This window comes from Castanea sativa, chromosome 2 (assembly GCF_040712315.1).
Source record: "Castanea sativa cultivar Marrone di Chiusa Pesio chromosome 2, ASM4071231v1".
NCBI classification, from domain to species: Eukaryota; Viridiplantae; Streptophyta; class Magnoliopsida; order Fagales; family Fagaceae; genus Castanea; species Castanea sativa.
This window is the reverse complement of record NC_134014.1, coordinates 8,353,064-8,497,242: the sequence shown is the minus strand read 5'-3', so window position 1 is coordinate 8,497,242 and position 144,179 is coordinate 8,353,064. Positions and strand designations below refer to the sequence as shown.

The following is a 144,179-nucleotide window of genomic DNA, read 5'->3' as shown; positions in this document are numbered from 1 at the left end:
AGCCTTAGTCTATAATCAAGTTTGTTGCTAAACTGTAATTATATTGAGCCTAAAAAAATTTATGGTGGTCACAAACATGGCTTCAATATGGAGCTGAATGGAAGCACCAAGTGTACAATTAGGTTATGAGTAGTGATTATTAGTTATTACATACACTTGGTTATGAGTAGTTCACATCAATTACTTTTATATGTGGTGTGTAAATGTATGTAATAGCTTTCATCCTCCTTAGGTCATATAGATATATAAAAAAATTTCATTCTCATACATCTACTTTTTTTCACTTTTATAGGTTAAAATGTGGACTTTTTTAAAAATTTAAACATTTATGCATTATCAATTGTAGAAATATATGTGAAATAGTAGATGTGAACTAGTACAAAAGAATATGTTTCCAAGATATATAATATGTTGTGAGAAAGAGAAGCATAAATTCTTTTTCGCTTCCCATGAGTCTCTAACTCTAGCTGGTTGTGTCAAGGCATCTTGCTAGGCTAATCATCGATTAGTTGATATGGATTGTATATTTGTATGCCCTCTAATTATTAAAAAGGCACTTCTAATGTTTCATAATTTTTTTTTTTGTTGAAATATACTATTGATTCATGAAGTTTATCTACTTTTTTTTTTTTAATCTTTGAAGCTTAATAATTAAGCAATTTAATTTTGTCATTTTGATTTCTAAAGTTTCACCTGAACATTATTAATTTCTAAACTAATAAAAATGAGTACTATTAGTCTTTTGTCAATTTCAGTTGTATATGGAATTCTCAACAGCAACTGCATAACTTAGCAACGTATCAATTAGTGTTAGGACATATGTGAAACTTGTTAGAACACATGTCATTGTATATTGGTTAATCCTTTGACAAAACGCACTTTACTTGTAATTTGGTAGATCTAGAATGGCTAATCATTTGACAAAACGCACAAATCCTTTGACAAAACGCACAAATCTAAGTACGTGACTAACGCATCAACTTAAGGAAGATGTTGGCTGCAAAGTTCTTCAGTTTATCCAAACAATGAAGATCAAAAAGCTCTTTGTTACAAAACCCTTGGCACAAAGACGCAGTAACTTCTTCAAAGAATATGATGAACTAGGGAAAATTGTCTCCGGTCACAATATGTACGATATTAGATTTCATTCTCTCTCCCGATATTAGAAGCTCATCTTTCCTTCAGCTATCACGCGAATTCTTTGCCATTTTTCTATCCCTCTTCCCGATTCCTCCTTCTATCCTATCATGGGAGCCATGAACACAGTGCAGCGTTTGTGCTACCACGCTTATTGCATGTAATTGAATCTAATTAATTTCACTTAGCTAAATTAATTGATTAAGTTACCAAAGAAGTCAATACATTGTTGGCCTATCAGTTAGGCTAGTTAGAGGCAATGTGAAGGCAGAAATTTCATGCTTCGCAATCCAAATGTGGGAGTCCCGTCCTTGATATTACCTCTACAAAGAAGACGTTAACCAAAGTGTGATAATGTATTCCTATTTAGACATGACCAAGCATGATTAAATTAATTGTAACTGAATGCTAAATTGAACTAACTTGAACAAAAAGTAACAATGCATAAAACTAAATTGAACAAGGAATCAAAGCAATTAATAGAATTAAAATTACTGGCATTAAAGGGAGACTACAAAAGATAAACAAGCAAAGTTTTGGCATGAAGTTGAATTGTTTTCCCTCTGCTCAAATGCAATCTCTGTTTATAAGATTTTCTAGTGTTTTGGTTGATTAACAAATAGTAAATATTACAAATCTTTTTGTGCATATAAAAATCTCAACTAACATACATTATCAGCCAAATAGAAACATCCACCATGGAAGAAAACATAGTGAAACTACCAAGGTTTTGTTGCAACAAATCCAATTGTCCTTGTATGCTGTTGTGGATGTGTTCAATGTTTCTGCTTTTATTATTTAGTAAAATTTATGTTGTTAAAAATCAAATAAACTCCCAAGTTTTATAATTTGAAACACTAACTTAAAAAAATTGAAAGCCTAACCATTTTACTTTTTTTTTTCTTTGTTTATTTGTTTGATTAATCTGTTCCCATTTTAATTTTACTCAAGAATTGAAAGTTGTCCAAGTGGGGTTTTCAGTCTTCAAATTCAAAACTCCAACACCCTTTGTGTTTTGTTTCCCTTTGTGTTTTGTGTTAAAAGTTGGGATTTTTTTTTCTTTTTGTGTTAGAGTTGATGAATGTCACTTATGCTGTTGTGGTGGTGGTGGTTGTTGTTTTGCTATCTTTGTTTAATAAAGTTTAAGCACCAATGTTTCTGCTTTTATTACTTATTCTGCTTTTATTATTTATTGAAATTTCAAGCATCATTTTGAGCACCAATCTGGGTTCTGTTTAGTTTTATATAGGATACTGTTTTATGTTAGAGTTTTATGTTTTATGTAGGATACTGTTATTTGGATTCAAGCATCAAAGATTTTACTTTTTGGTTTGTATGATTATTATTATTAATTGTTGTTGTAGTTGTTCTAGTTTGCTAATATTTATATTTGATTTTTTTAAGTCATGGAACCCTCCATTAATGCACCCTCTATTTCTACACAAGCTGATGGTTCTACCGCTACACAAGTTGATGGTTCTACTGCCACCCAAGCTGATGGTGCTACTGCCACCCAAGAGGTTGCTACTGCAACCTAAGCTGAAGCTATTGATGGTGAGTTGCCCCCAGTTCCACCTAGCAAAGTAAGTAAGACTGGTACTGGTAATGGTAGGAAAAAGTCTTTAGCTTGGAATCATTTTGAAAAAGTAAAGGTAGATAAGGGTGTCACTAAGGCTATATGTAATTATTGTAAAAAATTATATCATACCGATAGTAAGAGCTGTGGTACTAGTAATTTGTTAGCTAATGACAAACTATCCCAAGAACCCTAATAGAGAAGATATAGGTAAAGGGTAGAAAACCTTAGCTTTTGAACCCAAAAATGATGGAGATGAAGGGTTCCAACTTGTGTCAACAACCTTTACTGTTGAGGCTTCTAGAAAGGCACTAGCTAAAATGATTATAATTAATGAGTTGCCTTTTAGGTGTGTTGAGGGGTATGGGTTTAAGAGATATGTAACTACCTTACAACCTAAGCTCCATCTAAGGGATATTCCATCTCACAAACTGTAGCTAGAGATGTGATTGGAATTTATAATAATGAGAGAGAGAAACTAAGGAAATCCTTGAAGGGTTGTAGGGTGTGTCTTACTACGAACACATGGACTTCTATTCAAAATTTGAATTCTATATGTCTCACATGTCACTTTATTGATGATTCTTAGAAGTTTCATAAGAGAATTTTATATTTTTGTCAAGTTGAAGATCATAAGGGGGAGACTATAGGTAGAAAAATTGAGATATCTTTGCGTGAGTGGGGTATTGATGGCATATTCACTTTGACAGTGGATAATGCTTACTCCAATTTAACTATAATTAATTTTTTGAAAAGGGTAACCAAAGATTGGAATGGGACAGTTTTAGAAAATGAGTTCATGCACATGATGTGTTGTGTCCATATCCTAAATCTCATTGTTAGGGAGGGTTTGAAAGAAACCGATGCATCTGTTACTAGAGTGCGTGAAGCTGTGAGGTATGTGAAGTCCTCACCCAATAGAAATCAAACTTTTAGGAGTTTTACGGAGAGGTTAGGTATGGAGTCCAAGAGTCTTCTTTGTCTAGATGTACCTACTAGGTGGAACTCAACTTACCTCATGTTAGAAACTACTGAAAAATTTGAGAAAGTATTCCTTAGAATGGACTTTGAAGATGATGGTTATTCATCATACTTTAGGACCAAGGAAGATAGTGGTGGTTTGGGATCTCCTTGTATAAGTGATTTCCAAAATTGTAGGGCATTTGTGACTTTCTTGAGGCTTTTTTTACAATGCAACAAAGAAGTTCTCCGGTTCTTTGTATGTTACCTCAAATGCCTTCTTTGATGAGATCTTTGTTATCCAGGAGAGTATTTATCATTTAGTTAAATCCCAAAACACCCTCTTGAAAAACATAGCCATAAACATGCAAACTAAATTTGAGAAGTATTGGGGGGAAGGTGATAAATTTAATCCCTTTCTTATGTGGTTGTGGTTCTTGATCCACGAAAAAAATTGAGGTTTTTGAAGTTTTATTTTTCTGAAATTTATGGGATTGCAGTGAGGAAAGTGATGGTTAATAAGGTGAAATATCTTTTGATGAAGTTGTATAATTTTTACTGTTCTGTTAATTCACCAAATGTGCAAGAACCAAGATGGAGTGAGAGGACACAAATGGTAGGTGATGCTAGTGATCCATATGTGATGGTTCACTCCCAATATGAGTTTTTCTTGGAAGCTGAGCAATCTGTAGGTTGTAGTAATGAGGTTGAAAAGTATTTGGCTGAAAATTGTGATAGTTGAAAGGATGTGAATTTTGAGGTATTGAGGTGGTGGAAGGACAATTCTAGTAAGTACCTACTATTGTCCAAAGTGGCTGAAGATGTGCTGGCTGTACCAATTTCAATTGTTGCATCTGAGTCAGCATTTAGCACTGGAGGCCGCATTGTTCATCCATTTCGAAGTTCTCTCTCTTCTCTCATGGTTTAAAACCTTGTATGTGCACAAAATTGGCTTCAAGCCACAGTTCCGATTTCTCATCGCCAATCAAGGGATGAGGTTGAGGCATTGGAGGAGGAATTTCATGATTTAGGTAATATGTTTAAATTATGAAACTTATTGTCTATTAATTATTATTGAATGTCTCATGTATTCAAACAAAATTTAATCTATTGTATTTATTTCCTTTTCTTTTCTAGTCTTAAATCAACAATCATCATCAAGTGCATCAACAAGTTCCAGCTCCAAATTGGGTTCTAGCTCAGGCAAACAGCCCTTAATTAGTGTTGAAGATTGATAATTGACTTTGGTATGTTACTGCCTTTGGCCTCTTATTGTTATAGACTTGCTGCCCTTTTTATTTGGTCTTGTATTTGGTAGTAATGTATTATTTGTTAAATATTGTTTTGTCTTTTGTAGGAGGAATCATTTATTTTGTAAAGGAAGCAGCCTTTTGGGAACATTTTGGAAGCTCTTTTGTAAATTGCTTTTTAACAATACTACTCTTAATGCTCATAGAAAAGAAATCCTAGTCAATAGGTTTTCTTTTCTATTAGTTATAGACTTATTAGCTTGAGTATTTGACATTTCATGCTTGGGAAAAGCTATTTTTTTGGAAATACCTATGATATTTGATAATTGTAATTAATTATATTGCTAAGAACATTGTATAGCCAACAAGCTTACTGCCTTATGATATACTGCCTTAAAAACTTGCAGTAACCTAATTTCCTTCTCAGCCTATATGGCTTACCTATTATATATCCATTTATATATATATACACACACACACAGATGGAAGTATTGTAGAATAAATCTGTAGCTTATGCTTGTTGTGGTTGGCTTATTTGTTGTTGGAAATATTACTTGTTGTGTGGTTGGCAGGTGAAGGTTTAACATAGGTGTCAAGACTGGCTTTTATGCTTGTGGGATTTTCTCGAATATATATGACTTGTGTTAAGCTACTGGCTTACTGCCAGGTGGTAAAAATAGGCATGGTTTGTGTATTGTGTTTTGCTATTTTGTCCAAGTTATTTTGTTGTGTTAATTTTTGGGTAGTCAATGTGTGGTTGTTTAACAAGTCACAAGTGGTGAAAATAGAATTTGGTGAAAGTAGGATTTTGTGTGTTGTTAGTTGTGTTGTGCTTTTTGTCCAGGTTTTACAATATATATTGATGTGTTTATTTTTTGTGGTCAATGTGTGGATGCTTAACAAATGTGGCAAAAATAGGTTTATTTTGTGTGTTGTGGTGGGGTATTTTGTCCAGGATATTTAATGCTTAACATGTGGTCAAAATAGGCTTATTTTGTGTCCTGTGGTGAGGTATTTTGTCCAATATGTTTATGTTCTGAAGGCCTAATAGATTTATAAGTGGAGTAGTTGCTTAATTTAAGTTTATCTTGAAGGCCCATTTAAAAATAAATAAATAAAAGGGAGGCCCGATCTATTTTATATGGAAAATTCAAAAAATATGACACCCAAGTAATTTTTTAAAACTGCCAAACTCCTTAATTTGGGCTAAAAAGGCTGAAAATTGAACTAAAATAATATTCATAGAAGTCCAAAAATTGGGCCCAACTAATGACCCAAACCCGCCTAACCGACAACATTTGACCCACCCATCCAGTGGCCCAAAACACCGGATCCGACCTGGCTATTCGGTCGAATAGAAGTCTAAGATCCAACCACCCAACCCAAACAGGTCGAGTTCGGTTCAGGCCCAAACCCAAACCAGCCCGACCCGTGGACAGGCCTAGTCACATAGAAAAAAACTTTTCTAGGGAAGCTTGGTATCAATCTGTAGTTTCCAATACCAGGGAGGCGAATCTATTTATCTATTCATTGACTGGACCTTGTTCGTGCTTGCAAAGCTTTTCTCTCTTCTTTTTATCTCTTCTTTTCTTAGTTACTTAGTATTTAGCGTCTAACCACTCTAAATTATCACACACTCAAGCTGACCCAATACATAATATTGCATACTAAGCCAAATTAAACAAATTCAATACCACCAAAATAAATAAGAACATGAAGTGCTAAAATTTTGTTTTCTATTTCTTTGTAGCATAGTTAACAAAGGACATAATTTTATGTTCTATATAGACACTTATAGTAGATGATATTCAAACTTGACTAGAGGGTATTCTAGATACAACCAGCTAGTTCATGAGAATATCATAGCCCAAATTATTATTAGTCTTTGACAATACCAACAGTTTTTCAAATTCAATTTCTATTAAAAATCAGTGCAATTTAATTTCCATCAGACCATATATTCATGTTGGAACATATATTTAGTTTATAAAAACTGTGCAAATTCACTTTAAAAAGAGGTCCAAGAAGGCCGACATCAAGAACTTCTAATATGTGACTACCAATTTTTGTTGGATTCACCACGCTATAGAACTTTACATGGCATAATAACAACGCAAAATTATAAATCCAGCTCACATGGTTTTATGGCAGTAACGTTGGATATGAGTAAGGCTTAAGATCAAGTAGATTGGAATTTTCTAGAAAATCTTATGAGAAAGATGGATTTCAATGACAGATGGGTTAATCTTATTATGGGTTGTGTAAGAACAGTTACCTATTCTATTTTAGTGAATGGAGAGTCATGTGGTATGATTCATCCCACTAGAGGGATTAGACGGGGTGACCCACTTTCCCCAGTCCTTTTCTTGGTTTGTACTGAAGGATTAAATGGGATGATAAAAAATGCAAAGAGAAATGGTGATATCCATGGTTTCTCTCTATGCAGGAGAGGCCCCAAACTAACACATCTGCTCTTTGCGGATGATGGTCTTCTTTATCACAGGGAAACCATAGAGGAGTGTGGGAAGGTGTTGGAAATTTTGGAAGAGTATGAAAGAGCCTCGGGACAAAAAGTGAACAGAAGTAAAACAGCACTATTCTTTAGCAAGTTCACAGCTGCCGAAACAAAGCATAGCATCAAATTGGCTTTGGGTGTTCCAAAAATCATGCAATATGAAAGATATCTAGGTCTCCCCTCCTTTGTGGGAAAAGGAAAAAAAGCTAGCTTCAATTACATCAAGGAAAGGGTGTGGTGAAAACTACAAGGATGGGAAGGTAAATCACTATCTCAAGCAGGTAGAGAGGTGTTGTCGAAATCAATTATCCAAGCTATCCCCATGTATTCCATGGGATGTTTCAAAATCCCCCTTGGTTTGTGCAATGAAATTGAAGCCCTAATAAAGAAATTTTGGTGGGGACAAAGGGGTGATTGAAGGAAAATTTATTGGATAAAATGGGAGATGATGAAATCAAAAACAATTGGTGGAATGGGCTATAGAGATCTTGCTTTGTTCAATGATTCTCTATTAGCAAAGCAAGCCTGGCGACTTTTGAATGAAAAAAACATCTCTCTTTTACAAGGTTTTCAAAGCCAGATTTTTCCCAAACACATCTATCATGGAGGCGGTTGATTCAAGATTGGGTTCCTATGCTTGGAAGAGTATCCTCAAAGGGAGGGATGTGCTTCAACAAGGCATTAGATGGAGGGTTGGCAGTGGGGAGAAAATCAATATATGGCAACACCATTGGTTACCAAAGAAACACCCACCACAACTCCCTATTTGTCCCTTTGAAGCTTTTGCAAACTCAATAGTGGTTACCTTAATTGATCCCAACACGAGACAATGGATCACAGACTTGGTGGATGGTTTGTTTGTGCCTGAGGATGCTGCCATGATAAAAAAAAAAAAAAAAAAAAAAAAAAAAAAAAAAAATGCCTCTAAGCCTAGCTATAGCAGAGGATGTTTTATTCTAGCCTTATTCGAGTAATGGAGAATACAGCTGCAAAGCGAGATATAGGTTCCTCAAGGAAGAAACTGAATTATCGAAGTTGTCGGCAACTTCATAGGTTCCACAATTACGGGACAAACAGATCTGGAGAAGCATTTGGTCTATGCGTGTGCAACAAATGGTGAAAACTTTCATTTGGAGAGCTTGTCGTAATGCCATGCCAACAAAGCAAGCCTTAGTTCGAAGCTAGGAAGCACGGATGCGGCGTTTGGGCCGCCGCACCTGCGTCCGACTCGGCGCGACGCGGGGACGCGCAGGCGACACCGCTGCCTGCGCGTCCGTGCTGCGTCCTCCTTTAAAAAAATATTTTTTTCGGCGCGATACGCGCCAATTCAAGCCGACATGCGCGAAACCGGGCCGACTCGCGCCGAATCGGATCGTTTCGGCCGAATATCGGTGTATTTCGGCCGGGAAAAGGAAATCAGCCGGTGAGGGAAAAAAATTAAACCGAAAATACCAGTGGACTAGACTGGATATTGGTACGCCGCTGTCGCCAGTGGACTGAAATCGTATCTTTGCTTCTTCGTCTTCTTTGCTTTGTCTTCTTGCACAGTCGTTCTTCGCCGGATTGTTTCGTCTTCTGTTCTGTTTCTTCTTCTTCTTTTTCAACTGAAGAGTTCTGTTTCTTTTCTTTTTGATAAGAACAACTTCAAAGCCCTTTTTTTGTTTTTTGCGCCTATCTCACCAAACACGTGAGAGCCACCTCTTTCTTTCTTTTTTTTTTTAATGGGAATCTACACTTTTTTTCTTTTCTTTTTTTAATAGGGCTACACTTATTTTAATACCTGTTACATATATTCTTTATTTTATTTTTAACTGACCAAATATGTGAGCCACTAACCAAAATTTTTTTAAAAAACTTATTTATGAGAAGTCTCATCTATTTTAATACTTTTGTCAATAATTCAAGTGTCAAAAACTTTGGTATACTTATTACTATCTATTTATTTTTCTATTATTATTATTATTATATGAATTTTCTATTATTATTATATAAAAAAACATGCTTAGCAATATATAAAATATATAAATAAAAAAGTTTCAAAAATATATATATAAATAAAAATATTTTTAATAATTTTTTAATCGCCGCACCCCGCCGCACCTGCACCCTATTTTTTCAAAAATTGCCAAGTCCCACACCCGCACCCGTACCCGCACTCGAATCTGAAAACGCACCCGTGCTTCATAAGTTCGAAGAACCATCATTTCCGACCCAATGTATGAATGGTGCAAATCTGCTGCAGAAGACCCGATACATGCTTTGTGGCCTTGTTCAGAGCTCGATTCTGTGTGCTCTGATCAATCCCTGTGGAGCTTTCGAGGTATGGTCAGGTTTGTGGACTTCATAGAGCTGTTGTCGTGGATAATCTCAGAAGGTACACCCCTGGAGCTATTTACAGTCACGACATGGACGATTTTGAACCAGCGCAACCATGTACCTTCCTGCCGCTGCTCTTCATCAAGTTGCCGCACTCGCCAGCGCTAGTTTGACAGACTTTCAGGCAAGACAATTAGCTCCCTAGACGGTTAGACAGGTTGAACGACGAACATCAGTTCTGTGGCTGCCTCCACCAGCGGACATAGCCAAAATAAACTTCGACCGTGCAGTTTTCACTATGGAAAACAGTTCCGGAATTGGAGTGGTGATCAGAAACGGAAGTGGTTTGGTGTTAGTATCATGCACAAAGAAATTAACGCAAGCTTACAGTGGAGAACACATTGAGGCATTGGCTGCTACAACTGCATTATCCTTTGCAAGTGAGATCGGTATCAAGCGAGCTGTCCTGGAAGGAGATTCTTTGGCTGTGATAAATGCTTTGAAGGAAGGGGTGTGTTTTTTAACACCGACGGGTTTACTGGTAGAGGATGTGAAGGTATTATCTCAACATTTTGATCAATTGCTATACTCTCATACAAAGAGAAGAGGTAATTTTGTAGCTCATAGTTTGGCTAAATATACTATAGGCATTCCAGATTTTTTAGTGTGGATGGAGAATACTCTACCATAATTACATTCTGTTTTATAAGCCGATTTAGAAGGCTTATGTTAATAAAGTTTCAAGTTTTTCCCCTCAAAAAAAAAACCACCAAAATAAATAAGAAAATACATGAAGTACTAAACTTAACATCAATCCACCCACCGTGAGTTGCAATACAAATTTTGTTCACCAACAGTCGTGATTTGCAATACAAATTAAGGTAATTCACGACAAACTTAGATTAAAATAATTCAACAACAATACAAATTCTGGTAATTCATTCCACGGTTGGGTTATAATAATGCAACAACTAACCCAAAAAACACTTTTTATAATATAGGGTTTCTAATTCTAAGCAAATCAAAATTCCTATTCAAATTTGGAGTTTCAATAAAAAAAATTAATTGACAATAGTGATTATACTGTGTGGGATAGAATAATGTGCTTTTGTTTTTTGGGAGAAAGAGATTATGGAAAGACTAGGAGAGTTGAAGAAGAGGAGAAAAGGAGGGGAGCTGCGTTGAATGAAAAGAAGGAGATGGAAAATTGACTCGGGTTTGCGTTTGGAAGTTTTGTGGTTGAGTTTGCGATTTTAGAATTTTGTCGTGTTTTGTCTTTTTGGAGAGAAAGAGAGTTTTTTTAAATATTTTTAATATAACAAAATAAATGTATTTTTCTTTATATTAATCTTTCTAAGTACAATGAATAATTATTACAATGTTGGTTCCACACACACACATACACATATATATATCACTGAAAAGTGTTTTGGAAATCTAAATGATTAAAACTAATTTTAGTAAATTCACAAATATTTAATTTTTTATGGCGTTTGTGTCAATTGTTGTCAAATAAGCTAAACATGAGAAGAAAAAAAAGTTATATTCTAAATCTATTATTATTATTATTTCAAATAAATATATTTTTTCCTTTATAGAGTTTGTAAAAATAATCATATAAATTCCTTTAATGTAAATAAGTAATGTACAACAATAGATAGATCAATAAGTTGAGTCTAGGTACAAATTTACTTGATGTTAGCCCCCGTGTGATTATTTTCTTCATCATTAGAGGTTGACTTGTTTCATCTTTAATATTTCGATATATCTTAATTGCATTTGATTATAAAGTTTACTATCATTTTTCCTGCCATAAATTTTCCTCGGTGCTTTTGATTTAATTTTACTATGCGGTTGTTTCATATTCAATTTTAACTTAACTTCCTTTAATAATGACACTAATCTATAATATTTTCCAGCTTTGGAATTGCCAAGACTAATAGTTTAAATTCGTTAGGATTGAAGATTGATACTATCAATGTTCAAATTAACACTCTCTTTACAAAGACTAGTAATTTGCCCATGCGATGCACGATGCATGGATTATAATATTTTATATATAAAATGGTTTTAGAGAATGATGTACATATATTACAATATAATTGTTATAGAACTTTTGTTGGAGCATGTTAATATTATATAATTAAAATTGATTAGTATGACAACATAAATATAACAATATAAGAGTTAATATGGAAGATAATAAGTTAGTGAAATGTTTAATCCCACGTTGAAAATGAGAGAAACTATTTTATTTTTTTTTAGTTGTTATATATATAATTAATGAGCTAATATGTTTTGGAGTAGATATTGGACTAAATACATACTCAAGGGGAAGGTGAAGGAAGGAGGTCTCCCCAAAACCTTATTTGGTTAGTAATATTAGGGTTAAAAATTAATGAGCTCTTTGCTTTTAGATTTAGTAAGAAAAAAGTAAGGCTAGTTGTTATACTCTTATGTACTTTAGATTTAGATTGATTTTATAGGATTAATATCTTGCTTCTACTATTATATAGCAATTTTTTACGTGGCAAAATACGATTGATTTTAGGATTAATATCTTAGCTTCTACTATTCTCTTTCTATTATTAGGGTTAAAAATTAATGAGCTCTTTAGCCTTGCTTATACCCTCATGTACTTTATATTTAGTAAAAAAAAAAAAAGTAAGACTAGTTGTTAATTATACTCTCATGTACTTCAGATATAGATTGATTTTATAGGATTAATATCTTAGCTTCTACTATTATATAGCAATTTTTTTACACGGCAGCACATGATTGATTTTAGGATTAATATCTTAGCTTCTACTGATCTTTTTCTACATATTTTTACATGGCAGAATTTGATTGATTTTAGGATTAATATCCAATTAAGCTTCTACTATTATATATAGTAATGGATGTTGATTACAAGTCTCTTTCTACGTATTAAAATCTCAAGCAGAGTACATTATCAGCCAAACAGAAACAAAATGAATAATAAAACCACGAAGGTTTTGCTGTAACAAATCCAACTCCAAGTATGGTCTTCATTATAGCAATTGTATCTTAGTAATGTTTCAGTAGATTATTGTGCTTGAGTATATCACTTTTTTTTTTTTTTTTTGAGTATATCACTAAGTTAACGCTAATTACTTTGGCGACTTATAGAACTCGCTAAGTTCAATGTTAAAAACTAATTAATCAGTAATCTAAATTGACAATATATTGGAGCATTATAATTATAGGTATATAACGGACTTTTTCTAGTTTCTCTAAATTTTGAGAGGCCAAATATTTACGGCTTCCAATTTTGATAGTCTAATGATATTTCAATTTAGTGATTTATTATGGAATTAATTTACAGTAATAGGCAAATTGTGATTAATTTTCTTTAGTGGAAATTTTTTTCCCATAGGTTTACTATCCATTTTCTACAACAGAACTTTGCATATATCTCTATCCTAAAAGGTTAAAAGTTTTTGTTACTTGTTCAGGGGGTTTGCTTTAAATGACAAGAGTTTGACATGAAAATTTAATGACAATATGGAGAATACAAAGGAACCTGTACAAAACCCGCTGAGCATATAATTTTTTTTTTTTTTTTTTTTAGCAAAAGGTTAGAATTGTATTAAAATAAACTCTATTGTTTACAAGTATGGCCAAACCAAAAGAATGGCATTTGGGGGGTGCAACTACACCTTAGTCAGACCCCTGATGGATTGAATTACAAAATCTGTCCAATAATAAGCAGACACAAAAAACTAGCTCTAACATCGTATTCGCTGTGCTGCCACGAGGGTTTGGTACTCGTTCAACAATCCTACTGCACTTTCCATGATCCACCGTGGCTGTGACTGAACATGCTTGAAGTAGTAGCTGTTTCGTGCATTCCAGATACTCCACGCCGTGATTGCCCACCTGTCCAGTTCTGGTGGCTCCAACGTTTCCTACATGTGTTTGAATAGCAGGAAAAAATCCACCACGTCGTTGCTGCATTTCTGCACACGCCCTCTGACCAGTGCCCATACATTTCTTGCAAACAGGCACTTTCAGAGTATATGAGCAGCTGTTTCAGGTTCCTGACGGCAGAACTCGCACGTTGCCTCAACTTGTACCTTTCTACGGCTCAAATTGTCCCTCGTTGGTAGACAGTTTGAGCAGGCCCTCCACAGAAATGTTCGCACCTTAGGAGGTACATTGAGCTTCCAAATTTTGCCCCATGTAACACCGTGTGCCCGAACCGACAAGTGTTCAGCCAAGGCAGCGGATTTCAGTCTCAGAGCTACTCTGTATGCAGTCTTCACAGAGAAAGTTTTTGCTTTATTTTTAGTCCATACCAACGTGTCCTGGGAGTCAACATGGTTGAGGGGAAGAGATAAGATTTTCTTACAAGTTCTTGGGGTGAATGTTGCTACCAGTTTACCCCTATCCCACTGCCATGAACTATGGTCTATCAACTCACACACCTTCATCTCCACATTGGGCTCATGTAAGAACGCTGGTGCATTTGGGAGCCATTTATGAGTGGTGACCCCGATTCTGCTACCATCTCCAATCTGCCACGTGGACCCTTCCCTTACCACGTCTCTTGCAGCTAGCAGTGACCTCCACATAACTGACGGATTAGAGCCCAATTCTGCCATCAAGAAGCTACAATAAGGAAAATACCTTGCCTTGTACACCCTATAGAAAAGTGATTGTTCATTATGAATAAGCCTTCATGCTTGCTTAGCCAACATTGCCAAATTGAAAGCTGACATATCCCAGAATCTCATGCCTCCCTTCTTCTTATCTTTACAAAAAAATTTCTAGTTAATCCAATGGATCTTCTTTTCATCATTCGTTTGGCCCCACCAGTAATTTGATAGGAGGGAGTTGATTTTGTCTCAAGTGGCATTAGGCAGTTTGAATAGACACATGGAGTAGGTGGATATAGCTTGGGCAACCATCTTAATCAGAATCTCCCTACCTACCTTAGATATAAGCTTTTCCTTCCACCCCATCACCCTTTTAGTGATTTTTTCTTGAAACTCCTTAAAGGTATTAACCTTTGATTTTCCACACACCATAGGTAGTCCCAAATATTTTTCACAATTCGCCATAGCCCTTGCCCCCATCATTTATTGTATAGCCCTTCTCATTTCTAGTTTGGAGTTAGTGCTGAAGAATAAAGATGTTTTTTGTCTGTTGATAGATTGACTAGATGCAGCTTCATAAGTCCCCAATAGATCCAATAACCTTTGACACTCCTCCACGGTGGCTTGGCAAAATAAGAGGCTATCATCAGCAAACAAAAGGTGAGAAATATACGCCTCATGTTGGCTAGATAATATACCTCTCAAAGTGTGGCTCTCTTCGGCTTTTCTTAGCATGGCAGACAAGCCTTCAGCACAAAGCAAGAACAAGTATAGGGAAAGTGGGTCCCCCTGCTTTAGTCCTCTTGTTGGTTTAATGAATCCATGTGGCTCTCCATTGATTAGGACCAAATATGAGGCTGTTGTAATTGTCTCCATGGCCAATTGGACCCATTTAGGATCAAAACCCAACTTTAGCATTATTTGACGTAGAAAGCCCCACTCCACTCGGTCATAAGCCTTGCTAATGTCAAGCTTGACTGCCATTTGTCCCATCCTTCCTTTTCTTAGATTCCTCATCCTGTGTAACAACTCATATGCTACAATAGTATTATCAGTTATAAGCTTATTAGGTACAAAAGCACTCTGTGCATTAAATATCACCATAGGGAGGACATGTTTCAAGCGGTTAGCTACAACCTTGGAAACAATTCGGGATATTGCATTGCCCAAACTTATTGGCCTATAATCGGACATGTTTTTCAATTCATTGTTCTTTGGAATCAATACAATATGTGTAAAATTCATTTTATGCAACATATGACTAGAATTTAAAACTGAAAGAACTGCTATTGTCACATCTTGACCAACTATATGCCAATACTTTTGAAAAAAGAAAAGGGGCATACCATCTGGTCTAGGAGATTTTGAGGGGTGCATCTGAAACAACGCTTGCTTTACTTCCTCAGAGTTGTACCTTTGGAGTAAGGTTGTGTTCATATCTGGGGTGACTACTTGATCCACTACTTGCAATACCCCACTAAAATCTGTCGGGTTGGAGGAGGTGAATAAATCCTTGAAGTAGTTGATGGCTGTCTCGGCAATCTAATCATCGGAATGGCACCATACCCCAGTTTGAGATGTGATTCCAGAAATATAGTTTTACTTACGTTGTTGGCTGGCTCTTTGGTGGAAGAACTTCGTGTTTTTGTCGCCCGCCAGTAACCAAATGGATCTTGACCTCTACCGCCAATAAACTTCATCCTGGTAGAGGAGTACATTGATCTCATTTTTCAAGGCTTTGATTGTTGGCTGGTTTGCTAGATTATTTTGTAAAGCTAATTCCTCCAAGGCCGACTACCTCTCTTGGATTTTTGTTTTAAAGTTCCCCACTATGTTGCGACTCCACTCAATTAGCGCTTGCCTACATCTTCTAATCTTCTCAAACAACCTAAACGTAGGGTTGCCAGCCGCACTCTCGGCTTCCCAGTAACCCAGACCACCGCTTCACATCCTTCATGATATGCCCACTTTTCCTCAAACCTTCTTGGTATTTTTTTTCTTCCTGCATGTTTGGTTAGGCACGGATATATTGATAATAATCAGATTGTGATCAGAATAGGAAGATTGGATGTCTATGACCTTTGCATGGGGAAAAAGGGATCTCCATTCTGAATTTCCACATGCTCTATCCAACCATTCTTGAACAAAAGCATCCACAAGGCATCCATTATTCCATGTGAAAATATTTCCTTGAAAACCCAAGTCCACCAAGCCACAATGAAGGAGCGTTGCCCGAAATTCCATCATTGGTTGTTATTGTTTTGGTAGCCATCCCTGCTTCACTGAAGACTATAAAATCTCATTGAAATAGCCACAACATAACCATGGCACCGCAAATCTTGTGTGCAGGTGTTTTAAGAGCTGCCAAGATTCCCTCTTCCTTTATTCCTTTGGCCATTTGTAAAAACCTGTTAACCTCCATGGTGGGTCTGATCCATTCAATATGAATGCATCGATGTGATTTGGTGAGTAGGTTTGTATGTGTAAGTCCACATCCTTCTTCCATAGTAATGCCAAGCCACCACTTCTTTGTTCACTTGGTACAGCTAACATGCAGTGGTAGGGTAAATCAGCATGAATCCGCCGCATCTCCTTGACTGATTGTTTTGTTTCCATTAAAAACAAAACCTTGGGAGCTTTTTCCCTCAGAAGATGAGAGAGGACATTGACTGCACGTTGGTTCCCAAGCCTCTCGCAATTCCAGCTTAAAAGATTCATTGGTGTCAGCGGGGCTGATCTACATTTTCCGCCGTTGACAATAGCTTGATGTGGGTGGCATCTTATGTTTTGGTCCGCTTGTCACACGAACCAGAGTCCTTGAAATTTGCTGCTTCATCCTCAGAAAACCTTCTTTTGGATCTGATGGTGAGTGCACAGCTAGGGTTTGTTGTTGAAGGCCCTAGTTGTCTCTCAATTTTTTTCCACATGGTGCTGATCTTACTGCTGTCCTGATTCTGTGTTATTTTTTCCCAAGTCACATGCTGCCTCATGTGATTTTTTAGACGATGCAAGTGGGTGCTACCAAAAACGTATTCAACTAGAACACTAATTAGGTCAGTGGGCGGGTTTGAGTCCGTTACTTCAGCCAAGCAATTCACCCCCTCCTTAAATGTTGTTTCGGTTTAGGAAGTATTCAATCCCGAGATTTTTGTTGTCGATAAATCTCCCCTTAATGATTCGGTTTCCATTAATGCACAGGAATCTATTTGGCAGCTGTCTTCAACGGTAACGTGATTGGCATTGAATGCATTTATGATTGGCAGTTTCGATTAAGATGCGTGAGTCGTCTCCTTCGCTCCACTGGCTATCCCTGGCACACCGTCCGCCCTTGCCGGCCTCCTTTGATTAGGCCCGCCCTTGGTGTTGCTTTCCTCCTTTTGACGGTAGCCTGCTTTCAGCCAATCACCATAGGGTAGGTCAGCCAACCCTTGATCCGTGGTTTTGGAGCAAGCTTTTGCTTCATGTCCGAAACATCCACACCGGAAACACAGACCAACCAAGCGTTCATATATGAAGCCAACTCGTATTTTATCTCCCTCAGGGCTAGATTCAATCCCCCCCCCCCCCCTACGGATAGGCTTTTCCAATGGAAGCTCAATTCTGATACGAATAAACCGAGCTTGTTTCGACGTGAATGTGGTGGTATCAATCTCCACTACTTCACCCAGCCCTATGCCAATGTCTCTGCCAGTCTCCTCCGTAAGTAAGTCAAATGGTAAGTCGCAAATCTGAATCCACATTGGAATCGTTTGGAAGTTCACCAAAACTGCCATCATACCTTGCTCCCATCTTCGAAGTACCAGAGGATGATCTTTGAAACTGCTCGGGCCATTGTTAATGACCCATTTCAACTTACTCTCCAAAGTGAATTTGAATTGAAACAGACCCTCCCCAACATCAATAATCCTGATATCAGACCCCAGTTTCCATACCGCCTTGAGCAGTGATTTCGCCACCCTTTGGTTATATGGTTGGGTTGTAAGGAATCGTCCCAAGAGACTTAACGAGCATTCTTCTAGTATTTCCTTTCTCTGGGTTGCCCTGACTTGACACACTTCCCCCTCCTCTTCGTTCAAGTTGATTCTTTGTAGCCTTTCAATGAAATCACCATCCATGCTGTAACCTGAACTATGTTGGTTCTGAACAAACTTTCACACTTTACTTAAGAGATCAAAGGGAACACACACTAAGTGATGAAGAAAAGCTCACCCTTGGTGAGCAGGAAAGCTCACCCTCGGTGAGAAGAAGGATATGAGACGAAAATCTTAGCATATCTGAGCATATAAATTTTAAATTGGCTATATTGTTATTTAATGGAAAGCTATTTAATATAAAAAAATAAAAAAAATTGTGAAGATCATGCTATACGGCTGTTTTTAGTATCTTACCTGGACAATGTTGTGCTTACTATATTGAGAGACAATGTGAATATTAAAGTTTGTGTACTCCCTACGTTTGCTTAATATGGAAACAATAAATATTATAGCATAATAGCAAACCCTTGACTACGTAATTCAGATAATATGAATGTTAATATTTGAAAGTTGGTGAGTTGTAAATATTCTCATTTTGCTAAAGCCTATATAAATCGACCTAAGCAACCCGTTTCCTGCATGTTTAAAAAGTAGAGGAGAAAAAAAAATGGTGTACAACGTTTCATTCTTAGATCACGTACTAAAGATGGTAGATGGTCGTCTATACTGGCAAATATTTGTGCACAAGGATTTTTGCACCAAAGGCTAGCAGTGGAGCGTTGTTGTTCTTGGTACATCACCAAGTTGATGGTGAGAAATAAGTAATCTTACCTGCTCACGAAAATTTTGGGAAGGTGAAGAAACAGCCCCCAAACGTTGGCCATAAATGCTGCACAAATTCATAGCCCAAATGCCAAAAGTAGCACAAAAACAATCATCGCTATCAGATAAACGCCTTTAGGAACAAGGAAAAACACAAGAAAAGATTAAGCCTGTTGCTATGTGTGTATGTATGTTCATAAGGCAAATGCCAAAATTAGCAAGAACCATGGTAGCTATTAGAAAAATGACCAGATAACAAGAAAGTTTGAGGGGGGCTGTTAACGTGTATAGTGCTATGGGTTTTAGGCCCAACTAGATTACTTGTATAGCACACATTCTTGTACTACACCTTTACTTATACTGCACTCCTATGCCTCCTATATAAAGGCACACATGTATATTTCTCAGTTGAGAAATACAATACAATCATTCAGTATTTCTAACATGGTATCAGAGCCACTGCTCTGACCTTTCCCTTAGCAGTCTTGTCTTTATTGGTGTTACTCCGTTCTCAACATCGCTTCCGTTGTCACAGCAGCTGACGCAGCCTTTTCGCCGTTGAACCACCGACTTCTTCCAGACATCCTTTTTTGGTTCCGGAACTATAGCAACCACCGTTAAGGAGTTCCACCCTGCAAAGACCACTGCCTTTTTCAGCACCACTGCGCATCTTGCTCCGATCAATTTTCTGCAGGTACCACTGAGTTCGTCTTGCGCCAATCTACAAACTCGTGGAAACCTCGAAGCCATCGGAGACCACACACGCCCCCACGCGCCACCAGAAGGTTCTGCTTCGCAGATCATGCGTCCCACGTGCCTCCACGCGCCACTGCACAGCTAGGTTATTGATCCACGCGCTCCCACGCGCCACGACTGACAGTCACGCGCCTTCATGCGCTCGCACGCGCCTCAATCCTCCGACTGACGTCATCCTGCCACGTCAGCTGTCGTTGGTCATCGCTGATGTCACTTGCTTGCATCAGCCGCTGACGTCATCGTTTGACTTCCACAGTTTGACCGTTGACTTTCAGCCGGTTGACCGTTGACTTTTTCAGAGTTGACTTTTTTGCAGTCGAGGTGCTCCTTACCCATTTTTTCGCGTAGATTTCATTTTTGCTGTCCATTTTTGCATATTTTGCTTCTAAATGAAGAATAAGGACATGTCTTCTTCCTTTTGCAACAATCGTTGCTGACAATCCAGCAAACGTTTTTGCAATTTTTGCAAACGTTTTGGCCATAATATTGAGACTTGCTATCAGCGCAATAAATCAGCTGTTCTAATTTCTACTGCTACTGTTGCTAACACTAAGAGTGTCCAACCAATGGCTCCCGTCTCTGCATAGTCTAAGTCTTCAGGTCGCACTTTCACCATGTCCATAGATGACCTTAAAAACATCATTGCCAATGTCATTCGTATGATTGGTAATGCATCTTATTCCTCTTCTCTCTCAGCTTTATTTGGTATGTCTCCTTCCTCTTGGCTTATGGACTTTGCTTGTTGCAATCACATGACACCTCACTCGTCCTTATTTTCTGAACTTAAACCTGGACCACACCCTCTTAATATTCACACAGCAAATGGTTCCACAATGTCTGGTCATAATATAGGTTCCGTTTCGACCTCCAACCTCTCAGTTCCTGGGGTCTTTAATGTTCCTGGCCTTTCTTACAATTTGTTTTCAGTGGAACAATTAGCTGAGTTGGGTTATCACATTATATTTGATTATTCTAGGTGTATTGTACAGAATCCAAGGACGGGACAGGAGCTTGGGACTGGTCCTAGAGTTGGGCGTATGTTTCCCGTTAACAACCTTCGTCTTCCACTTGTTGCTCATATTTCTGTTGCCACAGCTGCTACAGTTTCTTCTATTCCTTCCCTTGCACTTTGGCATGCTCGACTTGGTCATGCATCTTCTTCTCGGGTACAACAATTGGCTTCTAGAGGTTTGTTAGGTTCAGTGTCTACAGAAAATTTTGATTGTGTTTCATGTCAATTAGGAAAACAACCAGCTTTGCCTTTCAATAATAGTGAATCAATATCCACTGATATCTTTAACCTTATTCATTCTGATATTTGGAGACCTTCCTCTGTCTCTAGTATTGGTGGATCTCGGTATTTTGTTGTCTTTGTTGATGATTACTCTCGCTATAGCTAGATTTTTAATATGAAACATCGTTCTGAATTATTACAAGTATATTCTAATTTTGCAAAAATGGTTGAAACCCAATTTTCCAAACGTATCAAAATTTTTCGATCTGACAATGCTCTTGAGTACACTCAATATGCTTTCCAAGCTGTTTTGCATTCCTATGGCACTGTTCATCAACTAACTTGTCCAAAATGGTAGAGCCGAACAAAAATTTCGTCATATTCTTGACACTGTTCGTGCTCTCCTTCTCTCTGCCAAAGTTCCTGCTCCTTTTTGGGGCGAAGCTGCTCTTCATGTTGTTCATGCTATTAATCGCATTCCCAGTCTTGTCATCCAAAATCAAACTCCATATGAGCGCCTTTTTGGGTCACCTCCAGACTATCACCACCTTCGCTCCTTCAGTTCTCCTTGTTTCGTTCTTCTTTAGCGACATGAGCATAACAAACTTAAGCCTAGGTCAAGGCTTTGTTATTTTCTTGGCTATGGCGAAACTTAAAAGGGGTATCAGTGTTATGATCCTGTTTCTCATTGTCTTCGTATCTCCCGCAATGTTGTCTTTTGGGAACATCACCTTTGTAGAGCTCTCTCACTTCCATGCTTCTCTATCTTCCTCCTCTGTCTTAGATCTATTTTTAGATGAGGCACATATTCCTTCTGTAGCTGCTCCTGACCCTCCTATAGCTGCTCTTGATCCTCCTATAGCTGCTCCTGATTCTCCTGTAGACTTCTTTGTCCAACCACCAAATATCCTTGATCCCTTTCCTAGTTCCCCCTTTAATGAACAGGTGAAAGATGAATCAGTCGAAGACGAGCTACCCAACCCTGAGCTTGGATCCCCTGCTCCTGCTCCGCCTGAAGATCTTGCACAAAACATTCCACCCCGTCACTCAACTCGGGTAAGATCCATTCCTGCACATTTACTTGACTATCATTGTTACATTGCCCTTGCTACACTGCACAAATCTCACACCTATCGTGAGGCTTCCACTGACCCTTTATGGTAGATTGCAATGAAAGAGAAACTTGATGCATTATCTAAAAACCATACTTGGGACTTGGTCACTCTCCCCTTTAGGAAATCTGTGGTTGGTTGTAAGTGGATCAACAAGATTAAGACTCGCTCTAATGGGTCCATTGAGTGCTACAAAGTTCGTCTTGTTACAAAAGGTTTTACACAGGAGTATGGGATTGATTATGAAGAGACCTTTGCTCCGGTTGCTCGTATCTCATCTGTTCGTGCCCTCTTAGCTGTTGCTGCTGCCAATAAATGGAAACTTTTCCAGATGGATATCAAAAATGCATTCCTTAATGGGAATTTAAGTGAAGAAGTTTATATGCAACCTCCTCCTGGTCTCCCTGTTGAACCAAACAAGGTTTGTCACCTTCGGCGTGCACTTTATGGCCTTAAACAAGCTCCACGAGCTTGGTTTGCCAAATTTAGCTCTACCATCTCTCGCTTGGGTTACATGGCCAGTCATTATGATTCTGCCTTATTCTTTGTCGCACTGACAAATGCACTATTTTACTTCTCCTGTATGTGGATGATATGATCATAACTGGTGATGACCTTAATGGCATTCAAGAACTCAAGGATTTTCTCATTCAGCAGTTTGAGATGAAAGATCTTGGACATCTCAGCTACTTCTTGGGTCTTGAAATCACTCCTTCTATAGATGGACTTTACATTACTCAAGTTAAGTATGCCTCTGAACTCTTGTCTTGAGCTGGACTTACTAATAGCAAGACTGTTGACACTCCAGTTGAGCTTAATGCGCATCTGACTCCCTCAGGAGGGAAACCATTGTCTAATCCCTCTCTTTACAAATGCTTAGTTAGCAGCCTAGTTTGTCTCACTGTTACTCGTCCAGACATTTCCTATGTTGTTCACCAGGTGAGCCTGTATCTGTCTGCTCAACGATCAACTCACTATGCTGCTGTTCTGCACATTCTTCGGTACCTAAAGGGCACTCTCTTCCATGGTCTTTTCTACTCTACTCAATCTCCTCTTGTTCTCCGTGCATTTTCTGATGCTGATTGGGCAGGAGATCCCACTAATCGCAGGTCCACCACTGGTTATTGCTTTCTTGTTGGTTCTTCTTTGATTTCTTGGCGAAGTAAGAAACAAACTCATATGGCCCGCTTCAGTACTGAAGCAGAATATCGTGCCCTTGCTAATACCACAACTGAGCTTCTTTGGCTATGATGGCTTCTCAAAGACTTAGGTGTGTCTACATCCTTTACTACTCCTCCTTATTGTGACAACAAGAGTGCCATTCATATTGCTCACAACGATGTCTTCCATGAACAGGCTAAACACATCGAGATCGATTGTCATTTTATCCGTTATCATCTTGTCCATGGTGCTCTCAAGCTAATCCCAGTCTCCTCTACAGATCAACTTGCAGATATCTTCACAAAGTCACATCCTAAGGGATGCCTTCGTACTTTGGTTGACAACCTCAAGTTAGTCTCACATCCACCTTGAGTTTAAGGGGGGCTGTTAACATGTATAGTGTTATGAGCTTTAAGCCCAACTAGATTACTTGTATAACACACATTATTGTACTACACCTTTACTTGTACTGCACTCCTATGCTTCCTATATAAAGGCACACATGTATATTTCTCAGTTGAGAAATACAATACAATAATTCAATATTTCTAACAAAGAAAATTCAAGACCATTGCCTAATATGTAAGTCTATGTACATGCCATAGCCCAAATGCCAAAATAATATTCATAATTTGTAGTTTAGATAAGGTACCTGGCATGCCATTGAAGTTTTCTTTCAGCAATAACATCAAGAGGCACAGATCCTGGCCATCAAAAAGATCTCTGCCACGACATTTGTACGTTTTTAGACCCCTTAAACACAAGTTGTTTAACCTAGTTATTTAGCCAAATGATTAAATTAGGTAAATTATTCAAATCTAGATTAACACAAACAAATCATATCATGTAAAGCAAAGCGGAAAAGTAAATAACACACGATATGATAACCCAGGAAAACCAAACTGGTAAAAAACCTGGGGAGAATTTAACTTAGCTATCCTTAAGGTAAAACAGATCCACTATGAAAAAATTGAAATTTTACAATAGCGACTTAAACTACTAACATCCTATTGCTACCTCGAGTAGAAAACTTACTACCATGACCACGTGACAATTCTGAGTCCACGAACTACTTCTTTCTCAAATCCACAGCATCCACAAGTATACCACTTGTATTTCTTTAAGCTCTTTATGCAGCAACTGAAATGATCACCAAGTTTTCGACATCAATCTAGATCTTGATAACCCTAAGTGTGTATGAAGTCAAACACCTCTAGATCTCACAAAAGATTCACACACACAGCATAAACAACAACACTTAGAGAGCTTTTGGGTTAAAAAAAAAAACCCTAGATCTACAAAAGAGGCACACTCTTCTCTCTCTAAAAAGCCTTTTAAAAACGTGCTTAGGGTTTCCTTTATATACTAGAAGAAGTAGACTTGAAACCCTAATCCTTAATGAGCTGGAACTGCTATTTGGGCCTTAATTAAAATTCTGCAGATACAACTCTCGATCGATCGAGCTGTTCTTTGATTGATCGAACTAGGCAAATTCTGAATTCTTTTTTCTGCAGCTTGCTTGTTCTTGAATCTTGACTTGAATCACTTTGAGCATTGTCTAATAATACCAATAGACTCTAAGATCTATATCTAAACAAGTTTGTGTTCATGATTTGCCAATTGTTCTAAACTTTTAGAACCTAACAACAATGACCTTGGTTGCTAGCTAAGGCTATTTAATTCGTTCCTTATTCTACGAATACTCCTATATAAAGTTGGGCAAAGGTAATATTTGAGTTCAAAACCCCAATTCTAACAAAATCATATATACAAACAACAAACTCAATTCAATACAAAACAAAAGAAACAAAACACTTTATTTCTCTCCTTTACCTCACACTTTCTCAGCAGCCAAACATAGAAACAAATATAATAAAAACTCAACTTCGAGGCTATGCTCTTTTTAAACCAATTTCAATCTGAATTTTAAACTAAATAAAATAAAAAAGAACACCGCCATCACTTAACTCTTACTGAGCCTATTTCACAAACTAAAAAGACTAGTTTTTCATTTTCTTTCATTCCATTTTTTTTCCTATTCCAAATGTAAATTTCTTTTCTTTTTCTTACACTTTCCTCAACAACCAAACAGAGAAACAAATATTTATTTTGAAAATCACTTTCAATTATCTATTTGGCTAACATCAACTTTAATCCAAATTTCAAGTAAAAAAATACCACAACTATACTGAGACTAATTCACAAATTAACAACTTTTTTCTTTTATTCGAAAGTCAAATTCCTCTTCTTTTTCCTTACACTTTCTTGGAAATCAAATAGAAATATATACACAAATCTCAAAATTACTCACCTTCGATGTCTATTACCTATTTGGCTGAAACCAACTTGAACGTTGTCATTTCTAGTATTATCAGCATTATTATTGTTCAAAGTAGGTAATCTCTCTTTATAGAAGGTCATCATCTCAAGAGAAGGCGTGGGAGAAGATGGAGTGCCAAAGAGAGATAAGGGGGCAGGGGTTTTGTCCTTTCCCTCTTCCAACTTACGCTTCTTTGATCCAAGAGTGAGCAGAGATAAAGGCTCGTTCTTTAGACTATTCACATGAGCATACTTATCCTTACTGTACCTGGTGGCCATTTCTACAAAGTGGAAGGTTAGAAGACTCAACCCTTATAAAGAAGAGAGAAATAAAGAGGTAAGCTAAGTCAAACCTACTTTTCTCTTCACGAGCGATCTTTTTTAAGACAAATGCCAAAGGTTCAGGTCCAAGACAACAATCATACAAATGACGAGGATCCACGAGATCGTCAAAGTCGTCAATGGTGAGGGCAAACTCGAGAGCAGCTTCAATACGCCTTTGGTAACGCTCCTCTAACGCAGGATAATTAGAAACTGCAAGACATGTCAACAAGGAATGGTTAGACAATGACAAGTTAAAATAACTGATTTAATGAAAAGGTGTAGAGACACACCAAGTAAGGGAATTTCTCATTTCTTTAGCAACCACGGGATCTCACCCCACAGGTCGTCGGTCATGGTTTCCCATCCAGATCTAAAGACAAAGAGGTATCATGATTTCCAGTCACAAATGGAAGTAGGAAAGTTACGGAAAATCCTAGATTCCCTATTCCAAGGCAAAAGTTCAAAATACCCATAATGGGTAGAGGGTTTTAAGCGGTATAAGTGAAGAAATTTGTTTAAGGTAATCATGTCCCCATCATGGACAGATACCCATATTAACATACATCCAATAATAGTCCTCCAAGCGTTAGGGACAAGTTGACCAGGTGCAATATTGAGAACAGAGAGGAGTTGCGTGATAAAAGAATGAACAGGAAAACGAAGGCTACATGAAAAGGTAGCTTCATAAAAACTCACCTCACCATGGGCAAAGGAACAAGTTTTTTCATTGGGACGAGGTAGTCTTGTGATAACCCCTACAAAGAACTGGAACCTTTTTCGTATAGATTTCAAGTGCCTTTGTTCCAGGGAGCAGGACTCAAAAAGAGCATGAAACAGAATTGAAGACGAAGAAGAATAGGGTTTTGAAGAAGAATGGGATTTTGAAGACGATGAAGGCTTCGACATCACGACCTCAAAATCCTTGTCAGAAGACTCGCTGCTCAACGATAGACCAGTTTCCAGTTCGCTAGACCTAACATCAGTATCCCTATACTCTATGGCGGTCATCTCGAGGTGATGGACGATCAAAGAACGGCAAATCAAGGGAAAAAGACTTATCAAAACAAGTCTGAAAGTTCCACAATCTCAAGGTAAAAACAAGCGAACATGAGGACAGTGCCCACCTAAAAACTCAAGAAAGACTCCTAGTCTAGCAAAAAAGAACGATATAGAAGGTGTCTCTCACCTAATGAAAGTAAAATCAACCGTTTAATGGGATCTAGAAGTAAAGAGAGTCTTACTGTACAAAGAGTGTAGAAGCTTTCTTTTGTTTTTAGCCTCCAAGTTCAATGCACAATGAAGAAGAAGGAGAATAGGAGGAGTTTCTTTGCTAAGAAAGTAAATGAAATCAATGCACGGGAAACACAATGAAGAGAAACACGTGCAACCAACACGGAAGAGACACATGGCGCTCATTTGACAAAAAAGTCGCCTCATAATAAATATGATGGGACGAGAATCTCGGGGCACTAATAAAATGACGCGCCCGAGAAAAACTTTTCATATTCTCTTGCTCGTCTAAGCAAATGACGACAAAGGAATAAAGGGGGCAACTGACGAGTAGCATATGAATGGTCGTCCGTAACTTGCAAACTGTTTATAACAATGACGAGTAAAAGTACAGACGAGCATAAGCACATTCATTCCAGATGGCATTCAATGATCGAATGATAAATAGGCACGGGACCGTTATCCCCATCCAATAATGTGCACTTAAAGGTCGGTTACAAGCAGCAAATATGGGGATTAAATGACCATTATTGAGCATTAAATCCGCCAGCTACAGAGTAACGTTAGACTGAGTATTAACTCAGTTTAAGGCTATATAAAACTAGGAAATACATGTAAAAGGACACGACTGAAACACAAAAAATAGAATTGAGATTCTCAAATAAGTTGAAACTAACTTCAGCATTGAAGGGTCCTTAGTAGGCCCCAAACCGGTGCCATTATCTTTGTGATGCTTTTTTCTATACAAGATCTCAAGTCGTCCATCAAACTGATGAGGTGAAATCAAGCTTCATCAATTTGGACTTCGAGTTGAGCCATTTGATGTAATTTTTGGAGCCATTAGACGAATCTCTTCCATCCAAAATAGTATATGGAAATAGTGGTCCAACTGAAACCAAGTTAAGTTTTTCGAGCACTTTTAAAGCCTCGAGCTCTAATGCATCAAAGGTATCCACTAGAACTCTAGGATTGCTCTCCTTTTCAAGCACTTCAAATTGGGCTTGGAATTTAGGGTGTACAAGAGCATATGGGTTTGAAGCAAGCAAGAAGGAGCGAAAGTCATTAGTAGCAAGTAATAATGGCAGACCTGATAACTGTATTGAATAGGAAGGCCAGTCATTGCTATCGTTCCCAATAACATCAGCAAAACCATTGTAATAGTAGTAGTTTATGTCCAAAACCATTGCAGGCTAAATCCAAAGAAAGGCAAAAGGAAGATGAAGCTCACAGGCCACATCAGCAACCCAAGGTAGAAGCATTGTGTGGACTATGCATTGTTTATTGGTGGTGGAGACAATGAGGTAAGTGAGAGCTTTGGAGCCATTGCGCTTGATTTGATCCCATTGTTTATCAGAGTCGTCCATAGGTACAACTCCATCGTCATAGCCGTCAAAAAAGGTGGAGAACAACAAGCCGTCAGGAGGAGGGCTTTTGATCATCCGTCGACGGTGGACACCAACGATGGTGAAGAAGGTGACATGCACTCCTAAGTGAATGAGGCATTCAGCGAATTGGATGGCAGGGTTTATATGGCCCTACATGGGATATACAACAATGATAAAGTGGCTTAGCTGCTACTTTGCCATAATTATTTGATACTTTGATATGGGTTGTGAATATTCTAAAGTAAAAATAGAATAGATGTTTTGCACTGGGATCAGGGAGATATATATATAGAAGGACTAGTGCATGTGAGGATGGTCAAGGCTTAAAAAATGGAGCAAAAAATTTTAGGAGCACAACTTAAATCAAAACTTTTGCCAAAATTGTCTACATGACAAATTGTGAGTAGTAGATTTATTTGAAAGTGATAAACAGTCAGTCACAATTTTCTATATAAGATAATTGTAGCAAAATTTGTGACATTTAGTATAATACTAGAATTACTCAAAATAAAAGGGATTGCATAAGATTATTAAAGACATTTGCGGTAATGATTTGGAGAAGGTGGGACTTTGTGATTTGTAATTTGTTCTTCTTCTTGTTTTCATTAAATTAAGTTTAGAGAGGACAAGGACTATTGGCTTAAGAGCTTAGGTTGGTCTGACCAAAACAATCCAATTCTTTATGCATTTAATATGAATATATGATCTGTCCAACTTGGCACATGTAACATTGGGGGCATGGCGGCCCCCAAAACTTTGAAATCCCTTTATAATAATATATTAAAATGGGTTAGGTTTTTAAAATTGTAATGATTTGCCTCCACAAAAATTTCATAAATCCCAATCTATGTGAGTTTGCCTATTCTTTCTTTTAAAATCAAACAATGACCCATTTAATTAGTTTGCCTTACTGTTAGTTTATCAAGTAGACCCCACCCAATTAAAGTATAAACTTTTATCAAAGCCTGACAAATGCATAGACGCCATGTGTCCTTTCTTTTTTATAAGCTTACAAAAGTGTAGTGCATTGTTTTCCTTGCATCCAAAAAGTACATTGTATTGTTACACAACAAAAAAAAAGTGCACTGTTTCCTTTGTATATCTTGTGCATTGGCAACACAAACTTATGAGTTTTTTTCTTCACAAATTTGATCTTTTTGTCATCATCTCATAGACGCCATGTGTCCTTTGTTTTTCATAAGCTTACAAAAGTGTAGTGCATTGTGTTCCTTGCATCCAAAAGTACATTGTATTGTTACCCAAAAAAAAGAGTGCATTGTTTCCTTTGTATATTTTGTGCATTGGCAATACAAACTTATGAGTTTTTTTCTTCACAAATTTGATCTTTTCGTCATCATCTCGTATTTTCCCTAGCTAATTTTATATTTTAATTTTAGTTTTAGATGCATTTGAGTTTAGAAATAATATTATTATATTTTCAATTTGATCATTTTGTATACCATATATTTATAAATTTAACATAGGAATATATAATTCGGCCCCCAAGCAAAATATCCTAGCTATGCCCTGCCAACTTGTTTCTTGTGGATGCATCTAAAGCACTAGTTTCTGCGTGGCCCCAATATCAAAACAAAATGGGTTCCTTCACCTGTCGTGTTTTACTTGGCATTGTGAATAAGCTAAGTTAAATCTATTCGTGCAACAAATAAATCTTTCCATGAGTCTCTGACTCAACTCTAAGTTGGTGGTGTCTAGGCATTCCATTATGCATGGTCATCGATTAGTTGCTATTAATTATTTTTTCTACAATTATTGTTGGGTGCATAAAGCACATGGTCCAGCCCACAAAACAAAAGCCCACATATGAGCTTGTATTATTATTCCATGGCTAGCTAGCATTCCTAGTTCAAGTGGATTTAGTATTTGTGTGCTACTAGGATGGGTTTGTGGCTGGGGTTTTTTAAATAAGGTTTATATGTGGTTTCGAAGGTGCCGCATAAGAAAAAGAAAGAGATTGCCGCATATTGAAGAATAGAGAAAAATGATTGCCGCCTTTGAGAAAGATAATTTGTGTATGTGAGAGCAAAGAAAAATAAGAGAGATTTTTTTCTTTAGCCGCGAGGCATACACAAGAATTATTGTAATTGATTTAACAATAGTGAAATTATTCAGAGTTTGTCCCGTGGTTTTTCCCTTCAAAGAGAAAGGGTTTTCCACGTAAATACTTGTGTTCTTGTGTATAATTGCTATTTTGAATTGCTAATACTTGTGATAATATTATTTGGGACCTAACAAGTGGTATCAAAGTAGTGTGTTTAGCAATGCTGCTGAGATTTTTTGCTGGAGGATGGATGAGGGCTTATGAAGGGTAGTTCTGAGCTAAGGGTTGAAGAGTTTAGTTCCTAATTGGGAAACTAAAAACTTAGAAGCTCAAAATTTCATTAAAAGCTTAAGAAGATAATTAGAGGGAAAGAGAATAGAGAAGTTTATGAGGGAGTTGTTTTTCTCTATTGGTGTCTTTTGGTGTGTTGATGAGGGGTTCTATTTATAGCTGAGTTTAAGGGGGTATTTTAGCAAATAATCTCAGCCAAAATATGTCCTAATCAACAATGAATCTTCTGAAAATCCATCTTAGGATTTGGCCAAAAATGGTATGTTTAGCTTTAAGGTATTCTTGTTGTTTTGGGTAATAGCTGCTGGAAGAAAGAGTAGCAGAAAATGAAAGTATTTTAGCAAGAAAAAGATAGTTTCTTTAGTTGGTTTTGATTTTTAGCCAAATAAGGAAAATTAGTAATGTTAAGGCTGCTGGGTCAGCTGTCACAGCTGTTCTGAAAAAGTTGTCCCAGTTGTCAAGAAAAGCTATCACAGCTGTCATAAGACAGCTGTTGCTTAGGGCAGAAGCAAATGAGGTCAGATGTCAGGTTGCTGGGATTTCAGCATTAAATGGCAGATGATATCAGTTTCAGCCAGGTGTCAAGTGCTAAACGCACTGCTAGTGTTCTGCTGGAAATGTTTCCTTTTTGGGTGTTTGTATTTTTGTTCCAAGATTCTATTACAACACATTTTTAGTAAGTAATAGAATGATTGGTTGAAAGTTAATGAAGCTTTATAGATCTATTTAAGGTCTCATTTGTGTTGTGACTTAATCTTGGTGAGCAAGAAGAGCATTTAACGCTCTGCTCAAGCAGCTGGCAGAGGAATATTTGGTCTGATTGTGGCAGACAACATCTGAGTATTAGAGATATCCTGAATATTCTATATATTTGGAGATTAAAGATAGCCAATTAGATTAGCCCATGTGTTTGAGTTGAATTTTAGCTAAAAGTAGTAATGTAGTTTATGTAGAATAATATAATGAAGTTTCTAAATTTGTATAGGAACAGTTGGAGGTTGAATGAATAGTTATTTTTTTCAATATTTAGATGGCTGGAGTTTTTGAGTGTTTGTCATATGATGAATATCAATTTTTTGAAAAGAGTAATGGGGAATTTTATCATTTAAGTGTCATGTGATAAGAGATGCTTACCATATGTTACCTGCTACACACAAACTTGTCAGAGTTCAAGGAGTTGGAGAAGGCACACTAAGCAACATGTTTCTTTCATCAACTTTAAATCGTTTTCACTAAACATACCTCTTGGCCCTCCAAACCACAACTCCCAAAGTTTCCCCAAAGAGATTCATGAACTTGGATCATAAGCCGAAGATGAGATGACATACCTTGGGTTTTGTTGTCATTTTGCGTAAATATAAGCTTTTGTTGAAGAAGCTGCTTACCATGAGTGTAAGAAAGGTAATATGGGCCATGAGTTTTGATTCATTGCTTAAGCCCGATTCATATGTTGATGTTGATGATGTCGTAGGGTTATGATCCCAATTGATGAAGAGGAAATGTGGATTATGAATCTGCCTCTTGAAGTAAGGATCTTGTGGGCCATGTGAGCCCAATCCATGAGATATAAGCTTATTTTGGGTTTAAATAGATTTACCCGAAAAATCAATAATATGTTTATGTGGCATGGATTGCCAATGAAGTAGTGTCATGTGGGACAAAAAAAGAATCCTCAACAATGATCAAGTTGCTCATGTGTTTCACATCATGTTTACTTGATCGCAATTTACTTGTTACATTATACTTGTCCTTTTATTACTTACCATACTGTAAAGTTTTAGACCCCTTAATACAATATGTTTAACCTAATATTAAGCCAAGTTGATTAACAAGTTTGTTAATTTAAAACTAAGTTAAACAAATATGTGTAAAACAAACATAATGTGGAAAGTAAAGAATATAAAGATCTGATGACCCAGAAAAACCAAACTTGTAAAAAACTTAGGGAGGATTTAACCTAGCTGTCCTCAAGGTAAAACAAATCCACTATGAAAGAATTGATAGTATAATAGAACTTAAACCACTAACATCCTATTGCTACCTCAAGTACAAAACTTGCTACCTCGAGTACAAAACTTACTACCACGACTACGTGACAACTCCAAGTCCACGAACTACTTCTTTCTGATCCACTGCAACCACAAGTTCTCCTACTTGTGAATCTTGATCTTCTTGAAAGTTCTTTATATAGCAATTGAAACAATCACCATGTTCTTGACATCAATCTTGATGTTGATAACCGTAAGTGTGTATAAAGGTAAACACCTCTAGTTCTCACAAAAGATTTAACACACAGCACATCAAAGACTTCTAAAACGTAGCTAGGGTTTTTCTTTTTATATGTGAAGTAAAATATAAAACATTACACGTCAAACGGGCTTGGGCTGAGTTGGAAATTCTGCAAAAAATTAATTCTGCACGATTCTTGATCGATCGAATCTAATTTTTAATCGATCGAGCCTTGCAGAATTTGTCCACTAATCTATGCAATCACTCAATTCCAACTTTACAATAAAACATACTTTGAGCAAGCCTAAACCTAGACTCTATATTTTGATCATGGTTTGCCACCACATTACATATTAAAATTCTAATACATTAGTCCCTAAGGTCTTAGAACCTAACAATCTCCCCCTTTGGCAGTCCGTGACAAAATACATCACAAAAATGAAATGCTCAAAGTTACAAACAACCCATTTAAATTTAAAATACCCTAAACACAATTCATCATAACTACTATTTATCAGTTGTCAGTGTAGACAGTAGCCACAACTGAATTAACCTGTATATTCTTGAAACACTCAACAAACAGATAAACGCATGTGTGAAAAATACAAGTAAACCAAAATAAATTCTTGATTTCACAAAACATAAAACAAAAGACATATACCATGAATAACCTCATAATATAAATCAATAAACAATGTACCATATGTGAAACAAGAAACAATAAAAGAAACAAAGCATAAAGCATAGTGTCTCCCCCTAACATATACAACTCATAAAAAGAAAATACATCATCACCAAAAAGAAATATATCATGAGCCAAAATAAAATGAAATACATCAAGGAGCTCCTAGATACAATCTAACAAAAACTCCCCCTATCTCCAAGCATAATATGTACTCTCCCTTTTTGTGACAAATTGTCAAAGGGCAATCAAGACTCATCATCAAAAGGAGGTAGTGGAGTAGACTGTCTAGCACCCGCCAAATTAGCACACAAAGCCTGAAGCTCCGTGAGCACATCCAACAAAATCTGTCCATGTGCCACCTGAACGATCATGACAGTATCCAACATACTTCGAAGAAATGAATCACTCGAAGAAGAAGGTGGAGGATCAATAGCAGCGGTAGGATCGACATACTCCTCGGTAGTAGGATCACCTGAAGAAGGAGGCCTAGATGCATCACTTGTGGAAGACTCAACTCTAAGGCATTTAGAGCTCGCTTTCGTCTGAGCCACTCTTTGCTTAAGGAAGGTGGCACCTATGGAAGCAATAATATGAACAGGCTCGGATGCAAGAAAGTCCTCTAAAACTAAGTCTAACAAAATCCTATGAATAAAAACTAAAAAGAAAAGACCATGAGATTTAGTACTACTCCTATGAACCTCAACTAAAGAGCTAATAAAAAGAGAAGGAAAACTAATAGGAGCATCAGTGATGAGAGCATACAAAAATGCACATCTCACGAGAGGAATAGTGTGTAAATGAGAGATAGGCCAAATGGAATAACAAGAAATCTGGAAAAATAGATAATTGAGTTCAGTAAGCTCATGGGAGGTGATCCGAGGATCAATACCCCATCTAATGGAAGTACCGGTGAATAAGAACATAATGTCATCAAGCGGAGGGCCCTCAGTGTAAGGGTACACAGGCTGCAGTACCAAAGGTACACCAAGAGCAGAGGCCACTACCTGGGGTGTAATGACATAATCTTCACCCCTTATCCAACTCTTCACAAACTGAATGTTGGAATCATCGGAGTGGACAGAGAGGTTCGAATAGAACTCTTTAATCAAAGCAGCAACAGGAGATGCTCTACATCTAAGAGTGGTAACCAGCCCCTACTCTCAAAGTTCCACCTAATTTCCCTATTAAGCACATCTAGAATCACCTTACGCTTAGCCCAAACCGACCTATAAATGTTAAGCTTCTCATAGGTTTCTTAGTTTTTCTCGGTTCTAAACCTATCACTCTCAAACATAGGGATAGAGGGGGCAGTGGTTTTTTTGTTGGCTCTAGTTTATCTAACCATGATGCTAAGAGATTAGAATAAAAAGAAAACAAAACAAAAAAAGAAAAAAACAAAGGGCAAACTGCATTAGAGATGGTTAGAGCACAAAAATCTCAATAAATAACAATCTATATGATGCATGTAATGAATGCACATATGATGCATGCTCTAATGCATTGAAATTTGTTCAATTTTACTTTAGAAACCACTTGAACATAGAGTTTTATTCCAAAAATCCCAAATTTTGAAAAACCCAATTGCAAAAATTAAACCAAATTGATCAATTAACCATCATACAAGTTAGGAAACATCATACAATGAATTAATTTATCAAAATCCCAAGTCAATTTCATCAAAATAACCTCAATTGAACAAAAACCCCAATTTCACAAAGTTCCAAGCCCTAGAATTTCCAATTGTTCTTAAACCAACAAATTTATCAAATTAATGCATGGGAATCAAGTTTATAACATCTAAGAACAAAAAGCCATGAAACAAAAATGATTATAAACAATTGAAATGAACAAAAATCCCTAAATTCTTATGTTCGAAATTTTCATGAAAAATGTGATTAAGTTGAAAAAGAAAAGGTAAAAGAGACTTACAAGTACTTGAAGAAAAAAACCCTTGAGAAATTTGTGGAGGAAAACGACAAAAATGGCTTAGATTGGATCGGTCAAAGAAAAGGTATGATAAAAGGTTTAAAAAGCTTTTGAACAAATGAAGAACACGTGAAAGGGCAAGCCTTTTAAAAAAACCCCTTTTCGAAATTCGATCAATCGATTTTGAGGTTCGATCAATCAAAAAATAGATTCGATTGATCAAGCACCAATCAAGCTAGGCATATTCAAACCTAAAATTTTAACGCATTTTTGATCAGTCGAAAAACAAATTCAATCGATCGAAAATCTGGATTTTTGAATATTTTGAAAAACAATGCATGATTTAAGCACAAATCACTCTAACCATTTTATTTCATTACTGAAATGCATGATTATGAGTTTAAAAGTTTTTCAAAAACACATGAGTGTAAGTGCACAAGTGCACCTGGACCCAAAGACAATCACGGGCTCAGGCCCAATGAGCCTTAAACAATGAAATTTGTAGAGTGTGGGCTTGAAATCTAGATTAGAAGTACTGAGAACTTAATAACAGGCTAAGATGTGCAAACACTTATAAATAACAAATGATAATTGCAAATAGACCTCCTCGGACGTAAGCCGAGGACTACTTCTGTATTATTTCTCTTTCTTTCTCAAAGGTTACCATTCTCTCCCCTAGTTACAGACACCCACCCCTTAAATACTTCATTTTCTGATGCTTTATCCACGTGTTTGCTCAAACCCCCTCCCCCCGAGATATTTCTTCCCTTAGTGTCTTTGAATAGTGACCAAAAGTTTTAGCCTTACTGTTCAAGGGTCACTTCCCCATTAATGCGGCCAGGGAGGTAGGTGCAGAGTCTTTAATGTGGAGGTGGCAGCCTTTGCTCTTGGTGTTTCTCAAACACCGATGTATCTAGAAGGTTCAGGGTTTCCCCCTTTTAACCAACAGTCTTTCCAGAATTCTGCCTTGGCCTTCGTACTGAATTTACGAGTTTTCTTGGGTCTGTCCGAGGAGAAACTCACCCTCGGTTGTGTCCTCGGACCCTCGGCATATGGGCCGATCCGCAGTACTAACAAGTTCTTAGCCCAAGAACAGATTGGCCCTCCTTGCTAAAGCCCAAGGGCCCAAATGCCCACTTGGGTCCTTTTACGCCCCACAATGAGTTTAACCCAGATCTTCAAAAACAAGTTTTCAACCAATTTGTCCCCAAAACTCAAACATTAAACACATTTTGCATTAAAATCAAGGAACATATAATCTTGGATGGCCAAAACACATTCACACACAATATCATATACTACGTTTAGCAAGGAATAGCTTGTGTAGTGTGTGCAACTAGCAGAAGCATGAGATACATGTGAGGTGATAAATAGATAATAATTAATCACATTTTCTATAGAATTCATCACATAAGTTTGAAAGAGACTATCACCTAAAAAGTTACATCATATAACTCCCACATCTCCTAGAAAACAAGCTTGCAATCATGGAAGTTTCTTGTTTTACCTCATAATGTACACACCAATTTTATTTCATTGTTAAATTGATATATAAGCCAAATAATGTACACAACAATTTGATTTCATTGTGAATTTATTATAACCCAATAATATACACACCAATTTGAGTATTAATTCGAGGCTACACCTTATGTTCTTTTTGTGCATGTGCTACACTTTCTTGAGTACAAAATTTTGTGATATGCACTAAGGTGTTCATAATGGGCTAGTATACAGTGGTGAGATGGTTATTTATACCTTTTTCATTAAGTTCTAGTCATAGAAATCAAAAGCATTTGACTTCAAAATCAAGATTATGTGATCAAAAACTATAAACAACTCCCACACAACATGCACTACATAGCTAAAACTAGCAAAGTGCAATAACATTAAGCTCATCCAAGCTAAACAAGGTACACAAGCATGTTATGTAAAAATACTATGGCCAACTTTGATTACAAAATCCAAGATATATGATGCAAAACACATTTTTCCTTTTCCCTTTTTTTTTAAATTTTTGGAAAAACAAAAGGCAACCTAGCATGAAATGCATATGTGTAATGCAATGCAATTCCTAAAAGCAAAAAGGAAAAACAAAACAGCAAAAGAAGAATGGTCACAATGAGTATTGAGATGAAGTACAAGGACCAGAAGGGCTAAGGGTGACTAGGGACATAGTTACACACCAATCACTTAACAAAGTGTCTTGAACTTACTTCTATCAAGAGGTTTGGTAAAGATGTCAGCATTATGATGTTTAGTAGGGATATATTCAAGAGTCACAATTTTTCTTTCAACCAAATCCCTAATAAAGTGATATCTAACCTCTATGTGTTTAGTCTTAAAATGTTGAACAAGATTCTTAGAGATGTCGATAGCACTTGAATTATCACAATAGACAACCATGGTGTCTTGTGCTATCCCATAATCACCTAAAAGCTTTTTCATCCAAAGAAGCTGTGAACAACAACTTCCAGCAGCAATATATTCTTCCTCGCAATTGACAGAGAGACAGAATTTTGCTTTTTACTCATCCAAGCAACAAGATTGGTCCCTACATAAAACACCCACCAGTAGTGTTTATTCTATCATCGGCATTATCGGCCCAATCTGCATCTGAGTATCCAACAAGAGACATATCCGACTCTTTGCTATAAAACAATCCATAATCACAAGTTCCACTAACATATTTTATGATTCTTTTAACAACATTCAAATGTGAAACCTTAGGATTTGATTGAAACCTAGAACATACACTAACACTGAAAGCAATATCTGGTCAACTAGCAGTTAAGTACAAGAGGCAACTAATCATGCTTCTATATAGGGTAACATCAACAGACTCACTTGAAGGATCATTTGTTAGCTAGCATGTGCAGCATTTTCAAGTCCAAATCTCTTGACAAGATTTCTGGCATACTTTGCTTGGTTGATGTAAATTCCAGAATCCGTTTGCTTCACCTGCAATCCCAAGAAATAAGTTAGTTCATCAACCATACTTATTTCAAACATCTTCTTCATTTCATCTGCAAAAGACATAGCAAGAGAATCATTAGTCGCACCAAAAATAATATCATCAACATAAATTTGAACTACTACAAAATAATTTTTATCCTTTCGTATGAAGAGAGTAGAATCTGCAAATCCTCTTTTGAATCTATGCTCAATGAGATAGGTAGTCAACCTATCATACCATGCCCTGGGAGTTTGTTTCAACCCGTAAAGTGCTCTTTTCAACTTGTAGACATCATCCGGTCTGTGAGGATCAACAAAACCCTTTGGTTGTTCAACATACACCTCTTCTTGCAGCATCCCATTCAAAAATTCACTCTTAACATCCATTTGATACAACTTGAAATTCAAATGACTAGCTATGGCCAAGAGTATCCTAATGGATTCCAATCTTGCTACAGGTGCAAAAGTCTAATCAAAATCAATCCCTTCCACTTGTGTGTATCCTTAAGCAACAAGTCTTGATTTGTTTCTAACAACTGCACCATGTTCATCTAACTTGTTCTTAAAAATCCACTTGGTTCCTATCATATTCACTCCTTTTGGTCTAGGAACTAACTCCCACACATAATTTCTAACGAATTGATGAAGTTCTTCATATAGAATTTATCCAATCAGCATCTTGAAGTATTTTATCTACTTTCTTCGATTCGAATTGGGATAGATAGCATGAGTGAGTAATTACATTCAAGGCTTTAGACCGCAACCTCATGTTATCATTCAGATTACCCAATATTTTTGTAACAGGGTGATTTAGCTTTACTCTAGAAGATGGACCTTTGACCAAAGATGTGGAGGTACCTTTTTGTTCAGATGAAGAACTAGGCTCACTTTGTTCTTATTGGATTTCATGAACAGGTGTAGATAGTTCTAAAACCGATGGTTCTGAAACAGCATCATTTATCAATTGTAGTTCTTACTCACTATGCTTCCCAACATAATCCTCAGGAAGAGAATTATCAACCTCCATAGTCTTTTCTTGAACCGAAGGAGTGTCTTGTGAATGAGATTCTGAAGATATTTCATCATTGATCACCACATTTGAAGATTCCATGACTGTCTTAGTTCTCAGATTGTACACTCTATATGCTCTACTGGTGGAAGAATACCCCAGAAAATATCCCTTGTCACTCTTTGCATCAAACTTTTCTAGATTCTCTCTATCATGAAAAACATAGCAGTCACTACCAAATATTCTGAAATATTTGACAATAAGCTTCTTTCCTCTCTAGAGTTCATATGGAGTTTTCTTGGAATCAGGTCTGAAATACACTCGGTTGAGTGTATGGCATGTAGTGTTAACTGCTTCTCCCCAAAGAAACTTGGGCATCTTCTTGTTATTTAGCATCACACGAGCCATCTCTTGAATAACCCTATTCTTCCGTTCCACTATTCCATTTTGTTGTGGTGTCTTGGGTGAAAAGAATTCTTGATGAGTGCCTTGATCATTTCAGAAGGTAGCCAGTTTAGTGCTCTCAAATTCTCTCCCATGATCACTTCTGATTCTGGCTATTACAGTACCCTTTTTAACTTGCAATTTCTTACACAAGTGTGTCATCTTTTCAGGAGCCTCAGCCTTATCTCTCAAAAGCACAACCCAAGTATATCTAGTAAAATCATCCATAACAACTAAAATATACTTTGAGTAATTGTTAGGTTCTAAGACCTTAGGGACTAATGTATTAGAACTTCAATACGTAATGTGTTGGCAAACCATGATCAAAACAGAGAGTCTAGGTTTAGGCTTGCTCAAAGTATGTTTTTATGTAAAGTTAGAATCAAGTGATTGCAAAAATTAGTGGACAAATTCTACAAGGCTCAATCGATCAAAAATTAGATTCGTTTCGATCGATCAAGAATCGTGCAGAATTAATTTTTTGCAGAATTTCCAACTCAGCCCAAGCCCGTTTGACGTGTAGGGTTTTATGTTTTACTTCACACATAAAAAGAAAAACCCTAGCTACGTTTTAGAAGTCTTTGATGTGCTGTGTGTTGAATCTCTTGTGAGACCTAGAGGTGTTTACCTTCATACACACTTAGATTTATCAAGATCAAGATTGATGTCAAGAACTTGGTGATCGTTTCAGTTGCTGCATAAAGAACTTTCAAGAAAATCAAGATTCACATATCACGTGGTCATGGTAGTAAGTTTTCTAATCGAGGTAGCAATAGGATGTTAGTGGTCTAAGTTCTATTGTACAAACTTCAATTCTTTTATAGTGGATTTGTTTTACCTTGAGGATAGCTAGGTTAAATCCTCCCAGGTTTTTTACCAGTCTGGTTTTCCTGGGTCATCAGATCTTTGTGTTCTTTACTTTCTGCATTATATTTGTTTTATACATATTTGTTTAACTTAGTTTTAAATTAACAAACTTGTTAATCAACTTGGCTTAATATTAGGTTAAACATATTGTATTAAGGAGTCTAAAACTTTACATATACCTTGAGGGTCTAATGTGTTTTGTGCAAATGTTTCAGGTTACAAGAATTTTGTTCCAAGTTCATCACAGCTTCTAGATTTAGGTGTGAGTGGGTTTTGCCATTGTTCACAAACTCACATTTAAGTCTAGAGTCTATTTTAGGGTTATGTCATGGAATAGCCAAAGGGGGAAATTGTAAGGTAGAATTTATTCAACCATGTGTTGGCTTTATTCCGTGCCAAATTTGCTTGTAATTCAGCATTTAGAAACCATGTATTTAAGTGGGAATAACGTAAGGGTTATGTGTGAGAGAATGTGAAGAATTGATCAAGGGTTTGCAACAAGGAGCAAACTGGCGATTGGAACTCGCGACTGACTCACGAGTGGCAACCTGCTAAAATGTGGCACACATGTGAAGTATGCAGGAAGTTGAAGGGTCGCGACAGTTGGATCACTATAGGACAAAAAGTATAATCTGGCCTTTCTGTTAACTCGCGACTCATCCTAGTCATGAGTGACTTGCTAGTGCACCCTGTTTTGCTGAAAACTAACTTTTCACATTCCATCTCATACCCTACTATAAATACCCTTATATCCACGAACTGTAGGGGTGGTTATTGAAAGAAAAATCTTAAGAGAGGTTTCTACAATACTCCCACCTCATTAGAGAGAGAGAGAGCTACTCATTCTTAGAGAGAAATTTTTGTAGTCTCTTCTCCTTCCCTCTCCCATTATTATACCCATTGAGAGGAAATTTGTACCCAAACACTACCCACACATATTTAAAGTGTTGAGAGTGTTGTTGGAGCTTTGGGAAGTATTGGAAGATGCCAAGGATGGCAGATGCAATATGGAGCTTATTGCGAAATCCAAAAAGCTAGAGAAAACACGGTTCGACGTAACCTTGTTAGAGCAAGAAGCTTGGAGGGCTTAGGTGCATCAGGTAGATTAGGCTTGGAGGGTTTATTACTATTAATGTATCCCAACTGATTTTTTAGTAATTCATTTACCACTTGGAGGGCTGCAGAGAGGTTTTTCGCCGAGTTCTTTGATTTCCACTTCGATAAGACGTGCCGGTGTTATCTTCTGTTTGCATCTCTCTTCCCTTACTCTTTAACCATTAATTGTTGCTGTGTTTATGATTAATTATGTGTTAAAGTAGTTTGCCGAATTAGGTATTGCTTATATTTCATATTCCGCACATCTATTGTTTGAATTTAAGCTTACTTTTGTAAATTTGTGTTTGGGGGTCTAAACATTCATAAGTGTTTTACACACTAAGTAAACTTTCAATAGTGTTTTACACACTATTGATGAGGGATTCTTTTGGTGTGTTAGGATTAATGGTGTTGAAACCAAAAGGGTGAAGTTCTCAGTGCCTAATAGTGCTTCAAAAGAGGAAGTGGTAGGTGATGAAGAATATGAAGATGCCATGGCTACATAGGATGATGATGAAGTGAAATATCCTAGAGGTCTTGAGCAGGGGGAGCAATATCCTTTACTAGAGATTGTTGAACCTCATGAGAAGAGGATTGCTGGAGAACATCGAACTGTTAGTTTCAAAAATAATTGGGCTTCTAATGAGGGGGAGCCAAATGATTGGATTAAGGATATCCAAGATGAGATTAATTATTTGAGAATGAAAGGGATTGACGTTGATGAAGTGTTCTCAGTGTTCTCAGTGTTGGTGAAGATAATGAAGAAGGTCAAGCTTGAAGTCGACTTGACCAACATGGATCTGAACTGAAGAGCTAGATTGAAGATCTCCTCCCATCGGTGGGCTAGAAGGGGAGATTGTTGGGTGCATAAAGCACGTGGTCCAGCCCACAAAGCAAAAGCCCACATATGAGCTTGTATTATTATTTCGTGGCTAGCTAGTATTCCTAGTTCAAGTGGATTTAGTATTTGTGTGCTACTAGGATGGGTTTGCGGCTAGGGTTATTTAAATAAGGTTCATATGTGGTTTTGAAGGTGCCGCTTCAGAAAAAGAAAGAGATTGTCGTATATTGAAGAATAAAGAAAAATGATTGCCGCCTTTAAGATAGATAATTTGTGTGTGTGAGAGCAAAGAAAAATAAGAGAGATGTTTTTCTTTAGCCATGAGGCATACATAAGAATTATTGTAATTGATTTGACAATAGTAAAATTATTCGGAGTTTGTCCCATGGTTTTTCCCTTCAAAGAAAAAGGGTTTTTCACGTAAATATTTGTGTTATTGTGTGTAATTGCTATTTTGAATTGCTAATATTTGTGATAATATTATTTGGGACACAACAATTATCACTATGACTTGAAATTTTTTAAAGTTTTTTATATAATTATTGAGATAATATGAGGTCATTGGTACTTAATAAGAGTTGTGAGCAAGGATCTATTATTCATCAATCACAAATTTTTTTTTTTTTTTTTGCTGGATTCAAATACAACTTATTAATTTGTAAATTGTGAAACAAAAAACTATAGCATTACTAAATGTGACATCTATTTCACAACAAAACATTTGACAAATGAGCTGTTAATGCCTCCATGCTCAGCAAAAAGGGAAGAAAAGGCTAAATTATGAGATGCCCATGGATTTTTGTTGTTGGCATTTTTTGTGACTGGCATTATTTATCCACAAAGGATAATATTCTTGGTGAGTTCTATACTAAAGAAAATAGTGGAACTTAGCAAGCTTAAATTTCTCTAGTGCGATATGTCTTGAATTTCTGATGGTCTGTGGTTGTTTTTGTTAAAATGGAGTTTTATCGTTATTATTTTTTTCTGAATTTGTAAAAATGAAGTTGATTAACAATAAAAGGAAAAAAAAAATCTAGAGAAAGAGAGGAAGTTTCACACATGCATAAACTCTTCATAGTTCATACTCCGAAAATCTAGAGAGAGAAAGAGAGAGAGAGGAAAAAAACCAGCAATAAACCTATGCAAGTAATTATCTTCCTCTTTCTTATGCTATACAAATATGAACAGAGGACCTTTGTGCATACACATATAAAACAATAATATGCAAGTAATTATCTTCTCTTTCTTTTTCCATACAAATGTGAATGAATGACCTTTGTGCATACAACATATGAAACACGCTTGTGTGTGTTACTGGCTTCAGTTGTTTATTTGCATTAGCACTTTTTTTAATTGCGTTATTTATTATCAGACAAGGTATTAATTGGTTTTTGGTGTAGGCGAAAATTAAACTTCAGATCTTTTATTCAATCATTAGAAACTTTCTTATGTATTAGCATGTTCAAACTTAGAAGTGACATTTTCCATTTAAAAAAATCACAAGTAAAATTTGATTAATCTTTTATTATTATAATTTTTTAATTTATGGGATGGAAACAAGTTTGCTTAGTTTTAGATAGTGAAGTACAAGAAATTTCATTAAGATGTAATTTACTAGTTGCTATCGACCAATTTTATATTATAGAATGTGATCCACAAATGTTTAGAAGACGTAATAAGCATATAGCTACTGGACAAACCAAACCATAATTATATATTTTCCAAACTGCTTAGCTGATTTGCCAACCTAGCAACAATAAAGAAAGACGAGATAAGACAAGGGTAAAAAAACATAAATAAACCGTGCATACAAAATATCTTGTAACGCTTGTTTATCTCTCCTATTTTATATTAATACACACAATTAATGCAAAAATTACACGTTTTAATATACGAAAGTACGGATGTAAAAACAAACACTTCTTTTTTTTGAAAAACTAGAAATGTTATTCAATAGAAAGTAAATTACAAGGAAACAAAAAAGACAACCTATAGCTAATTTATTAGCAGTCATATTTGCCTCACGATAAACTTAACTAAAAGAAATTGGAACTAGCGAGGAACATGCCACATAGATAGCCTCTACAAAATGATTTAGTCCCCAGGGAATACTGTCCTTAGTAGATGAGAGGGAATCTATACATGTGTTAGAATCACTTTCTATAATTACTCTTTTATTTCATCAGCAAACATACAATCTCATTAGCAATGTTATGGGCACTTAGTCTTGTAGCTTATTATGATGCTTCAACATTAACTTCATCAATCTCATCCACAAAAGCTTTGAGATTGTTATAGGAAGAAGAACCAACTTCGTAGGCAGCCCTTATAGCCAACTCCTTCCATTTCTTGGCATTCCTTTTAATTGCTTCCCTTCTTTCTCCATCTCCCACAACCAATTCCAAGCATCTCTTAATCTCATCACCTTCAACAATCCTATCCTTATTTACTGTCACCCTCACTCCTGTCTTCCACTCATCTTCAATTAGCTTCGCATTCGTCCCTTGATCAGACCATTGTGGAAATGCTACCATTGGCACCCCTAAAACCAAACTCTCCAAGGTTGAATTCCACCCACAATGTGTCACAAAGCATCCTAGTGAAGGGTGTGACAAAACCTCCACTTGGGAACACCATGGCAGTATCATTCCCATTTGTTCCAATTCCTCTCTACAACTCAACTTCTCTTCTTCCCCACTTTCCTTAGCTCTTATGACCCACAAGAAGGGCCTCCCAAAATCCAACAATCCGCGTGCAATTTCCTCCATTTGTTGCTTTTTTAACACCAATAAGCTTCCAAATGATACGTAAATGACCGATGATTCGAACTTCGAGTTGAGCCATTTGATGTAATTTTTGGAGCCATTAGATGGATCTCTTCCATCCAAAATAGCATGTGGAACTAGCGGTCCAACTGCAACCAAATTATGTTTTTCGAGCGCTTTTAAAGCCTCGGGCTCTAGTTCATCAAAGGTATTTACAAGAACTCTAGGATTGCTCTCCTTTTCAAGCGCTTCAAGTTGGGCTTCGAATTTAGGGTATGCAAGAGCATATGGGTTTGAAGCAAGCAAGAAGGAGGGAACGTCATGAGTAGCGAGTAATGGCAAACCTGGTAACTGTATCGAACAAGAGGGCCGGTCATCGCTGTCGTTCCCAATAATATCGGCAAAACCATTGTAGTAGTAATAGTATATGTCAAAAACCATTGCAGGCTGAATCCAAAGAAGGGCGGAAGGAAGATGAAGCGCACGAGCCACGTCAGCAACCCAAGGTAGAAGCATTGTGTAGACTATGCATTGTTTATTGGCAGTGGAGACAATAAGGTCAGTGAGAGCTTTGGAGCCATTGCGCTTGAGCTGATTCCATTGTTTTTCGACATTGTCCATAGGTACAACTCCGTCATCATAGCCGTCAGAGAAGGTGGCGAACGACAAGCCGTCAATAGGAGGGCTTTTAATCATGCCTCGACGGTGGGCACCAACGGTGGTGAAGAATGTGACATGCACTCCCAAGCGAATGAGGCGTTCTGCGAATTGGAAGGCAGGGTTTATATGGCCTTGCGCAGGAATTGTGACTATGATAAATTGGCGCGGCTGCTGCTTCAACATGATTATTGATATTTGATATAGGTTCTAAATAGTCTAAACAAAAACCATGGTTTTAAAAACTGGATCAAACCTGCCAATCCGATCGGTTCAATCGGAAATCGGCCATTAATCCGGTCCGGTTATGACAAATAACCGAAAAAGAGCTAAAAATCATAAATAATTGAAAACCAGCCTGTTCAACCGAAAAACCAGCATGGTTGAATTGGTTTTGGAGAGGTGCTACGTCCACAATATTTTTACAACAAATCATAGGTGGTTAGTTGTTATTGGTTCAAATTTGAACATAACACTAAGATTACTTTTTTGCCCCAACAATAACAACCAGTAATATCCTGCCACTTAGAATTTGTTGTAAAAATGTTGTGAACATATCATTTCTCTCGATTTTGGAATGTTTGATGAGAGATCAAAACACTGCTGTTTTGAACAACAGCTACAACAAAAAGAGGAAAAAAAAAAAATATAAAATATAGGTAAAAAGAATTTAGAACCGTGATATGTGTTTTACAAAGAGAGTGTGATCCTTCACTATTTCTTGAGGTGGATATCCTTTAGTTTCTTCAACTTCTTTAGCTCACTGATTTTTTATCTTGAGTTTTGCTGCAAAGAGAGAGACTAAGAGTGGCTGTGCAGCATAGATGAAGCAGTTTTGGCTTTGGAGACTTCAGAGATTGGATCGGACTTAAGAATAAAAGGAGAAAATTGAAGTGTGAATTAGTTTGGCTAGGTGAGGTGGGTGTGATATTTAATGGGAGTGTATTTATTAATTATTACCTTTTGCTTTTTGCTTCCTTGACTAGATACTGACGTTACTTTACAGCACATATGGTGGGGTCATTTGCTTGCTAATCCTGGATAACCACAACACTGACACCGAATTTAAACCAAAAAAAAAAAAGCAGTTGGACTAATTATATAAGTACCAAATATATAAATATAATAATAAAACAACCTTACTTATACAACTTTGTTATCATCTATTGTTAATTTAATACTTTTTTTTATTAGAGTTTGTTTGATATTTAATAGAAATAACTTCTTATATATAAGTTGTGGATTAATTTTTTAAATACAGTGCAAGAAAACTAAATTTATATATATTAAAACTAAATATTATTAGTCATAAATTTATTATTTTTATCATTTTAAAATTATAAAATAAATACTTATGGCATTGTCGATTGAACCATCAGTCTAACTTTGGTCAAATTTAAAAATTTATAATCAATCTCTTTTTCAGTTTTTTAACCTTTTTAAAATTATGAACAAAAATAGAATAGTTATTTTGTACTTTAGATCTGTGAAATTTATATAGAAGGACCAATGCATGTGAGGATGAGCAAGGCTTAAAATGGAGCAAAATTTTTGACTTTAAGTCACAACTTTCATCAGATCGTACACATGATAAACTCTAGATAATGGAGAAAAAATAATTGATGAATTCATAAAAAAAAATGATAAACATGTAAAATAATTATAGCAAAAATTATGAAATTTTTTGTGGTTTTAAAAATTACGCACTGAAGTGGACTGGGTAAGATTATTAATGACGTTCGCAGTGACGATTTGGAGAAGGTGGGGCTTTGTTATTTTAATGTATTCTTCTTGATGTTTTCATTATAAACGACAAGGACTAGTTGGTCTGACAAAAACAGTCCAATGGATGCAAATTTCAATTGGAATATACGATCCGTCCAACCTGTTTCTCCTTGATGCATGCATCTTAAAGCTCTAGTTTCTGCGTGGGCCCCAATATCTAAAGCACTCATTTTCTTCACCCGATGGGCGATGGCGTCGTGTTTGACCTGGCATTGTATTGGGCAAGAGTTTCAGCCTTTGAGGCCAAATGGGAGCGGTGAAGGCCTTAAAGATATCTTTCAAGACGATGATTTGAGCATTAGCATCTGGTATTTAGAAAGTATCTTATTTTATTATTTAAAAAAAATTATTTATTATATTATACTATTTAATAATATTTTTATTTTTATTTTATTATATAATATATTAAAATAATATATTTACACAATAAAATAATTTACCTCAATATTCAAATAAAATGCAAAATCCAATAGAACATTTTTTTTTAAATACTATCTTGCTATAAATTGTAAATTTTTTTCCAATTAGAGTTCTGGATAGTGCACACTTTTAAGGTTTGGATGCTATAAATTTACAATTTGGGGGATTTACAATCCCCAATGCCAATTAATGCACTAAGAAACTTAAATTATACAAAATCTAATAAATAGATAACTTCATGTATTAACAAAAAAAAAACATGTAAATACATAAAGTTTTACAATTTCATTTTATGAGTTTTCTTATTTTTGAAATTATTGCATGATAATCTCATTATCGATAATAAAAGTTATATCTCTTTCAAAATTATAGTTAGATAAAAATTTTCTTAGGCTTTTTTTTTTTTTTTTTTTGTAAGGGTCTAATATATTGTTAAGAGAACTAAAGTTTAAGCACGAAATTTAGTTACAAACTTAGTTATAACCTAAGACTATAATTCTCACGAAACAAATTAACATGACTACACATTTTGAAAATATAACCGTTGAATTGATTATTCTTAATGTTCTTAAAACACATGTCAAATTTCATGTTAATCGGATATTATTTACTATTTGATCCATAAAATTATTTTTTATGTATAATTTTAGACTATAAAAACTTAAAATTTAAACATTTAATTAATGACATAACTACTGACCATTGATCTTCTAGAAATTTTACAAACATGGAGGATATAAGAAAAAAAAATTATCTAATGGTGGATTTGTCAAAATTCGCATCCAATAAAAAAATATTAAGTGGAGTTTTAGCCTTAGTCAATAATCAAGTTTGTTGCCAAATTTTAATTATATTGAACCTAAAAAAATTTAGGGCGGTCACAAACTTGGCTTAATATGGAGCAGCCCCTTAATGGAAGCACCAGGTGTACAATCAGGTTATGAGTAGTGGTGATTATTAGTTATTACATACGCTTGGTTATGAGTAATTCACATCAATTATTTTTACACTAACTTGCAACTCCATGCATATAAATGGATACACTTAAAGATATACAATAAGATGCATAATATAATTCCTATATATATATATATATATATATATATGTATATATATATATATAATTTAAATACTATTGATAGTCATTTTTATATTTTGTTAACTCATTAAAAAAATTTGTAAAGATATTATTAGGTATAAAATATAAATTGTCCATTTTTTTTAACGATTCATATATTCTAGACTCTTTGGTTTTTGTAATTAATAATTTACTTGGATGAATATTTATGATGTGGTCCCACATTTGATTCTAAAGTTAAGAAATATAAAACTCTTTAAAAATAAATAATTTAGGACACATGGTGCAAAATTAGAACTCTAATTTGGAATTTTAATTTGAGTTTCTCTCGACTTTACTTATTATTATATGTGAGGACCCGAGGACCAAAGATGGGAAGCACCGTTGTAGCTTTCAACTATTCTTCTAGAATGAGCATCCACGGCCCGAGGAGTGAGGTGGTCCGAGGATAGAATGGGAAGTCGCGGAGCACTCGTGGGGGATATAATGGGTGCCTCAGGAGTTGAATGGGACTTTGTAGGACATTTCTTGTAAAGTACCACATGTTCCTCCACATTGAATGGTTGACAACAGCTTTATCGACTGCATTAATGAGGAAATGACCTGAACAGTAAATCCACAGCTCAGTAGTTCCTCCCACCACCTTCACCAGGAGTCTAGTGGGACAAGTGTCCTAAGAAGATTTGGGAGAATTAAAGATGGAGGGTTAGGATACAAGACGCCATGGAGTATATAAAGGAATGAGATTCTCAGATAAAGGGGGATCCAGGAAGAATTGAGAGAATAGTAACTGAGAGAAAATGAACAGTATTTGTAACAACCAAGAACTTTGTCCTCGGGTAAGCTTGTAAAGCTCCATTCATATATTAAAACTTTAAGCTTTTGGTCTTTCTTTTCCTATCTGTGTCCTCGGGCGAAGCTCACACTTGTTCATCTCACTTTCTATACAAATATCTATTATTTTGGACTGGGTTTAGGAAATCCAACATCACTGTTTTTGGTGGGCTTGGGCTGCCTAATTTCGTGTTCTTACATTATATATATAGATATGGTGTGTAAATGTGTGTAATAGCTTTTATCCTTAGGTCATATTGATAAAAAATATATATATATATTCTCATACATCTACTTTTTATTTTATTCACTTTTATAGGTTAAAATGTGGACTTTTTTAAAAGTTTAAACATTTCTACATTATCAATTGTAGAAATATATGTGAAATAGTAGATGCCAACTAGTACCAAAAAAAAAATATATATATATATATATGTTTCCTAGATATATAATTTGTTGTGAGAAAGAGAAGCATAGATACTTTTTGCTTCCCATGAGTTTCTAACTCTAGCTGGTTGTGTCAAGGCGTCTTGCTATGGCTGACCATCAATTAGTTGACATGGATTGTATGCCCTATGATTATTACAAAGGCACTTCTAATTTTTCATAATTTTTTTGTTGAAATATACTATTGATTCATGAAGTTTATCTACTAAACATTTTTTTTTAATCTTTGAAGCTTAATAATTAAGCATTTTTGTCATTTTGATTTCTAAAGTTTCACCTAAGCATTATTAATTTCCAAACTAATAAAAATGAGTGCTATTAGTCTCTTGTCAATTTCAGTTGTGTATGGAATTCTCAGCAGTTCAGCAGCAACTGCATAACTTAGCAACATATCGATTAGGCTAGTTAGGGGCAATGTGAAGGCAACAATTTCATGCTTCACAATCCAAATGTGGAAGTCCTGTCCTTGATATTACCTCTACAAAGAAGACTTTAACCAAAGTGTGATAAGGTATTCCTTTTTATACGTGACCAAGCATGATTAAATTAACTGTAACTGAATGCTAAACTGAACTAACTTGAACAAAAAGTAACAATACATAAAACTAAATTGAACAAGGATTAATTAAAGCAGTTAATAGAATTAAAATTACTGGCATTAACAATATAGAACCGCACAAGAAGTAAGGCTAAGTTAACCTAAAGGGAGACTACAAAGGATAAACAAGCAAAGTTGGATTCCAAAATTAGAGAAGGTATTTAGTATCAAATGATATCATGTTAGCAGTTTTAAAATCTAATAAGTGTGAGACATGTCAGTAACAAATAACTACTCCACTAACAAATGAAAGACATGTGTTAGTGAGTAATTATTTTTGTACACGTCTCTTGGCTATTGGATTTTAATACAGATGACGTGATGTTATTTGATACAAAATATTTTTTTCCAAAATTGATGAATGTACAAAGTGATGACACGTGTCCCTTTACCAATGCATATAAATATGACAAGTAGGATTTGCTTTATTTTTTATTTTATTTTTCTACTTTTGGGATAGGAACAGGTTTTGCTTAGTCTTAGATAGTAAAGCACAAGAAATTTCATTAAGATGTGATTGGCTAATTGCTACCAACCAATTTTATATTACAGAATGTGAGGTCCACAAATATGTTTAGAAGACCTAATATGCATATAGCTACTGGACAAACCAAACCATAATTATATATTTTCCAAACTGCATAGTTGATTTGCCTTAACCTTGTAACAAATAAAGAATGACAAGATAAGACAAAGGCAAAAAACATAAATCAACCGCCCATGGAAAATAACTCGTTACACTCATTTATCTCTACTATTTTATATCAGTCTTCACAATTAATGTAAAAATATACACATTTTAATATATGAAAGTATGGATGTAAAAACAAAAACATTTTTTTGAAGAGTTGAAAATATTATTCAACGGAAAGCAAATTACAAGGAAAGAAAAGAGACAACCTCCCTTTCTACATGACTATACTCACTGGGAGGGCAACAACCCAAACCAAAGGAACCAACCCAACTTTGATTCCTAGACCATTTAGCTAATTTATGAGCAGCCATATTTGATATTTGTCTCACAATAAACTCAATTAAAGGAAACTGAAATCAGGGAGGACCATGCCACATGGACAGCCACTACAAAATGATTTAGTGTCCAATGAATACTACCCTGAGAGGGAATTTATACATGTCTTAGAATCACTTTCTATAATTACATGTGAAGCATCATAACAAGTTGCAAGAGCAAGACTGAGTGCCTATAACATTGCTAATAAGAGTGATGAAATAAAAGAACACTTCTTTTTATTTCATCAGCAAACCTGCACACTTTTAACAACGAGGTTACCTTCACCAATCTCATCCACAAAAGCTTTGAGATTGATATAGGAAGAAGAACCAACTTCGTTGGTAGCCTCCATAGCCAACTCCTTCCATTTCTTGGCATTCCTTCTAATTGCTTCCCTTCTTTCTCCATCTCCCACAACCAATTCCAAACATCTCTTAATCTCATCACCTTCAACAATCTCATCTTTATTCACCGTCACCCTCACCCCTATCTTCCACACATCTTCAATTAGCTTCGCATTTGTCCCTTGATCAGACTGTTGTGGAAATGCTACCATTGGCACCCCTAAAACCAAACTCTCCAAAGTTGAATTCCACCCACAATGTGTCACAAAGCATCCTAGTGAAGGATGTGACAAAACCTCCACTTGGGAACACCATGGCACTATCATTCCCATTTGTTCCAATTCCTCTCTACAACTCAACTTCTCTTCTTCTCCACTTTCCTTAGCTCTTATGACCCATAAGAAGGGCCTCCCACAATCCAACAATCCACGTGCAATTTCCTCCATTTGTTGCTTTTTTAACACCAATAAGCTTCCAAATGAAACGTAAATGACCGATGATTCAGACTTCGAGTTGAGCCATTTGATGTAATTTTTGGAGCCATTAGATAGATCTCTTCCATCCAAAATAGCATATGGAACTAGCGGTCCAACTGAAACCAAGTTAAGTTTTTCAAGCGCTTTTAAAGCCTCGGGCTCTAATGCATCAAAGGTATTCACTAGAACTCTAGGATTGCTCTCCTTTTCAAGCGCTTCAAGTTGGGCTTGGAATTTAGGGCGTAAAAGAGCATATGGGTTTGAAGCAAGCAAGAAGGAGGGAAGGTCACGAGTAGCGAGTAATGGCAAACCCGGTAACTGTATCGAACAGGAGGGTCGGTCATCGCTGTCATTCCCAATAACATCGGCAAAACCATTGTAATAATAGTAGTATATGTCAAAAACCATTGCAGGTTGAATCCAAAGAAGGGCAGAAGGAAGATGAAGCTCACAAGCCACATCAACAACCCAAGGTAGAAGCATGGTGTAGACTATGCACTGTTTATTGGCGGTGGAGACAATGAGGTCAGTGAGAGCTTTAGAGCCATTGTACTTGAGCTGATCCCATTGTTTTTCAACATCGTCTACAATTCCGTCATCATAGCCGTCAGAGAAGGTGGCGAACGACAAGCCATCAGGAGGACAGCTTTTGATCATGCCTTGACGGTGGGCACCAACAGTGGTGAAGAAGGTGACATGCACTCCCAAGCGAATGAGGCGTTCAGCGAATTGGAAGGCAGGGTTTATATGGCCTTGCGCAGGATATGCAACTATGACAAATTGGCTATGTTGCTGCTTCAACATGATTATTTGATATTTGATAACGATTGTGAAAAGTCTAAACAAAAACAAAATAGTTGTTTTGTACTTGAGATCTGTGAGATTTATATAGATGGACTAATGCATATAAGGATGAGCAAGGCTTAAAAATAGAGCAAAAAATTGTAGCTTTTAAGTCACAAATTTTGCCACAATCGTACACATAATAAACTATAATTGATAGAGAAAAAGTAATTAATGAATTTATAGAAAAGTGGTAGACAATCAGCCATAATGTAAAATAATTATAACAAAAATTGTGAAATTTTTGTGGTATTAGAAATTACGTACTAAAGTGGACTAGGTAAGAGTATTAATGACGTTTGCAGTGACGATTTGGAGAAGGTGGGGCTTTGTGATTCAATTTCTTGTTGTTGCTGTTTTTATTGTAAACGACGAGGACTAGCTGGTCTGACAAAAACAATCCAATGAGTGCAAGTTTCAATAGGAATATATGATCAGTCCAACTTGTTTCTCCTGGATGCATTCATCTAAAGCTCTAGTTTCTGCGTGGGCCCCAATATCTAAAGCACTAATTTTCTTCACCCGATAGCGTCGTGTTTGACTTTGACCTGGCATTGTATTGGGCAAGAATTTGAGCCTTTGAGGCCTAATGGAAGCGGTGAAGGCTACAGAAATTTTTTCAAGATGATGATCTGACTTAAAAAATATATTATTTTACCATCTTAAAAACTATTATTTTACCATCTTAAAAATATATTCATCCATTTGAATATGTAAGCATGTATATGCGCATGTTTCCACTATGAAAAATGACTAATGTCGCATAGAACAAAACTTTTCTAGGGAAGCTTGATGTCAATCTGTAGTTTCCAATAGCAGGGAGGCAAATCTATCTATCTATATATTGACTGGACCTTGTCCGTGCTTGCAAAGCTTTGCTCTCTTCTTATTTATCTCTTCTTCTCTTAGTTACTTAGTATTTAGCATCTCACCACTCTAAATTATCACACACTCAAGTTGACCCAATACATAATATTGCATACTAAACCAAATTAAACAAATTCAACACCATCAAAATAAATAAGTAATGAAGTGCTAAAATTATGTTTTCAATTTCTTTGTTGCACAGTTGATACTGTACACAAAACCCAATATTTTTGTTTTGCTACAAAGGACATAATTTTATCTTCTACATAGACACTTATAGTAGATGATATTCATACTTGACTAGAGGGTATTCTAGATACAACCAGCTGGTTCATGAGAATATCATCAGCCCCAGTTATTATTAGTCTTTGACAATACCAATAGTTTTTCAAATTCAATTATTATTAAAAATTAGTAAAAATTAATTTCCAACAGATCATATATTCATGTTAGAATATATATTGAGTTTATAAAAAAACTGAGCGAATTCACTTTAAAAAGAGGTCCAAGAAGGCCAATATCAAGAAAATCTGATATGTAACTACCAATTTTTGTTGGATTCACCACACTAAAGAACTTAACACGGCATAATAACAACTTCAACACCACCAAAATAAATAAGAAAATATATGAAGTACTAAACTTAACATCAATCCACCCGCCGTGAGTCGCAATACAAATTTTGGCCACCAACAGTCATGATATGCAATACAAATTATGGTAATTCACGCCAAACTTGAGTTATAATAATTTAATAACAATACAAATTCTGGTAATTTACTCCACGCTTGAGTTATAATAATGCAACAAACAACCAAAAAACACTATTTATGATATAGGGTTTCTAATTCTAAGCAAATCTAAATTCCTATTTAAATTTGGAGTTGGAATAAAAAAATTTAATTGATGATAGTGATTATATTGTGTGGGATAGGATAATGTGGTTTTGTTTTTTGGGAGAAAGAGATGATGGAGAGACCGGGAGTTGAAGAAGAAGAGAAAAGGAGGGGAGATGCGTTGAATGAAAAGAAGGAGATGGAAAATTGACTCAAGTTTGCATTTGGAAGTTTTGGGGTTGAGTTTGCATTTTTAGAATTTTATCGTGTTTTGTTTTTTGGGGGAGAAAGAGAGTTTTTTTTTTTAATTAATTTTTTTAAATATTGCTAATGTGAAAAATTGTAAGAGCTTCAAATTTTACAAGCCAAGTCATGAGAAAGTCAAAAAAAAATTAAAAATGTCAGAAACTTTGATTTTATAGTATATATAGATGAGTGAACTATTGGAACTCTTCTTAGGATCTAGACTAAGATAACAAAACACCATTTCATGAAAATCATTGGACAATTTCTTAGAATTCTTAATATATTTTTCATACCGTAACCCAATCCTTTTTCTAACTAGTTGAGTTCCTCCACTATGTGCAGTGTAAATTGTTATTAATTTCCTTCAATATTTCATAGATTTTTGCTAGAATTTTGTTGCTCAACTAGTTGACACCTCCTAATGCTTCCAACGAAAACATCTAGAGTTTAAATCCTCCACCCACCCCAACAATCTATTTATCAAACAAAGTATTTCAATAATTTTCCTTGTACAAAATTATAATCTTTAGCGTTCTATTTCATAGACAAAATAGAAAGACATTAAGTGTTGTAGCGATGTGATCATACTATGTGTTTACAAATTTGTAAAATGCATGATATAGTGACTGATATAGATAGATAGATATGATTCATGCCTATTTAAGAATGCAAACATCATTTTGATAAATAAAAATGCAAATATATTTTTTACATTCTTGATTGTATGTTATTAAATTTATTTATTTCTTTTGTTAGACTTTGTTTCAATTTTTGCAAAAACAACTAAATTTGAGGAACAATAACATATTTCAAATCAATTGTTTCTCATATAAATCTTGGAACTATGACATCAAAGTATATATATATCTTAATAGTAATCTAAGTACATTGAATAAATATTACAATGTTGGTTCCATTTATATGTGTGTGTGTGTGTGTGTGTGTGTCACTAAAAAGAGTTCGGAAATCTAAATGTTTAAAACTAATTTTAGTACATTCACAAATATTTAATTTTTTATGGCTTTTATGTCAATTGTTGTCAAATAAACTAAACATGAGGAAGAAAGTCATATTCTAAATCTATTATTATTATTTCAAATAAATATTTTTTCCTATATAGAGTTTGTAAAAATAATCATATAAATTTCTTTAATATAAATAAGTAATGTACAACAATAAACACGTCAATAAGTTGAGTCTAGGTACAAATTTACTTGATGTTTGCCCCTGTGTGATTATTTTCTTCACATTTGATTATAGACTTAATTTTATATTTTTACTATGCGGTTATCTCATATTCAATTTTAACTTAACTTTCTTTAATAATGACACTAATCTATAATATTTTCCAGCTTTGGAATTGCCAAGACTTATAGTTTAAATTGGTTAGGATTGAAGATTGATACTATTAGTGTTTAAATTAACACTCTTTACAAATACTAGTAAGTTGCCCGTGTGATGCACGATGTACGGATAATATTACAATATTTTATATAAGATGGTTTTAGAAAATGTTGTACATATATTATAATATAATTGTTATAAAACTTTTATTGGAGCATTTTAATATTATATAATTAAAATTGATTAATATGACAACATAAATATAATGATATAAGAGTTAATATGGAAAATAAGAAGTTAGTAAAATGTTTAATCCCACATTAAAAATGAGAAGAATTATTTTATTCTTTTTAATTGTTATAATTAATGAGCTAATATATTTTGGACTAGATATTGGACTAGATACATGCTCAAGGGGAAGGTGAAAGGAGGAGGTCTCCCGAAAGCCTTATTTAGCTAGTTATATTAGGGTTAAAAATTAATGAGCTCTTTGCTTTTAGATTTAGTAAGAAAAAAGTAAGGCTAGTTGTTATACTCTTTTGTACTTTAGATTTAGATTGATTTTATAGGATTAATTAGTATTATGCCCATGCGATGCACGGCTTAATTAAGAAATTATATATAAATTTTTAAAAAAAAATATGTTTTTTGATAATATAATCAAATCTAATAAAAAAATAGTAAAAATATTTTCAAGAATTAAGTTACATGGAAAGTGTATATTATGTAACTTTTTTTTTTTTTTTGCAAAAAAGATATTGTGAAATATTTTTTAAAATATAATAAGTTTTAAATTTCTAAAAGCTCTTAGTATTAAAATTGTAATTATATATATATATATATATATGTATATATATATATATATATATATATATATATATATATATATATATAGCACTTGAAAATATTTCCATTATACTTGCTAACATGCATGCACAGTAGCAGAAGTGGTAATCATATATAAAATTCTTGTATAAATGACCAAAAAAAATAATAGGAGAAGAAGATAAGAAAAAAAATTATATCCATTTAGTAGACTTAGAGTTTTAGTTTAACTCAATTTCTCTTGGATTCAACTTAATGAGGTGTGAAAAATATCACGATTTTTTTTATTTTTTTATTTTTTACGTGTAGCAATAGGTGTAGTAATTTAAATGAAAAAAAAATAGATGAAGATGAAGATTTTGGATTGTAATCAAATTAAGAAGAAATAGATGAAGAAAAGAATTTGGGTTGTAATTAAATTAAGATTTTTATCAACTTCAAAATTTTAGAAGAAGAAGATAAGAAAAAAAATTTATCCATTTTTTTCTTTTTAAAATCTAAAAATCTAACAAAATTTCTTTAGTTTGGTGCTGCCACTTGACGCAACCACGACGTCTAAGTCCAACTTTTATTATATATAATATAATATGATATCTTAGCTTCTACTATTATATAGCAAGTTTTTTACGTGGCAAAACATGATTGATTTTAGGATTAATATCTTAGCTTCTACTATTCTCTTTTTATTATTATGGTTAGAAATTAATGAGCTCTTTAGCCTTGCTTATACTCTCATGTACTTTAGATTTAGTATATAAAAAATAATAATAAGGCTAGTTGTTAATTATACTCTCATGTATTTTAGATTTAGATTGGTTTTATAGGATTAATATGCTAGCTCCTGATGATGTGAAGAAAATCAGTAGGCTGGATGTTTCGGACTTGAAAGGACTACTGGTTGTCTTGATGGCCTAAAAAATGAAGAAAAGCAATCAAAGGTGACCGGGGTCGCCGGCCAAGAACCCTCCGATGGCAAAGTTAGTTTTTCTCTCTCAAATTTTGGAGTTCCAACTTTTTAGGATGTGTAAAAAACCTTCATGTGTTTGGTCTAAATGAGCGTTTATATAGTGTCTTAAAGACAGTTATCAAACTTGTAACCTCTCCTGGATTTGAGGAGGTGTGAGGGTTCAAAGATAACTTCTACAACTGCTTAGGAGTTACATACTTCTCACATAACGGTCACTGGAAGTTATGCGTGTAATAAGGAATTATAATACACACTCAGCAATTTTCCTAAGTGTCAGGGCCTCGTCCGAGGGTCCTTCAGTTGAGTATACCTCGCTTAGAAGGAAGGTTGTTCCCCTATGGATGACCTTGTTCAGGATGAGGTTTATGGCTTCCTTGGACGAGACGGGGCGGTTTTGCCCCTTGACTACGCGAACCTCGTCCAAGCTTCTTCCTACACGGACAAGATAGTTATGGACGAGGTTCCTACAATCCTTGCTTTACTAACCTTGTCCTGGACGAGCTTCATGGACAATGCTGGAGTTGGTATTTTATCATATCCCATCAGCTCCTACTATTATATAGCAATTTTTATACATGGCAGCACATAATTGATTTTAGGATTAATATCTTAGCTCCTCTTTCATTGATATTTTTGAGTTTGTTTTTGCAGGTAACAGGGAGCCCGATCTTTTTACTGCTGTGTTGTGGACACTATGGAATAAGAGGAATAACTTGCGCTTGGGCAAGCCTGCTCTCTCACTCGGCCAGGTGGTTGATTTTGCTCAAGACCGAATCTTGGAGAGAGCTTCTTGCAACGTGGTTTTTCAACAATCCCGACCCCATTAGGTAGCAACTTGGAAGGCACCGGATCAACATGCTTATAAAGTCAACTTCGATGGCGCGATTTTTGCAATGACTTGCTGGCTTGGGAGTAGTGATCCGTAATAACCAAGGACTGATCATGGCTTCACTTACTCAGCAAATACCTCTACCCATTTCAGTTATAGCGGTAGAAGTCTTGGCTGCACGGAGAGCATTGGAGCTTACACTTGAGCTTGGCTTCGACAACATCACTCTTGAAGGGGACTCTAAAGTATTGATCAAATCATTAAAGACGGGCTGCAACTCTTTGGCTCATTATGGTCACTTAACTACAGATATTCATATTCTTATGTCTTGATTTTCCTCACTTAGCTTATCTCATGTTAGGAGACATTGTAATGATTGGCACATGCCTTAGCTCGTCGAGCATCCTCTACCCCTGATATGTCTATCTGGATGGAAGAAATACCACCAGACCTTAACTTTGTATACATGGCTGATTTGAATGGCCTAAGCTAATAATATATTGCTATCTTGATTCTCAAAAAAAAAAAAAAAAAAAAGCTTCTACTAATATATATAGTAATGGATATTGATTACAAGTCTCTTTCTACGTATTAAAATCTCAAGCAGAGTACATTATCAACCAATCAGAAACAAAATGCATAATAAAACCACGAAGGTTTTGCTGTAACAAATCCAACTCCAAGTATGGTCTTCAACATAGCAATTGTATCTTAGTAATGTTTCAGTAGATTATTGCGCTTGAGTATATCACTTTTCTTTTTTTTTGGAGTATATCACTAAGTTAACGCTAATTACTTTGGTGACTTATAGAACTCGCTAAGTTCAATTTTTTTTTTTTTTTTTGGTCAGAGTTCAACGTTAAAAACTAATTAATCAGTAATCTAAATTGACAATATATTGGGGTATTATCATTTTAGGTATATAACGGACTTTAGGATTTTTCTAGTTTCTCTAAATTTTGAGCGGCCAAATATTTATGGCTTCCAATTTTGATAGTCTAATGATATTTCAATTTAGTGATTTATTATGGAATTAATTTACAGTAATAGGCAAACTGTGATTAATTTTCTTTAGTGGTAATATTTTTCCCATAGATATACTATCCATTTTCTACAACAGAACTTTGCATATATCTCTATCCTAAAAGGTTAAAAGTTTTTGTTACTTGTTTTGGGGGTTTGCTTGAAATGACAAGAGTTTGACATGAAAATTCAATGACAAATTGACAATATGGAGAATACAAAGGAACCTGTACAAAACCAGCTGAGCATATAAATTTTAAATTGGCTATATTTCTTATTTAATGGAAAGCTATTTAATAAAAAAAAAGTGAAGATCACTATAAGGCTGTTTTTAGTATTTTATCTGGACTATGTTGTGCTTACTATTTTGAGAGATGATGTGAATATTATAGTTTGTGTACTCCCTACATTTGGTTAATATGGAAACAATATTATAGCATAATAGCAAACCCTAGAGTACGTAATTCTGATAATATGAATGTTAATATTTGAAAGTTGGTGAGTTATAAATATTCTCATTTTGCTAAAAATCGACCTAAGCAACCCATTTCCTGCATGTTTAAAAAGTAGAGGAGAAAAAAAAAATGGTGTACAACGTTTCATTCTTAGATCACGTAATCAAGATGGTAGGTGGTCGTCTATACTGGCAAATATTTTTGCACCAAAGGCTCACTACAAAAAAAAAGGTTCTATAGCCGCGTTTTTAAAACGTGGCTATAGCTTGAAAAAACGTGGCTATAGGACGATTTGGTCTATAGCCGCGTTTTTTTAGGCCACGTTTTCAACCATGGCCTAAAGTGCGTAACTATAGGCCTGATGGGCCTATGGCCACGTTTTTGTAGCCGTGGCTATAGGTAGGACCAATGGCCACGTTTTTATAAACGTGGCTATAGGACATACTCTAGCTACGGTTTCAGAACCGCGGCCATAGCCACGTTTCAAAAACACGGCCTTAGACTTCTCAAAAACGCGGCTAATCTTGCTTCGGGCAATCAACAATTGCCCTATAGCCACGTTTTAAACGTGGCTATAGCCGCGGTTCTAGAACCGTGGCTAGAGTATGTCCTATAGCCACGTTTATAAAAACGTGGCTTCAGCCCATTACTATGGCCACGTTTTGAAAACGCGGCTATAACCGCTGTATCGTTTTCTGAATTTGTCTATAGCCGCGTTTTAAAAAAACGGCTATAGACTCTTTTTTTTTTTAATTTGTACACCACATGACAAATGCATTTACAAACGCTGCTATAAATTTTACAACGCTACTATAAAAAACCTGTCACACACACAATTCCAACTTCTTATTCCTGCAAAATTCCAACGCATGCAACAAAATAACAATCTCAAACCTGTCACAATCTCAATCAAGCTTTAAAGACTATGAAAAATTATCAACTTTCAAGGAATATGCAGTTGAATACAGCAAAAAAGTTGCAACAAGTATCAACATATGATTTTTCAACCATCCTCAACTACAAACATTACACAGCTGCTTCTAGGGGTTCCTTCCCATCTCCAAGCTCTTGTCTACAAGTGGATACCCTTGTTGCCTTCCAGGTAGAACACAGTTTATATTTCAATGGCACTACAAAAATATAATGGCAGTAGTTAGACAAGATTTGCAGCTGCATCTATAAATACAGACACTCTAAAATGTGGCAATGAACATTTGCTAGCCATAGAGACCATTATACTAGAGATAGCAAGCTTTACATGAAGATAAAATGTGGCAAATTGTGCCATTATCAACAAAATTACAAAACTACAAACCACCTACTTTAAAATCTTCTAATAATACTGCGTTCTTCATATACACTAGAACAAAGTTTTTAACTTCGAAGGGATCTAATAAATTGAAATTCCTTTGGTAAGCTCAAAGAGAAACAATAATAAGCAATGCAAGCAAAAAAAGACCCAATCCAGAAAACCCAATGGTCATCCCACAAACTGCCTCTTTGCAACAATGATGTATCTATAAATACAAACAGTCTAATGAGAATGGTTGGTAAAGTTAAACAACTTGTTACCCAATTCATGTTCATAATTCTAAAACAATTATAATTTATGCGGATAAAATTTGGTCTCTACAACTTTTTACCCAATTTATGAAATCAAAATCTTCCACATTCAATGAACCATATCCATATCAAAATAAATTAGATACACATTATCAGCAGATGTTGTCTCAAATCCTTGCACCTAACTAGAAACAACCCATTCTCTTCAATTCAAATGAAAATGAATGTGCAACTATTACTACAAGCTCTTTCAACCTTGTACCTCCTCTTCATCAAATTCCACAAACTTCTAAGTCCAACCACACCATTCAATAAACACAATATTGTAAAATAAAACCCTATAGCAATGTAGGAAGGTGGGAAAGATAGACATACCACAGCTAATCAGACTTGGACAGACAAGGCACGTCCATGTAGAAAATGTACTCCTTGGCAACATCAAAATGTCAAATGGAATGCTCAACACACGCTTGTTCTCATTGGACTCATGTTCCTACAAAGGAAACATCAATTTCTCAAAGCTCCCCGTGAAATTCAACAAGTGGTTCACCAAGTCCCCACTGATCCCAACACGGCTCATTTTTTCCACTTCTTAGCAACACACACGAATGCTCCATGAATTTCAACAAACACAACAACAAGCATTAGCAACTAACAGTGACAAGAGTCATACTACATAAACTGTTCTGTCAAATTATTGTTGATGTCACACTAATTACATTGATTTGCACATTAATTTGGAAACTATTTATAGTAAAATTGACATAGCTTCGAAGATTTTTATTTTTTTTGAAGCACTGCTAAGGTTTGCAACTTTTTACCCAATTTTTCCTAGTAAATAGTAAAAATTCATAGTTTCTCAGTTGTCATACACTCAAAACTTTGTTTATTAAATATAAATTCATTCCCTATGCATGTCTCTTCCTAGACAACGTGACAAGTATAAACTTCACTCATCACTCTTAAAAAAGCCCACTCGAAAGCAATACAAATTCCTTTGAATACCAAAGGTCAAATTCTTCCTAAACAACAACAAAAACAAATCTTTTCAAAGTGCCGACATACCTGCCACTTATGAAGGTACTGAGGCTGACCATGTCCTCTCTTAATGGTCCTAGTGCGCTCGAAAAGCCTGTCAGCAAAGACTCGACTTGCCATTATCAACATGAGCGCCGATTTTGGAAACTTTCCTATCCAACAAAATTACACAAATTGAACCAGCAAAAAGTACTAAAATAACAATAAAGAAAACAAATCAAACCACAAATTACGAAATGGTATTGTTCATATTTCAAACTTACAATGAGAATGCATGGCTTCACTATTTAATCTTCTTGGTCGTTCTTCTATGTTGTTAAAGCATCAATGTAGTTGTCTACATATACAAGAGATACAACAACAAGGTTTTTTGTTCACAAAAAATATTGGCCATCTTTGAATGGCATGATTGACCAGTGTCTAATATCAAAATAATAATAATGTCTACCATATTCCTTCATGAACAGCCAAAATATTGTCAATCTGTATATAATACAATATACAATCACAAAATACCCACGAAGAGTCTTCAGTTAGATGCAGCGTTACCCTTAATACATTAAACACATCGTATTATTTCTAACGTAACAATTCATTGCAATAAACCATTATTTTCTTTAAATTAAATTAAACACAACATTTTTAGTACCTGAGACTGCAACTGTAAAGCACTTATAAGTGGGCATAACTCACGTAACATGTCGCCCATTGTTTTCATCACCTCTGCCATTTGTTCGCTATGCTTTGTTTCTGATTGGGCAATTGTTGAGGTGAGTTCCGTCTTATGCTGCTCATGTAACTCCGCAATTTGCTCCTGATGCCTCTGATCTACCTGGGCAAGTTGGTCCCTCAAAGTTTGGTGCGAACTTTCCAATTCAGTCATTCTATGGGCTGTTTCGATGGACGACGATGGAAGTGTGTAGCAATAACAGTTGGACCCATTTCTTCCTGATGGAGTTGGTCCAAAACCCACCCCACGAACACGTCCAGAGCGTTCTGCCCCCATCACTTGGGCAAAAGCATCATCCTTTGACCATAGGATTCCTTCGCATCGTGATCCTTGTAGTGCACTCCCACGATTTAAAATTTCATTCATTTGTTTCTGTTATCACACAATAGTGAATAACATAGTACTTGCTCTAAACACTTCACGCACAAAATACAAAAGAAATAAGTTACGATATACGACTTACAATCTTCTCCCCCACATCAGGAGTAACAGGATGCCCTTCTTTGGTGCTGTATACTTTCGCAAAAAGCACGACACGCTCCACTACCTACCCAGTTTCTTTTGCCTACATATTCAACATTCTCATTACAATAGTCAAAATTTATGTTGGTGATATGAAGCGGCAATCGACAACCAAACTTAGCAAATGAAATTTCACTCATAACATGCAGTATAATGTATACACAAAATAAAAACAATTACATTATTACGTTCAAGAAGACAAGTTTTGTTATCTTTATGCAAATGCTTAGTTTGAAGCGGTTTTGGTCCCTATCTTTATGCATAGAAGCCAGCTTTGGTGTTGTATGTCATTGCCTAATTCCTTGACCAACATGTAAATATACATATATGACGACTGTTTATAGAGAAGCAAAGTGTAACAGATTAAAAAAAAAGAGTAAATATTACACACATTATATATTCATTGAAATTATTAATACACTCAAGTTGTATGGTTTGTCATTGAATCAATATTATGTAAAATGCATTCTACACTCAGAATTACACCGTTGTAGTATAAAATCTAAGTTTCTAAATAAAAATAAATGACAATGTACACAACTTGAATGATGCATATTCCTTAATGGTTCATCAACTTTAATACATTCCTCCAACTCAACTATGACAATCATTTTTTCAAACAAAATTTTCTTTTAATATGTTACAAGGAAAGACAGCACTTAATGGTTCACTTATTCTTACTTTGTTTGTAGGAAAATGGTTCACAAACATATTTTGAAAAAAGTAAGTTGTATCCTTGTGTCAATACTCATATCTTGTGCAAAGTGTAACAAATAGGTGTATTTTGATAGTACATTCATGCATTGTTTTTTTTTTTCCCCTTCCATGCACAAGTTAAATCAGCTTAAATCTATTATGATGCAAGTATGAGTTTTGTAATCAATCGTGTGATAGCCATGTTTATCAGTCAAAACCACCAACTAGGCATCCTACAATTGTACCTTAAACATAGTCACACATTATCACTCTGCATTAATCGCTCCTATGTGTTGTATGCATGCACCTACCAAACATATGCATGCCAATTGTATTGGAGTTGTCCACTTTCAACCTATTTAGTTTTCCACAGAGAATGTAGGAAAGGAAAGCACATTCAAAGAACAACCGATCGCTATATACCAAACCAATATAGCAAGTTCACAACGTGGCAAACATAGTTCTTAATGAAATCACTAATTAAGAACAGGAAACACCACAACAAATGTGTATTCACAGTCATGAACATGCAAAAAAGCCAAGTCTTCCTTACCCCAACATTGTGCTCTCATTTGCATCAACATGAAACCTCACATGGTCCTCTGACCGGACATTTTATTACGGAATTTTACTAATGAGACAAGCAAGGCTAACAATTCCATATTAATTCACACAAAATGCTCAAGATTCTTCTGCAAATTAGTTTCATCAAATTCTTTATATTCTTTACATTTGAATCTAAAATTGTACAATTTTAAAACCCTAGGTAGTTGTTATATAATGCATTTCTTACCATATCATCTACAGTTTGGGCAAAACTTATAGGCCCTGATCTTGCGATCTCCTTCTATTTACCACGACTTCTTTTGTTCGTACTACTTAATGTCTACGAACAAAAGAAAACAAAAAAAAACATTAGGGTGTCCATAAACTGTACTCAGTAAATTCAAATACTCCATCATATCTATATTACCACTAACAGATAAAATAGCAAGAATATTTTCATACCCGCGTGTCTTCATGAAACCAGTAGTCAACTAGCTGAATAAACTGCTGCTCGTCAGCCCAATCTGGTCTACTTTGAATGACATCTGCTCTCGACGCATCATCTTTGTAGCATTTCCTTTTCAACTTGCCCCGTCGATTCCTCCTCAATTCCCCTAGCTGGTGCATTGCCCAAGTCATTTGATCAGCTGGTTGGATAATTTCTGGGTCAATGATCCACCGTTTCTGCAATGCAAAAATTGAGTTAGCATAGTACAATAGTCCACCCTACTAAAAAATCAGAGACTTACCACACACACAATTATACCTAACAGTTTAAATTAGCTTAATTTGATACTACCTCAATTTCCGTCCAACAATCTACTTTGTTGCTAGTCGGGACATGCGTCCAAGTAGTTGGCACAAATGGGCAGTAGACGTGGCTGAGGCAAAAAATGCCCAACCACCTTTTGAATGTTTTTCCGCTCTCCCCAATTGGTTGGCCGCGTGCATTTAAGTCACATTCAATTTTCATGTTAGGTGGAAGACTCCATATTCGCGTAAGCAACGTATTTCCACGCTTTTTACGCAAATTATTGGATGCTGGGGTTTCTTGAACTACATCATCTGCACATTCAAAAACCACCATTACGGATGAAATTTCGAAGTTCACAATTACAGAAGTTACTGTATATAGCTCAAGTGCTCAAGTAACATGAATATGCTCTTGGTAAATGTGGACATTTTCATACTATATTATTACTTAATCTTTTTTTTCCCATTCATTTTGTTAATTTACTTATTACTCAGTACAATAAGTGAATTAACAAACTTCATATTTTCAAAAATTCAAAAGAACCAATGGGCAGCCTATTGTTGTTGGCTGAAGAACATAATAAAAACCATGTAAACGAACCATGGTAATAATTAATATTAATATTAAAGGAAATTTGTACACTAAAAATTCAAATTGTCCCTAGACATGTAAACTACCTGGGGGCTGCGTCACATCATCATCACTTGCATCCCCTCTTGCCTGATCAGCCACAAAGGCAGCGTCCAGCTCCTCCTGCACGCTCTGTCGTGAACGTCCATTTCCTTCACCAATTTGAACCACCCTTAATCCACGATCCCTGGCTGCAGCCAACAACAACATAATTATGCATCTAGTAATAAATATGAAACGTTACATTTGAAGACGTGTCCACTACCTGGGGGTTGTGTCCCATCAGCACTTGCATCGACTCTTGCCTGCTCAGCAGTACAACTCGCCTCCAACTCCTCCTCCCTCCTCTGTCTCAAACGTGACTATCCTTCGCCAACATGAATAAACTTCAATGTACGTTTCCTTCCCATTCCTGCATTCAACAACTTTAGAACACAAAGAAAATGTTAATTATAGACAACAATCAATTGCTTACAATGCAAGTGAAAAACACAAAGTAAAATAACTCATTTTAATATCTAACAGCATATACAACCCACATATCAAAGTTTAAGAGCTTTTCTTTGCCAAACACTTTAACAACAATGAAAGGAAAACCTAACACCACACGAACATCTATCCAAGTTCATAACAAATGAATTTCAAATCCAATAGTGAGCAGGAGAAGGAATTAGATGCATAATAAGTAAAAATTTAAGGAATTAACAACATTAATGTTTCATTGACAAAGAAATCAAATACTACACAGGCATTCCAACAAATTCAAGATGGCATACATTTTCATTAATAACTGTAAAAATCCAAACACATAATACACCACTAAACTATTACACTACTCATCGTCGGTGTACTCGTCCTCGTTGGCATCTTCATTGTTGGACTCATCATCAATAAACTCACAATCGTCTAAGTTGTCCACTTCATGAAGATCTCTTTGAGCAATGATAGAGGCATCAATTGTCATTCCCTCTACATCATCCCGAGCCCAACCAAGGTTGCCACTGACAACCTCATTACTACTTACATTGTACGGAACATTCTCAGAAAAACTATATGTGTCATCCTCGTCACGTTGGGGACCAACACCGGCATCAAAGACATCCCTAGCTTTAGTTTTGACAACAACATACCAATCCTTCTGCCTTTTGTCTTCCACATAATACACTTGTGTAGCTTGAGATGCCAAGACATACGGTTCATCTATCATTTCATCCCCACCATGTATGAAGTGTGTAAAGTTCACCATAGGAAACCCAAATTCATCAGTCTTATATCCTCTCCTATTTTGGTCATCAACCCATTTACACTTGAATAACACATGTTTGATATTCTCAGAATAATTCAACTCGATTATATCACTTAAAACACCATAGTATGTAATGCCACCATCAGTAACGACACTAACTCCACTATTTTGCGTTTTTCTGTTTACCTCATCTTTGACACTCCTAAATTTTAAGCCATTTATGACATAATGCTTCAGCCACTTTACATAATTATATGGCCATTTGGACAGTGCAGCAAGGGTATCACTAACTCCCTCCCTTTCCCTATCAGCAGTAGTCAATGACATCACCTAACATATCAAAACAAAATTATTCATATTAGTACATCACAGCATAGTGTTACAAGTTTAAGAAGTTGAAACTATCATACATACGTGACACCTAAACCAACTACAAAAGTTCTCCATGTGGTGCTTGTATATAATGGCCTCGGATATACGATGGTGGCCTTTTCGGAGTTTGTCCTCCATCAATCTTTTGTGCATCCTGTGCAGGCAATTGTATTAGGGTTAATAGACCTAATGTACAATGGATTGACGTGCACTCATATTGGAATATGCAGTACTTACTCACGAAAGTGGTTGATGTTTTCAGAATTGAATAAAACATAGTGATGGGCTTGGGTCCATTCTCTATTGCTTAGTGTCACGATTGAAACAACCCCTGTTGACTCCTCAATCGTCCTGGTCGGTCGATTGAATATAGTTTCAACTCCTTCCATATATCGTGAACAAAATATTAAGCACTCCTCTACTATGTATCCTTCAGCAATAGACCCTTCTGGAGCAGCTCTATTTCGTACGTAAGACTTAAGGCGTCCGAGGTACCTATAAAGGAATATTAAGATTAATGATTGGCCATGATTATTCGAACGCGCACATGAAGTTCATAGTTGATCAATAATATTACATACATCTTACCTCTCAATGGGATACATCCACCAGTAGTGCACTGGACCACCAATCTTGGCTTCAACAGCTAAGTGCATGACCAAATGTACCATCACTGTAAAGACTGATGGAGGAAATATCTTTTCCAATTCACACAACGTCATTGCAATGTCTGCCTCAACAGTCGCAATATCTGAAACACTAAGGGTTTTGGAACAAATTTCTCTGAAGAAGCAAGCTAACTTTATCAAAGGCCTAGTTACATGAGATGGCAAAGACCCGCGTAATGCTATGGGAAAAAGTTGCTGCATCAAGATGTGATTATCATGACTCTTCAAACTAGAAATCTTGCGTTCTTTCATATTCACACGGCGTGAGATATTGGAAGCGTACCCATCAGGCACTGTTACATCCTTCAAAACTTGCAAGAAACCATCTCTCTCCGATGAACTCATATGAAAACAAGCGGGTGGTATAATATACTTATCATCACTTCTTCGTTGTAGGTGAAGTTGAGTCCTTATCCCCATGTCCGCCAAGTCAAGGCGTGCCTTATAATTATCCTTTGTTTGATCCTTCAAGTTCAACAGTGTGCCAAGTATATTGTCCATCACATTCTTCTCTATATGCATATCATCAAGATTGTGTCGCAACTTGTGATCCTCCCAATAAGGCAAGGTGAACAATATACTTCTCTTCTTCCAACCACTTTGATCTGCCTCCCCTCTCTTTCTTTTATTGTAAGCAAGTTGACATTTCCTTCCCAGACAATGTCCAACTAAATGTTCAGTGTCCGGAATAATTTGTGACGCGACTGGTGGTACAGGAGCCAATTGCGTATCATTAGATCCATCGAATAACATACCTTCTTCTTGAAAATTGTGGTCAAGATCCAACCATCGTCTATGACCCATGTAACAGAATTTATGGCCATTTTTCAAATACCAAGAGTCGGTCTCCGTGGCACAAGAAGGACATGCCAACCCACCTTTGGTACTCTACCCCGACAAATCTGTGTATGCAAGAAAATCATTTACAGTTCACATCAATACTGCACGCAATTGGAATATTTCTTTTGAAGATGCATCATATGCCTGTACTCCAACATCCCATAACTCCCTTAGTTCTTCTACTAATGGTTGCAAGTACACATCTATTGCAAGCCCTGGTGAGGTAGGACCAGGAATAACCTCTGATAGAATCAAAGATGACCGTTTCATGCATAGCTAAGGTGGGAGATTGTAGGGGACCAACATGACAGACCATGTACTGTGACTAGTACTCATAATTCCAAAGGGGTTGAACCCATCCGCAGCTAATCCAAGTCTGACATTACGAGGGTCAGACGAGAACTCTAAATGCTTAGTGTCAAACATTTTCCATGCCTCGGAGTCAGCAGGATGCCGCATAACCCCATCATCAGTACGACCATTAACATGCCATTTCATAGAACTAGCCAAATCGGGTGAAAGAAATAGCCACTGCAATCTTGGCTTTAAAGGGAACCACCGTAGGATCTTTGCAGCTTTCTTCTTTCCCTTATTGGATGAAGCATTTTTACTAGCAACAGATGCCTCATTTGTTTTCCACCTTGAAGCAATACAACAAGGACACTCATCGAGGTTAACATTGTCCTTCCAAAATAGTATGCAGTCATTGGGACAAGCATGAATCTTCTCATAACCCAAACCCAAGTCTCGGATTATCTTCTTAGCCTCATAATGGTCTTTTGGCAACTTGGCATCTAAAGGAAGTAAATCCTTCAAAACTTGAAGCAACATAGTAAATGACTTGTTCGTCTAACCACACAGAGTCTTCAACTGGAACAACACAACAATGGCTGAGAAAATGCTAAATTTTGTACAACCTTCATATAAAGGTTTGTCTACATCATCTATCATCTTGTAAAACTTATTGGCCTCATCATTCAGCCCTTCAGCGGCATGTTGCACAGTTGGACCTTCTTCCATTGGTTCGGGTGCCATTTCATGCGGGGGGCACAAATCATGCAACATCCCACGAAATTCACCATATTCATTTAGAGTTTCTTGCACATGAGAGCTCTCACATACGGTAGCCGTCGTAGCAACCGCCGATTCCCCATGAAATTTCCAAACTTTGTAATTGTTAAGCATCCCCGAACCCCAACAATGATCACGTGCCACATTTGGCAGTACTGAAATCAAATTCACACATTTCACACAAGGACACAAGATCTTCCCATTGCGCGCAGATAGAGAGGCAAATTCCATGAATTTTGCTACACCTTCAAAATATTCCCTTGAACCCCTCTTCTTGTCCATCCAACTTTTATCCATTGCAGCACAATATTTACAGATTTTAACCTACACCAAGATTTGTTACTAAGAAGGTAATAATTATTATATATAATATCATTTGTGATTTGTTAAGAACAAACATACCCAAGTATGCTTAAATTTTGTTAGAACACATAACACTTATCGTAGACGCGTATCAGTGTGATAAGTTCTAAAAATAGTTAAGCATAAGTGTTTTACAAAAATATATTAACAAATACCCAATTAATGTAATTGTAGTAATTATTACTTTCGTAATAAATTTTAACTCTGTCATACCATGATGCTTAAATACTTGGGTCATTGGTGAAAAGTGAGTTCAAAAAATTTTGGATGCAAGAGTGTCATGTTGGTTTCATACAAAATATGTGCTTCAAAATGACCTATATGAACGTAATCCATCAACAATGCCTAAATAAAGGACTCATGTTGTTTGCTTTCTGTTTTACACAGTGTCATCATAGAAGCAAATAATGCAATCACACCCAATGAATGAGAAAAAGTTGCAGGTGTTGAAAAGGAAAGTAGTTCATACCATCTATTATTTGCATCAAGATTTGATTGAAAATTTTTCAATCTTTTACTCCATGATTAAGTAAATTAGTTAATTAAAATTGCATAAGATAGGCACACTAGCTCCACTAGGCTACTACAAAGCTTATAGAACAAAACATCAAACAAGCAGGTGGTGTGCATTTTTAGAACAAATCATCAAATGTTGTTCAAAACTCCCAAATGCAACAACCAAAAGCAGATCTCCCACAAACCATTATATATCCACCAAATGAAGGAAGAAGAAAAAGAACTAACCTCGAGTTGCTACAGTTTATCAAACAAACAATAGGTTGCTGCAATTTATCAAAAAAACCTCAGATTGCTGCAGTTTACCAAAAAACCCTCAGGTTGCTACAATTTAAAAATAAATAAATAAATAAAACCTCAGGTTGCTGCACTCAATGAGTGAAAGAGACTCAAGCATCTCCAAAACTATGAAATATGAACTTGGAAAACTCAATCAAATTCAAAAACTAAGCAGTAATCGTGTTTATTATATTATAACATTGTGCTTATAACTTGTACTCTTATTATATTTTAATTACTATCTACTGATTAAACTTTTTCAACATATATTAAATCATAATCTAATCATCCAAAACCAGGATCTTTTGACAATCTCCAATAAAAGTTTAGTTTATTTTTAGTATTTTTATAACTAAACATGTCTTTTTGTTTTAAAGATACAATGACAAGTGGTAATGAATTTTAATCTCTACATTTTATTTAGTTAGTAGATAATGTGACAACTTCTCATTAAAACATGAGGAGATTTCAATTAACAATATACTAGAGACAAGCAAAACCCCTCCAATAACTCAGTTTAACTTTTTAGTATGATTATACCTAGCAGTAATAGAGAAATCTCACAATCATTCATTATTCAAATTAGGTAAAAGCTAAAGCCAACCTGAGAAAGGAAAAATTCTAGACTTGAATTTCAAGAGAAACTTCACAATATTTTTGGGGTTGTCCTTAACTTTCATAACCCACTTGCATTTATATACATACAAAGGAAGCTTTTTGTCCCCAAAAGTATTGGTTTCACAATTAATATAAGAAAAGGTCCCCTTTTCATGTCAATTTTCATGCATGGGTGATGGGTCCGGGCTACATCAATAGGCCACATGACTTGACAATGGAGGCAAGCAAGCAAGCAAGCAACGTCATAATGAGCTAAAGTTGTGTTCTACAAGTGCCCTTGCAAGAAATTGAAAAAACGGGAAGGAAATTAAAAATATAACTTTAGTCATGATTGCATGTGCTTGAAGAGAAAGTCCAAATTTAAAGAGAATTTTTCTTTGTGAGAGAAAATTTCTACTAACATGTGCAATACATGAGTCATGATGATAATTGCCTTAATATGAGTACTCCCTTTGCATGTAAAACAATACATGGTACTATCTAAATGAGAAATTTATGAGCCATTCTTTCATATGAATAGAGTGCCAATTAGCCATTCCAATCCTCCTTCATATATCCCAATTGATATATAAGCTTTAATAATATATATCAATTGTATGTACACAAAATTAAACACCATACATATGGCATCTACGATGCCTCAATTAGCAGATTCAAATTATTATTTGCAAGACCTATTAATAATGCATCTATTATACCTTCATATACATATATTATTCCTCTAGCAAATCCAAATCCAAATATATATAGGATACAATGTTATAAGCACATTATAATTATTAAGTTAAATTTACTCTAACTGAAATTTCATTTCCAAAGTTCTAAAAAATTTATATTGCTATTTAATCAAAGTCTATAACTAAATTTTTTTAAATCCTAAAAGAAATTTCAATTTCCAACTTTTAATTATCTTTAATCATTTAATATCATTTATAGTTTGGATTAAAAAAAAATCGGTTTTAGATAAGAGACTTCCTTCATATATATATTTCTTAAGGTTATTATTTCTTTATACATATTAAAAATTTAACACTTTTTCATGATATGTATGAAAGCTATTTTATTTCTTGATAATTCAATAGTTACAACAATGGGAGTGAAGAGTGAGAGGGGGTTTTGAATCATAAATGTTTCCATTTGAAAAACTAAGATTTGTTAGTTGAGTTTTGAATCATAATTCAATAGTTTCAATTTTATTCAAACTACTATAAAAGAGAGACAATCCACCTTTCAAGCAAATTTTATGACCACTAGTAGATTACCCTTATTGAACCAAAAGGACTCACTAGAACAAATAAAAAATTTTGCAGCCGCATGAGCAGAAAAATTACAAGTCCTCTTAAAGCCAACCGAAAAAAAATAAAAAATAAAAAAAAATAAAAACATTCTCTTAGAACTATTGTTAGTTGAGTTACAAAGCTTTTAGCTTACAAAAACTATTGTTGATTTTACAAAACACGTGAAATGCAATAACATACATTGATGCATACCACTCATATATATATAAACAAAGAGAAAAAATATAATGGTCAGGAACTGGCGTAAAAGGTGTGATTTACGCCAGCCAATCCTGACCTACCACGTCACTTTCTTTTTTTCTTTTTCTTTTTTCAGCAGAAAAAGATTAAGCTTAAGCCTCTCGTCTCTTCTCTCCTCCCCTGATCTGTCCATCTCTGAGTCAAACCCACGACCTCCATTCTCTCTTGGCAGTACACAGTGGTGTAGTGAAAGCAGGGTTTTATGAACAGCAAAACAAAAGTAAAGATTTACTTGCTGCAAAAGTAGTAGGCCATTTTAGTTGTACTACTAAACAACCCACAAACAAAACTCTCAGAACCAAGAAAGAGAGAGCTTTAAAAATTGGAAACAAACAACATGTTCAAAGTGAAGAAAAGCTATTTGAAGCTTCCTAGAAGCTTTAAAAATCTCAAACAAGCATAAGTTTTCTCTCTCTCATTTTTTTACATGAGGCTCAAAATGAATAAAACTTGCGTAAAATTAAAAGAACAGAAACTCCTCCCATGGTTTATAAGAAAATTAAATCATTAAAGTTCCAGCTAAAATAATGTTTCAGAGTTTATTTTAAACCAAAAACAATGGGTGAAAAAGTGCGCTCCAACATTTTGTGTAATTAAACTATGGGATCCATTCAAATCCATACCCTTGATAGCATCCACTATTACCCATGCTAGATGTAATATCACTGCAGCTTGGATAAGTTCAACTTTTGAAAGTTCAACCACAACCTTACCTGAGAAGTGAGAAGAATGTAAGATTTCAAATGTCAGTATTTTTTTCAAGCAATAAAATGCTGTGTAAAGATACAAAAAAAGACAGAAAAGAAGACTTAATAGAGAAAAAAACTCACCACCCCAGCAAAAGCCTGCAGCCCCAAGTGAAGAAGCACCTTTACTTTTCAAAGTTTCAATTATTGGCTTGGGCTCTTCAAATCCTTTATCCTATAGAAATAAGTATTGAGCTTCAGATACTATTAGTGCAAACTAAAAATTGCATAGCACTTAGTACCAAATTGTAATATCGTTGGATCTAAAGCATGTTACAAACTGTCCAGCTTTACAATTACAATCATTTGCAAGTTAGACTACAAAATTGGGTAAAAGAATCAATTGCATGTTACAAACTGTCCAGCTTTTTATTAGTAGTAGAATCAATTGCATGTTCGAATTTGGCCTCAATAAATCAAGTGAAATCCTTCATCTAGATATTCTAGTATCAAGATAGATGATATGTTTTTTATAGGTGAGAATTAAGATAAATAACAATTACACATATACACATAACTCCAAAAAAATAAAATCATTTATTGAAGAAGCTCAAAAATGTAAATTTTGCCAAACAAAACATCACATATAATGCATAAGCTCATGTCTACATAACTTTTGAATCATCCAAGTGCAGCAACATTAGAAGCAACCTTTAGGCTTCTTTCCTATTTCAAGTGTCTCCTAAACAAAGTCCTTTTTCCTTCTAAGTTCTTTTCATCATTCTACAACATAAAAATCACAGTCAACATGTATACATCTCATAAAATCCGTAAGCCTTGTTCCTTTTTTTATAAGGAAAAAAATTCCTTCACCCTTCTTAGTTTGACTACAGAGAAATCAAAGTGAATAAAAAACTTTTTTTTTAAATTAATAATTTAAAACTAAAAGGTCAAAGTTTATTTCTTTACGGTGTTTCACATAGAGTGGATACAAAACCATGTTTTTAATAAGAGTTCAAGCTAATTTCAAAACACAAACAGGTCCAGTTTAATATAATGCAGCAAGAACCTTTGAGAATGAAACTACTATATACTGCAAATAATTGGAAACTTGTAAATGCATAACCTCAATCATGATTATCATGAATGAGCTCTAAAGTATAAACTACCAAATAAAATTGAGTGGCATCATTTTAGGATAATAAACTATACTGCATTAATTTTTTTTTTTTTTACTTAAAAAACATTCCATTGACAAATTGAAAGTACTCAAATAAAACTTTCATGCCCAAATTCAGAACTATTGATTCAAAATGTAACTATAATCATTCATGTTGACTTTTAAAAGTTCTACAAAATGACAATGTTACAATAGCAAACAAAGAAGCAATGTCACCATGATACCCTCAACTATATAGATTTTTGTCCATTTGCATAGTCCATCATGTGATTGTTTTATCATTGTAGCAGCCATCATTAACAGTTTAACACACACACACACTCACACACACACATATACATAGTGAAACTAATAGTAGCCAATTAATAAAACAAATAAAACAGCTATATAAAGATGCTTGAATTCCAAACATACTGAATAAAAACCCACAATAATTCATAATTTGATTCATACAATTTTTCAGTAACAAACAAAAAAAATCATTATTAGTATGAGAATGAAGATAGCTTCACCTTGCATAATTAGCTAACATTACAACAACCCTATTTAGATTGGCTGGAATGAAATTTAATTTTCACTAATGAATTCCTGGCAACAAAGTATAAAATATTAAAATAGCAACAACTAAAAGTTTGTTGCTATGAAATTTGGAGTTAGAAGATTGCATAGCAAAGATCACTTGATAAACTCTGTTTCAAAAAATAACATAAAAAATGCCAACATTAAGATCAAATCAGGACACAACTAACAGCCCTAATTGTTTTAAGAGGACTTGCAATTATTTGCACAAATATACCCTTTATAATAATTCCTAAACCAACAGCATCAGTATTTTGCAAAAAATGAACAGCCCACTATACTTTAAATCATATAGCATGTGGGGGATTCCATCTACTCATACCCGGCACTGATAATAAATTAGTTTTGCAATCTAATTGTGATAGCCACTACTATGGTGGTAGAATGTTATAAGTTAAGGGGAAACAGGGACCTTTTATTCTAGTAATAATATCTCTCTATTTTTCCCCCCACAAACTATAAACACTACCCTTTAAACAAATAATGCATATCAATTAAAATCAATCTCAGCCATCATATACAGTTAATAGAAGCATTCAACTTTTATATTTGATAATTAAAATCATAATTTTGTTATCACATAACCAAAAAAAAAAAATAGAATTGATTATAAATTATATCTTACCACTTTGCCGAACACTTTGGGTAATGGGGTTGCCTCTATTCTCTTCTCATGCGATGAAGAACAATTACAGCCTACTGGTTTCTGTTATTCATTTCAAACATTCCACCATCAAAAATATATCTTGTAAAAAAAAATAAAAAAAAAAAAAAAAACAGAACAGGGTCTCTAAAAATTAGAAGAAGAGAGACAAAGACATACTTGGTAAGGCCAACCAAATAAAGTGTGAGACTAAATCAAAACCTTAAAAAAACCGAATCTAACCTAATTAGGTAAATCAAAACCAGCCAACCAAAATATGCAAAACTAAATATTAATAAACGTCCAAATTTTATTTTAAAAAAAAACCTGAAGACATTCTACAAGTGCTTATCTCCATGCATGTGTCTTGTAGTGTATCTCCATGCATGTTTAGTAGTGTTTTGTAGTGTATCTCCATGCATGTGTCTGGTTAATTTAATTGTTGTCTGTATAAATCTATTGGTATATATGGTAAAACCATTTTGTTTATATCATTATAGCCATTTAATTTTTTTTGAGAAGATCTTAGCCATTAAAGAGGTCCAATTAAAAAAAAAAATCCAAACCATGGGTGCTCTTTGGTTTTTTTATTTTTATTTTTTTATATTTTAGAAACAATAATGAGAGATAAAGAGAGAAGGAAAAGAAAATCAACACGAAAAATTTTATATGGTTCAACAATATTTCTAAAGTTTCATATTTATATTTTCTCAGACAAAAATCCTAAACCTTAATATAGGTCACCATCTGACTATCTTCAATTCCAAAAATAAATAAGCCACCATCCTCGACAGCATTTTCAATATTGACGAATAATAAATTTCCCATTATATATATTTCCACTTCACAAATCATGAGTTTCACAAATCATTTAGTATAATTTATTGTAGGATTTTTTTTTTTTTTTGATAGGTATTGTAGGAAATTTAAGTAGCAAGCATTCAGATGTGTAGCTTATAACTCATTGGCCTCATGGGTAATCAATAATCAAAGTAAAATTTGCTCCAATAATTTCGAGGATTTTTTAATTAGCTAATACACTCACTTCCACGAGATGCCACTGTATGAGAGTTTTAACCTATCATATAGTAATCACTACTAGTAGATTTATACAGACAACAATGAATCTAATATTTTAATAATAAAAAATTGGAATAATGCCTTTAAATCAGAATCATGATGCCCAAATTTGTGTTTTTAGTCTTTTAGATGATGTTCATGCATGCAATACTATATCAGAATTAAAATAATTTACACTTACCCATCAATTATAAATCAGTTTATTCCATTATTTAATCAAGTCAAACTTTATAGTACTTGATTATTTATTTATTTATTATTGGAACAGTGTTGGACATAGATCAGTTTTTGACTTTTTTCCCTTCCAAAAGGGCATTGACATATTACAGTATACATGAAGCTGTAAATTAAAGCTGTGATGGAAGATGAAGCCAGTTCAAACTATTAATGGTGAGCATTTAGTAACAGCGGACCCCCTTAACTAGATTCATCTACTCCATGGTTTTGTAATGCAAAAGTTTGGCGGGACTATTGAACAAAGATAGCATTGGACCACAGAACCATATGGTAAGGCCAACCAAATAAAGTGTGAGACTAAATCAAAACCTTAAAAAAACCGAATCTAACCTAATTAGGTAAATCAAAACCAGCCAACCAAAATATGCAAAACTAAATATTAATAAATGTCCAAATTTTATTTTAAAAAGAACCTGAAGACATTCTACAAGTGCTTATGTTATGTATTGTGCGGCAATTCTACAATCCAATGAAAGAATAAAGGAAATTACAATGAAGTGTAAAAATCACATGCCCAAACCTAAGCCTAAACCAAAACCAATTCAGATAAAAAAAAAATTTCACCAATTCCATATTAATTTTTCTGCCATTCTATTCTATTTGAGATCATAATCACCTTAAACCCAAAATTTGGAAAAAAATTACTGTTAGTCGAAACCCTAAACCCAAAATCGAAACCCTAAACCTAAAAGCAAAATCCTAAACCTAAAATCGAAACCCTACAATCACAAAATCGAAACCCTACATTCACAAAATCGAAACCCTAAACCTAAAATCAAAACCCTAAACCTAAAATCGAAACCCTACAATCACAAAATCGAACCCTACAATCACAAAATCGAAACCCTAAACCTAAAATCAAAACCCTAAACCAAAAATCGAAACCCTAAAACAAAAATGGAAACCCTAAAACAAAAATCAAAACAATCAATTTAAAAAACTTACTGTTAGTTGGCCTTATCAGTGTCTTGAGTGAGATTGAGAGTTGGAGAGAGAGAGGGAGAGACCCAAGGCAGCGCCGATGTGTACGATCAGTGGTGGAGATTCGGTGCCTTAGGGGTTTTTTTTATTTTTTTGAGGGTAAGGCTTTTTGCCGCCGCCTCAGACTTTGGTGCGGGTGAGGGTGGAGGCAGTGCCGCGGCGCTTGGTCTGGAGGTCAGTGACGATGCCTTGGTGAACGACGGCACGGGCGGTGTCGGGTAGGGAGGATTGAGTTCAAGTTGGGTCTTGAGGGAATCGGGTTAAAAGGGCTTTAGACAAAGCAAGGCTGTTTTTTGGGCTTCCACGATTTTTTCTAAACTATTTATAGTAGGGTTTTTAGCCCCGTTTTTCCAAACGCAGCTTCAGGATTAACTATGGCCGCGTTTTTGAACAAACGAGGCTTTAGGACAGACCTAGAGCCGCGTTTTAAAAACGCAGCTTCAAGACATAATTAATATATATATATATATTTCAGATGGGTCTAAAGCCGCGTTTTAAAAACGCAGCTTCAGCCCATTCCAGAAAAACGCGGCTGGAGAACCAAAAAACGCAGCTACAGAGTTGGGCTTGAGCTGTGTTCAACACACGTGGCCATAATATAGGTGCTGTGGGTGCGTTTCTCAAAAACGCGGCCCAAGTCGGGTCCTAGGCCGCGTTTTTACAAACGCGGCTGAAAAAAACGCGGCCTAAGACCTGCGTGTTTTGTAGTGGCTAGCAGTGGAATGTTGTTGTTATTGGTATATCACCAGGTTGATGGTATTACTGCAATGCAATAAATATGTCTTGCAATAATAAATTTTGAATTAATTAACTCTACCTCAAATTGTATCTACTCAAATTCTCCTCTTATCACCAGGTTTATAATAATGTTCAATTAATACTCATTTTCATTGTTTTAAACTTTTTGGCATGCACTGATCAGTAGTCGAAACCTTTCCTAATGTTTGATTGCAGTTCTACTGTTTCTTCCTTGTTTTTGGTTTTACACCTCCAAAACATTGTCTTGTTGCGGGGATAGCTTGCCAAAATACTTCATTTTCAATAGACTTTGTTTGATTAATCATTTTGTTCTTTAGTAATCTTTTAAGAGATTCTTTGGTAACAACAACAATTAAGTTATAGTTCCGAATTTTTAGATTGGTTACGGATCATCATATAATTTTTTTTTTTGTATATAATGATCATCATATAATTCAATGATATAAATTATAAAAATAGATAAATCATCTAATTACTTCTCTGCATTACATGAAAATCATACAAAAGCAGTAGATTTCTGGAATTATAGTTCAGCGTGGATTAGTCCTATACTAAATAGTAAATACAAAGTGCAGTTCTAGCAATTTACACATTCAAGCAATTTTTTTTTTCTTTGCCACTTTTTTTTTTCCTGAAGTCTTAATAGTATCGTTTAATATATAGTACCACACATATGCTAATTCGATTCTGTTCCACTTCCACACATTCCAGATAATTTCATACAGGAATCTTGAACCCAGAACCTCATTAATCACACAAGGCATGATAAGTGAAAATCACAGGACCAATACTTGAATTAATTGCAGTGGTATTCTTTTTGTTTGTTTTTCTGCTTTCTTACAATAACTCCAATGGACTCTTTTGGTTAATTAATTAAACTTTTAAGATATTAGACACTCTGATCCCATGGAACATTTTCTGTTCTGGGCAGACTTCACTCATTGCCAAAGTACACAACGTAGAATCACCTGGCAAGCAATCATTAATTTCTGAGTTTCAAGGAACAAACTGCCAAAGTTTGTGCGACACTGTACATAACACTAACCACAAAGGTTGAGATACCATGGTCTCATTGCCCAGAAGTGCCTAAATAGTTCAATTTCATAAGGCTGGTGATTGAGATTGAGCATTTCTTTTAGCATTTTAAGAGATGATTCGAATGATAAAATTAAATGAATAAATCATACAATTAAGTCTCCATGTCTGAACCATGCTAAAGCTGTAAACTTGTGATATTGGCTCAACGTGGAATAGGGTGACAGCAACAATGTCAATATCTCAGATCATAGCCAGCATTAATCATATATGATATGACAATTTCCATGCCTGCAGAATTGTAAAATATGGAATAAATAAATAAATAATAAAATGGAGAAGAAAAATGGTTTGACAAATAATTCTTTTATGCGTAGCTCCTTAGTGTGACACAATTAAGCAGCCATACCAATACCGTTTTGGAAAAGATTTTTTTCTAAACCAATTTGAAATAATCTCCTCTAATCTACTACATAACGATTTATATCTACATGTATTATTTAAATAAGTCGTGTGATATTTTATTTAAAAAGTTGTGTGACTAATAGTACACATAAATAATCTTTCAATCACCATATAATGAGTTAAAAAGGAGAATTCCCCCAAACCAGATTGGAGAATTCAGCCTTATTAAGTAGATTTTGTTTGATTGTTATGCATGGGGTTTGTACTTTATACTGGCTTCAAATCTTCCAGTGTACATTGTTAAAGATTAGCAGCAGGCCAAATCTGAACCTCAAAACGAAAGATATTTTAAATCTCTTGTTTACTGATACATATCAGAAACAATTTTATTTAATTTTCATATTTCCCTGCTTTCAAAATTAAAGATCAGGTTATGTGGCCAAGCCTGTTTTTTACGTAAGCATAACCTGGCGTATATGTGAAGAATATTGCTTTTTGTATTGGTTGATAGACCAAGTGCTACGAGTCCGTTTGTACACATTAAAATCTCAAACCAACATAAATTACCAGCAAACTAAAAACAACCACCATGGGTTTAAAAATAAATTAAATTAATAATACCATCATGGTTTTACTGCAACAAATTTACTCCATACATGGTCCTCTGGAGCAATTGCATATTTTAGTAATGTATTAGGGCCAATGTGAAGGCAAAGATTTCATGCTTGACCATCCGTCCTTGATTTTGTTGAATTTTGAAAAATGGCTTAATTTACAACAACGCAACATAACACCCTCGATTTTGATAATGCTGTGAAAAATTATGAAATTCAGAGATCTAAGCCACTTCAAGGCCGACAAATATTGCCTTGATCATCTTTGGGGCTTTGGAAAATTATAAAATTGAGAGATCTAAGCCACTTCAATGCTCAAAACCATTGTCTTGATAATCTTTGGCTGCCCCAAAGCAAACCAGCACCTCTCCCAAACCAACATCTTCTAACAGAAGATTGTCAGTCCCATTATCAGATCAGGCCTTGTGGCTGCAATCTTTTATCCAGCTTCATCACAAGCATGATGTGGGCTTAAATCCATATCAACTCCAAATTTTGTTTTGCTTCCAGTAACCAAGCTAAGCTACCTCACATAAGATGCATGAAAGCAGCTCCGGGAACCTTGTTGAGAAGACCAACTTCTTTAAACCGGAAGGCAAGTTTAGAAAGAAGGGGTACCTCAAGTTTCCAACATGGCATCACCAGGTGAAATAAAGGAAAAGGTTGTTGAGAATTAAGACAAACTGATAAGCCTTTTTCCGTGCTCAACCCAACTGCTCATATTCAACTACCGCATCATATGTCTCCATGTTTAGTGAACTCTCTGCAAAACATCTGAAAGTAAAGTTCTTATAGTTAAAAAAAGCCACAAGAGATGATAATATAATAAGACAAAGCTCTTTCACTCCATCCATATACAGTGTAAAGGAAAATATTTTTATAAAAATAATTAAAAGAATGAAACATAGGAATCTAATTAACCTCAATTAGTGTAGTGGAGTGCTAGACTGCTAGTAGTGTGCTAATGTAGACTGCTGCTAACTCTTTTTACTAATGCTGCACAAATTTGCAACAATGCCAGGCTTGCCAGTATAGTGATCAACGAAATTTCTTGTTCAGACAGCCAAAAATTCTTTCCCAACTAAAAATGCAACAGTTTGATATGTGTAGCCAAATTTTTTTGACAGATTCCCAAACATAATGTATTCTGGGTTGTCTAAATTAGAGAAGCTTTTGAGGTTATCAATTGTATGCAGATTCTGTACCTTAATTCATGCCAAAACATACTGGTTCTGTCATCCAAGAAACGACGCAAAGAAGCAATGGATTCATCTTCAAAATTAAGCTGTTCTGAATGGACATTAATATTGTTTTCAAGGCTTGCAATGAAAAGTGAGGAGGCTACATGAACAATGACAGATGGATCTGGGTCCCCAAGGATAGCCTGTAGCTCCCTCCGAATCCATGGTCCTATTCTCTGCACTATTCTTTCCTTCGCACCAATATTTCCTGATATATTCTGAAATTTCAAAGATGAAAAACAATCGGACCAGGTTAAACTCAACCATTTTTTTCTAATTGTAATTACAATTCAATAAAAAAGGTTTTGTATTAACAGATAATCAGATCCTTCGAATGTAACTTTAATTACAATAGACATCACATCAAGATCAAACACTAATAAATGCATTAAAAATCAACCCACTGAAGAGGGAAAGAAAGTCCGTAGAGGAGCAAATGCTAGAAAGAATAACAAGCTTGGATAACAAAGCAGTCTGTTTATTCAATTGGTGATAATGATTGTATTCCGATAATGCAAAAACAATGATCCTCCATGCATCTAAGGCAAGAAATAAGTAATCATACCTGCTCACGGCAATTTTGGGCAGGTGAAGAAACAGCCCGCAAACGTCGGCTATAAATGCTGCAAAAAATCATATACCCCAAATGCCAAAATTAGCACAAAAACCATCAGAGCTATCAGATCAATGCCTTTGGGAACCAAGAAAAACACAAAAAATTCAAGCCCTTTGCTATGTATGTATGTATGTATCATAACCCAAATGCCAAAATTAGCAAAAACCATAGGAGCTATCAGACCAATGCCCAGATAACAACAAAAAGTCAAAAACACAACAAAAAAAAAAAAAAAATTCAAGACCATTGCTAAATATGTAAGTATATGTACATATCATAACCCAAATGCCAAAAATTATACCTATAATTTTTATTTTTTATTTATTTTTGATAAGGTACCTGGCACGCCATTGAAGTTTTCTTTCAGCAATAACATCAGGAGGCACAGATCCTGGCTGTCCAAAAGACCTCCTCCACGGCAATGACCTTCGTTGCCAGCTAAGGCTATTTGATTCATTCCTTATTCTCCGAATAGTCCTATATGAAGTTGGAAAAAGGTAATATTTGAGTTCAAAATACCAATTCTTACAAAACCATATATGCAAAACAACAATGAACTCAATTCAAAACAAAAGAAAAGAAACAAAACAGTCTATTTCTCTTCTTTACCTCACGCTTTCTCACTAGTTCTCACTAGGAAGCACAGCCACGGACATGGGTAAGATATGGTGACACGAGTAATTTCTAAAAAATTATAACATAAAACTGCTGGTACAACACATACGGATACGACACGGATACTACATGGGTACGGCACCCTAAATGAATCCTCTATGCTTCCAAGCTTTCTCAGCAGCAAACAGAGAAACAAATATAATAAAAACTCAACTTTGAGGCTCTATTCTATTTAAACCAATTTCAATCTGAATTTTAAACTAAATAAAATAATTTTAAAAATTATAAAAAATATAAATAAAAAAACAAAAGGCCGCCATCACACTTACTGATGCAGGGAATGTGATGGGCTATTTGTGTATGATTTAGAAACAATGAAATGCTGAGTTGCTTAGAACACATTGATAGAAGTACCTGTGCAAAAACAGGTAGTTCCAAATAACACACAAAGGCTAACAATTCATTCAATTATCAAAAACTGATTTACAAAGCGCTTACATTCTACTACTTATTGACAGCCTCTAGATGGTTGACAAGTGTCTATATCCTATCGGCTAATACTTAAGAAATTATCTAACTAACTAACTAATTAGTTATAAGAGGATTAGGATATGGCTACTTGAAATTGCACTGCATCACTTACTTATTGGAGAAATTATAAGGTTCTCGTGGCGGACAAGTAACGGGGTCTATTGTTCCACTAAAACTGAGTAAAAAAAAATTAAACAAAAATTGATTATCGACTCAGCAATTTTGGGAGTTTTTTTTTAGTAGAATGATGGACAGTGAAGTGGTCCACAAGGATTGTATAATTTCTCTGCTTACTGAGCCTAGTTCACAAACTAAAAGGCTAAAAAGACCAGTTTTTCTTTCATTCCGATTTTTTTTTCTCTTCCAAAACGTAAATTTATTTTCTCCTACTAACACTTTCTCAGCAACCAAACAGAGAAACAATTTTTAAAAAAAAAAACACACACACACACACTCACGCACATCCAATAATCTATTGGGCTAGCATCAATTTTAATCTAAATTTTAAACTGAAAAAACAAAACACCACAACTATAGTGAGCCTAATTCACAAATTAACAACTTTTTTTTCTTTTATTAAAAAGTGAAATTCCTCTTCTTTTTCCTACACTTTCTCGGAAATCAAACAGCAATATATACACAAATCTCAAAATTGCTCACCTTCGATGCCGATGACCTATTCGGCTGAAACCGACTTGAACGTCGTCGTTTCTAGTACTATCAGTACAGCTATTATTGTTCAAAGCAGGTAATCTCTCTTTGTAGAAGGTTCGAGAAGAAAGGGAGATATCGCAGAGCCAGGAATCGAAGTGAGCATTACAGAGAGGGCAGTTTCGTTTGAGACCACTCCACTTCCGAATGCATCCGACGCAGTAGGCGTGTTTGCAATCTGTGAGCACCGCGGCTTCTCGAGCTTCCATGTCTTTCAGACAGATTGGACAAGATCGCCCTCGTATCGCTGGCCAAATTACCTTCTTTACCATCTTCTCGCGGTTCGGTCGAGAAGACGATTCCATGATTGCTTTCACACAGCGAGAGAGAGAGAGAGAGAGGCTTTTTGTTTATTTTCAGTTAGGATATGGGCTTTTTGGGCCGAAGTACAGGTTGTTCATGGTTGGGCTTTTGGGCTGGCTTTTATTTGCTGTAACGCCAGTCTAACCCACAGGCAGGGTGCGCATCTAACCCATCAAACCTGATACCGGTTGGTTTGCGTGAGTTGAGGAGTTGGGTAAGTTTCAGGTTGGTTTAGATTGATAGTTTTTTCAATTTATACTAGCCTCATTACACGCACTTCACGCGTACGATGAGATTTTTTTTTTTTAGTGGTGATAACAAAAAAAAAAAATCTATGTTTTTTTATTTTATATATATAATTTTTATTTTAAGAACCTAATTTATAAATAGATAAAGAAATTTGAACATAAAACTTGACCGTGTATTTCTTGAGTTTTGCCCTTATGACTGCACGAATCTAGAGTCATTTCTCCATAGGCTCCTTTTTAATGATTTCCATCAATTCATCTGTTTCAAAATGGCAAAACTTTTTGTCAAGTAAAACATGTTAAAACGATCACCATAATTCATGATGAAAAATATAGCTTTTGAGAAGAAGAAGAAATAACCGCTGCATGCCCAACAAACATGAATTGAACATATAATTGCAATAGATACAAACCATTTTGACAGTCACGCTTCTCAGAGATCGTAGGAACAGCAGAGGACTCTTGACATTGCAAATTTCTGTGCAGCGGATCAAGTTGAGAAAAAGTTCGATCGTTTTGAGGGAAAAAAATATTTGGTACCAAATAAATAGCAGTTGGCTATAAACAAAATCTAATGATTGAGAGGTACATGCAAAATAACCCTATCAACATTCCACCATGATGTTAGTGGGTGGTTAAATAAATTTAAAAATCAACTGAAGAGTGATCATATTTTGTAGGCAATATTTTAGTGCAAGTTAGACATGTATTTTTACCAAATTATCCTTTAGTTTTGTTTCCACTTAAATCTAGGGGTGTAGGGGTATTTTAGACCCAAAAAAAATTATTTACCAAACTATCATTTAGTTTTGTCTCTACTTAAACCTAGGAGTGTAGGGATATTTTGAAACAAAAAAAAAAAAATCCACTCCAAACAAGTGCAGCCACTTAAATAGTAGTATAGATAATATCACCAAACCCAACCCACCATATTGTTTATTTTGATTCATTCTAGTATTGAGAGAATTAACTTAAAAATTGGAAATATAATTTAAGCATATTATGTAAATTGTAATAATTAAATAAGAAAAAGTTTAAATAATTGATGAAAGCCTAATTTTTTACAAGAGATAAAACATCGCAACGCAATTCACCAACCCAACCTAACTTATGTGGGTTGGATTAGGTTGGTTTCAACACATGTGATGGTTATTTTGGGTTGAAAAAATCCTCTAACTTGAGTCAACTCAACCCAACCCAACCCAACCCAACCCATGTACATCCCTACCACATGTAGCATAAAACATAATGTAAGGGATGACAAAATTTCACTACAATTATAAGTCTAGAGTGAGTCCAAGTTTTGGCTCATTGTAATTGATGTATAATAAAATGGTGTTAATGGTAGACTGATAGACTCAAATGAAAAGATGTTGTTTCAATCACAACATACCATGTAAATAGTTGTAAAAGGAGATGTGAAAAACTTTGATTTGACTAGTCTCGTCACACGTGGTTTTCTTTGACTTAAAGAGGGCAAGACAAGATGGATTTTGTCTTTCGTGTCTCGTCTCTCCTGAGTATGTGTATCCACACACATTATTTAATCCTTACTTTTTACATATACATATTCGTTTACTAACTTCACAAATACTCTTATATTTGATTTATATTCTTACTACTTCTCCCTCATCTCTCTTACTCTTAAAAGTTTCAGAACTAATGCATTAAGAATGGCAAAATGTACTTATCTTACCTTAAATCAATGATTTCTTCTTGTTGAATAAGAGATCCAATATTAAATCCTACCTACATATAAAAGAAGCACGAAACATTCACGATAAAGAACAATTATCATGAATCATACAGAAAATGATACAAAGTTTGAACAATTTGAATTTGGTCAAGCCCTCAGGAAAAGGGAGGTAAAACCTCAAATTGTTCAAAATGAAAACAGTAAATTTTACCACTTGATACCAAAATGGCAAAATCCAAAAACATTTGCACTGCCACTACGAGAGACAGAGAAGAGGGGTTTTAAAAAGTGAGCGGGGTTATAGAACCGGAGGCTTTCTTCAAAAATCTCACTCCCAAAGCAACACAACACAGCACGCACTTCTTCTCTCTCTCTCTAGCTATTGTCTCAGTCAACACAATCAATCAGAATGGACGTCCCTAAAGATCAAATCACTACTCTCCTCGAACACGGCCTCTACACCTCAGCTCAGACCCTCGTATTTTTTATTTCTCACTTCCCCTATAAAATCAATTTTCACTTTTTTACTCTTAAATTTCAATTTCGCTTTACTTTAATCCGATTGATTTGATTGAATCAGGGTTGTTTTCTCGTTTCATCGCCGGCCGCTAATGCCGAAACCAGTCCTCACATCAAGGCCGAAAGCTTGGTTTGAAAGATTTTTTTTTTCAATTTTCATTTTTCCCTTCAAATTCGAAAATTTCAACTTCTTTATTCTCGTTTTGTTTGCTATTTCCACTGCAGGTTCTTCTCAGTGACGCATTGTTTCGCGAGCGAGAGTATCGCCGAGCAATTGTAAGAACAAACACACACTCACACTCAGACTTAAACTTTGTTTGAAATTTACTGTGCATTTCAATGTGAAAAAAAAATGCTATGGTAACTGCTCAATAAGCAGAAATGTAGTCAGTTTCATTTAAATCTGAATAGTGAATACACAGTTATATCCAAATGTAGTCATTTTTATTTGAAGCTTTATGTTATGTGTTAAGGTTAGGATCTGCTGTGACTAATTCATTCAAATGCAACTTTAGCATCTTTGACACGAAAACTTGTAAGAAGTCGTGTCATCATTAATGTGCGAAATTGGAAGGTTTTTTATTTTTTAAGTGTGGTTTAGGAGTTGCTGTTGTTACGTATGTTGGAGGATCGAGCTTAGGGTATGTGGAATTTAAAATTTTGGTGCTGTGTTAGAGTAAAAAAATTTGTGAGCTTTCATCGTTTTAATCTTCTTTACATGATTATACAATCAAGAGAAGAACTTTGCCATCCTTGCTTAGTATCATGTATTTTGTGCACAGCCGGTCCCGAGCCTGTAAAAAATGAGAAGGGTTGCAGTAGGTTGATGGCCAGGGTAAAATTAGTCACTTTATTATGAATGAAACAATCAGTAGAAGAATCCCAAACCATATGCAAATCATGCATTTAACTGTGGTTCGAACCAGAATCCTCCTTCCTATTTGAGTAGAAGTACCACTGGGCTACAAGAAAATTGTTCAATCACATGTAGGTTTATTCTATATGCAATTCTTTTGGATCACTCCTATTGAATTATGCATATGATTATCATTGTTGTTATTTTTTTGGGGATTTTTTTTTTTTTTTAAAGTTTTGATGTCTTTCTGTTTTCTAACAGCATACTTACAAACAAGCATTGCAATACTACAAGATTATTCCTAAACAGAATTCAACAACTTCTAGAAGTTCATTGCCACCAAACAGGTCATCTTCTCCAAATTCTTTTAACATCTCAGCAATTAATGAAAATGAGGTAGATCAATTATGTTCGTTATGAATTTGGTTTCATTTTCAGCTTATCTGGAGCTTAATAAATTTTATTTTATTTTTTTGAAACTTTTTATGTTTAAGGTTAAGCTGTTTATGCATTGTTATCCTTTTCTGTCTAATGGACAGGTCAAGTTCAAAATCGCATCTTGTCACTGTGCATTAAATGAGAACAGAGCAGCCATTGCTGAGGTTGAGCCTATTGATGTTCTCTCTCTCTCTCTCTGCACGTTCTTGTTGCTAGTCTCTTTCATTTAATATGAAGAAGAATGATAAGAAAAGTTTGTTGGTGGAGGAATTATGGATAGGAAAGAGCTCAGATTGCTTTTATTTTTGTAAGGGATCCTCATGTGGCATTGTATAATGATGTACCAAGATCCTAAAATTTCTGATGTATATTTTATTGGTTTTGTTCATAGCTGCTTTCTTATCTTATACCTTTCATCTTTTTTATGTGCAATCTCATTACTTGTACTTTGCAGATGGAGGGAATTCCAGGAAAATCAAGAAATTTGCAGATGAATCTGTTGATGGGAAAGCTTTATCGAAATTCTAGACATTGCCGTCATGCTATTAGTTGTTACAAAGAGTGTTTAAGGTTTGAGGAGTTAATTGGGTTTACACCTACTTCCCTTCATCTTATACTTTAATATATCTTACATCTGTTGGTTTGTTTTCTTGTTTATCTTCTTTATTATTTTTTGTTCAAGAATAAAAACTTCCAAATGCGCTTTCTATATTCTCCTCATGCTGAATCCTAATACAATGAATTGTGTGAAGTACACAAATCTACATATGAAAAGGATATTATTTTTATAAGTAGAAATGGAGAAAAAATTTAATTACACAATTTCCATTCTTGAACATAGATACTAGAATGCATAGCCAGTGCCAGTAAGCATAGTGGTGAAGGTGCCTTTGAAGTAAGGAAGGGTTGTGGTCAGAATCAGAGCTTCAATTTACTTATCAAAAATGGAATCAGAACTTCAATTTGTACTGTAGGCCAAAATTATCTCCCTCTCTATACATATCAAAAAATATAAGAAAAAGAGAAATCTCTGCATCTCTCTCTCTCTCTGTATGCACACACAAGCCCTAGCTGGGGTGTAGAAATATAAAGGTAGACAATATTTTGTTGAATCTATATAGTATATTGTAAATGGCACAGCTCTTTCTTAATTCTATGCCTCAGTCATTCCCTTGTGGCTCTAATATAATCTGAACTTAAATCTTTGACTAAAAATTACTTTCAAGTCCTGACCAACTCTAGTAGCCCTAGGCATATGCATTGAATGTTCTTTGGACATTTGGATTACCAACTTCTGTCTTAAGTTCCTAGACCCATGGATTCTGCTGCACTAACATCCGTCTTGGCATGCCTTTGCTTGCCAACAGCTGTATACATAAAAAGTGTATCGTTATTATATGGATCTCTGCTTTCAAATAACATGCTAAATCACCTGAATTATAGAAATAGTATTGATTTTTGTGATTCATTATATTGGTTGTCAAAATCATGCTTCATTTTTGTGTCTTTTTGATAGGCATTGCCCTTATGTCCTTGAGGCTATTACTGCTCTAGCAGAGATGGGAGCTTCAGCCAAGGACATTATTTCATTGTTTCCTCAGGTTTGTTGGTGAAACCATTAAACCAACTTCATATTGGTGATCAATCAATTTATGCATTGCACAAATCATATTTTTCTTCATTTGCAAGGACTTTATCTTGTATGAGTGTTTCGTCTTCTCCTAATTATAACTTGATTTTATTACAGCAATTCCTTCTAGTTCATAGTGTTTGAAAAATAAAATATCATTTTTATACTGTTCTTCTTAAATTTTAATTACAGACTCCAAGTAGAAGTGGGAGGGCTTCATTTGATCATTTTGATTCAAGCCGCTGGCTGCAAGTAAGTACTTAATGAAGAAAGATGATATTTTGTTCCATCATGAGTTACTAGCTTCATCATCCTCTGTATTATCAGCTTTTTGTTGGCAATTGCCAGTGGCAGAACCTCTTTCCCTTTTGTCATGAAAATCTTGTCGTGTGGGCTTATGAACCAAGTATGCACTCCAAGTATGATCATATGTATTGTAAAATGTGGATCTGGAATTTATTTTGATAGTTCAGCAAGCCTTCTACCTAGTATGCCTTTGGGTTGTTTTCTTTAGTAGTTTGCTGTGCCGTTTTGTTGATAAAGTGCCCTTTAGATATATTTAACTGGTTAATACTAACTTAGCAATGATAATAAAGTGACTTGCTGAGTCACTGGAGTAAATATGAGTTTCTATAGGCTGCATTGATAGTTGATTTAACTGAAATTACTTCTGACAGGTTGATCCTGCAAGTCTATTTTATTGTTTCAATGTGAATTACAAATATTGCATAGACTAAGGGCCTTGTACTCAGTGGTATTGCCTGGTCTCCTTTATAAGGAGAGACAGGGTTCGAATCCACCTCCCCCGTTGTAACAATTGAATTATAAATAAAATACAAATATTGCATAGAGATAGAGATCTTTGTTCTTAGCATGGTTTTAATTTCGAAAAGCACATATCACGATCTGGTGTCACTTAGCCTATGCTCGCTTAGTCATGCAAAAGACAACATTTTTGCACTTTTATCACTCAGATTGTCTCTTTTTCTTCGTGGTATTAGTCTTCTCTTTTTTTAACCCATTTATTCCAAGTCTTAATTTATTGGCAGTGTCCATGTTATCGTCCATTAGCTAGATGCTTGATTCGTCTTTCTTATAAAATTAATGAACTTTGTTTATCCATTAAGCCATTATTAAAATACACAATGGTATACTGTTGGAGTTGTTTTTTTTTTCATTGTACACTCAGATTGCTATTCCCAATGCCCCCCACACCCCCCCTTCCCCCAAAAAAAAAGAATGTTAGTTAATTTTATTCCTTTTTGTGCAGCGCTATGTTGAGGCCCAATGTTGCATTGCTTCAAACGATTACAAAGGTAGACAAATATCTCTTCTGATTTTGAGAGTTTTATCTGTGTGGTGTGTGCTGTAGAATTGCATCATATTCAGATCACAAGGCGTGATCTACATTTTTCAATTTTCTGTTGGTTATTTATTGTGAATCTGTTATCCAATTGTTGTGAAGCTTCCAAACAAAGAAGCTTAGAACTACTGAACTTGTTTCCAACTGGCATGGTCTACTGATAAACACTGTATGTGCATGATAATGGAATCTCTTCTCATAGACACGTGTAAAGGATATCTAACAGCACTCAGGCTGGTGAAGATTACACAATCTAACTTTAATTTTTTGTAATGATCCTGGAATCACACTATTTGTCAAATTTTGATAGTTTGTGCAATCTTCACCTCTGGTTTAAGTAGAGGATTGCTCGTACTTGAACTCTTACCCAAGGCAAATGATAAGGAAAAGGACACAGAGGAAATAAGGCTGGGAATTATAACTGTTGATCACTTGGTCTATTGTTTGATTAAATTACATGGGAAAGACATGTAGATGATGTCCTCTACGGTGGGGAAAAAGTTGTTTGCTACTGCTACTCCTAATATATGTGTTAGTTTATGCCTCATAACTTTTCTTATTCTCAGGTGTAGTTTCATAGCCAGAAATGATTAATTCTAAACTTTTGCTTGCTATCTGCCTGAGTTTTAATCAACGATTTTCATTATTCTTTTTTTGTTGCCAGGTGGTTTGGAACTCTTTGCAGATCTCTTGCAACGCTTTCCTAATAATATACACCTATTACTTGAAATTGCAAAGGTAGGACCGATTATATTTCAAAAAATCCAAAGCTTGTTTTACATGCCAAAATTTTCGCATTTAGTGCTCTTGAATGTTACATTTAGTAGGTTGGTACTAGCAAGACGACAGCATTCTGATTAATCTCTCTGTTTTACTTGTACATTTATAAACCTATCATGTGAAGATTGAAGCCATTATTGGCAAGAATGAGGAGGCCATAATGAATTTCGAAAAGGTAATAAGTTCTTTTTAATACAATTACTATTCCCCCCCCCCTCTTTCCTTCTCTCTCTCTCTCTCTCTCTCTCTCTCTCTCTCTCACGCGCGCGCGCGCACACACACAAACCGAAACACAGGGAGAGAGGTACATGCAAGAAGATATAAAAGTAAAGTTTTTGGTCTTTACAGGTGCGATTAATAGATCCATATGTTGTTACTTATATGGATGAGTATGCAATACTTCTAAAGACAAAGTCTGATTATACAAAGCTAAACAAGTTAGCACATGATTTGCTGAGTATTGATCCTACAAGGCCAGAAGTTTTCGTGACTTTGTCTGTACTGTGGGAAAAAGATGAAAGAGGAGCTTTGTCTTATGCTGACAGGGTCAGTTAGTTAATTTGAAAAAAAAATACTGCATAGATCTCTTTTCTTATTAGCATATGTCATGAAATCTATTAATTCTTTGCAATCAGAGCATTCGAATTGATGAGAGGCATATACCAGGTCACATTATGAAGGTATTAAAACTCAACACCTGATAGAATAGGTAGTTTGATTCCTGGATTCTGATTGAAGAGGCGTATACCCCATAAATATTTCATTATATTTTGCTCTTTATCTTCAATTCCATGATGAAAAAAATTTCTTCAAGTTTGCAGGGTAACCTGTTGTTAACAGCGAAGCGAGCTGAAGCTGCTGTAGTTGCTTTTAGGTCAGCTCATGAATTGAGACCTGATATTCGTTCGTATCAAGGTGCAACTTTCAAGGGGGAATGCTCACCTGCATAACATGCAGCTCACTTTTACCATTGACATGTATTTATTTTCTAAAAAAGTGTGAATAACAGAAAAATGCAGAAGCCTTGAAATGATTAAGGACTCATTTATGATTTCAGGTTTGGTTCAGTCTTATTTGGTTCTCTCTAAAACCAAAGAGGCTTTGCATGCTGCCAGGGAGGCAATGAAGGCAATGCCTCAATCAGCAAAGGCGCTAAAATTAGTTGGTGATGTTCATGCTAGTAACTCTGGTGGCAGAGAGAAGGTAAAGCTTTATAAATCTTTTCAGCATCAGCTTAGAAGTAAAGGTTGCTTTCATCCAGATTTCAAAGATTGTGAATTTTTCTAAACTTGTAACAGGCCAAAAAATTCTATGAGTCAGCACTTAGGTTGGAGCCTGGTTACCTAGGAGCCGCATTAGCTTTGGCTGAGCTCCATGTTATTGAAGGTCGAAATGGAGATGCTGTATCTCTGCTTGAGCGATATCTCAAGGATTGGGCTGACGACTCTCTTCATGTTAAACTAGCTCAAGTGTTTGCTGCAACAAATTTGCTTCAAGATGCTTTATCACATTATCAGTCTGCGTTGAGGTAAAATCTAATATAAGATATGAATCTCTTTCTGGATCAGGAGATTCCAGACATAAATTCTGCATTGTTACAGATTTTCTTCCATTCTCATGCTTTTGAGCATGAGAATGTCTCATTGTAATTTACATAGTATTTGAAGTTAAAAGTTCTTGATTTAGAGCCATCACTACTACTGATGGCATGGTATCATTATTAGGTTGTGCTCCAGTTTGAAATGGCTGCTACTTATGAATTTTTTTGGTAACATGCTGCTTTAAAATTTACCTATTCAACTTTATGAATTTCTATGAGTGGTCTCAGGCCATTCAACTTCCTGAAGATGTAAAATTGGACACTGAATGTCAATGAAATATGTGGGCAGCCTATGATCAAAAGAACAGGGGGGGGTAAAACCTCCAATGCCTTTATTAAAAAATGCTTTCATTTTTACTCTTTTACTGTGTTGCAGGATAAACCCACAGAATGAAGCTGCAAAAAAGGGGCTAGATCGCTTAGAGAAACAAATGAAGGTTTCTGATAATGTTGCTCTTTCAGCTTTATTACTTACAGTTCCTTCAATTACTCTCAATACACTTCACTATTCTTTGCTTCATGATTATTTTTTGGTATTTTATGTAATATACTTCAAGTGAAGGCAATTAAGAAAAAAATTTCTTAAAAAAATAAATAAAAAGGAAATGTGGCATGGGAAATGCAGAGGAATTAAACTTGTTAGAATAGTGGTTAAATGATTAAATTCATACTTTTCTATCAATTTAAGATTTTGGGAGAAATGGTTGTTTAGCATGGTAACAGCAAGTGGTCATGAGTTTAAATCATGTCTCCTCTCTACCAAGAATTTAGAAAGTTCAAAATTTCATGTTTGGGGCAAGCAGTAAATTTATCAAAGCCCTTAAGAGTGCATTTTCCCTGGGATTAACCTTGTATTTTCTTGTAGGGCGTGGATCCAGATGCACCCGAAGAAGATGAAGAAAATGAGGTAGAGGATGCCGAGGGAGACCAAGAAGAGACTGATCTTTTATGAGGAAAAATTTAAAAGTTTACATATATGAAACACCTTATAATATTATTCAGTTGTAAATGAGTAACATGTAGTGTGAGATTGCTGTGCTGCCTTGCAAGCAAACTTGTGACCCATAATTACAGATTTCACGTTAGGGAACTGACAATTTGAAATTTTGCTGCAAAAACTTGAATTTAACAATTATAAAAAGGTGACATGGATGTATCATGTGGGCTGGATGTTGATTTAGGGGGGGTGTATCCGTGATATGTGCAGAAAGGAAAGATAAGTTATTCTGAAAAGAGCAACGGTAATTACACACACACTAACACACATGAAGTCACAATTTCAGTTAAAAACAAGTGTGGATGTGTGTAGTGTAAGAGTTATTTCCCTTCTGAAAAAAAAAAGTAAAAGCTTCAGAAGGGTACTCGTATGGTGTGGAGCCCCTTTTTCGAAAGGTTTTTGGGGTTTTTAAATTAGAATGTCCATAATATGCTGTGTAATTTTAATGGAATTACTTTCTTAACCAAATGTGGATTATGCAAGTCAAATTGACAAGACGATTCTTACACTGACATATTATATTTTCTCTTTATTCAGCCAAAACTAAATAATAAAAAATCAATGTGCTCTTGGACTTACTATATGGTGGATTGTGGTTCCTTACGATGATTGTAGCATGACAAGATTTTGGAGCCCTCGAAATAGGAACCCTGTTGAAGCAAAGTCCAAAATAGGGCAGTAGTACTTGCGTTTGAAGACAAAATTTTGTCTTTTACATGCTTGTCATTCACTAAAGATAGTAAAATTATTACATTTGTCGATGGTTTTCAATTCTCAAAGGTACAGTTGTAAAATATGGGTATTCGAACCCTAATAAAGAAGAGCAGATTATGCCATTTGAATTTTTGGCAATATGGGTGGTTTGCTCATTAGGAGGATGCCTTAGATAATCCTTCGAAGAAAGGCTTTACTCTCGCATCTTACCAGGTAAGAATTACCAATACTCACATATTAATGGGGTTCCCTCCACATTGAGCCTGCCTCCAATTATGTTAGTCTGTAATTACAGGGTATCGCTTAGCATCAGACTTAATCCCAACAGGTGATTAATGGTGCTATATATGCACTTTTGACCAATGTGTGAAGAAAACTGGATTGCGAAACTTGGTAGAAGCCTATTGAGGATGAATGTTCATACATTACCCGGCAGCTAGTTCTGACATATGAAACCAACTGCCCTTAGGTTTTACTGGCTAAAGACGAGTCCAAGGACTCTTCTATACAAAGATTTCCTATGTTATTAAAAAAAAAAAATGGTGGAAGCCCAATGTACAAGAACGGTCAGCACACAAAAGCAACATTAACTTCCTTTTTTCGCCGTTAATTGGTCTTCCAATAAAAGAGGCAAGTATGGCAGTCAAGCAGAACAGTGGAAGTGTTTTCTTTAGCTATTATAAAAGACATACAAAATATTACAACAAAACATACATTACCAAGTCACGTTAGCTTCACATATGTACAGAACTGAATTACTAAAATTCTCTAATGCTAAGCTTGAGGATGTAGATTATTGCTTCCAGTTGGACAATTGAGGTAGTTTTACAGGCTAGATAGTTCTGGGTTTTGTCCGACGATTCCCATCATGAGTATCTTCCATAAGACAGCCTGTTACTCACTGTTGATGGATGGCCTTGATCATTCAGATTTGTTCTCCATTCTCCACACTACACATTGAAAGGTTTCCTCGGGGTGGGCGCTCTGTTCTCCATAGATTGCAATCTTTGTTTGAGATGAAAAACTTCGACCTGCATGACAACATGAGGCAATGGTGGCTAATCAAGATCAGGATCAGCCACATAGATTCTTTTTTGTCATTCTATTCTATCCGGAGTCATACTCTGCTATTTCTTTAATTGTCATATCATTTTTTACCACTTCTACTAATTTATAAACAAGTTATTATAATGGATCAATCACCTACAATGTCAAAACATCCACCTGACAAACCTTTTATGAAAGGGTAATATGTAAATCATAAAAGAGAATAACAATGGTAAAAAGATGGCTATTCTATGTACAAGTTAAGCAGCAGCAATAGCAGATAATTATCCCTCTTTTGCCTTTTTGTGGCTACTAGTACATTTCGTTCAAAGCCATACCTGTAGTTGGAAGGCCCTTGCCCTTTCTCCTGCAAGAACTCCTCTAGTTGAGTGCAGCTCCTACAAAAGATTTTAAAAAATCAGCAAAATGCTATAATTGATGTAACCGTTCATAATTTGGCTACAAGATGGCTGCATTCTTCTTTTCTTTTCTTTTTTGGGAAAGGGGGGGTTAGTATGACTGTATGCACTTACCTTCTGAGTATCGTCCAAGACTGCCTTCAGGAAAGCCACATCATGTTCAAGCCTTATATTGTCAGAGTGGACTATATTTGATAGGCTGTTAGCGTCTTCTTGTGCCAACTCTACACCAGCCAGCTTCTCTTTTAGTAACTCCATCCCCTTCACAGTGTCTGTCAATTTTTTCTCTATCTCCTGTCTGCTTTTGAGAACAGATGATAAATTCCTTTCTGCAGCTTCTCGGCTTGCCACTGCAGCTGCCAACTGTCCTTCTAGCATTCCATTCTTCCTTATTAAGTTAGCCATATTTAATTCGTAAAATTGATATACACTTGAAGAAGTTGAAAAAACTCCAGATTTGATATCACTTTCTGGGAATACCACATCCTCAAATTCAACTGGAACATTTCCAATTCTGTGGTTATGGGTAAATGCATTATCAGATTCATACAAAGAGGCTTCCTCTGCATTGAATTTGCCTCCAGTTATGCTATTCTGAATTACCATATTAGATCGATTCATTCTCTGTTCTGTTGCCTGAGATTAACACAAAATGCAATATTAAATGAATTTCACGTTAAAATCTTAGGAAATTCCAAGAGTAGAGCATGGCATCAAACTTGGTTATCAAACACCCCCCCACCCTTCCTTTTCTTTTTAAGCAGGAACATCCCAGCTTATTTATTGCCACTGGAATACTATGCTATATTGTGGCAGTCATGGGTTGAGATTAGAAGAAACCCATCACAGAATAGATGATCAAGATCAAAGACACAAAATTTCCCTTTTTTAAGTTAATTACTATTGGGAGGGAAAATATCTTTCATTTGGATAAAGCAGGCTCCCAATTGGACCCACAGTCAACAACAATCTACAAGAAACTACCCAAAATTAAAATTAGAGGTTTTCAATTCATCCAAAATGAATCTGCATGTCTATATCTCAAATAACTTTAATAAAAGAAAATAGACATAGTAAATAATTGGAAACTTCTCAGTCTACCTGTAAGGAAGAATTGTCATCTTTTGATCCATTGGCCATCTTAACGGGCATTTTGTATTCTTCCTCAATATGAAATTGCTTGCGAAGTGAAACATTGCCAGGAACAGAATTTGGATCAATAATTGACTCTGACAAAGATTTTCTTCCAGAACCATGTTGTTCAATGGTCGATGCTGGATTTTGTCAAGCAACAGAATCAACAGAACATTGGGAAGAATCATTACTAAGGTGAGTAACCAACCCTTTGGACGATAAGTGTTTCTCAAATAGTAGAGCTCCTGTGCCTTTTCCAGTGGTAGATCTTGGTCCCTTGGATGATTCACTCTTTTCCATTAGCAGGACCTCAACCTAAAACAAAACAACAAATGGTTAGAAAATAAAAGAAGTCAATGATCGAATCCAAGTCAACGAATGTGCAAATACATGATTTCTATATCCAACCTGATTTGACGGCTCCTTTTTGGATCCCCCAAAGGCAACAAGAAAATCCTTTTCCTTGTGCTGTACAAGAACTAGGCTGAAACCCTGAGAATACAACAATCTTTAGACAAATAATTTCATCTTGCCAAGAAGAATGCTACTAACACTACACACATCATCTCAAAATGATATCAGATAACAAATATCATAGCAATTATGGACTAATTACATCGGCTCAGGCAACCCATAAGCTCAAATGTCATCTTTATGCAGTATTCCCATAAGCTCAATAGCGAAAGTGAAAGCCAGACAGAGGCTATGCACAATTTGAGATGGCATCAGCTTACCACGAGGGTGTGGCATCAATATGGACTTCCCAACGTAAAGCTTAAAGCCAGAATATTAGCTTTTAGTTCCATGGTTAAACTAACAGCTAAAATGGATGATAAGTTTTGACAAATTTGAGAAAGTAATCAAAGAACCAACAGATAAATCCAAGCCTTCAAGGATAAAATAGAAAGCTCATGGATTTATGGCCATTAAAAAGTGTATTACTTTTATAGAGATATCAAAAAAATTAATTAATGCATAATTTTGGCACATCATATGGCATGAGGCTAGCATTAAAAAGATTTGCGATACTTGATAATGCAAAGAACAAAATCTATATGACTCACCTTGTTGGTGGTGATGGAAGATGGCAGTGATGCAACAGCCACAGACCACTCAACCTTTAAAACATCAAAGACTAAAGTCTCCACATGTCCTGGAATAATTAGGAATAAAAAGTTCATAAATGAATGTTAAAAAAAAAAAAATTAGTGAAACTAGATAAAAATTGCTCAAAGCTGCACTGCATTTGATCCACATCAGAACTCAACTCCCAGGCCAGTGAGATATTGAAGATAAACTTCTTCAAATCATGGGAATCAAAGGAGTTGAAAGCCAGCCCTTTCAATCTTCCTCTTTTTTCTCTTTCTTTTTTCCTAAGTCATCAAATGCTTTCTCAGATCCAAAATCAGGTTGATTTTGATAGCCTTCCTACATTATAGTATAGGTGGCAACTTATATGGTTGAAATCATCACCATGCTCCAGAGTTTAGAACCATTGCAACTCTGTGTGTATTAAACAAGCCAAGAAAAGAATAAGAAACACTGAAACATATGGCAGGAACATCCTAAAGTAGATAGGTCTGGATTGTCTATCCAAGAGTGAATGATGTGAAAGCAAGGATATCAGAGGCACGAAGACCCTTGAAGATCTATTAGGGGGGAACAAAAGGAGGAGCAAAAGCTACTTCTTGCATTAAACCTAACATAATACTATAATGAGCAACAAGTCCAATCAATTCGTGGTTGCAACATGAGAGAAAGGTCCACATGCTTATTAAGCGACCAAATGAGAGAAAAGGGTCAAAATATTCTAACAATGCTTCTACGCTCGTAAGGCATACGTTGTTTCCTGCTTCCACCCCCCGCTATATACCATTTAGTTCCACACAAGACTCCACAGGAACCAGCTCTAGGCGATGGATGGAAACCATGTATATTTATTATTGACCATACCATCTGAGAAAGAAGATCTAATTATCAAAATGTCAAATCTAAAGAATTTTTAGCTTGCTTCTATGAGAGATGAAATTACTCGCTCACATAATCCATTAAAAAAAAAAAAAACAGATGAGGAGATGTTCCACATACCGTTTCAAAGTCAAAAGAGTACAAGTCATTCAAAGTCTTGGACTTCGATGCTCCTCCAAATAAAAAAAGAGTTTTATCATCATAAAGAGTTGCCACATGGTTAGATCTTGGAGATGGCCCTGTTCCTCTATACGTACAATTGAAAAGAATAAGAAAAACCCTTCGCTCCTAAATCAAGGGATATGACAACAAGAAGTGCAACCAGAATTCTCCATGACAAAGGTGACAAGTACTAAATTTGAAGCTTGTGTACAAAATAGCATCAACAAATTTCACAAAGTACACTAGAATCTACTCACGTGTAATGAAGAGGAAGCCATGTCAAAGATTTCAAATCAAACATATGCAGATCATTTAGTTTCCTCTTTTTAGCATCTTCACCCCCAAATAGGAGTAAAACAGAGCTTGCCCTTACCACAGTATGACCACTACGAGCAACCTGCAATACATAAACTTCAGGTTAGAACTTCTTATTTTTCATGGACCTTTTAGATTATAAATTTGGTACCTTAAAGGAAAGAAATGTAATATCATTTTTCCACCTCAGTAAGGTATATAACATTGTCCTAATCCAAGACATGGACTACCTGCACGAATTGCATTCTTACACCCCTCAGCAAAATTTGCATAATAACAAAAGCTACTGACAGGTTCTTTTCTCACATTTTATGCTTGCCAATTATCATGTTTGTTGGAGACTGATAGCCGTCTTGTCCACATAGCAATCCAAATTAGCATTCTAATTTTAATTCATTATTAAAAAATAAAACAATTATATGGATCATGTGGGTAGAAACATCTAATTCTCATGATATTTGGCACACATGATAAGCATGGGAGGGGTTTCTTTTCCAATAATGAACTTGCCAAATTGTAACTTCCAAAAGAAGAAACTATGGGTGGTTTTTTTTTCTTTTTTTGGGGGGGGGGGGGGGGGGGTGTTAAGTAAAGCTACTTCTACAACACAGCTAATCTAAAATTTTATCAAGCCACATGATATACCGGTATGTCACCCTTTGCTTCTATAAGTGACCAGCACTCCGTTTCAGTGTCAAATGCCCACACTACAAAATCCAAAATCATGTGATTAGGCATCATTTGGAAAAATATAGTAAATGAAAATATGACAAAACAAAATCAAAATCAAAGCATACACACAAGAATACTCAACCTGAAACTCTGTCACTGCTAGGGTCAGTCTTTCCTCCAATCAGAAGAACCTTCTTTCCCCAAGAAACCTAGTCAAGGAAGGCAACAAAAAGAATTGTCAACACTTGAGCAATTTAAGGTTTTTCTAGCCTACATGACCTGACCTGGGACAATATGATTAATCAGCCAACTAACACTAGGGCATAGTCCGCGTATTATATGCATTATGCTTGATTCAGGGGAGGACAAAGAAGTGCAAACAAATCTCAACTGACATACATACAGGGGAGTGGCATTAAAAAACTTCTGCAGGGTGCAAACCATGGTGCACACCAACATTTTGCACCCACAAAATAACAATTGTTCTTACTTCTTTGCTTGAGCAGTGGGTGTTCATAGATCCTCAGAAATAGAACCCTAAATTTTCTCATCCATTACATACAATATCCCAATATTGAAAATTCTCAAAAAAAAAACAATTCAGCTACAAAACAAGGCAAAACAAAATAGTAGTTGAGACATATAATAATACCAGACTATGGCCCTTGCAAGCAGGAATCTTTAGTGGCAGACTGCTTGGTGACAAGTAAATCTTTGATGATGCTGTTGACCAGGTAAATCTATCAAAATTAAGCACCTGAAAATACACATGAAAAATAATAACATGTATATCATGCACTTATGCTATGAAACTAAATTAAAAATCTAATTTAATCAATTACTTTGATGTTAAACATAAATAATCTGGTGTCCTCCCCCCCACCCCCCTCTCCTTTTTTTGAACAACTTAAATCTATTGGTGCTGCCACTTTGAATGTAAAGTTTTTAAGGAAAGAGGAACATTCCCTACCTGTACATCATCCAACAATCCATTCCCAGATTCACCACCGACCACTATCATCTTGTTCCCAATCAGAGTTGCTGCATGCTATTCATGAAAAGAGTAAACTGGTGGTTTTTTTAATAAAAAGCTTAAATTAATCAAATTCAATCAGCTACACCATATAAATCAAGCTCATTCACGAGTTACTGCTAAATAACATTATACATTAAATCGAGGAGTAGGTTTTTCTCCAGCAATTGACAACACCATCCAATTCTCCAAGCTACCCGATGCACAATTACTAATCTCAGGTGCAGCGGCAGAAGACGAACACTGGCGATTGAGTTCATCAGAAACACTAGTTGGAGGTGCAGCACATTCACTCTGCAAAATTGTAAATACTTCACACACATACTCATCAATGCAAACCCATTTGGAAAAAACAATTCAGAATTAAAATCAAAATCCATACTTTTGATCCACTAGTCTTCTTTGTGTGTCTTATGGGACTTCGAGTTCCCTGAGCAGTTTCTGGTAGATGGAGTTTCAATCTGATGCACCTCCCCACATTTCAAAATTAGTATCAACAAATGTATATTATACCATCTTTCTGTTCTTTCAACATGATTCTAAACTTTACAACATTTGTTTTTGTCAATCAATAGAATAACATTTTATGTATTAACTACAATGTTGGTGTCTATCAAAAAAATTATGTAATGAGTTGAATGGCACTAACTTTGGAGATTTGATATTGATAATGCACTTATGTTTCAAAAACTTCAATAGTCTTTTTATTTTATTTTCCTTATATATATATATATATATATGAATAATCGATATGCTTCAAAATCAAGCTCAAATTTCTCCACTAGCTAAAACAAAAATCAAACAACATTTCTGCACAATAAAATAAAAAGTAAATGGACAACAAATTTTTAAATAAAGAGAAGCTGACCTTGTATGCTTCAGTTTTCTACGAGAAAAACTGAACATTTTTCTGAGATCAGAGCTTGAAATACCAAAACCAGACCCTAAAAATTAACGAATAAAGCCACATTATCATATTACATAAAAATAAAAATTATAAAAAATATTCACGGACAATAATAAACAGAGATTAATCTAGACTTTTTTTTTGAAACGACAAACAAGCTCACCTCTGAGAAATATTTAACAAAACAATGAATGACTGCGCTAGCTGTTTGGTTACCGAGAAAGTTAAGGAAAATAAAACAATGTAAGCAAGAAAGAAAAGTAGGAACAGAAAAGAGTTATTATTGAAGAAGCAGTGGAAGAAGAAGGCTGGTGAGGAAGAGCAACACTGTAACAAGATGAGAGTGAGATTGAAGACGAAGTGTTAGAAATGAATATTGATAATAAGTAGAGAAAAATAAAAATAGTTGAGAGAGAGAGTACAAAAAGAAGACCTTCAATGATAGACAGTGTTTTGTAATACTACTGTTTTTCACACATTGTTGCTCTCTCTCTCTCTCTACATTGAGCTGTAATAATAACCGGTGAGTGAGTGAAGTAACATTATAGTGCGTAGGTTAGCATTTGTTGCGTTTTTAATGTTGTTATTTTTGTCGTACCGCCGCAAATAAACTATCAACTTTTATCAAGTTAATGAAAAGTTTGGCAATGATGATTATCAAAAAAACTTTTATCATAAAATTGTAACGTCACATTCACGTAAATCAACAGCTTTTTTCAATAATAATAATAATCTACTGTACCTGCTGGAAGTTGCTTATTCACCTAAAATTTAGTAAATGATAGTTAGAATAGTACAGTACCTAAAATTTAGTAAATAGTAATTAGAATAGTATAGTGAGACTTATAAATAGTATTAAAAAGTATAGTAAATAGTAAGAATTATAAATAGTAGTAAAAATAAGCTGAATAGTAAAATAAGTTAGCAAAAATAAAGATCCGTTTGGTACATATGTATAAACGCATATTTTTAGTTTCTAAACAATATTACATGTATTTCAACACATTTTTTCACCTATACGTATTTTCAAAAAATATAAACAATATTACTAGTACAATGTTATCAAGAGGTGTTTAGGAGAATAGTTTAAGTATTTTTGATATATGTGTGGGTGAAAATGTGTATAATATTGTTTAAAATGTGTTGAAATATGTTAAAACAATAGTGACAAACAGGCCTCAAATAGCCCATAAACTATCCACACAGACACTATGGTAAAGATCACAATTTTTATCAAAACTTAGATAAAGTTATAAATTTACCATTTTTACTTTACTACTTATCACGACAAAAAATTATAGTTTTAGATTGAGATATGGGCTAGCTCACTATACAGGGAGAGCTAGAGGAGTAATTTTTAAGTACTCTCGGAATACAGAAAATGGTGTTTTCTCCTCTCATATTTATGATAGAGTCTACTCATTAAATTCATGATGGACCTCGTCATGAATGTGAAACAAAAAAACATCATTTCTCCTTGTTTCAATACTGCCTAAGAATTTTCCAAGCCAGAGACTCCTAAAAAAAAAAAAAAAATTAAAGAGCCAGAGAGAGCAACAATGTGTGACTGAAGTAGCGAAGTAATAATAACCAGTGATTGAAGTGAGTGATTGAAGACTTGAAGTAAACCAGTGAAGTAATGTTATAGTGCGTAGGTTAGCATTGGCAGTGCTTCAATTTTCTTTTTCTTTTTTGTTGTTTTGTGGTGAGTGTGGGGTTTATTTGGGTTTTAGTCTTTTAGAGCAGGGAAAGAGGTTTTGGTTGGTAGAGGCATTAAAACAGTGTGAATGACCGTTGAGTGAGCGAAGAGAAATATGTTGATGGGTTTCTTGTTTGGTTTGGTACTCGAGGTAGAGAGTGTTGTGACATGTGACTTGTAGAGAGAGAGACATTTATTGTGTATGAGCCTAGTGGGGGCCACAGCTTCAGAGCTTGTCTCGGGACTTGGAATGAGCGAGAGGAAGAAGACTCTTCTCTTCTCACTCACCCGTGGGATCGGAATCTCTCCAAAGAGCCACTACCCCCGCACGTGTTGCGACTTGGAACTTTGAAATTTGAAGCAATTCAAGCTGACTCTCTCTGCAACTGCGACACTCTCTATCTTTTCCTTTTATTTTATCCCAGTAAAGTCACTTTTCTTTTTTCTTTTGAACAGAAGAAAAGTTACTTTTTAGTAAAAATAGTTGTGTCAGGGTATATGTTACAACATTTTCTCAACAGGTGAGATGTCACACCTTCATGAGTTTAATAAAAAAAATTTAATAAAAAATATATATATTAGACTGAGATAAATATGGCTGTTGTTAAAAGAAGTAAAATTCTTATTTTTTCCCATTAAAAAATATCTTATGTTTTACTCCTTCCATTTTAACATGTCATATTATTTTATCACATATTTAAATATTAAAAATTTTAAAAACATTATTTTATCACATATTTAAAAATTAAGAATTTTTAAAAATGTTATTAGGTACGGTAAGATATATTAAATTTTGACAAAAATAATATTTTTGTCCTTACATTTTAAAGTCACAATTAATTTGGTCCTTACATTTTATAAGTAGTCAACTCGTTAATGAAAAATGCGTTTAAAAAATTTATTTATAGTTTAAAAATGCAATGTCAGCATTAAATAAAAATTTAAAAGAAAAAAAAATCCATATCAGGCCAAGGAAAAAAAAAAAGAATAATGAGTCCCCGTTCGTTCTTCCTCTTTCTTGACAGCCAAACACAACAACCCGAAAAGACAAAATTCAATCCAAAAAATTCATAATAACCAAATCCACGTCAATGAAGCCATTAGCATAATTGAATCCAATGACTCAAAAACTCTACATTTTGATTGGGCCACGCAGGGCCGGCCCTAGGCCTAGGCCATTTAGGCCATGGCCTAAGGCCCCCAGACATGGAAAGGCCCCCAAATATGGGGGCAGTAAGTGTTTTTTTTTTTTTCAATTAAAAAAATATGAGTTAAGTGTACATTTTTTTTTCAAATGCCTAAGATATTAGAGTAATGCTAGTATGTTACAAGTTTTATTATAAAGTCCTATAAATTGACATTCACCAATCACATGAAATAATTCAATACTCATTTATTCTTTTGTTGAAGTATCACATCATTACCATATCAGTTTATAAGTTTTTTGCAATAAAATTTATAGTAAGTTTAGCATTTTCTCCACAAAAAAAAAAAAAAAGAATTAATAGAAATGCAACCTAATCTCCATTAAGTGAATGAAAAATGCTAAAAATAATACAAATTTTACGACAAAAATCTTACAAATTGATGTGACACTAATATGATTGGTGTCACTTAGACAGTATAATAAATGAATGTTTGAATAAATATATATTTTTTTTAAATTGGTGATATGCTAGTTTGTAAAACTTATATAGTAAGTATCATTAGCTCACTTTGGGTGAATTATCTATATTAATAAGTATGAATTAATAATAAATTTGAAATAAAAAAATATAATAAAAAATAAACTAAAAAACTGTATTATTTAAGTGATATTTAGATGTAAAAGGCCCCTTTATAATTTTCGCCTTAGGCCTTAAATTATCTTGGGCCACGTTGTGTACCTGCTTAGGTTAAATCCAAGAAAGCCAAGGAGCATCAAGCCATCAAGCCTTATGCTTTTAGAAGACCACCTTCTCACCCTTCTTTGAAGAGACATTGTTGTATAGTATTGTGTAATTATTTATTTGAACCCTAGTTTTAACAAATTGTGAGACGGATCCGTGTGTGTTGTATTGTGTTAATATTGCAGATGGTTAAGGAGGAGAAGATTAGTTCGAGTTAGTACACAAACGCCAAGTTCATTTTCTTGAAACAAAATTTGGTTATTGTGAATTTTTTGGATTGAGTTCAATTTTTGTGTTTTTGGGTTTCTGTGTTTGGTTGCCAAGAAAAATTGGGGAATTTTTCAAAATCATCAGTTCAAAAAATTATTTTTTCTGCTTTGGATTTTTTGTTTAATGCTGACAATGAATTTTTTAAATGATAAATTGTTTTTTTTTTTTAGCCATATAGGCATTAAGTGTTAATTGTGCATGTCATGTAAGTATTTTCCGTTAATAAGTTAATGGTAGAGACCAGATTACTTGCAAGTTCAAAATAATAGAAACAACATTGACTACTACTAAAATGTAAGAACTAAATTGACCATGACTCCAAAATATAAAAACCAAAATGGTGTTTTACCTTAAATTTTAAATAAAATACTGATGTAACAATTTTTTTATTGGATAGTATAAAATGTGAATTCTACACCTCATATTTACCAAATTTGGACTCATTGTTAAAATGTTATGACACTTTGTCAAGTTACTATACTTTTCATTTAAAATAAAACTGATAGATTGATATTATAACCAACTAAATTTTTCTTTTTTACTTGTACAAAAAATTAATTGGCCATCAATATTCAATAATATTATGAATTTTTTTAATTGATTTATTATTTTGTATTTAAAAGTTTTTTATATATAAGATATAAATTATACTCTAACCTAATGTAAGTGTATATGTGTATAAAACTCTATTATAGATACTTGAATTTTGGCCCTTACCTCCCAAACCCCACATCCACATGCACTTATACTCGTGGAGTAACCACCAGACCAATGGTGTGTGGTGATCTTTTGTATTTAAAAGTTAGATTAATTGGTAAAAAAAATACATTCAATAAATGTTAGTTTTCATAGCAATGCTCATAAAATAAATCCATTTAGAGCAACCACATCAGCTCAACCAAACTATTCTGTCTATTTTACACTACCACTTTTCCAAAACACCCACATCAGTTCATCTATTTTATCATCTACTCTATTTAAATAATATTATTTATTCTTTTATTTTTATTACTTATTTATTAATTATCAGTTATAGCATCTTTCATCAGTCCAATCCAAAAGTCTCTCTCTCATTCCTCCCTTAACTATCTTCCTCTCTCAAACACTCATACACGGCGGTAGATCAGGCGGCAGATCAGTGATTTTTCCTGTGCCCCTACTACTTTCTGGTTCTTTATGGCTGCTCCCAAACGAGATCTCACCATCATAGGTTCCTCTGGTTATGATCACTGGATTTGCTTCCCCTTTGGTGATTTATGTAGTTTAAAGGATTGTTATAGCTGGGTTAGGAGTACTATTGGCGGACCGCACTTCCTGTTTTGTGATTTCCGAGGTTGAGGAAGAAATGCTCATGACTGCTAATGGAGGACAGTGTTCATAGTTTGGAGGAGAGATAAGTATATATATATACACATTTCTACAGCAACCGTGCATATTTGCATGGTTACTGTAGCAAATGTGCAAATATGCACATTTTTACACCCACTGGATGTAGGCAATTTTTTTAAAAAAATGTGTAAATTTTGTTACTTTTTGTATTTTAAAAGATTTTAGAAGCACTGATGTGGATGCTTTATAGAGCATTTACAACAATACAATTTTTTTTTTTAATACAAGATAGAATTCTACTCTAGCATAATCTAAGTGTATATATATGTGTAAAGCTTCCTCCTGAAAACTTGAACCCAGACCCTTGCCTCCCACAAGTACTTATACTTGTGGAGTGACCATTTATACTTGTAGAGTGACTATCGCACCAAGGGTATGTGGTGGTACAACAATACATCTATAAAAAAAATTGTTTTTGACCATGCAATTAAAAAGCTGTTCCTAAAAAAAAGGTAGGGTTTGAAAAGGTTACAGTTTGAAAGGGCATGGTTTTAAATGAGATGTCAAACATACACTTCAACACCTTTTGAATTTTCTTGGGATTATATAGGAATTTGGCTTCTTTCTACTTGTGGGAGTTTAAGTAAAATCTTGTTGATTGTTGACTTCGTTATCAAAGGAAGAAAATCAATTTGTATTATAAGAAATGTGATCGATTTTTCTTTTTTAAAAATTAAATTTGGCATATGATTTTGTGTAATTAAGTGCAATTGTAACCGTCTAATTTTTCTTCTTCTTTTTTAGGGGAAGTCTAATTTTATCTTAATAATCTAATTTAACCAAACTTGACATTATTTTATAAGAATCTTGAAAGAAGTTTTACCTGCATATTAGAAATATTAGAAAGATAAATTCCGGGGGTTAATCAATTACTTTCCCATAAGATTCATAAGGTCCTAGATTCAAAACATGCAAGCTCTACTTAGGTGAGAAGATGAAAAAGTTCAAGAATGGAAAATTTTGAGAAAATAAAAAATGTTTAATTTTCCATCATGTGTATTTCGTAGGAGAGATGAAAAAGTCAAATGATAGAAATTAAATTACTATTATACCATTATTATAGTATGAAATAATGGGATAATAGGGGTAAAAATGTCTTTTAAAATTCACATCCTCATTTTCTCTTCATTTTGGCAGAGATTATATTTTGTGGGCTAGGTTGGAAAATCATTCACCCATTTTCCTTCCCCTCAACCAAATTAGGGGTGTGCATGGGTCGGGTTGGGTTGGGTTGAGGAGATTTTTTGACTCAACCCACCATGGTGTGTCTAAAAAAATTCAACCCAACCCAATCCATCACATAAGTCCAACTCAACCCAACCCACATGGATCGGGTTGGATCGGGTTGAACCCATAGGTTGGACAAATTTATTATTATTATTATTATTATTATTAAATTGAGTAGAAAAAAATATAAATATAAATATATTAAAAAACCCAAATATTAGTATCAATGTAACTCCTTAAAGGCAAACAATACTAATGACTAAATAACAATAGTAATTTACTAGGGTTTGTGTAAATTAATTGGCTTTTATATAGGATAGGAAGAGTTGGTTATTTTAAAAAATTTATTAATTATATAATATATTTTTAAAAAAATATATATATATATATATTAAATATATAGGTGGGTCGAGTTGGGTTTGGTGGGTTTGAAATTTTATGACTTAAACCCAACCTGACCTGCTATCAAAAAATTTGTTGTAACCCAACCCAACCCACTAAGGCCTAAAAACCGACCCAACCCGGCAGGTTAGGTTGGGTCGGTTTTGGCGGGTTGGTGAGTTGGCTGCAAACCCCTAAACCAAATAATGCAAAACACCGATTTTCTCCCCCACAAACCCCCCCCCCCCCCCCCCCCCTTTTTTTTCATCATTCACCTTTCCACTCCAACCAATTGTAACATTAGTCAACATCTTAAAGACACTTCAAAGGAATTCCTCCTCATAATCACCTAATGAGCGAGAGAAGGGAACTACACATTTTATGAGAATAGTCAAGTGTCATTACATAGGCATAGACCACAGACTGATGAGCCTCTAATTTCCTACCCCCCCTTCCCCCTTCCATCATTCACCACCAATTGTAACATTAGTCAACATCTTAAAGACGCCTCAAAGGAATTCCTCCTTAAAATTACCTGACGAGTGAGAGAAGACAAATACACATAACCACCAAAATAGACAAGTGTTTGAAGAACTCTAAACATTGCCTTCCTTACATTACATAGGCATAGGCCATATACTGATGCGCCTCTAATCTCCTAAAAAGAAAACACAAAACTGAGTTTTAAGTGCCCAATTGGGAATGTACAGCCATGTTGAGAAAAGCAAAAAAATCCATTGTTTAACTCATAGGTTAAGCCCAATCTTCACAACTCATCACGAGCCTACCTGTTGGGATTAGGCCGAGGACCAATGGCCTGCCTTAGAATTCTTGATTAAGCCCAGTTCGCTCCAAATTAATTTGTTTGGGCTTAAATTAGCCCCATTCATTTTCGGAAGTGGTTTGGACTGAATTTTGGGCTAGCCCGTGATTGATTACGCTCATTTTAGTTTTATTTTTCCCCCCAAATTAATTTTTTCCTTCTTTTACTGCCAGCCTATTGCTCGAGTGAATTTTTATACCAAAAAAAGAAAAAAAAAAGTCCAATGCATTAATTATATGTACATTTGCCATATGCATGTGATGTTTTTTTTTTTAAATTTTTTTTTTTTTTATACAAGATAGAAGGTAGAAATTCATCTCTAGTTTTATCTAAGTGTAAATGAGTGTGAAGCTTTCTCCTTAAGATTTAAACCCAAACCCTTGCCTCTCACGTCTCACAAGCACTTATTCGCGCCAAAGAGGTGTGGAGGTCATATGCATGGGATGTTGATTCGTGGCATCTAATACATTTTTGACATTTATGAGTCTTATAACGGAAGGGAAAATGCTCATGGTGAAGGAGGGACTAATGAGAATTTGATGCACAAATAAAATATGTCACTATCATTATACGTACCATAGAATGCTTTGTCATTTGGATAAGAAAGAATTAATTGGGACTATGTGCATGAATTTAAAGCCCGAGAAGCCATATTGATGGAGATAGCACAGCAGGCCAGGGCTTGGAGAAAGAGCGAGGGGGAATAAAATAGCAGCAAAGAAGGATCAATTTGTAAATTTCCTGTGAGTTTAGGATAAAACCATTGCTTGGAGCTATGGAATTGATCTATATTGTAATTATTGTTATATCTATCATACATGTTGTGCGTGAAGCTTTTGTAATTTTCCTTTTTCTGTTTACCTGACAAATACAAGAACTTCAAAATTTTCAAGAATATATAGTAGTTTTAAAATTATATTTTCGATAAACAATTTCACATATGACAACAAAACGTAGTATTTTCTGAAAGAGTATTTTGATAACATTTTTTTTAGATGAAATCATACTTCTAAAAAATTTAATTTTATTTCAAACTATCACAGTGGGTATTATATTATTCAAACAAGTTATTAAAATTTCTGTACTCCAGTATAAAAGCATATAGATGGATGGCAATAAAGCCCGCTAAGTTGTGGCAGGACTTTTTCTACGATCTGTAAAGGAGATACTAAATAAATAAATAAAAAATAAAAAATTGAAAATTGAAGCTCATCAGTTTGCCCCAACAATGAGCTTATTAAGAACAATATTAAACTTAGAAGTTATACCATTGATGCAAATTGGGACAACGTTAGCAAAAAGCATAACATTATATTATTACAAAAAGCTTATAGTACTCGTACGTAGTAGACTTCATAGCAAGCTCTCTCTCTATAGGTTTAATACATCTGACGCCTACTTCTCATGCATATATATATTATTATGTTATAGCCACAACATTTATTAGCGCCTGATGTTGTTATAAGCTAAGTTAATCAAACCCATATTGCCCCAGCACGTCTAAGCATTGGGATTAAGGACCTCTTAAGGTGAAGACTCATGACCTCATTGGCTCCACCCACAAGTTCACCTCCAATGAACACAGCTGGGACACTTGGGCTACAACCAAGCCTTGAAAGAGCTTGCTCAATGTCTCTCCCTCTTTGAATCTCATCAAGCTCATACACAGTTGGGTTCACCCCAAAATCATTGAAGAGGGTCTTGATGGAGTGGCACATACAGCAAGAGCTCTTGCTGAAGATCACCACGGGTCTCTCTGATGCCAAAGTTGTCACTCTCTCCATTGCCAATTAATGCAAAATTTTGAAATGTAGTATAAGAAAAAGACTAAATTTGGACACAATGCCAAATTTTGAGAGAAGGGTTTCACTCGAAAATAGTAGTGATTAAGCGAGCAATGTAGCTAGGGTTGTGAGGAATGTGAAGGCAATTGAGTTTTGGTGTGGAGTACTTGGCTCCCATGGCCACTTATTTATATAGGATTTGCATATCATGCATAGCAAGGGGGAAGCTTTGATAGTGAAGTGAAACGAGAATGTTCCTTTAGATATTTTAAATTGGGTCTTTATGTTATGTTCTTATCATTACTCGAAAGCGATTAATATTTGGCTAGATAATGACTAAAGTTGCGCAACAACGAATATTGGCATACAGCAATGGAAACTTGTCCTTGGCAGGACTTGACATTTAGTATTATCTAGTGCCTATATGTGCGTACTTTTTTAATTGTGAAATCTTCTTTTAATTCGTACTCGTTTTGCTTGCAATGTTATCAGTATATAAGGACGGGTATCTATGCAAGACCCGATGCCTCTTCTAGATTTAGATACATTATATTCCAACTCAGTCACAACATACAGAGTATGTGAAAATATAATGGGAGGAGTAGGAATTATTTGGATAAAATAAACTCATTTTGTCTTATCAAGAGTCTGGTTACTCTGTGAGACTGTAACATATATTACCTTCTTTTTTTTCATAGGGTGAACTTGGTTTGTATTTTGGTAATTTGAAGGGTGCGCATTTTTTTTGTTTATTTATTTATTTTTAGCCGTATCTATCTTGGAGGCATCTGCTAAGTTGGAGAAAGAAGTTGGATTTATCCAATTGTGGACCTCTATTTTATAAATAGAATCGCATCAAATTCAAGAAAGGGAAACATAATAAAGCCAAGTGAGGGGAAAGTTTATTGGGCAATATTTTTCAAATAGACCACAATGTTGCAAGAAGGTGAGAGAGACATCCAGAATTAAACTGTTTTATGAAGAGTGAATCTCTCATATATGTATAGTAATACTACATTAGGATATAATATATAACCCAAACATGATTATTAAGAGCCTTAAAATTTAGTAGCATTATCTTGATCATCTATATAGGAGAAATTTAATTGGTTTAGAATTTGGATTCCCCTCCCCTTGTTCACTTGTTGTAAGGAAGGAAAAAAAAACAAATGATCATGGTGGCATGGATATTATATCACCAGCGAATTGAAATTAAAGTTTCACAGAAGATATATAATTGGCCTAAGTTATTGAATATGGAAAAAAAATGAAAGGCCATTTTACGACAAGGAAACTTTCCTAGCAAAAGACTTTTGTTCCCTCTCATTGCTAAGGAGCTAAGTCTCCACTCACTGTCAAGCACACGTTCCATGCCAAGAAAAGTAGCCGTGCATGGAAAGAGAAATATTGCAGATACCATAAGGACAAGGTCCCCAATATTATCCTCTCTCTTTGTTCATTTTCCTAAGAAGAAGAAGAAAAAATCCCCGTTCTGTGGTGATAAAATAATAAGAGTGTTATTTTGTTTATGATGTTGAAAATACCTAATTAAATGTGTTTTTAACGGTTTCAAACTGAATGTACAAACAGATGTGGTTGGTTGAGATGTATTAGTCCAATAGTATGCGTCCAAGCTCAATCTTATTTTGAGTGCAAATCAAATCTTATATATGTACAACAAGTCTGTTAATCATATTATATAGTTAGTCTAAGTTTAGGTTGTTATGTATTCAATGCTGGGTTCATTGTAACACATGATTTATTCTTCACTATTAAAATAAAAATGTAGTTCTTAAGGGGTTTCTTCCGTAGACATAGACTATTAGGTTGAACCACATATCCCTTATGCTATACTTTTATACTTTCACTTCCGTATCTACTTTAGTATATTTAACAATATGTATAGCATTCAAGCGTGTAAGGCTCAATCAAGTATGAGAGAAAATGTTGATCGAAAAAAAAAAAAAGTATGAGAGAAAATGGCTCATAGGATTAAAATTTTCTAGGGTTTTTAAATTAATTTTATGATGAAAATTTCAAAATCTTATTCACATATGTAGTAAAAATTGATATTTTAAAAGATTCCTTGATTTTGCACACTAAAAGAGGAAATTATTTCAAAATTTAGTACATAATTAATTATAATTGAATTTAATGATACAAAAGAACACCGAGTTCCATTTTTATATATCATAAATGACTAAGTCATAATGTATTTGAAAAAATTTATTTCTATCTTTTATTATGTTAATATTTAATGAATACTAGTTTATCCAATTGGAAACCTCTATTTGGTAAATAAAATTATTGTTAGGGTTATATTTTTATGTAACTAGCATATCCTATGACAAAACGCACTTTATTTATAGTTGGATAGATCTAAGTGGATTCAACAATATCACGAAGTACTTTAAAAAAGTTTTTAAAGTGGTAATATTGAAGACATGAAAACTGTACAAAAAAACAAGTGGTAAAGTTGAAAATTGGATCCTCAACACCTAGCTCGATACTTCTATCTATCGAGAATTAATGAGGCTCGACACCTCTCGATTTATCAAGTTTCACAGATCTAGAAATCTCAGATTTGTTTTTCAACTCATGATGACTTGGCTTTTCTAGGGTTTCTTCTTCTAACCTACTAGATGATGAAAAGATTTATTTTATTGTTGTCATCATATGCGACTTAGGGTTTTGTAACCAAGTTGCTTTTAATTCTACAAGAGTGTGTAGTGAGGAAATTTGCATTTAGCAACAAACTTCAAGTTGCTGGGAGTTACTCACAAATTAGAGATAGTGCAATTGAAGAAATTTGCATTCAGCAACAAACTTCAAGTTGCTGGGAGTTACTCACAAATTGGAGATTTGTGCAATTGAAGAAGTCTACAAGGTCAAGTCTAATTGGAGATTGACACAAGGGTTTTAACTGTAGGCTGGTATTTTGGAATAATCTACATATTAGTAAAATTCTTATAATTGCAACTGCTTATTCTTGATTAGTGGATTCTTGGGAGTGGTGATCTGAAATTTATTTGATGGGGTTTTTGCCTTGTGATGGTTTTTCTCATTAATCAACAAATCACCGTGTCAAATTTATTTTTCGTTACACTCTAGATTAGATTTGTGATTTGTTTGTGCCTTCACGGTATTTGAATAAAAATCTAAATAATTAATTAACTTGAGTAATTGAATTAATTAACTGTGGTCAATCTATAACCCAACAATTACATATATTTTTTTTTTATAGAGAAACTGCATCTAATTTAAGAAAAGGAATTACCTTATTATTAGAGAAAGAAAGGGAAAAGGGGTATCTAATAATAAGAAAGGGGGCAAGATAGGTGACAGTAGCTTGCTTCCAAGCCGGCCCGGCCGAACCCTTCCTTGTTCCATTCCTTGTTCACTACCTGCTTTCACTACCTTTAGGTGAATGAAGCATAAGGATAGAAACAGTAGTTCGTGCCTCATATTGATAAGTAAAAAAATTTACCTCCAAACCTTTGTGAGGAAAACTCTTAAAATTGATAAAACCACTCTCATGTACATATAATATATTTAATGAATCATATAACTTTTTTAAAATTGTAAATAATATACTTAATTAGTTTTGTAAAATAGAAGGGCAATTAGTGAAAGAGAAGATTATAGGGAAATACTTTCCCAATAGGCCATACAATGATGCATCAACAACATTGATTCAACCGTTTGATGAAGATTGCATCTAACGTATTTAATTAAAACCAAAAAAAAAAAAAAACTAAAACTAAAACTTACAAATTTAGATGCAACCGGATCATGGTAGCATGCGTTCTATAACCATTCAATTGACACTTAAGTAGATTGATACTTAGTTAATCTCACCAAGATTCTATAGTAAAAAAAAAGTTAATTTCACCGATTAATAGACTTCATTTTTTTTTTTGATGGGGTAAATATATACCCAATATAAATAAATGAAAGACCAATTATTATAAATATATATATAAAAGACCATACCACGCGTCACGTAGAAACTTCTCTAACAAAAGAAATATTTTGTTCTGATTACCAGTGCCAATGAGCCAAGTCTTATGTCTCATCACACTTTCGAGCACGCGTCCCATGCCCAGAAAAGTGACCGTACATATGGAAATAAAAAGGCAGAGATGCCATGACTCATGAGGTCCCCAAACATTATCCTCTCTATCTGTCCTTTTTTTCAAAGAAAAAGAAATTCCCCACTTGTTGTGGTAAAATAATAATAATAATAATAGAAAATATATATAAACTTAATTTTATTAAGTTATAATATAGAGTAAAATATATTATATATACTCGTGGATGTGAACCATCAAGATTCAAGAGTCGTGCATAATTTAAATATTGTGAGTGGTTACAAATCAATGCTGAATTTCTAAGGATAGACACTATATCCTACATATGACGCAATAAATTGCAGGGTATATATATATATATATATATATATATATATATATATATATATATATATATATATATATTCACCGCCAAAAGATAAAATAAAAGTATATAAAAACAAGCGTTGTAGCTATCAGACAATCCATTGTTTGATCGACCACAATGAATGGTTTATTCAGAAAGATCATATGTGATTTCTAGAAAGATGTTATCAAATCAAAAGCTTCTTTACTTTTGTTTTCAACTTTTTGTCAAAAATTCGAATCGTGCACGTGCAATATTTGATGGTAACACTAAAGTGTAAGTGCTTTGTATACATATATGATATATACTCCTTGTTTGTGAATTGTGAATTCAGTAGCGACCAACTTAATTCCAATTGGGAAGCCAATGCCAATGGCCAGTTTGTAGGGTTACTTGACCGTACGTAACACAGTTTTCGTACTCGTTAATGCATGCATGCAGGTCTAACTTATGTAGTAGTATTATTCTATTACTTATACCTAATCACATGAGCATTATTATTGGTGGTACTACAAAGTTATTTTAGTACCGCCAAATATAAAACTATGCTTAAATTTGTAGAGCTAAAACTAAATAATTTGATTCCACAACTACAGTACTATGTATTAAAATTTCTTTTTTATTCTCATGTTCACGATGCTATGTATTAAAAGTATTTCTTTTTCTCCTTTTTTTTTTTTTTCATTCTTTCCTATTCTTCTCTTCTCTCCGAAATATCACTCTTCTCCGTTTCATTTTTTTTCCTTTCTTCCTCCACTCAACCATTCTAGAACTTTTCTCTCATAAACATCTCTATCTAAACTCATTCACAATCAAAATACAAACTCAAATCACAATCTTAAAACTAATCAAATCAGAATGATAAAAAAAAAAAGATAGCAAACAAATCTAACCCATCTAAGCCAATCTCTGTGTGTGTGTGTGTGTGTGTGTGTGTGTGTGTGTGTGTGTGTGTGTGTGTGTGTGTGTGTGTGTGTGTGTGTGAGAGAGAGAGAGAGAGAGAGAGAGAGAGAGAGAGAGAGAGAGAGTTGAAGTAGAAAAACAAAAATGAAAACAAATAAAGAAAAGAAAGAAACATGTATGGATGAGAGTGAAGAGCAAAGTATACGTGTGTGGAGGAGAGTGAAGGGAAAAATATATGTGTGTGGAGGAGAAAAAAAGAGGAAAAAAGAAAAAAAGAAAAGAAAGAAACGTCTATGGATGAAAACAAATAAAGAGATAAAAGAGAAAAATAAAATAAAAAATAATAAGAAATTAAAATTAAGAATTGTTATCATAATATTTTCACAATTAATCTTAAGTGGTAGATTATTACTAGCTAATATTGGTGATTTTTTTTTTTTGAGAAAGAATAAACTATCATTTTATCGTAGTGGTGGTGACTGTTACGATAGCGGTGGTTGTGATTGTGATTATGATTATGATTATGATTGTGATTGTGATTGTGATTGTTGTTTATTATAGTGAATATATTATTTTATTTTGTTGTTTATATTATTTTATTGTGTTGAAAACTAAAATAAAATCAGTGATATTTGGTGTTTTGTAAATTGAGAGAGTAAAATAGATAAAATAGTTTTTTGTGGTGCCAAATTGCTAAATTTAGAACTCCATCAATGTGAGCTTATACATCTTTATTTATGCATGCTAAGAATTTTCAAAGACAATTTTTTTTTTTTTACAGATACTTTGATTGTCTATATTGAAAGAAAAATTACTAAGAATTTTAGTTCATATTTGATACGTGTGATTTTAGTTCTCTAAAAAAGCATGGGCTACAGCCTACAACTTAATTCACAATATTTAATTATTTTTTTATAGATTTTTTTTCTTATTGTACCTAGCTACCCAATATTTCTATAATACTTTATTAGAGATAGATAAAATTGTCATAATATTCTTGTAAATCTTAGTATATTTTTAGTGTAGTTTGATAGACACTTTTCTATTATGCATTTCTTGGTTTAAGAAATATTGTATTTTGATTATTGTGTTGAGCTATGTGGAGCTTAGTTGTGTTTAATCCATATTATGACCCTATCTGATATAAAAGTGTTATAATCTTTAATGAGAAATTTTCTAAGACCAAGTTCATGAAATATTTTTGGCTCATTTTTAGCCCATTGTGAATCTTATATGTGGGATATAAATACCATTGTTTCATATTAGCAGGGCCGGCCCTAGGCTCAGGCCAATTAGGCCATTGCCTAGGGCCCCCTACTAGAGAAATGCCCCAAATTTGGGGGGGGGGGGAAATTGTTTTTTTTTTAATTTATAAATATTTTTGGGAGATATTAAAAGAATTTTAGTTTACATTTTTTTTCACTATTAAAAAGGCCAAAAGAATTAAGTAATGATAAAGATAGAGATAAGACAAATCTAAATGAATAGGTCTTACAAATAGACATGTTACTAATCACAAGTAATTCAAATAGGAAAATGTTGAAAATACTATAAATTTTACTACATAACTTTTATTCATTTTTATACAAGATAAAAATTCTACTCTAGTCTATCTAAGTATATATGTATATGAAACTCCCTCCTAGAGACTTCAATATCGACTCTTGCCCCCCACACCCCACAAACACTTATACTTGTGAAGTGACCACTGCGCTAAAGGTGTGCGGTGGTCTATATAACTTTTATAATTTGATGTGATAATGAATATGATAGGTGGACTTCAACAAATTATTGAATACATTTTTGAATGAATTTTTGTGATTGGTGATATATCTTTGTAATTCTCATGTTATAAATTTTATAATATCTCTAGCATTTTTCTAAACCTCATGTCACTGATCACTTCCGTTACAATATCAATTTGTAGTAAAATTTGTTATAACTTTAGCATTTTCTTAAAAAAATCATATTAAAAAGTAAAAAGAATTGATTTAAAAAAAAAAACTTATTATATAAAATGCTAGTTGTATTTAAGTGATAACATAAAGATCCCATTTGAAGATTTCACCTTAAGCCTCCGAAAAGTTTGAGCCGGCCCTGCATATGAAGGTTTAATGTATGTTGTTTTGAGAGAGAGAGAGATATTGTACTACTGCATCTGTATTTTTCCATGAAATTAATAAATCACTACAATCCATGAATGTAAGAAAATTGTCGAACCACTTAATTTCTTGTGTCATGTGATTACCTTTTGTGTGTTACATTTCTATATGTTTTTACGTCTCTCACAAATCATGAAATTCGTGTATATTCCCAATATATTTTGTTTGTAACTCTCTCTCTCTCTCTCTCTCTCTCTCTCTCTCTCTCTCTATATATATATATATATATATATATCAATCTTCATAATTTTAATTTGGTCTTGACAAGAATTAATTGCCATCATACATATGTCGGTATATCATATACTATATAATAAAAGTTGGGCTTAGACGCTGTAGTTGCGCCAAGTGGCTTCATCAAATTGCAGAATTTTTTTTATATTTTTAGATTTTTAAAAAATATATATATATAATTTTTCTTTTCTTATAATCTCTAAGTTAATAAAAATCTTAATTTGATTACAATCCAAATTTTCCATATATCTAATCCTTATTTAATCTTAATTTGATTACAATCCAAATTCTTCATCTAATCCTTATTTTTTAAGTGGAGTGTATTATAAAAAAAAACAACAACTTTCCTTCTTCTTCTTTTTTAATTACTACACTACCCCAAAAAAAAAAAAACTAATATATATTTAAATAATGAAAAATTTTGTAAAAAAATAAATGACAAATTCAGATCCACGTAAGTTTGAAGAAAAGCATACAAATTTTGTTTCATGATATTGACAAAAAATAATATACAAAAAAAGAATAAATCATCTTATGCATTCTGAAAACAAACATATTTATTGCACTCTTTTAATAAGTTATCACTCTTTTATATATATGTGTGTGTGTGTGTGCGCGCGCGCGCGTGTGCATTTCATAATACCTTAATTTCACACAATATGAATTTATTACATAACTTAAAAGTAAAGAATTTAATCATTTTTATTATCTATTCTATTATCTAATTTTAAGTAAATTAATAAAAAAAACTACTTACATATGAATTTTGATTAAACCGTGCACGGACATAATGCTAGTAGATGAAAGAAAATACAAACATGAGGAAGGCATGACTCAAGAGAATGAGATTCACCTGGCTAGAGAAAGAGAGAAAGGGCATGGGGATAAGGGTCCACATGAAATAGAAGAGTGGGGGACGTGCAAGGTGGAGAAAGAATGTCAACTTTTAGCACAAAAGATAAAGAAGAATGCAAGCACGGATCCTAGCATCACACATATATATATTAGCTATATAGGGTTTTGATTTGATGAGGCGTACCGCATTACAAACCCTCAACAAATTGCTAGCTTATTATTCCTCTAAAAAAAAAACAAAGAGAGAAGAAATGGAAAGGCCAGGGAATTTTTACCTTACATTTTATACTCTTTGCCTTTATTGCTTTTGTAGATACGAAACAGAAAGAATATCTCTCTCCCATCCAAAACCAAAAAGCAAGAAAAAAGAATAAAATTCTATCAAAAACTTGGCTCACCTCAGATGGATTATCGAACAAAATATATATCATCGACGTGTGTGTGATCGTTTTAATTATTCAGAAACTAATTTTCACATGTTTTGTTCTTTATTTATCTTACTTATTCCACCAAGATTTTATAAATATTTATTTTGATTCTTGGTGTTCTTGGTGCTACTGCTAGCTAGCGTCTCCTGAACAAAGTGAACATTGCTTTTGATGTCATACTTAATCCATCATTATACAATGTATTACTGTGCGTAGATCTGGGATCCGCTTACATTATGATTAAGATTCTTTTGGTATACCATTTCAAAATGAAATTAAGTCAATTTATTCTTCTGTGTAAGTTTTTTTTAAAAGCCTTATTTTTTTAAAAGATAAAATGCAATTTATTTTAGCTTCACCAAAATACATTATAGTAAACTGACATTTTGCTCTTCTAGATCAATAGAGTAACTTGTGCTATGATCATCTACTATTATTATTAGGGTTTGGTTAATATATGCCGCATCTATTTTAGAAACTATTTATGGAGATTTAGAAAAATTGTTCAAAAAATTAATTATTTTTTCATTTATCATAAAAAGTTTCTTTAAATAATTTTTAAACATATGTCCTAATTTTTATGAACGTATGTTAATAAAACCCTTATTATAATAATAATTATTATTATTATTTGTTATCATCATCATCAAATATACTAATTAATTAGCATTTGAAAGTGGGAAATGTACGCAGTATGCAATATATACACACGCATCCCACATGGTTTATGTGACATGTTGATTTGATTGTCTAGGGTAGATATGGGAATTATAAATTCTTTTTGCAAGTTTGATGAATTTGATTTGACAAGTCAAAATACGAATTAGTGCTGATTTGAAATAAATTATGTTAATTACGTACCAATTAAACAAAATAATACATGAAAAAGAATAGGTTATACTTATATATATATATATATGTGTGTGTGTGTGCGCGTGTGTGCGCGCGCGCTCCTTTATAAGTGTTGTTAAAGGATAGTGAGACATTAGAATTGCCGCACGTGCAAGCATATCGGCATTCGGTGGAAAATCCTCCGATACTCCCTAAAAAATTAATATGTACCCACCGTAAAATAATCAAATTATTCATAAACAGTTTAACTCAACTTAATTTCTAAAAGAAAATGTTTTATTTTTAATATTTTATTTCGTAAAGAATCTAAAGTTAAATCTAGAAATATTCGAATTTTAAAAACATCAAGCTCTATGTAATTATGCAAGCTTGTAAGTATGTAAGCTTATTTGAGGATGTGTTGTTTGTCTCTTATGCATATATGCATTAAAAAGACTTATATAGCTCAATTTATTTCAAACGGAAAATATTTTCTTAGACATTGATTCATCCTTAAAAAAATATTTTCAAAAAATTAACTTGTTTTCTATGCTATTGTAATTAACTTGTTTTTTTGTATTTAGTTACAACCTTGCAATAAGTCAAAAGATATATTTTATTAACTCACACAAAAAATCATCAATATTTATTATAATTCAAAATTACCCCATTTCAACAAAAAAAAAAAATACCCCAATGCTTTTTTAATTATCAATTAAATCATGTCATCAGGGTTCTAATGATTTAACCAATAAAAGGCAAGTCACCAAATTTGGTACCAAGGCAATAAAAGCAATACAATCATGATACATCGATATGGCGTCAAAGTGAAAACCAATGGAGAACATATTCAAAAGAGAAACCGTTACGGGGTAACGTAACCCAACTAAGGCAATCCATTAATCTAGAAAAAGACCCCTGTTACTGTGGACACAACAGATGGGAGTCGCTACCTAGTTTTTGCAATGATCTAGGAACTATATATATAGCGTTCTCTCGGGGAATGACCTTTTTGATCTTACTACTAGAGATATGGGTTTGGAGTTAAGGTACGGTCTTGGGAAATGTTAGGCACCCAAAACCGCACAACCCTAAGATTGACTTTCTCTTATTGTGCCTTATATCTTAACCTTATTAAAGGCATATTCAATATTGTATCTAAACTCACACACACGCTAGCATTCATCTAACAATGAAAATGGCATCAAACATCCCTAACTATACATCTATCATGTTTGTCATCCATCACAAACCCTAGCATACATCTAATCATGCATCTCTTAACATTGGCATCTCATATCAACCTAACATACATCTACCATCATATCTTATCCAAGGCATAAGCACAACCCTAAGGTTGACTTTATCTCATTGTGTCTTATGTCTTAACCATATTAAAGGCATATTCAATATTGTATCTATACTCACACACACGCTAGCATTCATCTAACAATGAACATGGCATCAAACATCCTTAACTATACATCTATCATGTTTGTCATCCATCACAAACCCTAGCATACATCTAATCATGCATCTCTTAACATTGGCATCTCATATCAACCAAACATATATCTACCATCAAATCTTATCCAAGGCATAAGCACATAAACAACAAAATTAAAGTAGAACATAGGTAGTATATGATCACGGTACCATCAAGGGATCATGAAGAACATTAAGAACACAACATGCTTATTCAAACCACCACATCATGTTCATGAACCCTAAACAAGATTGCAAACAAAATACATATATGTGTGAATGCATAACTTACCTTAGTTACCTCACCGCAACTTAGCACATATGGCATTTATGCATGAACATGTGAATGCGTGTTCGTGGCATAAAAATAATGAAAATACAAGAAAACATTAATTCTCACATGTGAAAGGCAAACAAACAATCAAACATGTGAAATAGAAGCTCAAAACCATGAATATATGAAAAATTATCTAAGACAAAAGCATTGCATGTGAAATCAGAAACGAAATCAGAAAAATTAGGGTTAAGATTTCAACTTTCTAGGCAGGATCATGCGAACGCATGAACAAGCCTATGTGTGCATAATCAAGTCTGTGTGCGCAGGCAAGATTGTGTGCACGTGGAATCCACCCCAGAAATCCTAAAAACACAGCAAATAGAGCAAGTTTATAAAACAAGAATTCTAATAGCCTAACATGCTATAAAACATAATAACTACATAAACCTAAGCTATATTAACAAATAAAGCATAAAAAAAGGCAAAGAAACAAGATTAAAAGCAAGATTAAGATTGAAAAGAGAGGAAGAGTTTAGAACTCAATACCTTAAATAGGCTTGATTTTTTACCGTTCTCCTTAGTCAAATCTATCCACAATTAAAAACAATAGTGATTAGTAATCTTAAACTCAAAAATAAAGGCCAAAAAAGGCCCCAATCAAAAGAAAAATTACTTGAGGATGTTTTGTAAAAAAACTCTCTCTTTGGTTCACTATTTCTAGTGAATCTTAATGTTTTTTCGTAGGATTTCTATGTATTTTGAAATGGTACCATATATGGCTATTTATATTGTGAAAATGGGAGTTTGGAATGATTCCTAGATGATGTGAGATTCGTTCCAAACATTAATATTTAATGCAGAAACTTGTCTTTCATAGTTTCTGGAACCCTTCATATGCGAGCAAAATCGGGCTTGCATGCACATGCATTATGACTGTGCGCGCATGCTAATTACTACATGTGCATGTCGAGGGCTTCCTTAACTTTAATTTTTCAAAAATAAATTTATTTGCTTATTAAAAGTTATATTTTCCATTTAATATTTCTCAAGTCAATTTAACATTTGATTGGGCCTTAAACCAACCTTGGGTCTTAGAATTTTAGCATCATTAAGAACGGGGGCCCGAGTTATAAGGGTTACAAAATACGGTGTCTATGATTACCTAGAATCTACAACTCAATAGATGAACTCACTATTGTGAGCCACAACAATTTCAAAACTTTGAACTTCTCATATAGGCACCCTTTCACAAAAGACTTGTCCATGTAAATGACAAAGATGTCTTACTAACTTTAAGGCACCTATTGAAGCTTTGAATAGCAATGAAATCACTGAGAAACAACACTTTGTGGTTTCAAGCTCTTGTCCACAAGTATGAATACATACTGGAAATGTATCTCTATATTGTGAAGAAATTCTCAATAACCAGAATTTGTAATGAAGCAAGAAAGATATATGAAAATCACTAGCAACAGAAACAAGACTACAACGGTATATATTGAAATGAGAAAGTCCAAGAAAATGAGAGAAAGTAAGAGAAAGTGAGAGAAAGATTGAGAGAAGAATTGAGAGAATAAAACTTGGATTGAACAATTGAGAATTCTTGCATAAATACAACTGAGCTCAATGAGCTGTTTTTATAGTACAAGATTACACTAACTACTGAATCAACCATCAACCTTATGTGGATCTAAACCCTGAAATTTAGGAATTACAGTTCAGCTCCTTTAACTAAAATTCGCGCCAAAGCCAACTGCTCTTTGAACTGAGGAATACACTATCGTTTTACTAATAAATGTCTCCAAGTTCACTCATTTAGCTAAACGATGCATTTTGTTACACACACTCTATTTTAATGAAAAGATACGTTTAATGCAATGTTGAACTACTGTCGTTTTGACCATTAGTTATCTTCAACCTATGCTTATTCTTCTTTATAGGAATGGTATTGTCGTCTTTAACATCCCCTCTCAAACTGATGGGGGAAGAATCAACCAGAAGTTTGGCACAATGAAATTGAAAAAGAGGAGTAGGGAGTGATTTGGTAAAAACATTAGCAAAGTTGCCAGTAACAAACCCAATTTGCAATTGCTTGCAAAGGACCTTCTCGCAAGTGAAATGGTAGTTTACCTCGAGATGTTTGGTACGAGAGTGAAAAACAAGATTGGCCGATAAGGCAATTGCAAAAACATTGTCGCACCAAATCACAGGGACATGAGAGAAATAAATGCGAAGCTCTTTGAACAAAATACGAAGCCAAGAGAATTCCACTGCCGTTGTAGCTAAGGCACGATATTCAATCTCAATTGAAGAACGAGACACTGTACTCTGCTTCTTAGCAGACCAAGAAATAGGAATAGGCTTAAGGAAAACAAGCAATCCTATTGTAGAATGGTGATCAGTGGGATCCCCAACTAAATCTGCGTTTGAGAACGCAGTAAGAGTCAAAGGACCAGGAGTGAAAGAAATTCCAAAATGTAAGGTGCCTCTGATATAATGAAGAGTGGTAGTAGGATGACTCATGAACTAGCATAACTGATGAACACTAAATGCAATATTTGGACGAGTGAAAGTCAAGTATTGAAGAGCACCAACCATGCTCCAATACTGAGTAGGATCTGGAAGAGTTACACTAGCATTAGGAACTAATTGTATGGAAGAACAAGAAGAAGTTGGCTTTGGAGTTCTCCATATGAAATCTGTGAAGCACATCAGAGGCATATTTGGATTGAGTAAGAGTGAGACCATGAGCAATTTAAGTAATCTGAATTCCCAAGAAGTAATTGAGAGGGCCTAAATCCTTAAGTTCAAACACCTGACCAAGAGCAGCTATAAGATTTTGAACATAGGTTGAATCATTCCTAGTGACAATGATATCGTCAACATACAACAGAAGATATATGATGGTATCGGCAGAGCAGAAAATGAATAAAGAGCTATCTGCCACTGAAGCAATGAAGCCAATATAAAGCAAGTGAAAAGAAAATCTCTCAAACCAAGCGCTTGGTGCCTGTTTGAGACCATAAAGAGATTTATGCAACTTACAAACATAATCAAGGTGATCAGTATCCACATAGCCTGGAAGTTGATGCATATACACTTCCTCTTTGATATAGCCATGGAGTAGTGCATTAGACGCATCAAGCTGCCTCAACTGCCACTTGCAACTCACGGCAATAGCCAAAACAATTCTCATAGTGGCAGGCTTAACCACAAGACTAAAGTTCTCACGAAAATCCACACCTGCCTACTGATGAAACCCTTTTGCAACCAACCTGGCGTTGTACCTAGATATTGAACCATCACTATTCAAATTAAGTTTAAAAAGCCATTTGCATCCAACCAAATTCACATGAGGAGGAGCAAGAATAAGGGACTAGGTCTGCTGTCTCTGAAGAGCTTGAAACTCAACATCCATTGTCTCACACCACTATGGATATTGAGAGGCAATTTTGTAAGAGAAGGTTCTGTATAGGTGTAGTCCATAGTGACCTTGTAACAAAGTTTGGAATTTGGTTTGGTAATCCCACTTTTGGACCTGGTTTGCATAGGATGAGAATTTTGTGTATGGGGAGGTTGAAAAATGGAAGATGCTGGTGCTGTAGAAGGGGGAAGAGTAGGTAAAGACACTAGATGAGGATCTGAGGTGGACAAGAGTGATGGTTCTGCAGGTAATTCTACAGCAGATGGAGAGGGTGAACTTGCAAATGAAGAAAATACTAATGAGGTAGAGAAGAGTGGAGGTGAAGTATCTAAGGGAGGAGTAACAGATGAAGATGGATAGGAACCAAGTAAGGAGGGTTGATTGGTGGAGTGTAAGTAGAGTTGATTGGATAACCTAGTGGGAACAGTAGTAGTAGTGGAGGAAGTGGAAGACACAGAGGTGACAGTAGATGAAAAAGGAAACTTAAACTCATTAAAAAGAATATGTCTAGAGGTATACACATGATTTTTTTTATGATCAAGACAGAGATATCCTTTAGAACTAGTAGGATATCTAATGAAAATACATTCTTTAGTCCTAGGTTCAAGCTTGTGAGTAATGTAGGGTTTGAGATTGGGATAGCATGCACAACCAAAAATTTTAAGTTGAGTCAAATTAAGTGAAGAAGAGTATAAATTAGACCAAGGAGATTTCCGACCAAGAGCTGAAGTAGGAAGAACGTTAATCAGATTAACAGATGTTTGAGCAGCAAATGTCTAGTAAGTATAAGGCATAGAAGCTTGGGACAAAAGGGTAACAATAGTTTCAATTATATACCTATGTTTCCTCTCAACAACACCATTTTGCTGAGGTGTGTGAGGGTAAGAAAGATGATGAGTAATACCATGTTGTGACAGATAGGATTTGAAGTCATTAGAGGTAAATTCACCACCTCCATTAGATTTTAATATTTTGATTTTGGAGGAAAATTGATTTTCAATCATAGCATTAAAATGAACAAATTTAGTAAAAGCATCTGATTTGGACTTCAACAGATAAAGCCAACTAGATCTAAAATAATGATCAACAAACAATATGTAATATCTGAACCCATTAACAGAAACAACAAGTGTAGGACCCCACAAGTCAAAGTGAACAAGTTCAAAAGGCAAAGAAGCTATAAATTGAGCATTTGAAAAAAAAAAAGATTGTGAATTTTACCAAATAAGCAATGAGTATAAATTTGATCAACAACATTGTTCTTATTCAGTACAGATCTGACATTAGGAAACAAACTAATGAGAGCTTGATCATGAGGATAACCAAGCCTTATATGCCAGAGAGACTTATTGAAAATAGGTGATCTAGAAACATTATTATAGTCCTTAGGTGACAAAGAAAGTTAAGAAGCTTGATGAGGATAGATGGGGTAAACACCACCTTCACTCTTGCCCTAGTAGAGAATTTTCCCGTGGCCAAGGCCTGAATTGAAAGAATATTTTCATCAAAATAGCACCAGTAATTATTATCATGACAAAGTTTACGAACAGAAGCAAGATTTGATGCAATTGAAGGAACTCTAAGAACATTGTTAAGTTGAAGACTAGAGAAATGATGGAATAAGGGCAGTATCAATATGTGTAATGAGTAAAGTTTAACCATTGCCAACAGTGAGATGATCCTTAGTAGTGTAAGGCTTTAGGAAGTTGAGATGATTGAGGTTAGCTGTCACATGATTAGTGGTTGCACTGTCAGCAAGCCAAGGCTGATCTTGAGTAAGACAAGCATTTGATGTTGTGGCCATTGTAGCAAGCTTGGTAGGTGGATGCTTACCCTGATAAGCATAATCCATCCTATGATAGTAGTCAATAGCTAAATGTCCTAGTTTTCCATAGATTTGGCATGTTGGCTTTCTGATTTAGCACCATCAAAGCTAGATTGATTTTGATGAAAATGGTTAAAGGGACTAAATTGAGAAGATTGGTCATTTGAGCCTCTACCACCTCTATTGTTAAAGTTTCCTCTGCCTTTTCCTCTATTGTAAGACTGATTATAACCATTGCCAATAGATTTCTGATTAGTTATTGCAGTCATGACAAAGATGGTATCGTTGACCTCTAATCCTTCATTGAGTGACTCTTCCTCTGCATCTAGCATAGTTGAGAGCTCATCAAAACTAAGTTGAGTACTCCTAATTCTGATAGTAGATCTAAATCCATTTTACTCCTTAAGGAGTCCCTTAATAGCAATGTGAAGCAATTTTTCATCATCCACAATTACTCCAACTGCTAGCAACTTGTCCCTTACAACTTTGATTTTCTATAGATAGACATCCACAGTATCACTCCCTTTCTTGAGATTATGAAGCTCACCTTTAAGATTCATGATGTGAGACCTTGAGATTGAAGAAAATCTATTTTCAAGCACCTTCCAAACTTTTATAGCAGTAGCACATCCAATAGTAAGTGCAAGAATAGAGGGAGACAAAGTAGAACTTATAAAGGTAAGCAAAGCATTTTCCTTTGATTTCCAAACTAAGAAATCAGGATTCACAATCTTAGTGTATGATCCAGACAAATCTTTGAGAAATTTCTCAAGAATTAGCTGAGGCTCTTCAAGCAACTCAAACAAGGAATAGGTTTCAAGAACCATAGAAATTTGATGCTTCCACACAATATAGTTGGTATTGTCTAGCTTCATTGTCATCATATTCGACATATTAGACCGAAGTAAAAGAGGCTGATTTACTAGATTCACAACTGAGCTTGAAGACATTGTAGAAGTAGACGAGGACAATGCCATTGTTGAGCTTGAAGTTTCCATTGTTGAGTTTTGAGCCGCAACAGTAGATTGCTCTGATACCATGAAAAAATTCTCAATGACCAGAATTTGTAATGAAGCAAGAAAGAGATACGAAAATCACCAGCAACGGAAACAAGACTACAACAATATATATTGAAATGAGAATGCCCAAGAAAATGAGAGAAAGTAAGAGAAATTGAGAGAAGAATTGAGAGAATAAAACTTGTATTGAACAACTGAGAATTCTTGCATAAATACAATTGAGCTCAATGAGCTGTTTTTATAGCACAAGATTACACTAACTACTTAATTAACCATCTACCTTATGTGGATCTAAACCCTGAAATTTAGGAATTACAGTTCAAGTCCTCTAATTGAAATTCGCGCCAAAGCCAATTGCTTTTTGAATTGAGGAATACGCTATCGTTTTACTAATACATGTCTCCAAGTTCAATCATTTAGCTAAACGATGCGTTTTGTTTCACTCTATTTTAATGAAACAACGCATTTAATGCAATGTTGAAGCACTGTCGTTTTGACCTTCAGTTATCTTTAACTTGTGCTTCTTCTTCTTTACAGGTTTGGTATTGTCATCTTCAACATGTTGTACTCACGAAATCACAAGATGGAGGCTTTGATTTTCTATCTGTGTAGTATTTGGTTACTACTTCTATCAGCTGCTAGGAAGTCAAGTACATAAGTCTATATATAATGTGTTTTAGTAGGGTTAAGAAAACAAACCATGACTTCAATTACAACACGTAATTGAAAAATAGAGTCTGCGACGTCAATCAATAGAGTAACTGACGAAATCCAAATCTCAATCAATCAAGAATCAATTGAGGAACTATTTGATTTTGGTGATCATACAATTGAGTGACTATCGAAGATTGCATAAAAGGTACTTCTTGAATTGCTTCAACACACTTTCATCCTTGAATATTAGAACACTTTACAAACACTTTCAATGTTACATTCCAATCTATAACCTAATATAAATAATTATATGAACTAAACCCTTGTTTATGATATCAAACCTTAAATAGGATTTGAGAATCTCAAATAGGAAAACAAACCCAAAAATTTAGAATCTACACAAAAAGAGTAAACGAGAAAGTAATTTATTTATATATAAAAAAAGTTAGTGGTTGGCCAACACTGGTCGATTTTGTAAATGATAATCAATGCTCAGTCTATGGAGAGAGAGAGAGAGAGAGAGAGAGAGAGAGAGAGAGAGAGAGAGAGAGAGAGAGAGAGAGAGAGAGAGATTGCCACTAGGGCAGCTTTTTTTATGTCGTAAAGTTTATTTGTGATAATTTATTTTGTGTATGATGTTTTGAAGTAAAATGGGACAAAGAATTTCTAATTTTCAATTAGAATAGAATGCGGTATAGGATTATGGAAGGGAAGATAAAATCTCTCCCTTTGGTAGGAGAGAATAATGGAGAAAAATTAAGAGGAAGGTAAAACCAGTCTCAAAAGTTAAAACTAATTATCTATTCAAATTAAAGTGGATGGATTGGAGGAGGGAAGGTTTTTCTCAAAAACTTGTATGAATTGTCAATTTTGGTTTCACCTATCAAATATTTATTTGTTTATTTTTCGCTTTAAACCATTTAATTGAATGGAAATTATTTCTCTAGCCTCCTTTCTCTTTCCCTCTCAATTCCTCCTCCTTTCTATCCTTGATGATTCACTTGGCCCCCCTAACCAATTAGTGGTTCACGCCCATGGTTCTTTCTGTTTCCACACTTTTTTAATCTTCTCGAATTTTGATAGAGATGTGTGCTACAAACATATACATCATATCTAAAGCTCAACAACTTTATGTAAAATTCTAAAAAAATGATGCTCAAGCTAAGCCATGCACATAAATGGTCATTTGTGATGCAACTATCCGTGCACAACTTATACGTAACTCTGTCACATTCTCATCCCATGTTATCATCATTTTTATCCAAAGTTTGACATTCCCCACCCGTACCCAAAAAAATCTAATACCACCAAAAAAAAAAAAAACACAATTCTTGCCACAATTTTCGGTCTATATAGCAAATTATGAATAGTGAAGAAAAAATAATGAGTCTATATGAACGTAATAAACAAAAAATTACAATTTACCACATAGCAAATTATGAATAGTAAGAAAAAAATGAGTTTATGTAAAAGCGATAAACAATCAATTACAATCAACCATGTAAAATTATTGTGGTAAAAGTTATGTTTTTTTTTTTTTTGGGTTGACGTAGTACTACAATCACTCCCCATGTACCCTCACAGCACAAATACTGTAGTCAAGGGCATTTTCGTCCACACGAAAGGTAGTGAACCGTACACTGCATATTTTATATTTTTTCCCTCATGACCCACTTTCGGCATTTGGCTTATCTTTAGCTAATCTCTATATAGTGTTGTAGATTCTTGGCACAACTAGGGAAAATAGTTAACAGCAAACCACACAAGTCGCAATCATCCAGGGTGATTTTGTCTCTAAATCCAAATATCTAAAGGAATCTTCCCCTTTTCATCTCTTTTTCTTACTTTAGAATTAATTAAACCTATATTATGCAAATATGTTAATATTATCCACCATCTTTGCTTCCCTAGCGGTTATATATAAGACCTTTGAGAGCTTCATTCAATCACAAACCAAGCCTAGCAACTACAACTCCTCACAAGCCTCATAAGCCAGCAGCAATATTTGCCATATTCTCTCACATTCCCGTCAAAATTTCGTCACTTCAAAGTTCAAACACTACCCAAGATCACTAACTAGCTCTGTTTTGTGCCTTAAATATCTTTGGTACCCACATTTTACACTAATCAGCACAACTAGTTACATAGAAAAGAGTCTGTTGAAGACCCATAACCGACTTCAAAATTTTGGGATTAAGGTCTGATTGTTGTTATTGTTAATACTTGTTCAATCGTGGTTCTTGAGGCTCAATGGATCGCATTGTGAAAATTGCATCGCAAAAGGCTGTGGTGATCTTCAGCAAGAGTTCATGCTGCATGTGCCATGCAATTAAAAGACTATTTTATGAACAAGGAGTCAGCCCAGCAATTCATGAACTTGATGAAGACTCCAAAGGAAGAGAAATGGAGTGGGCTCTGATGCGACTAGGGTGCAACCCTTCAGTTCCAGCAGTGTTCATTGGGGGTAAATTTGTGGGCTCAGCTAATACGGTCATGACCCTTCATTTGAATGGTACTCTAAAGAAAATGCTCCGAGAAGCTGGAGCTTTATGGCTTTAGCAACATTTTCCTTCACAACCCTAGTACTAAACGTTCCAAATAAGGTTAACTCAGTTGGTTTTTCTTTTCTTTTCCTTTTTTTTTTCTTACTTTTTTCACTTAGACCCGGCGGCACCTGCAAGTACATTGTATGAAAAATAATCTATATGTAGAGTCTTAAGTGTAGTTTCTATATAAAATTCTCAGTTTTACGAGAAAACTTGTGTTAAGTGGCTTTTATTTCACTAATAAGATATGAGCGTTAATTTGACATTACATCTATCTCCTGAGTTAATGAACATGAAAGATATAAATTAATAAATTTAATTATGCTTTAACTTTCTTTTTCATATTCTGGGTACGACTTTTTTTATGCAGTGACACATTATAAAATGCAATAATAGGAGTTGAATACCATTGGTGGTAATTGAGAATGGTGGTATAGAGTTTAAACACTTTTTTTTTTAAAGTTAAACTTATATTGGTACTGTGAAAACGGAGTTGTGAGTGCATGTCACACATAAGCCTGTGAAATTCCTTGACAATTGTATGTGGCATAATTAGCCGAATTATTTGATAATATCATTTCGATAAAATTGGATATATTCTTTGATATTTAAATAGAAGTGGATCAAATTTTAAGCAAATATATTCTTATTAGTGTTGTTCCATCAAGGAAGGTTTTAAGATGCTTGGGGTGGGGGGCCGGGGCGGCCGGGGTGGTGTCACAGATTTCTGTTCCCATATTCCAAATTTCCAATAGCACCATGGTTTCCCTTGTTTTGGTATTCTAGAGGTGTTGCTCTATCTTGAGAATATTTGGGAGTTAAAAGTAAGTATTGCAATATGATAAAGCTTCTTATGTTCCACCATCTCACTTTTAAGTAGGTTTGATTGCGCGGCCATATTGTCATTAAACAAAGAGATTCCTTGCATTTTGTGGAGGGATTATCTTTGTTTAATAATCTATCTTTATGGATAAAGTCCTTAGCATTTGAGGCAAGAAATTCGCATGCGACCCTATATCTTAATGGAGTTTTTGTTCTAAACAGTTCATCATATTGCCTACTAAAATAATTTGGATGGTTCAATTTGCTACCCTCGATGCAAATTGTATTTTTTTTATTAAAAAAATAATTTGATAGTTAGGAGAATTGAAGGAGATGTATATATATCATTGGTTGGACATTTTGTTATCTTTAGCATAAGAAAAGATTATTTATTGCAATACCCAGTTGATTGAATAATATTTGTCACTTTTGGGGTCTTATTCTACAAAAAAAAATTATTACAATACCCTGTATATTTAGCTTCTCTCACTCCTCTCATGAATAAGTTTATTTTTCAATTTACTTCTTTAACTTCCATTTCTATACAATATTATTATGATTTTTCATCTAATTAATATTAAATTCACCAAATGACATCAATTGGAAAGTTCAAACAAATTGAACGGAAGTAAATGAAATGACTAAATTAAAAACACATTAAAGTCAAAGGTCTGGAATGAGGGGAAAAAAACCTTAAAGGACCAAATTAAAAACATATTTGTCAAAGTTAAATGGTGTAATTTGTAATTTAGCATACTTCTAGATATAATTCTCTCTTTTTCTTTTTCTTTTTTCTTTTTTTTTAGATAGCCTGTCTTCTACTATAATAATATATAAATTATTAGTAATCTGAAAAATTAAATTATTATAATTGGAGAAATTATTTATCCCTAGAAGCTACAAAAAAGATTTAATATAGATTCATATTTTGATTTGTTGTGTTTAACTCCTGCACATTATGAGTGGAATTTCTCAAGTAGTATTTTATAGGACAACAAAATGCATGAAACCTAGATGTTGGACAGATGCTAATTGACTCTTATTACTTGATGGAGTTCAGTTAATCACTCAAGTATTTAAAGCTGCTTTTAAGGGAATTCTCAAGTGTACTTGGAGAAAATTCAAGTAGTATTAATCCTGAGAATAAGCTTATTAGATAGACCCGCAAGTAGTATCACACTTCACCGAAAGATCTATCTCTTTCACGAATGAAATTGATTTGAAAATGTAAAAGAAGAAGAGTTTCAGCCACCACTTTGAGAATTCGACTTTTGGGGTATACATCCACAAAAGTAACATTAATAATGGAATGGATACTATATCAAATGCTGAGACAGTGATCGAGCCCTCCTTACACCCTCATATATATATATGCATGCTTACCTCAGCCATAAAGCCCAGAGAATATTTAGGTTCTCATTTTGTTTGTGTATTAAAAAATACAACTATATAGTAATCAGGACCCTTCGGAAAATCTGTGGAGTGCCTTTTGCATTAGAAAAAGCAGCCACATCCACAACAGGACCACTGGACTGCGGTTAATTATGTCGCTTTTGGATTTGTTTGTTGTATTATGGTAAATGCTACATCAGTAACATACCCTTTCATTGTTCAATAAATATTACAAAATCTAAAGATTATTCAGTGTCTATTAAATCCAGTAGATAAAATGTTAATAATGAAAGGATACTTATTTCCTGTTCAATATGCTAAATTGTCCTGGCCTTAATTAATTAGAGGTTCATCACTTTTTTTCCCTTTTCAACGATATGACCACGTCCACTTAGTTATAACGATTTTCAATATGTCATAGAGAATAATATTAATCGCTACGTCCACAAAGTTACAATGATTTTCAACTTATCATAGAGAATAATATTAATCACTACATCTATAAAGTTATAATGATTTTCAATATGTCATAGAGAATAATATAAAGGCAGTAATACAGTATAATGATATAGCAAACTTTAATTCTGAAACAACATATATATACCCCAAACAACGGGTTCAAAAATGGGCCAAAAAAATCTAATCCCAAGCCTCTACTTCATGAACTAAGTCTTACCCCAAAAAAAAATCCTACTTAAAATGTAAAAATTCCAAGTCCAATTGCAACACAAACCGAATCGAACAAAAAAACAAATTCTATATAGCCCAATAGTTTATATTTATGGCATTCCTACAAAAAAATAAAAGTTTTTAGTATTACCCTTAATTGTTGCTTGAATCAAGGCAAATCAATTAATCCTAGATTCAGGCCTCGTAGGTCAATTGTTTTATACTTTTATACATAAAAACATACAGTAACACTTAATACTGAGAAATAGTGATATTTCATCATTTAGAACATAGTTTTTTCTGTGTTCCTTTTGTTATTTGTACAAAGCAAATTAAAAGATATCGCTTAATCACAGGCCTAGAAGATATATTTGACTGTTCTTCTATAGGTACACAACAATCACACATTGGCATTTACTTTTATTGCTGCAATCTTCAAGCGTTGCTTATGGATATTATGTGGCCAACCTGAGATGCCAGTGAATGACAAAAAGAGAGCTAGCACAAGAAAAAGAAGGAAAGATATAGAAAAGGAAAGTGAGAGTGATACTTCAACTTTTGGTGTCACTCTTGTATTCTTCCATTGCCAAAAAGCTAGATAGGTAAATATTCACTTTGTCTATAATGTGATGGAATTGATTCTACTTTATCTTATAACAGAGAAAGCCATTACTAACCTTTCATAATCTCATATGCTTTTTTTTTTTTTTTAATTTAGTCACATGAAAAACATTAACATTATAACTTTGTAGTGGGTTCTAGTAGCTCAACTGATAAAATGTTTGATAGTTGAATAAGAGATTTGGGGTTCAATTCCTGCCAATACCAAATACTGATTGATGTCTTGGTCTGTAGATAAAGAACTATCACCAAAAACAGACGCCATAGATTAAAATTCTTTCCCAAAAAAAATATATAACTTTGTCTCTGATAAGATATATATATATATATATATATATATATATATATATATATCTTATATATATAAGTTGAACATGTTGAACATTAATAATAGTGATCAAAATGAATTATTTCAGATTCTTGAATCTGCTGCTTCAACTGATTCCTTTGAAGAGGATTTTTCCTCCTCATCTGATTCTGATTACCACTCCCGTAGTGATGTTTCTAAATCTCCTAATATTAAACTTGGCTGTAGAGATTCTTGTTGCAATGTGATTAAATCTGTTAAAATGTTAACCAAAAGTAAAGAGAATGATGATTTACTATTAACGATGATAAGTAAGATTGAAGATCCTAATTTGCAGAAAGACTATCTTGATAAGTTTTTGAAAAACTTAACAAAAGAAGATAAGGTTAAAAGACCTAATTCTACGATAAGTTTTGAAGAAACTCTGAAAAGATTTAATAAAAATAAATCAAAAGAGATAACTGTTAATGATCTTCAACATGAGATAAAAACTGTTAAACAAGAAATAATCCAATTAAAAAATGATGTTAAAACTATTAAACATGATAATGATCATCTTAAACAAGAATTGTTAATTCTAAAAATTGATAAAACTATGGATAAACACCAATCTGATGATGATGAGCAAAAAGACGGAGATGAATCCGATCAACAAGTTTCTCCTTCTGGTAATGTTTCTGATCGTACTTTGATTAATTTGATTGATAATCAATTATCTCTTGTTAAACATATGCTGCCCAAATGGTACACTAAAGTCAAAATTGTTGTTGCTCATAATTATGCTTTCGATGTTGTTACTATGATTGATTCTGGTGCTGATGTTAATTGTATTCAAGAAGGACTGATTCTTTCTAAATATTTTGAAAAATCTACTGAGAGATTAGTTTCTGCTAATGGAACTAAAATGAAAATAAAATATGAATTAAACAATGCTCATGTTTGCCATGATAATGTTTGCTTTAAGATCCCCTCTGTACTTGTCAAAAACATGACTGATAAAGTAATTCTTGGTTTGCCTTTTATTAACTCTTTGTATCCTTTCCTTACTGAGGATGATGGAATTACTACTTATCCCTTTGGACAAAAAGTAAAATTCAAATTTTGTACAAAGTGTGAAACCCATAATAAATGTCTTAACTTTATTAAACAAAAGGATAACTCTACTCAATTGTTGCCAACAATTATTGCCGATAGTCACAATGTCCTGATGAATGATGGATTCCATGATAATATGAATATCTCTTTTGTTGACTCCTTGCATGATGACAAAACCCCTAGTGAAAGGCATATCTATGAGAAACATAAGCATTGCCTTCATACCATTGGCCTTGGTGAGTATATCCGTTAATAAGAACAAGATGCTTGGAAGGTTGAACATTCATCCAGTTATTCTTTTCCCATTTGGGTAAAGTACTCCAACATCGGATTGAAACATAAGCGGTTGCTGCAACATCTGCAACAGCCTTTTGGATAATATTAGGGAACTGGTTAATTTGATTATGACTCGTTAATTTGATGAGTCTGACAAAACCAGATTCAAACATTTGAGAAAGCCAAAAAGGATCATCATCAGAACCATCTTCATAATTAATCAAAAGACCTGGGAAAGGATGGGTTTTTTTATGTACCCTGAGACTGCTCCCAAAGTATTTACAAAAGTTATTCCCATAAAAAGTATAAAAGACACAGAACCCACTTTGTTAAACCCAATGATTTTTATGCTAAAAACAAAACTGCTTTTCGAAAACATGATAAACAGAGATTATGTAAAGGTAAGTGCTTTAACTGTGGCAATATATATATATATATATATATATATATATATATATATATATAAAAGCATAAAACTCCATATATCCTCTCTATATCGAGTTATCGACCCAAAATTACCATATATTTAATTAATGTTAGAGATTTGATCTGGGCTTTATGGCTTTATTAGTTCATTCATCCAAGATTGCCTTTTTGATCCAACATATTCTTGTCCTGGACTTTAGCTAGGCCGAATCTGCTTAAAAGCCCAAAGTTTCCTTTTAGAAAATTACCTATCATTCGGGTTGGGCTCTTTGTCTACAAATTCTTGACTTCACCAATTGGGCTTACAAACCATATGTTCTACATCACAAATTGGGCTTACAGCCCATAATTCTTTTGCTACATTAGGTGAGGCTCATTACCCATAATATTTCTTCTTCTTCTTCTTCTTCTTCTTTCTTCTTTTCTCTCTCTCTCTCTCTCTCTCTGGAAATTTATACTAGCATTGCCCTTAGCTTGATCACACTACCAAAAAAAATAAAAAAAAATACATCTTTATCATCAAATTTACTTTTATGTATGTCATTAAGTAGTTTATTGTCTCGATTTATTAGCCTCAAAATAATTAGTCTAGCCTAGATTTGAATTCTGCACTTAGTTAAAATTACTTTAGTTACTTTTTAATCATGTTTATGTCATCTGTCATCTCGTATTGGTTCAAGTCCTCTTTGTTAAGTTATTATCGAATTCTAAGCTTCAACTTGAAGTCAAGCTCAATTCAAAGTCAAATTGAAGCCTAAGTTAACCTCGGAATAAAGCATTAGGGCAAAAAAAATTCACAACAAAGTTTAGGTTACATGATGTTAATAATAGGTAAAAAAAAAAAAATTTGATATAAGTGTTGGGCTTATATGAAAGCCAATAACAAATTGTTACTTCAGATTTATTGTAAAATTGTTGTGAAAAATATTATGACTATTAAACTGTACAATTTTAAACTTTTGAAAGTTTAATTTTTAATTTAAAACCACCCAAAGCAGGGTTTGAAATATCAAGACAAGAGACTCCAACAACCTGTATAGCTAATCTAGCCATCACCTTCGATAAGGTCGTCACACTTTTTTTTTCTTTTTTGATTTCTACTTTATTATAATTATATATTTATTTCAATGTGACATTATATAACCAATCAAATGGTATTAATTGATCTTAATTTGCACAAAACGATCCACGTGTCAGCTGCTCAGAACAGAAGTTTCTACTTCGTATTCTGTGAATGATTTTTTTGATTATTATTAAGGTGACGATAATCTCAATGTTGGTCCAAACCTATCATCTTCCAAGGACGGCATGATTGGTATATTCTTTATTTTATAGAAAGATTAATACTCAATGATTTCGTCAAAGATCATTGACCTTTACTTATCCAAAAAAATAGATCATTAACCTTTATCAGATCGCCACGTGTCTGTTAAGAACTGGATGGGCGGTGGTCATCAACCCCTAACTTACCACGCAAATTTTGCTTTATTTTTGCTTTATACCAAGGTATAGTATGGTAGCTACTAGCTAGAATTTGGCAAAAGTGGGATAGGGTAGTAGATAATTATCCCATACGGTCT

The 144,179-nt window shown here is 34.5% G+C and overlaps 8 protein-coding genes and 1 pseudogene across 9 annotated transcripts; 2 read left to right on the top strand and 7 right to left on the bottom strand.

Annotated features, from left to right (window-relative positions):
• Positions 1–13,435: 13,435 nt before the first annotated feature.
• On the bottom strand, positions 13,436–16,100 carry LOC142624833 (uncharacterized). Its single transcript, XM_075798574.1, has 4 exons — positions 15,981–16,100; positions 14,975–15,915; positions 13,852–14,419; positions 13,436–13,768 (listed from the first exon to the last, which is right to left on the bottom strand). Exons 1-4 carry the CDS (start codon positions 16,098–16,100, stop codon positions 13,436–13,438), a joined length of 1,962 nt encoding a protein of 653 aa, XP_075654689.1.
• An 11,969-nt stretch (positions 16,101–28,069) lies between these two features.
• On the bottom strand, positions 28,070–28,925 carry LOC142624831 (phloretin 4'-O-glucosyltransferase-like; annotated as a pseudogene).
• Positions 28,926–45,082: 16,157 nt separating this feature from the next.
• LOC142624444 (phloretin 4'-O-glucosyltransferase-like) lies at positions 45,083–47,420 on the bottom strand. Its single transcript, XM_075798011.1, has one exon. The coding sequence runs from the start codon at positions 46,700–46,702 to the stop codon at positions 45,332–45,334; it is 1,371 nt and encodes a 456-aa protein (XP_075654126.1). The 5' UTR covers positions 46,703–47,420; the 3' UTR covers positions 45,083–45,331.
• A 5,271-nt stretch (positions 47,421–52,691) lies between these two features.
• Positions 52,692–54,480, bottom strand: LOC142626437 (phloretin 4'-O-glucosyltransferase-like). Its single transcript, XM_075800257.1, has one exon. The coding sequence runs from the start codon at positions 54,312–54,314 to the stop codon at positions 52,935–52,937; it is 1,380 nt and encodes a 459-aa protein (XP_075656372.1). The 5' UTR covers positions 54,315–54,480; the 3' UTR covers positions 52,692–52,934.
• A 29,415-nt stretch (positions 54,481–83,895) lies between these two features.
• LOC142623410 (uncharacterized) lies at positions 83,896–87,969 on the bottom strand. 2 transcript variants are annotated; one of them, XM_075796820.1, is made up of 5 exons: positions 87,598–87,969; positions 86,131–86,268; positions 85,741–85,798; positions 85,140–85,393; positions 83,896–84,708 (listed from the first exon to the last, which is right to left on the bottom strand). In XM_075796820.1, the coding sequence occupies exons 1-5, from the start codon at positions 87,951–87,953 to the stop codon at positions 84,639–84,641; spliced, it is 876 nt and encodes a 291-aa protein (XP_075652935.1). In that variant the 5' UTR covers positions 87,954–87,969; the 3' UTR covers positions 83,896–84,638. The 2 variants fall into 2 exon arrangements, with proteins under 2 accessions (XP_075652935.1, XP_075652936.1); XM_075796821.1 differs by having other exon boundaries at positions 83,896–84,697; positions 87,598–87,965.
• Positions 87,970–90,195: 2,226 nt separating this feature from the next.
• LOC142623611 (anaphase-promoting complex subunit 7) lies at positions 90,196–98,240 on the top strand. The gene is made up of 18 exons (XM_075797049.1): positions 90,196–90,373; positions 90,476–90,544; positions 90,640–90,690; positions 91,532–91,666; positions 91,810–91,872; positions 92,163–92,278; positions 93,225–93,309; positions 93,531–93,590; positions 94,609–94,654; positions 95,366–95,439; positions 95,606–95,656; positions 95,830–96,027; positions 96,117–96,161; positions 96,303–96,396; positions 96,539–96,684; positions 96,780–97,009; positions 97,458–97,518; positions 97,947–98,240. The coding sequence occupies exons 1-18, from the start codon at positions 90,305–90,307 to the stop codon at positions 98,031–98,033; spliced, it is 1,680 nt and encodes a 559-aa protein (XP_075653164.1). The 5' UTR covers positions 90,196–90,304; the 3' UTR covers positions 98,034–98,240.
• Positions 98,241–99,442: 1,202 nt separating this feature from the next.
• On the bottom strand, positions 99,443–106,857 carry LOC142625925 (uncharacterized). The gene is given in 17 exon segments (XM_075799679.1): positions 99,443–99,823; positions 100,178–100,237; positions 100,373–100,894; positions 101,360–101,707; positions 101,801–101,884; positions 102,457–102,545; positions 103,234–103,348; positions 103,481–103,607; positions 103,780–103,919; positions 104,483–104,544; positions 104,652–104,718; positions 105,162–105,266; positions 105,480–105,557; positions 105,678–105,836; positions 105,925–106,003; positions 106,411–106,486; positions 106,613–106,857. Coding segments are annotated over 16 exon segments (2,154 nt in total). The 5' UTR covers positions 106,449–106,486; positions 106,613–106,857; the 3' UTR covers positions 99,443–99,742.
• An 8,519-nt stretch (positions 106,858–115,376) lies between these two features.
• On the bottom strand, positions 115,377–116,070 carry LOC142625715 (monothiol glutaredoxin-S2-like). The gene has a single exon (XM_075799408.1). It carries the CDS (start codon positions 115,909–115,911, stop codon positions 115,603–115,605), a length of 309 nt encoding a protein of 102 aa, XP_075655523.1. The 5' UTR covers positions 115,912–116,070; the 3' UTR covers positions 115,377–115,602.
• Positions 116,071–136,409: 20,339 nt separating this feature from the next.
• LOC142626048 (monothiol glutaredoxin-S10) lies at positions 136,410–137,239 on the top strand. The gene has a single exon (XM_075799818.1). It carries the CDS (start codon positions 136,696–136,698, stop codon positions 137,002–137,004), a length of 309 nt encoding a protein of 102 aa, XP_075655933.1. The 5' UTR covers positions 136,410–136,695; the 3' UTR covers positions 137,005–137,239.
• The last annotated feature ends 6,940 nt before the right edge of the window (positions 137,240–144,179 follow it).

What these genes read in the sequence shown, in the direction of transcription:
- LOC142624833 (XM_075798574.1), bottom strand. Translation starts at nt 16,100, where the DNA reads ATGAGATCAATGTACTCCTCTACCAGGATGAAGTTTATTGGCGGTAGA. An exon ending in ACCGTGGAGGAGTGTCAAAG is followed by an intron (nt 14,420 to 14,974) that starts GTTATTGGATCT and finishes ACTTTTCTATAG; the next exon opens with GGTGTACAAGGCAAGGTATT. An exon ending in ACAATTTGAGCCGTAGAAAG is followed by an intron (nt 13,769 to 13,851) that starts GTACAAGTTGAG and finishes CCTGTTTGCAAG; the next exon opens with AAATGTATGGGCACTGGTCA.
- LOC142624444 (XM_075798011.1), bottom strand. Translation starts at nt 46,702, where the DNA reads ATGTTGAAGCAGCAGCCGCGCCAATTTATCATAGTCACAATTCCTGCG.
- LOC142626437 (XM_075800257.1), bottom strand. Translation starts at nt 54,314, where the DNA reads ATGTTGAAGCAGCAACATAGCCAATTTGTCATAGTTGCATATCCTGCG.
- LOC142625715 (XM_075799408.1), bottom strand. Translation starts at nt 115,911, where the DNA reads ATGGAGAGAGTGACAACTTTGGCATCAGAGAGACCCGTGGTGATCTTC.
- LOC142623410 (XM_075796820.1), bottom strand. Translation starts at nt 87,953, where the DNA reads ATGGAATCGTCTTCTCGACCGAACCGCGAGAAGATGGTAAAGAAGGTA. An exon ending in CCCAAAATTGCCGTGAGCAG is followed by an intron (nt 85,394 to 85,740) that starts GTATGATTACTT and finishes TTGAAATTTCAG; the next exon opens with AATATATCAGGAAATATTGG. An exon ending in ATGTTTTGGCATGAATTAAG is followed by an intron (nt 84,709 to 85,139) that starts GTACAGAATCTG and finishes CTTTACTTTCAG; the next exon opens with ATGTTTTGCAGAGAGTTCAC.
- LOC142626048 (XM_075799818.1), top strand. Translation starts at nt 136,696, where the DNA reads ATGGATCGCATTGTGAAAATTGCATCGCAAAAGGCTGTGGTGATCTTC.
- LOC142623611 (XM_075797049.1), top strand. Translation starts at nt 90,305, where the DNA reads ATGGACGTCCCTAAAGATCAAATCACTACTCTCCTCGAACACGGCCTC. An exon ending in TGCTTCAAACGATTACAAAG is followed by an intron (nt 94,655 to 95,365) that starts GTAGACAAATAT and finishes TTTTGTTGCCAG; the next exon opens with GTGGTTTGGAACTCTTTGCA. An exon ending in TACCAGGTCACATTATGAAG is followed by an intron (nt 96,162 to 96,302) that starts GTATTAAAACTC and finishes TCAAGTTTGCAG; the next exon opens with GGTAACCTGTTGTTAACAGC.